The 125,014-nt window shown below is 42.9% G+C and overlaps 3 protein-coding genes across 5 annotated transcripts; all 3 read left to right on the top strand.

Moving 5' to 3' along the window:
• The first annotated feature begins 54,998 nt into the window (after positions 1–54,998).
• Positions 54,999–79,867, top strand: MTMR8 (myotubularin related protein 8). The gene is made up of 14 exons (XM_062584543.1): positions 54,999–55,070; positions 56,764–56,886; positions 57,574–57,736; positions 60,106–60,263; positions 61,780–61,908; positions 63,082–63,216; positions 65,005–65,137; positions 66,850–66,959; positions 68,120–68,245; positions 69,437–69,486; positions 71,531–71,731; positions 72,182–72,310; positions 73,334–73,460; positions 74,476–79,867. Exons 1-14 carry the CDS (start codon positions 55,047–55,049, stop codon positions 74,758–74,760), a joined length of 1,893 nt encoding a protein of 630 aa, XP_062440527.1. The 5' UTR covers positions 54,999–55,046; the 3' UTR covers positions 74,761–79,867.
• Positions 79,868–87,167: 7,300 nt separating this feature from the next.
• ASB12 (ankyrin repeat and SOCS box containing 12) lies at positions 87,168–94,311 on the top strand. 3 transcript variants are annotated; one of them, XM_062584881.1, is made up of 3 exons: positions 87,168–87,310; positions 89,168–90,012; positions 90,985–94,311. In XM_062584881.1, exons 2-3 carry the CDS (start codon positions 89,190–89,192, stop codon positions 91,116–91,118), a joined length of 957 nt encoding a protein of 318 aa, XP_062440865.1. In that variant the 5' UTR covers positions 87,168–87,310; positions 89,168–89,189; the 3' UTR covers positions 91,119–94,311. The 3 variants fall into 3 exon arrangements, with proteins under 3 accessions (XP_062440865.1, XP_062440866.1, XP_062440864.1); XM_062584882.1 differs by having other exon boundaries at positions 87,168–87,334; XM_062584880.1 differs by lacking the exon at positions 87,168–87,310 and adding an exon at positions 87,360–87,409.
• Positions 94,312–111,231: 16,920 nt separating this feature from the next.
• Positions 111,232–116,027, top strand: AMER1 (APC membrane recruitment protein 1). Its single transcript, XM_062584634.1, is given in 3 exon segments — positions 111,232–114,759; positions 115,029–115,046; positions 115,049–116,027. Coding segments are annotated over 3 exon segments (3,522 nt in total). The 5' UTR covers positions 111,232–111,315; the 3' UTR covers positions 115,109–116,027.
• The last annotated feature ends 8,987 nt before the right edge of the window (positions 116,028–125,014 follow it).

Genomic DNA, 125,014 nt, shown 5'->3' with positions numbered 1-125,014 from the left:
GGGATTTCCAGTGTCTGTGTATAAAAGGGGATTTTCAGCATAACAAAAGGGTATCTCTCAGATACTGTCTAATGTGGTTAATGTCTGGTTATGTCAACCAGAGGGATGTATCCTCTCTATCTTTTAGAAGCTCAAGCACAAGCAGACCATAATGATATCATACAGATCTTTGCTGTTAGAGTTTGGGGGGAAGGACAACTCCCTACTGAATAAAGAAAAAGAAAAGATATCATCCTAGGGCTTGATGTAGTCATCTGAACCTCCAGGTCTGTGTGGATTATGGAGGAAGATCAGGGCCTGATTCCTCTTAACTCTGTATATAGGCTGGAGCCAGATTTCCAGATCTGTGTGTTCCCAGTCTTCTGGGTAAGAGCTGCTAGCCCATTTGTAGCTATCAGAAGAGACACCTATGAACCTTCTTGAACGACTGAGCTTCTTTCATGCAGCTTGAATCAAAGAAATATGCTAAGACTGCAGACATGGCTCAGCCCTGATACATACTTTGAGTAAATCATTCTACTCCATGCCAATAGACCAAGTCTCCAGCAGAAAATGAACTTGATGATCTGGTTCTAATTAGATTCTTGATTTAATGGCAGTAATTTTACTTTGATGGCAGGCATTGCCCCAGCTAGCCAGAATAATAGAACTGGTTTCCTTAAAGCCCCATTTACAACATATCCTCTGATGAATTTTAAACAACAACAAGCAGAAGTCTATAGTTATTTCAAAATTACAGTATTTATGTGGTTAAAAATGTCGGATATTTTGCCTGAGGTTGGTGACTGGGAATTACCACTGTAAGAAAATGAACACTCATAAAGCTAAAATGTATTTTGAATCAATTCCATTTCATTCTAAGATGATCTTCCTTTTCTTTCACTCCTGCTTTAAACACCTGGAAGTTAAAGTCTTCATAAAATTAGAAACAGGCAAACAAAATCTTTAAGGAAATTAAACAGCATGGGATGTGATGTGTTTAATTACACCAGTATAAAACCAGAATGACTCCACAGAAGATAATTAAAAGCAACTGAAACAAATGGACTGATCTTCTTAATAACCTAATGGGCAAAGTGTCAATTAAAGCATCGTTCTATTTGAGTTACTCAAGTCCATATGCTTTGAAAAATTGTACTTAAGCTAGAAAACTATAAAAACTTGAAGCCTGAGATATTTTCTGGTGAAACTTATAAAGGATTTAGCTCTCTACAGCTAGTTTAGAATTGGATCAGGTATCTTTACACTACAGTGCATTTTGAATTATAGACTTGAGAGCGTGGCAATCTTTGCTTGAAAATCCCATCTTGCCAACAAATGAATCTCCTGACATTGAATCTCATGAATCTCCTGAGACACTGTAACCCACTGTTCATTTTCAAAATGCTCATGAAAGAACAGAGTGGGGCTGCCTCACAGGTTTGAGATGCAGGTTAGATATATGAAAAAGAACTCAGGGTGTATCAAGTCTGAACCGGTATGTTGGAAGACGTGCTGAACTTGATTTGGTGGAAAGCAATTTTTTGTCCCACTGCAACTTGTACAATCAGTAGAGGGATTCATCTGGGCAAAGTTGCCTACTGACAAGAAGTGAAGGTGTGGGATGGTCCATCAGCTTCTTGTCAGGTTTTACTCCCTTCATTAAGAATATATCCACACTCTTCCTTCCTTCCTTTGTCCTGAATTAAGTGGAATTTCCAACTATTGTTTCTTACATTTATTTACCTTTATAAATTCTTCAATATAAGGAATGCATCTCGGTATGAGGCCCTGAACTTGCAAATTCTTCATTCATTGAAAACCTGCTGAATCCTATGACAGCTCAGCAGAAGTAGTAATATACAGTCAAGTCTGAGTTATGAATAATAATATAGTCTCTGATCTGCTGAATACTTACAAGTGTATCAAACTGTATGCATGTGTATACAGTTTGGAAAATGTTTATGAAATTAGGGCCATATTCATCCAATATTGTCTTTTGTGTGCTTAGCATTAAATAGTCAAAGCAAAATAATTGTAAGGAGTAGATGGAAGATTTTTGAATGGAAGTTATAAGTAAATTATGTAAAGCGGGAGAAGCATTATGTCGAAAGCTGCTATTTTTAATTTACAAACTAGTTCTAAAGAAATATTTCTATTCTATTGGTATTTTATACTCAATACTCTGAAAAATTCTGAGTATATTTAGTTCATGTGCATACATGACTTACATGAATGGCAACGAAGAGATTTTCTGTTTGCAATGCTCTAATACAACCAAAGTGTCCCGAACGATATATTACACTGAAGTGCTGATCAGAAAAACAACCAGAAGAAATCATAGTCGGAACAGAGACTAAGATATTAAAACCATAATTCAGCTACAAACTTGATAGAGTAAGATGAGAGAGTGAAGCTGTGGCACCATTAGCATATAACAGAAGCTGTTATGTGTTTAAATGTGGTCTGCTTGAGTAAAATTGCTTGTCCTTACACCAGCGTCTTATTACCATTTTGGTCTTTTGCAGCATCAAGGAACATTAAACACAAGAGCAGGCTTGTGTTTAAAAGCAAAACAGCTCCTGTAAGGTGACCTTGATCTAGGCTGATACAATCCCAGGAGTTATAGGGGTTTGTTTGTTTTAAAAAAGCCCCTATGATGTTATTTAAACTTTATTCTTTTCTCTTTCCAAACAAATACTAGCAAAAATCTTTAGCTGGCTGATGTGATGCCGCAGCTGAAGAAGCTGAACTATATAGCTCTAGCTCCTTTCCTGGCAGGGATCCAAGTATGTCTCTGTATTTGGTTGTTTGACTTCCTGATCTGGTCGATGGTACTCTCCAAAGGACAGGACTAACCTGGTTTCCACCTAGACTGCTTTGATGTGTATGTTTAGTTATGCATAAGTCCAAATCTTGCCAGATCCTTGGTGAAATTTTAGTCACCTCCTACAAATTGCTTCTGTTACTGGACTATTTTGAGGAAACTCTTGTATTACAAATTAGAATTGTAAAAACTAAAGAATGCCCGTCTCTCTTCTGGCTTTCTACAGTGGCTGTTATTGCAGCTCTATGGACCAGTGAAGCACGACTGTTGATTCTAGACCTTTCCTGTTTTAATTGCTAGTTCAACTCTTATTCATAGCTGTATCAGCTTAAAATCATTATAGTGCAATAGTGATTCAGTTATAGATGTTAAACAAGTTAGAAGAGTGAGTGTAGTACCTATTATACAGATGCCTGATTAATTCAAGTCGTGAATTAGAAAAACATATTCAGGTTGATTGTGTGGAAGGACTGTCACTGTTGGCCTGATAACTGCAGGGAGAGACAGCCCATCTCTGGAAATTTCTAGGAAGAACAAACTCATATTACAACACAGCATCCTATAGTTTGCTCTATAGAGACAACTGTTAATTGGCTTCCTTCTGGGGAATTTCTGCAGGGGAACCAAAGTCTGACAGAGCTATTTTGCCCCATAAAGACCACAGGTAACAGCGGGGTTAGAGTACCCTGGCAGAAGGCTGAAGATAGTGAGGGCTGGCACAAGCACTGCCCACTCAATACTTGTTCTGATGACAGATGCAGAATTTCCTGGCTGTCTCCCGTGATGCCAAGAATTTCCAGCACTAACTCAACCTAACTTTTTTGTTTTAAAATAGGTATTTTTTCCAAGTTACTGTGAATGTTTTCTACTTGATATACAGATGGAAATAATTCAGGACCTTCATTTATTTTCAGGACCTGGATCTTTGCTTAGAAATGACCTGAAAGTTTGGATAGAGAACCTTTCTTCTTGTTGCATTTATAGCTATTACCTATGAATGCAGTGTCCATAAAAGCCATGCCGTGTTTGCCTGTTTTCCCTGCTGATAGGCTGGCTTGGACAGATATTCATGGGCCACGCAGCTGCTATTTCTGAAAATTATGATCTTTGCAGCCATCTCTAAACCACATTCCCTCTAATAGGAGCTTGTGAATCACTCCCTCGTCTCTTACCCCAGTTGCAATAACGCAGTAAAGTGTAACCTCTACACAGCCGGAAGTAAACACGTTTTAGTACCTTTTAGTTACAAAGGAAAAGATACTGAAAGATCCACTGCACATAGCAAAAAGTCGCTCCTGGACAGCGGTTCCAGTGCCTTTGGGTGCTTATTTATTATTCAGTTTACATAGTGTTAAAACATTCACAGATGATCTTTAACTTCCCTGAACGCTGATCAACATTGTGCAGTCCCTAATAGAACATTTTGCGGACCGTGATCAGTGCATTTTAGTTTATATCCCAACTAGTGAGACACAGATGCTGAAAAGAGCAATTTATATTGAATTCTGTTGTTCAGAAAGCAGGACTTCTTTATATATAAACAGTAGTAATTTTGTTGTTAGAAGCAGAATCTAGTATCTGTTGTTAGAATGGTATTTTCCTGTTCATTTGCCTCTGATTTCACCTGTGATTTTAAGCATCTGGATGGACAGTGGAGAAATTAGCAAATAGCTGATTTGATGGCTGTCATGGAAAAATAATGAATAATATTGTTGGCTATAAATTTTTAATTGTATTATTTGTGCTGATATCTCAGATTTGTGCAGTGTCTTCAGATAAATGCATGGACATTAAGAGGGCTGTCGTACATGAGCCTCTGTTATTTACTTAAGTGACCCTGTAGCATACCGTAGGCAAATGGTTTAGAAGATAAAATACTAAGACAAGGTTTGGTGTCCTTTAGATGGATGGTGCCAGAACTAATATAATGGTATAAATTAGATATAAAGTGTCAGCTATACTCAGGCAAGCCAGAGTTAGATGCAGAGTAGTTTATTGGAAGTCCTAATTTGGGGTACACTGTTACACTTCAAGTTCAAGATTCAAGGAACATGTGCTGTAGGAGAGAGCATTTGGGAAATTTTGCAAAAAGTACGAGTGTGGGGGATATATTCCCACCATAACTTACAAAACACCTGTTTCCTCTATACATTGTACCAAGATGAGCTCCTATCAGGGTGGAAAATTGCTGTTAATAAACAAAACTTAAGGATTACCTGAGAGCATCTTCCAAAGCTGTGGTGACCATGCAGCTCTTTGGCAGCTTCTCAAGAACTGAAGTGTTTAGCTCCTTCACGTTTTACCTGTAGAGGAAGCAGAGGCAGGTGATTTTAATGAAGTCACATAATTCAAAAGCCTTGATTAGTTGCAAATAGAGTTCCTCAGGTTCTGTCTTGGGTTCCCTTCCTCCACTTTGTTAAATTATCTGTCAACTTGGAGTAAATTTCCATTTTTATACTGATCAATCTCAGATACGTTTTTTGCCCTTTTAGTAACGCTTCTCAGCTCTTAGCAGAGTCATCTCTTTTTGCAATGGTGAATAGAAGCCACAGCAATGTTTCTGCTTGTTAAGATATTGCACATGTTTTAGGCCTAAACTTTACGTTCTGTGGGGGAGAAAAAAGAGATGGGAAAGTTGATGTATCCAAAATGTGTGCAGATCGTTATTTTGGACTATATTACTAATCTATTGAAACAATTTGCCATTCCCTTTTACTACTAGTCTGCATAGAAGATTAGGTAGCACTTATAATTTAAGAAAATGAGTATCAGAGGCAAGGCTATAATAAAGTAAAAGAATAACAAAAATTGGAAAATATAACAGGAGATATTCTAGTTCTAGTGTTTCACTGTAATGAAAATGCTAAACTTCTGCAGGAAATGGCAAAGTAAATATTGTAACTTATGTGGACTCAGTCCTATCAGGTGTTCTGGGAATCTGCTTATTGTTTTAAAATAAATTATGAAAATACTCCTTTAAATACTGGCAACACAATCTCCTATCTTAATAAGAGAGGCGTTACTTGAGAGATAAAGGTGCTTTTCTCACATGCTTGCAGACAAGGATATGCTATCTGTGTATGATCTTTAGCTACTGAGATTACTAACAGTCAATTATGAAGATGGAAGTTGTTGAGGTAGTTGTGCATAGTGAATTTCAAATTTCAACTTGAACTTCCTCCTAGTCCAGAGCTGTCCCGTTCAAGGGTCATCTCAATGACTCCTAAGACCCTGGTTTGTCTTCTGCTTTGTCTCTGGCCATTCCTGTACAGTGCCTTGCTCTTCTAAGCATTTGTCATTGCACTGAAATAAATGAACCTAATAGGAGCTGTGTATTCTTTACTGATACGATCCACATGAAATAAACCCAAGAAACTTATTTGATTCTACTGCCCTTCTTGTAGACAGTTACAGCCATAACTCCAAGGAGTAACAGGGCTTGATATGCAACTTCTGCTCCTTCGTCTGTGGCTATCCCTCAGTTCACAGCGGGGATGGAAGTAAAGCTGTGTGAGGGATCTTACGGAGCTGCAGCTCATGCTAGTTTAGTACAGTGGAGAACAGACTTCAACTCCCAAATAGATTTATCAGCTCCTTATTCACACAGTATAAATAAATGACTGTGGAACTATAAATAAAAATTGGTCAAAACCTGTCATGTTTTTAAATAACATTGTGAGGTGTCACTAATTTGGTTGGCTTCTGAGGTGAATATTCTTCATTTGTATAGTACAATGGGATGAAGTTGCTTATTAAAAGCTTATTAAAAATACAGAGTTCTTTCTGACTGCTGCACTTTGATGCATTCAAAGTTAGAAAACAGCTGCTATTCACTATCTTTCTCTTATACTTCACAATTTTGCCCTTCCAGAGGACAGCTGATGGCTGTTACCAGTATCATGGATCAGTATCATCACCTTCTGATTGCTCAATAATCTCCAAGTTACACAGCTTGTAAAATCCATATTGCGTGAGCATAATGAAGAAAACTTTATTCCCACTCTAGGAACTGTGGTACAAAAGAACAAATGAATAAAAACCTTAATATACACAGAAAAGCTGACAAGCATGTTAGTAAAGAACCTCTAACTTCTTAGTGATAATAGGCAGGATAGATTCTGGATTGAAGTGTATGCTGAAATTTACCATGAAATTTCCAAAATAATTGCAATTTCAACTATAATATTTGTATTTCCTAATGATCTAATTTAGAAGCAGTTGTTCCATTCTTTTTCAAAATACTGTACTTGTTACATTTAGTAATCACTATAGTTAAAAAAGCGATTCTCCTAATTTGTCTTTCTAAAAAAAGAAAACACTAATAAGTAAGGAGTACTCTGGTCTTCTCACAAAATATTTGCTGATAATTTTATAAAATGTATGAATGACCAGCTGTATCGATTCCATGGTCTTTAGCTGAGATTATACTTAGCAGGTTATCAGAGGACTGCAGTCCTGCTGATACACAGTAGGGAGCATGTCAGACTCCACTTCTGGGCTCCCCAGTATAGGAGAGATGTGGACATACTGAGCTGAGTCCAGCAAAGGGCCACTAAAATAAGGATTGGAGCATCTGTCATATGAGGAGAGGTGCGAAAGCTCAAACTGCTTAGCCTTGAGAAGAAAAGGCTCAGGGCGATGATTATCAATGCGTATGAATAGCTGGTGGGAGGCAGTAAGGAAGGCAGAACCGAACTCTTCTCAGTGGTGTTCAGTGAAAGGACAAGAGAAAACGGGCACAAATTTAAATACAGGAAATTCCACTCAAACATAAGAAAAAGCTTTTTTACAGTAGGGTGGTCAAACACTGGAACCAGTTGCCCAGAGAAGTTCTGGAGTCTCCATCCTTGGAGATATTCAAAACTCCCTATGGCCCTGAGCAGCCTGCTGTGGCTGAGAGCGGAGGTGGGGTTGGACGAGGTGATCTCCAGAGGTCTCTTCTAGCTTAAACGATACTGTGATTTGGTGAAGAGAAAGGCTGAAGACATCATTCAGTAAATAGAATGACAAAAAACATTCTGTAACCAAACTTGACCTGCGGTGTTAAAGAGCAATGAGACTTTGAAACATAGTGGGTTCTGTGGAGCATGACCATCTTGATCATGTATTCCAGCAATGTCTGCTGAGCAGGAGCTCGGAGTAAGGAATAAAGTCCATGTTTAATCAACAGATTCATTTGGTTCACTGGAATAAAAGGGAATAGAGCTTTTGTAAGTATTTTCATGAGAGACCAAGAAATGGCTTGCTTAAAAATGTCAGACACACCCACACATACAGAGTATGATCTGAAGGCTCTTGCTTACACCTGAATATTTGCAGACTCCCACATTTGCACATTTGTGGTAATTTGCAGCTATGTATCTGTGGACAAAATAGTGATCTAGGAAAACAAAACTTAAAAAAGAGTATCCGGGACATCATGGTCTCAGTAACACCAACAGGTGGAATCCAGTTGCTAGAATGAAATAGCCTCGTAGGAACCGTCATTAGAGTATCCCATCAGTGAGTTCGCCCAATAGCTCCCCCAAAGAAAATGGAAATATTTGTCATGGGTATCCTTATTTCTTGCATCTGCCCTTCTACGTAGACCAGAGTTGTGTCTGGTATGGCTGAGTCACTGAGGCCATTGCAAGTCACCCTGAACATGTTAGGGGTGGCTGTTTTGGCCTTCCGTTGACAAGCCAAAGAACATACTGATCAGCTGCAAGTGCTTCTTGCTGAGGATACCACTTCAGTGATTATTCAGATTATTCATCCAGTATATTTTTCTTAGGATGGTCAAGATGCTGATTCCTTTACAAAGGAGGTATTGTCTCCTTCCCAAGTCACTAGTGGGCTTTTTGTGTGCCAAAATTTGGGTGTATGTTGACTGTTGAGTCACTGAAGGTGAAGACTCCCTTGAGAGCTTTCACCTTTCACTTTGTTGCTGCCGTTCAGAGTGTTTGTTTCCCTACTCTGTGCACGTTAATAAATGTTCTGCCTGCTTGTTTCCTGTGCAATTGAGACTCAAGTTGTCAAAGAATTATGGAGAGAAAGAATATATATATAGGTTACAGGTGTCTTGAGGGCCACAGGACTCAACCATAGCATCTATATTCATCATGTGAGATGTCATCATCTATATTTATCATCTGTCCTAGTCATGAAAAAGTCATTTAGAAGTTACCTACTGTCTTTTTTGGCTTTTCTGATCCAATGGCAAAGCAGTGCTGTGGCTGACTTGTAGAATCTGATATTTTTAACAGAAATCATGGTAATTTTCCATGGCCAGCATTTTTAACAAATGGTTCTTACAACCATTTCCAATTTTTAATATGATAAGTCGTGTGTAACAGGCATGGCTTGATGCCAAGGGTATGTGGGAGAGACTAGGAAATCTATTCATATTCCCACTGAAAACTTCATTTTGCTTTCCTCTAACCACAGCCAAGAACAGAGCCAATGTCACCTGGTACATAAAATTCTCCTGGACTGGACTGTACTCGTGAACACTACACAGAGGGTTATGTTAATGAAGTGCGAGCATCTTTCTCATTTGGAACGAGATGGAAGGTTGGAAATCTGGGTATGTCTGCACTACAGTCCAGAAGTGTGATTTCACATGAATATACCCAACAGAGCTTTAAATTAACTCCTTGGGGTACTAATTGCAAAATAGGGGTAGGAGCAAAGGCGTCATTTCAGCCTATGCCAGACCCCATGGATCAGTCTCAGGGGTAGGCAAAAGCAACTGATTTGGGTCTCAGGGCAGCTTGGGGCTTAAGTAAGTTAATGTGCTTGAATAGTAACACGTGCAAAGTGACCTGATTGACCGAGCCACAGATTGTAGTGGAGAGATTAAATTAACTTCCTCGCATGAAGAAAAGAGCCAGTAACAGAAGATGTTTTGAGCTCCTCATCCTGCCCTCTGCTGATAGGACATCCCTCCATCTTTTTTAATACCTGTCTGTGTACATGAAAATTGCATATTTTAGGATATTTGAAAGCCAAAATCAATTCTGATCCCATTTTTTTCAGCATGCTAAAGTAAAACTCCACATATGAACAACCTGTATTTTATCATGACCAAATTTTAATGCTGTGGCTTGAATCCATCTGTACTTATTATGTACAACATTAATAATATTGTTTTAATAGTAAACGACCCTTTTATTGTCAATACATTCCTAGGATGAGGGAAATAAGGAATACTGGCATGTTCTTCAGAAGGCTTAGGAGTACTGCCACCCAACCAAGAGGACTAAAGTTTGTTACATGAAAAAGCTATCGTTGTCCCTCCTCTCCACGCTTCATTGCTGCCTGTCTGTAGATAAATGTTCAAAAGAGTTGGTAGGTAATTGTGCTCAATCTAGTACACATTTAAGATTTAAATTGCTTCTTCTAGGCTGAGCCTCCTCGTTCTGTACTTCAGAGTCACTGAAAAACAATAGAAAAATGAACATGAAAAATTCGGTCTTTGAAAAGGTGCTTTGCCTAAGCTAACTATCTAGTGCTTTGCCTAAGTTAGCTATCTTGTTGTCCAAGTCTTCTTCATCCTTGGCAAACTGCAGAAGAAGAAACAATAGCATCAATGAGTGTAACTTATCAAAAAACAGAAAACAAAAGATGAGGCATGAAACTGTTCCACTGACCTATGTGAACTGCAACTTCAACATCCAGCAGAAGAAAAAAAAAAGGGGGGGGGGAAGTGGTCAGGATAAAAGTTAAATTGCCAGATGCCTTGCATGAAGTAATGCAATTTATATTAAACCATTTAAATTCAGGCCAAGCCACATTACCTCCCGTTTTGGTAGGCATACACAGACAGTCACTCTGGCCCAGCTGAGAGGTGGTAACTTGCTAAAATACTGTAACTTGATAGTGTTGCTGAACCTGCTGTAATTTGGACTGAGCCTCTCACCGCAGGTGTTCAAACCTCGCTTACAATAACCTGGGTGCTGAGACTCAGCCACCAAAGGCGCAGGTAGACTGCGCAATGGATGAGCATCATACGGAGCATCGCGGGTCTTTTGGCAAGGAAGCACGCTAGACTGCTCACTGCTGCTGCTTCAGGAGGGGCAATCAGGCATCTGCAATGAACTGGTCCGTGACATGGAGGGGGGAAGGTGGTACCTCTGTGCCTTCTGCTCTAGCAGCCCTTTTTCTTCCCACCCACCTTTCCATATGTCAGACGTCCCTGTTTTTATCATCCCTTCTGAATCAAACTTCACCCTAAAGCACTGAGTTACCCTCTTCTGACAAGTTGCCACTGGCAACAGTGGCCTCTGCAAAGCAGTTACAGTGAGTGATGTTTGCTGTCGATCTTCCAAAGAAACCTTTTCTCAACAAAAAGAAATCGAAGCATGAGCAGCACTTAGCCATGTGAATCTGAGTCTGCTTCTATATTTTTATGGGCATTTCATAACACCAGTGAGGGCCTGGGTGTTCTGTTCAGCCACCTGAAAGCTTTCTGCAAGATCAGCTTCAACATTTGGTTTCTCTCTCTGATCTATTGAAGAAGAAAACCTGCCCTCACTCAGACAGCTGATGCTGTTTGGATGAGGAGAGAATACAGGCATAAGACACAGTAGAATGATGTTATTGTGATGATATATGGGGGGCTGTGTTAGTGTTTGAGATTATTTTTAATTATTTACCTGTACCACATAAGAATGTGGGGGAATTTGTTGTGTTAATTGTGCTTGCCACAATGAAGGATTTCTAAGCACATTGAGATAAACCCGAAGCATTTTATTTTTTTATAATGCACTGGACCTACATTATCATTCCTGTGTTTAAAAGGAGAAGAATCCACAGCCAGCTTTTCATTGCTAAATAATTTAAACATAACCTATTCAGGCATTAAAGAGATACAGAGAAAGTTGTTGTTCACTGTGGTTAGGTTTTACAGCATGTTGTTGCTTTCTTTTGTTGAGATTTTTCATCCTGATGACATAAGCTTCATTTTTAAGCAAAATTTCTCTCTAAAGCAAACATATCCCCTTAGGAGATTTCAGCCCCTTGGCTGGTTGATAATGTGATTGCAGATGTTTGCTTTTGCTTTTTTTTTTTTTTTAATTTGAACAGATTACTAAGGTGGCTGAATATGATGTTGTGATTTAGCAACTGTTATTAAGACTCATGTTCCTGCAGATCCGGGATGGAAATTTCAGTTTAATCACTGCAAATTAGAGTTATGAGGTTCAGATAAAATAAAAACTATTTACAATAATGTGGCTGGAGCCTCCTGAGAGATCTAAAATTCACCTAACCTCAAACTATTATTGGGTAACATGCTTTACAGTTCTTAACTTGCCTTGCAGGATCCTTCTTTAAAGGGAAATCAGATGCTGTAATGGTGCTCTGCCAGCTCCAAGAGAGTTGATGATTTGGTTCAAAGTCACCCATGTTTTCAGATGCTGTCCTTGAGTTTTTCAATTGCAAGCTCAAGAGAGATCAAGGGCTACACTTCATCTTGTACATTGACTTTATGCAGAACACTTGCTTGTTGGGTAGGCTTTCCAGCTGCTGCTCCCCAGTGCAAGTTTCAGGAATCATTTGACTGGGGGATGAAAATCCTTCAGACAAGCTCTCTCATTTTCTTCTTCACTCCTAGGACTTAATGTTTGCAGCAGGACTTTTATTATATTGAGTTTGCAAGATCAGGTACTGTATTTCTTGGCCTTGTCATTGTATTGCAAATGACATGCTAACAGTTGTTCCTGTAGTGGCTGAGCACGTTCATGTCCTGTCATGGATAGAGCCAGGAAATACAGAGCTGCCCAAAATCATGCCTATGAAAAGATTTTCAGTAGCTTTCGTGGAAGGATTATTAAGGGCGTTGCTTTAAAATATTAACAAGTAGAACTGCCTAACATTACTCTTGAGTGAGGTGGGTAGTATTGTGCCCATCTTCCTGAATGGGAGTGGATACAGAAAAAAAATAGCTTGCTCAGAGTCACTTATAGAAAGATAGTAGTAGACAGAAGCAGAAACTGAATTGTCAAACTTCTTTTTTGGCATTTTGCTACTTTTGTGCTATGCTAAAAAAAAAAAAAAAAAAAAGAAAGAAAAAAAAAGACAATTAGAGGTGGCTGGAAGGAAATCTGTCAAATTAGGTTGCCAGAAAAGTGATTTTATTTAGCACACTGTTTGCACAGCAGCAGTTTGTTTCTTGATGATGAGGAGCAGGCATACAAGTAACCATGTGTACACCCACAAGGATGTGTGACGTTCAGGCTCCTGGGTAACCTGTGGATCCCATAGCATTCCCTTCCTCTCCAGAGCTGTCCACATGCAGCAGTTGACCCTGCTAACAGAAGAGCTTGCCACCGCTGTGATATACTCTTTTTCCACGGAAGTGGTGGTAGATGTCTCCTATTCCCATTTCTGTTTGCTGTAATATGCCTGAGAGAGTTGTTTGGTTTTGTCTCTTTCCTGTTTTGAATATGGAAGGATATTCTAAATGGTAAATTAGATGTAAAGTTACAACACCTGAGCAGAATTGTAAATGTTTAAAAGGCACTCAGAGAGTGATGGCCCCCACATCTGGAATTCACTCCTCTAGAGATCAAGAGAACAAAGAATTTAAGCAGTGCCCTCAGAATAAAATTCAAGGCCATTTTCTTTGCATAACACTACCAAAAAATTAAGAGCACTCTGCTGACCCATGGAAAAAGAAAGAGATGTATAGCTACATTTCTTATGTTTGGGAAGCAGTAATGCGTACCGTATGTTATTCAGATTGGGAGCTCTGTAATTCTATTAGTATTGTGGATAAACTCTGAAGCTTTTACAGATTTTAATTCCTGTATGCACACACTTGCACATAAATGCCAAAATATCTTCTATTTTCAGCACCAGAGGACTAACCTCCGGTAAGCAAAGCACTAGGGAACAGAGGCACCACTTAGAATAGATTAAATTCCAGCCACAAAGAAACATCATTTGGATTTTTCTTGCAGGAGAGACTACGCTCTGTTTCTTCAAACCCCAGAGTATGAATAAAACTTATATTATTGAGGCAAATAGCTTAGGGAGTTTCAAATAAGGATTAGACAATTATGTGAATAAGAATAGGTAGGATAAAAAGAGAAGGACCATCTAGCTGCTTGCATCTGCTTATAAATTCATCACCAGTATACAAGTAAGGTAAAAATCCCATAACCATTGCCATCAGGGAGCAGATCTCTGCATGAGCAGAGATATCTCTTGCAGCAGTGACTTTGGATGTGTTTCTAGGTTGCTTAAAGAGACCTTGTTTTTTAGGAGGTAGTTGTTTTGCTCTTTCTGATACCCAGGTTCCTTTTAATATGTTAAAAAATTAGGTCTCAAACAGCTAAGTGCTTTTGAATACCTTTTCCTATTTTCTATGAAACCAGAAGTATACTGCCTATCATCTGGGACTGATCTGAGCTCAAAATAGATCATTCTTACTCTTTTAAGTTTTGCATTTTGCCACATATATATATATATGCTAATTACTTCCTAGCACCAGAGGCAAAGGAACTTGCACCCTTCCATTCTCAGCACTGTACAAGTGTTACATGTGCCACACAATCTGGAGGAAGAGTTTTATCTTTAGGCTTGTCTTTAGGCTTACCCCAGGAGCCTACTGTAGTGAAGTATCTGACTTATATTCTGAGGTAGGCAAAGGGTATGCAGATCTCTGAGGGCTATTCTCAGTAAGAGATTTGGGTGCCTTAAATCGTATTTTAGGAGTTTCTTTTTCTCTGCACTGACTCTGAGGAGAACCAAAGGAGAGCAGATGTCTACCTGAAGCCATAGCTCAGCAATGCAAGGACTTTCTTGGCTATACTTGCTTAAGCTGTTCCTACGCTCTTGTGCCTAACTGCTTGTCCCCATCTCTGCTCTACCTGTTATGCCAACATGGCTCTTTTGGGGACCATGCTGGAACATGTCCCAGATTCTTTTTAGGATATTACCCAAATGTGCCTGGCATCACGTTCCCTCTTCAAAGTGGTGAGTTGTATTGAAACAAATCTGTTGCCTGTGGGACACTTCACAGATGTCAGTAGTGTGACCACTGGGGCTAGTCAGATCCTTATAGTGCAAAAATAGTCTCCTGGTTCCTAAAACAGCGATGCTTTCCAAATAAACAAGGGACACGTTTCCATTAGATAACGTCATTATAGGCTCTGTGACACAGAGATGAACAATTTTGACGCTTTCCAGCAGAATGTAATGCACATACACACACTAGTGAGAATGACGTTCCCTCTGTGTTTTGTGAAATGACAGTTACTGAGGGGATAAGCCCAGAAGAGTGGCCCTAGCTATGTCTTTATCTAGATTATCAACAATGAATTTCTCTCTCACTCTTTCTCTCATTTCATAGACTGTTGACCAGTATTCCCATGCAACCATCTTTTAATATAAAAGAAAGATTTCCTCCTAGGCAAGTGAAAAATAAATGAAAAGATGATTTGCTTGGACAGATCATCTGGAGCAGGGAAATCAGTTGAGCTTGTTTATTTAGCAAAAGAAGCAGGGGAACCAATGAAGAAAAATCACTTACATCCCACAAGATGTATCACACCCTCTTTGACAAAATGCTTTTTGTACATGTACATCTCTGCTTATGCTTTCTGCAGTTGTGATACTAAAATAAATGTTTCCTTTATAATAGCCAGCTCTGTCATAATCACCTTCCTATACAACTTCGATATATATTAGCATTGCTGGATGGGCATATTTGCACCTGAATTCTTCCGTGATTGAAATTGAGTAATCACGTATGATTTATCTCTGAAAAACAGATGGAAACCATCTAATCGGTTAATGCATACTGTGGCATTCAGACTGCCTTTCTCCAACTGTAGCGGTACCTATGACAGATACTGCTGGAAATTTCCCTTTCCTTTAAGATGTTTTCAGCACTCTTCACCACAGAAATGGTTGCTGTGACTGTCTAGCAGTGCATTTTTTTTTTTCCAGAACAAGTTTAGAGGAAAAGTATAATATATGGATAAAGAAATCGTTTCCAGCAGCACCTGTAGAAATAATCCCCGAGCCTGTGCCTGGTGCAGGCTGGCATAAAATCTGTAGGGAATTTCCAACTGCAAACGGCGATCAGCCCCGGACAAGGTCCTCACAATGCGCTCAGCAGTCTTCTGTGATAGCTTCTGTAAATACAGCCGCATAAAACCCAGCAGTCCATATGATTAGGCAGACGGTGCCTAATCTCTTATACTGCTATGAACATCCCCATCATTTTGCAATTGAGAGCACTGTTCTCTATAATCTGTCCGTCTGTCTGGGATTTTACCGTGGCCTCCCTCAGCACAGCATCTGAGCAGAGATGAATCATTTCACTCTTGGTCATAATTCAACCCCTTCTAGGGCTGCACTGTGACATTAGGAAAAAAAAAGGTCCAAATAATATTCTAAATAAAAATTACTGTTTTAACAGGAAGGTGGCAAATGCACAACACTGAAAGGCTGAGTAAAGGCAGATTATCCCTAGTGGGTGTTTGCCTAGGCCATTGGGGTTCAGAAAGTTCTGTGACCATTTTAATGGGAATTTTTCAGAAGCTGGTTTTGCATTTCTTTTTGTGTTGAGTAGCTAAACTATTGATATCACTTGTTGCTCTCTGAGAGCCACAGTTCAGAATCTGACTGTGTGCTTTGTGGGCCAAAAAGAAAAGAAATAATTTTCAAATATTTTTATTTTAAAATATAATTCTACAATATAACTGCATACATTTTTAAATGATACAGAGCTTTTCAGGTGAGTTCAAGGCTGAAATTGCAGCACAATTTACTTTTCTGAAATTCTCTAAAGTATAAAACAAGGGGTGTCCAGTCCACTGTGGTTGCAAACAAGACATCGAGTAAGGGATTCCCTTTCATAAGGTTAATTAGTTTCATTTTCTGAACCAACATTGTTGGACTGTAAAAATTTTGTAATATAAACCTAGTTTCTCTGGACTTGATATTCCACTGCCCTCTTCCTTGTGTTGTTATTTTTCATCTGGATTAAATTGTCATGAAATATCCACCAATTCTTCATAGGGGAGAACATGATGTAAAGTATAAGACCTTTATAAGTGTAAAATCTATGGTACTCAAAGAGGTTTCTTAAATTCTGCTTTGACTTTTTTTTCGTTTGTTATCTCTAAAAAAAGATAAGTCTCTGCTACCATTAGCAACATTAATGGATTGAACCATTATGAGCCTTTTGTTTTTAGTGGCTTTGGGGTATTGTTGGTGTTTGTTTTAAGATGATGAGATATTACAGGGATGGCCAGATAGGGATAGACACTGAAAGAAGAACCTAGGTGTGATAAACCCCAACAAGTTTTCAAGTAGGTGAATATTTGGGATGTGGATGAGGGAGTGAGTTCCTGTCTTCCTTCACTAGTAGCTGAAGAGCTAATCTTTGAACTGAGTCTGTGAGCTTCAAAGTCAGTGGATAGTGAAAAACATATAGTTATCAGGAACCACCCAAAACTCTAGATAATGAAGTTACACATAGGAAATTCCTTGGTAATGAATTATGTAATCCCTATCTGAATTAGATTGTTTTAACAGAGGTGCAGAAGAGTACAGCTTTTCCCGGGATGCATATATTTTCACCAATTCATCTGTTTTTGTGTTTAGCGTTTCTTTAATGAGGAGTTGTTTGCTAGAGTTTCTTATTTATGCAGGAAAAAAAATAACATTCCTTCTTACAAAAAGTACAATTCTCATTGCTTTAATGGTGAAAGAAGTCCTAGGGATGATGTCCATCCACGACTTTCTGTATCAGGTGCTGCTGTGACTAAAACTCTATAGCTGATAATCATTTATATTGCAACTTTTCCATTGCCAGAGCTTAATTTTGTTAGTTACTTTGGCTTAACTAGGCTTTGTAAAAACCTGGCAAATTAATTGTAACTATTTGAAGGTGCTGTCCTATTGCTAAGATGCAGTTTTATGTTAACATTGTTATTGCTGAAGTCAGTCTGAAAGCCAAAACACACTGATCTACAGCATACAAAATATTAATAGAATGTTTAAGTCATGTATTTGAGATAAACTATGGAATAAAACCAAAATTAATATTATGATTAATTTGGGTGAATGTATATACTTGTGCTTGCAAACATATCCGTTCCCTTCTGGAAGGAATCAAAACCATCCATCTGTTTATTGTAATAGTTTCCAGTCTGTTTATATGGATACTCTATTATACTGAATGTCAGGGGCCTGTTTTCTTAAGCAAAGTGATTCAGAGAATTAAATCTGATGACCACTGGAATTCCAAGAGCTACGCTATGCAGTGTATTTACTCACTATCATTTGAAATTTAATCTGGATACTTTGAAACCCAACTCTTTAAGTTGAACAAAAGAGAAAGAGAGAATTTAAGGGGAAAAATTTGTAGTCTGTATAAAACTAATGCTTGGCAATGCAAATACTGCCTGTCGTGTGACAGGAGAGATGCTGCACAGCCTGCTCCTCCCTTTCCCCTTGACAGCTGTCCCCCGAGTGCATTGTAGCTATTCCTGAATATGTGTGGATATGCTTTTTTGAAGTAACAGTATCCTATTTCCACTTACCCTATGTAAACGATAGTGTGCAAGGTGGTGCAAATTCCTTACATTTGTGAATTTTTGGAAGCTCAGAAGAAAGTAAAGCATCTGGATCACTTGGCTAGAGCTTGTTAAAAAGGAAAAAATCTGAAAAATGCTAGATAAAGCATTCTCCATCTTTGTCAGCTGGCAGAGATTCAGCTAGCATTTCATTAGAGATCCCATCTCTGTGCCTCAAAATCCAGCAAGTTTGTAAGCTGGCTACTCCTTCAAGACACTCCTCTCCTATGCTGTTTTGGGTTCAACGGGCCTTTTTTGCTCTACCATATGCTGCTGCTACACTGACTTTCTTGACTGCTAATCCTGAATTGGTGCCTCCCAGCACATTATCAAAAGATGTTGTCATAGGTAAGGTGATGCCTTCAAAACCAGGCATGGTGATGATTCTTAAAAGCAAAGTCTTGCACACTCATGCTCACATTAGAGATCCTATTATATTTTTCTGCATACAGCCATCCAGAACATTCCTGCCTGCCCTCTGAACTGCACAGAGAGGGCAGTTCAAAAAGAAAATCCTCAAAAGAGCCTATTATTAATATAAAAACCGTGCTCTTGTTAGAGGCAAAGTCTTTGGCAGGATTATTGCTCTCTGTCTGACCTCATTAATAGAGAATATTAAGGTTGTACGGGTGGGTTGTTCTCATAGTGCTTCTGACTCATGTTCTGCTGAAGGCCACGCAGGGAAACCTCCTCCCTACAGATGTTCCTCAGAGGGCCACTGCTGCTTGTAAATTGGCTGTTTGGAATAATTTTTTCTGGAGTTACTTACTCTCATCCTATCTAAGCAGCAGGTTGTGAGGTGCTGGGTGGTACGGATGTTTTATTGGAGCGCCACGTGAAAATGTCTGAAGAAACTGTCAGAAATCAGAGATTTGGCAGAAATAGCTCTTTTGGTGGAAGCAAAGCATAAATGTACTGAGTAGGGCAAGAGAATTCTCCCAAGCGTTCTACTGAAGGTAGCAGGGGTTAAAAACCTGCTCATAAAGGAGGGTCGTATGTGCAGTTTTCTTTTTTTCCTTCCTATCCTGTGCAATATTAGTTTGTAAGTTATCTATGCTGTTTGAGGCACAGCATTTTTTTTGCTTTCAGAAAACTGATCATCCCTGCTTAATGAACACAGAAGAAAAACAAACTCCCACAAGTACGGATTCCCCTGCTCACTGTATGAGCCTCTTACACAATTTATTCAGTTAATCCCCTGCAGAAACTCTTTGCCATTGGAAAAGCTTGGGTGGAAGCTTTGAGGTTTCATGAATTCCAACTGTGACTGTTTGCCACTGCATACCAAATTACAAAATAAATTGGTTTGGATTACAGTACTTACAAAAATTCTCATGGTGATCAGATTTATTCTTACTAAAGTCAACAATGTAGGTTGTAAAGCAACATTTGGAGCTTCTCTTGTAGGGCAGTATTTTGAATTGATAACTTAAGCCTGTGGTTCTATGAAGGGGCAAATCTGTTTTTTGGCCCTTTGTGCCAAAAACTCTGATGACATGCGACAAACCACTGAACTAGTACAGACTCACTGGTTCAAGTCTGCTTAAAAAATGTTGTGTAATAACTTTGTCTCAGCAGACTTCATGACACATCAAGTATCATTTATTTTTACAGTGCTGGCAGAAAGCCAGCTTAAACCACAAAGCCTGCATAAACACCATATTGCATGCTCTGGCTAGTTTGATAAAAAAAATATGATCATATTCTCCTGCCTCATTCAATCAAATCTGTACTGCCAGATGATCTCATACTCCATATATCTGACATTAAAATGGAACCATAGCCTCCAAGACTAGGTAATACTGTCTGAATAGAGGAAATGTTGCCAGGAACAACTGTTAAGAGTCTTGTCACTGCTTCTTCCTGGAAAGTTACTCAAGGCCTACTTTCCTAAGCCGTATCTGATCTGGGAGGCTTTAGGACTCTGCGATGTCTGTGGACTGCCTTGAAGAAGCTCAGATCACCTGCTGCTCTCATTTACTCTGCTGCAAGCATGGGTCTTTAGTGCCTCTGAAATTTAGGCTTGTTATTTTACTAGTTGGACAAGCCAAAATAGAAAGCCTCAAATATCAGCAGACTCTAGGAAAGTACTCTGGGAGAATGAGGCCCTGATCTATCTGATTTAATCTCCCTGTCTGTTAACTGGTAATATAAATACCATGACAAGTTAGCAGTTGTAACAGAATGTGGTCTAAAAATGCAGTTTCCCCCACATATAACATAGAAAATAGCAGCTCACCTGGTATACATATGTTATTCTTTTTCACCAGTAAACACAAGAGTTCTGAGAAATAATCAGTTGATATTTGAAGATGTAGAGTCAGCTTATCAAATGAGTTAATGAAGTAACATAATGAGACCATAATAATGCTCAGTGGTGACTTCCTTGGTTATGGAGGCTTTTCTGATAGGCACAATTGAGCAGTATCGTGATCTACTTCTCTACTTCATATGTAGAAGATGGGCAATGAGCAAGGAGGGGGACAGAGAGCTTTCCATTGGAGAGGAGCCATTAAAATCTTCACTTGATTCATTAAAGTAGGCTGACGAGCAGGTGCAGAAGTGACTGATGATTTGGCATAAGAGAAAATCTGGTCATATAAGCCCCAAGATTATGTGATTCCTTTTATAGCACTTTGGTATCATAAAATGTTGGCAGCTGTCTTTACTGGTACACACAAGGAATCTTTGCAGACTGCAGTATTTGCTGGAGGACCCTGATGCATATTCTTCCATGCACCACTTCTTGCTCTCTCACCTTTCTGCCTTCCTTTTTGTCATTGCAATTGCATGGCAGACAAGACAGATATATCTTCCGGAGAGAGATTAATAGTAGTAGTTAGGGTATGTGAGTGAAATACACAGGGAAATTACAAAAACCTTGTTTACTATTTAATTGAAAATTGTCCCTGAAACCTTACAGAAAATATTTTTACTTTTATCTACAGATTATTTTTTTAAGAGACAAAACTAAGTTTAACAGATTCATTTTTTAGCCTATGAAGTAGAGAGATTTCACAGAAAATAATAGGAACTGGTTTCTAAATCAGTCTTTCTTTTTATCTTCACTTGTCTCCAAGCCTATGATATGATAGAGTCAGAGCAGTGGGAGCTGGAAAGGCTTTGAAATACCTTTCCTACTGATTAGGCCAAAAGACTACATCAAGAATCTCAAGTTCTTCCAATGGAAACATATGCATCATCTTTACTTAATAGCCAGCTCAAGATCCTTACTGAAATGTGCTATTCAAATTCAGAAGATGAGAGAACAGAAAGAAAAAAAAAATCTGTATGGTGAGTCTGATGATTGTCAAACAACCTTGATCAGTTTATGAAGAGCTCCACCACCCAGCATGCTGTGGTAGAGTCCAGTGACTGTATACCCTGGTGGCTCAAGGAAACAAGATGTACGTGACTGTGCTGTTCTGTTTACTAAAGTTCCTATTTCTAATCTTCCCCGACACCTTTTGACTCCATTGATCATATATGCATAATCTGATACAGAAGTAGAAACCGCAAAGATCTGAAGTTCCTAAGAGTTTCGTGAAAACTGGTAGCCACGTAGAGGAGGCGGCTCCTGCTAATACTCCCACGGAGGGGTTATCCGTAAGATCTGTCCGTTATTACACACTGCAGAGGAGGGAGCTGTAATGAATATGCTCAGAGTGTGTTTGTATCAGCTACTCCTTGACTAAAGAGCCCAGAGAAATGAAGAAGAAATCCAGCTGCAATCCATGAAACTAATAATGGACATACTTCTCTCTTTTACTATCTGTCTGCATTACAGGCTTCCGACATTTCTGTATCACTCAAAGTTATGATGGTATATGAGTACCCTAGTGAGCAATTATATTCCTTTATGGAGATATAATAACAAAATATCTTGTGTAGCTGTTCTAGAGCTTGATTTGTTCTTAGGAGTAATTTTACTGGTACAAAGTTTCTACACGTCAGCACAGCTGTGTGTATGCTAGAAGTAAGAAGAGTAGCAGTATGCCTGTATTTGTAAAATGCTGCCAGAGCTGACGTTGCATGAGCACCTATAGGCAAGGACCTGGTCTTGTGTAGTGCCTGCTACAGTGAGGTCCTGGTCCAGAATCAAGGTTCTTCAACTCTAACAGAGTGTACATTAATAAATTGTAGAAATGGACTACACGATTTGGAACTTCAGCACCCATAGCACCTGACAAACCCGCTGCCACCTTATGCTTCCCAAATTGTGCCTGACAAATTAAAAAAACAGACTAGCAGAATATACCATATTTTCATCTGTGTGTGCAGAAGTCTCATATTGAGACATGCCATTCATTTGGAAAAGCAGTAGTCTTGGTGCTTTGAACAAGTAGGGACTGAAAAAGACAGCGGTTCAAACAGTAGAAAGATAATCACTAACACCAGTGACCTGCATTTTGGTCCTTGTCATGGTTGCCATGCATACCCCCCAGTATCAGGGTACAAGTATTAGTCTCCACCATGATTTTTGATAGGAAGCTGCCCCTTATTTGTTCAGATATTAGTCTTTATCTATTCCTTTGTGTAGTACTAATACTACTGTATCAGCTGTCACCAGTTAACACACTTTACAGTTACAGCAACAAGATCTGCCCTTGTACATCTTGCCCTTATTCTGGTCTGTGAAGCCCATGCCTATGCACAGCTGTGTTTGCACCTGTGCTCATTCTAAGAAAAACTGTGCTTTGAGGCCAGCAGCTGGTGGGGCAACCAAAGGAGAGAGTTCCCCAAGATACAAAGCCTTTGGGATGTATTTCCTTACAAACACAGAAGGCTGTGGCATTACAGACTTAATACCAGAGCCATGTCAGGTGATCCCTTTCAGCAGAAGGGATACTGAGAATATCAGGTTGGTACTGAATGATAAAACGCTATTGCCTTGGTCAGGATGAGGTGCAGCCTTTGTGCTCACTAAATATATCCTCTGCAAAACATGTAGGCTTCGTTCAGTGGTGTTAAATGAGCATTACAGGTGGATGGGCTAGAGTTCTTCTTGCCCCCCACCACAGCCTCCCCAAAATCCATTCCTGCCTCTCATAAACAGGAGATGGCAGTCTCATTAAATGAGGTCTACATGGAAATCTTTTTTCAGCAGAATAATGACTGTTAAAGGCTTAGGAGAAAAAAATATATACCAGCAAAATCCAAGTGCAGATCAACAAGAAAGCATGCAGGCAGGCATCAGGCATATAGGCAGGCAGGCCAGCATATGGAGCGTTACACCATATTTCCTAGGAAAGGAAAAACATTCCCACTTTCCTTCTGCTTCTGCATCCAGAACTGCCTGGCTGCTGTCCTCAATTTCTGGTTGAGCAGTGACTGCCACATTTCACATTTATAGGTATGTGGCTCGGAAGTCAGCAAGTGGGCAACTATGCGAGTCATCATACCTCAAAGGGAAGGTAACAACTTGGCAGCACTTTGTGCAATTTGAAACCTCCCGCTTGCTCCTGCTCAAGAGAGCTTATTTAATTTGGAGAACAAACAGAAAGGGTTCTGGCAAAGCTGCTCATTTACAGCTACCCCTTGCATTTCTGAAAAGCCCTTGAGGGAAGGGGGAGTGAACAGCTTTTCCTTTTCTTTTCCTTTTCTTTTCCTTTTCCTTTTCGTTCCTTTTTCCTTTTCTTTTCTTTTCTTTTTCCTTTTCTTTTCTTTTTCCTTTTCTTTTCTTTTCTTTTCCTTTTCTTTTCTTTTCTTTTTCCTTTTCTTTTTCCTTTTCTTTTCCTTTTCTTTTCTTTTCTTTTTCCTTTTCTTTTCTTTTCTTTTTCCTTTTCTTTTCTTTTCTTTTTCCTTTTCTTTTCTTTTTCCTTTTCTTTTTCCTTTTTCTTTTCTTTTTCCTTTTCTTTTCTTTTCTTTTTCCTTTTCTTTTCTTTTTCCTTTTCTTTTTCCTTTTTCTTTTCTTTTTCCTTTTCTTTTTTTTTTCCTTTTATTTCCTTTCCTTTTCTTTCCTTTTTCCTTTTCTTTTCTTTTTTCCTTTCCTTTCCTTTTTCCTTTTCTTTTCTTTTCTTTTCTTTTTTCCTTTCCTTTCCTTTTTCCTTTCCTTTTCTTTTCTTTTCTTTTTTCCTTTCCTTTCCTTTTTCCTTTCCTTTTCTTTTCTTTTCTTTTTTCCTTTCCTTTCCTTTTTCCTTTTCTTTTCTTTTCTTTTTTCCTTTCCTTTCCTTTTTCCTTTTCTTTTCTTTTCTTTTTTCCTTTCCTTTCCTTTTTCCTTTTCTTTTCTTTTCTTTTTTCCTTTCCTTTCCTTTTTCCTTTTCTTTTCTTTTTTTTTTCCTTTCCTTTCCTTTTTCCTTTTCTTTTCTTTTCTTTTTTCCTTTCCTTTCCTTTTTCCTTTTCTTTTTTCCTTTCCTTTCCTTTCTTTTTTCCTTTTTTCTTTTCTTTCCTTTTTTCTTTTCTTTTTTCATTTTTTCTTTCCTTTTTTCCTTTTTTTCTTTCTCTTCTCTTCCCTTCCTTTCCTTTTTTCTTCTCTTTCTTTTTCTCTTTCTCTTTTTTTCCTGTGCAGGCACAGATTTACTGGAAAGGAGAGATTGCAACTGTCTCCCTTTCTCTATATTTGTGACTTCTGGTGCAGCACATTCACTCCCATGTCAGATGTTAGGGCAGTGGCTATGCAGACACAGTCAGGATTGCATCTACCCTTCCACATCCCTTGAGAGGTTAAAGTGGGCCTCAGCTTGTTGCATTAACAACACCCGTTTTGTCTCATTTTGCCCTATGAGCCTCCTTCACCCTTTATATAAAGACGCCGAGATTCCAATAGATGCTTCTCAGCTATGTAGGGCTTTCTTTAGACGTGGTCTGTTCTGCTATTTTAATTAAGATCCAGGCACAATACAATATCAAGTGGTGGTATAATAGCTCCAAATCAATAGAAACATATACTGCTTTCCCTACAACTTTGAACTTGCATTGTAAATAGCTTCACTTTCTCCTAGAAAGGGCCTAAAGAAATAATGCAGTTTCCAAATGAAGAAAGCTACTCTTTGGTTTGAGCTCTCATAGGAACCAGTAGGTTTGATGGGTTTCTGCATGCAGACAATTTTGATCCATTTGCCAGAATACCTGGTACTGAAGAGCAAATCAATGTAGCTCTGCCTGAAGAAGAGAAGGGCTTTCTTGTTTCAGCTCATAGTTGAATTGCCTTGATTGTAATGAATTGTTGCAGATCTTTGGGAAGCACTAGGCATAAACACGAAGAGAAACATGCAGCATCTGTAACAGTCAGTTCTCCTGCTTTTACATTTAAATAAATGCAGCTACAATGAATAAAAGTAAATCTATCACTTAATGAAAGGCAAATATCAACCATCATTGCTAGCCAAAGGACTGCAGAGCCAGGATTGCCGGACTCTCTTCACAGTTCTGCCAGTATGCTGTGTGGCCCTGAAAGAGATGAATAATGGAAAGGGAAAAAAAACTTGAGTAACCTCTCTGTGCCTTAGTTTTCTCCAGGGCTAAATTGGAGATACTTATCTTTTCAGAAAGGGCTTGATTTTTTTTAATTCAATCCTTTAAAGACATGGCTTTATAGCATTAAAAGTAGAAGTTCTTTAAAGTTATTTTGTTTTTATTTTCTAGTAGTACAGAATGGATTGGTCGGGGCTGTGTATTGATTCAGTGCAATAAAAAGGAGTACAACAGGAAAATAGTAGAGAGACAGTTATATGCAACTTACAGACCTGCCCTACTCTAGGCTGGTTTAGTTAAACATGTCCAAAAATCTGAACAGAAAAAATACATTTTGATTTATATTAAATCAATTAAGAACAGACTGAAGCTAGAGAAAATTAAGACTACCATTGAAACCAAGGCAATGAATTAGACCGCATACAGTTCTGTGTACAAAACCCGTAAGAAATCACATGGATGCCATTCTGCAAGTAGCCTTGTATAGTTTGGAGGGCTAAAGCTCTCATCTTCACCTTTTTAATTCTTATGAAGTTCTTTTTTCCCAAATTCAGAAAGAATACACCAAGAACAATTCAGATCACCTGTGTCATTACTGAGGATTAACGAGCAAAGAGCATGTAAGTCATTTCTTAATTAGAAATTGGGGGAAGTGGGGCTGGAGCATCATTAGGCAAACAAAGCCAAGCACCTAGTACAATAGGTGGTAAGTAGACTATTAGGCTCTGCTAAGCACCTCTTTAGCTTGAACCAGGAAAAGCGGTTTAGGGGAGGAGAAAACGAATTAGCATGAACATATCCCATCTGTCTAAAGATGTGCTAAACTCAGTAGCAGTGGCGAGGCCTCTCAAATTAGTAGAGAGATCAAATTTACATAAGAAATACTCTGTGCTTTTTCTGCCAGTCCCCACATGAGCTGATCTGATTTTAATGCAGATGCCAAGTGAGACCAAGGTAATCCAAGGTTACAATGGTGCTTGATGGAAGATGTTAAGCCAATTGTTCTTTCAAAAATATCTCTTCCCACCTTGGAATGAAAGAAATTGGTTACTTCTCAAAAGCTGTATCTTGGGAAAGAGCAAACAAAACAACTCCTTGGAGTAGCTGACCTTGCTGTGTTGCAGTAAACCTTGGTCTTAGCTGTACAGAAAATACTGTGATAGCAGTCCAGGAAATCCTGAGTCCCAATACTACCTTTGCCCGTGAGTGTCTCCTCCGTGAAGCCACTTTGGCTTTCTGTCTCGATTTTCCAATTGTGGAACATAAAAAAAAAAAAAAAAAAAAAAAAGGAAAGGAAGGAATGTTGACTCCAAACACTTTGCTAGTCCTACCTGCAGAATAATAGGGGAATATTCACAAAATCATTTAGCTTTTCCGCTTCTCAAGTCTGATCAACATTTGTTTTTTAATTCCTTAGGGTCATACATGAACCTCTTGACCCTTATCTATTTTGTAGTATCAGAAAGGTTATTTGTCTGATCTCTTATTTAATTTATAAACCTTATCCTGAAGCTGTCTCCTGGAAAGATTTCCATTTCTGTTAAGTTGACAGGAGTTGTATAAACACCACAAATTGAGGCTTAGGTATACTGGCTGTCAGGTTACATATTCCCTTGCCTTCCTAGTTCAGGAAATCTATAGTAGAGAACAGTCATGTTTTACAAAAGGAGAATTTGACTTTTTTTTTTTAAAAAAAATACATATTCCATTTCTAATGCCTGAGTCTGCCAAGCATAAAATATATCTTCCTAACAGCCTAAATGTGATGTGAGTTTCTCTTAGATAGATTTTCCAATCTATCTTGTGTTCATTTGTCTCTGAACTGGCTGCAGTCTGTTATTATATACTACCAAAACTGGATGTTAACTAGATAGAAAAACCTATATTAAAGTTTCAAATTTAAGCGAAATTGGCCTAGTGAACATAAGCGACAATCCTGGGGTAGCTAAGCTCTATTAAATTTCTCATTTACACCCATGAGAAAGCAAGGAAGTTATCCAAGTATAGTCACTTACCCCTACAAACTAGGGCACTAGCATATACACATGCTCATTAGCATTTCAGCAGAACCTACTGCACAGCAGAATTAAGATGTAATATTCTACAGCATGAAATATTTATAAAGTAGTCTAAGCTCATAAGTTTATTTACAAAGTATATTAGTCCCATTGATGTACAAGAGCCTCCAAGACTCTCTCTTGTACCAGTTTTCTGTTTAATAGGCAGCACCAATACAGACTTTAGCATTTGTTTCTTGTACACATAAGATTTTAATCTTTGGCCTCTGCTCCTACTGATAACACCTGTGGAGTCCTTTTAACATGCCTCCACAGTATAATCACTCGGGTTTCTGTGCTGGAAAGAAGTGTTAAAACACTCCAGCAGTGAGTAGTATATTGTGACAACTTCTTCCTATCAGTGCCCTGCTGTGAAGGGGATGGCTGCAGTCACCCAGCGTGCATCTTTGCAAGTAGTTGACTCAAAGCAGATAAGCTTTTCCAGTACGTTCTCAGGAAACAGAAAATTGTGATCAGAGGCACATTTTGTTCTTACCTTGTACTGTACTTCTTCATCCAGTTGATCTAATTACTTAAAGAGAGTTTTTTAAAAAAATCTATTAAGCCACTGTAGAAGAGGAAGCAACACATACTATTTTATTGCCTTCCCTGCTGTCTGTACAAAAAGTGCATTTTACAGAGTTTACAGATAGAAGTTGTTCCTTTAGCAGCAGCACTTAACTGATAGTTCATCAGGGACATGTTCATCGGGGCAGAAAAATCACTGATAGTGTTTTACCGTTTTGCATCAGTTTACTGGTAGAGATATGCAGATAAATACAACAGGCTTACTCTGCTTTACAGGCTATCAAGCGTCCACAGTTAAAAACTCCACTAAAGTGCCTCCCTTTTCTAACGGGGGGGGGGGGGGGGGAGGGGCTGGGAAGTGCCACAAAAGTGGCACAGAAATTCAAACTGAGTCCTCTGATGTGTTCCCTAAAGTATGGAATAGCAGGTTTGAGGGAAACAGTTGCAGTTACTCCTTTAACAGGTTTAAGATCCACAGAATCTAGTCCTTTTCAATAGCATTAATCATACAGGTTAAAAACAAGAACTTATATCAAGTCCCATTATCTTCAGAGAAATAAAAAGCCAAAATTTCTGCACATACTAAGAGTTTAAAATATTTGTCACCCCTCATTTTGGGCTGCATGGTGACGTGTCATCTTCTCAGACCTGAATTCCCAAGTACATTTTTTGGTCCTCATGTGCTCCACTAATAGAAGATGCATTAGCACTGTGTCCATAAACAGTTCTTTTAAGGAAGGATGCTGGAGTCACTGTGGTGTGATCAGTTGGTATGCTGTGGCCAGTGTATGAGGGGTGCAAGAATCTGCCACTGGCAGGCAGAGCACTTAAGTACAGAGTATCTTCAGTGAACCCAATGACAGGAAGGGATGGAGCGAGATTCATGCAGATGTCGCTGGTTTGAGGAGCACTGCCCAGGGAGCTTCTGGTGGCAGAGCTAGAACTGGGGAGCCGAGAAGGAAGATCAGGTTCTAGTAGCCAAGTCTGGCCAGGTGCGAGTCCACTTTGCTGCTCCTCGTCCTGGGATTTTAAGCATTTGCAGCAGCAAATTCCAACACAGATGCCACAAACAACAAATGCCACAAATATGGATCCAACAAGAAGGAATGGCAGGTAAACAGGCACTAAAAAAGGAAGAGTTATGTTAGCCAACCGTCACTTGCAGCAGGATTCTAGGTTAGATCTTTTGTTTTATTCCATAAGGCAGGCACCAGGGAGCAAGCTGGAGTACTTTGTCTTACTCCAAGCTCTTCATCTTGCTGCAGGACAGCAGCAAGCCCCAGGAAAAGGCAATTGCTGTGGCAGACTCACTGGCAAAATCCTAGAGGCTGTCAAACCAGCCGGTCAGTCCTACGGCACTTACACCCGTGCAAGAGCTGTGGCGATACTCAAGTGTATCTCGGCTACTGCTCAGCTGTGCATGATAACCAAGAAAGGCAGGGTTGTAACAGCACACAGTCAAGGCCTGAGCTGCCGTAGGGTTGCCTGTGCAATCTAGTTTTGAGAGCTACTAGATACGGTTACAAACCAGAAGTTAAGTCAAATCCATTATTTACAGGCACCCGCATACATTAGCAATCAAAACAGGTTAACAACAGCCACGCTGCCCTTGGGGTGTTATGGCTATCAGAGGTGCTAGCCTTACCTGGGGCGGGAGGCCGGGGGCCGGGCTGCGGCGGGGCGCCGGGGCACAGGGCCTGGTCGAGGCGGGCCGCGCTGGAGGCGCAGCAGTAGCGCAAGCGGCAGGAGCCGCAGCAGAGCGCGGCCTCGGGGCCGTCGTGGCGCTCGGGGCACTGGAAGCCGCCGCGCTGCGGGCTGCCGGCCCCGCCATGGCAGTACTCGCCGGCCCGGCCCGGGCTGCCCTGCAGGGCCAGCAGCAGCAGCAGCACCACGAGCCTCCCGGCCATGGCGGCTGCTGGCGGCTTCGCCTGGGTTACGGGCACCACCAAAGCGCTGCCTCAGCTCCCGTTTGGGAGCTTTTATCTCCTGGCCCGCCTCTAATCCCTTTTCCCTCCAGCCCCAAAGGACCCAAACCATTCACAGCGAATGCAGCCCCACCTTCCTGCCATCTCCCCATCACCCCTGCCGAGGGGACATGGCCCGTCTGCCCCCCGCGGCCCAGCGGGACCACCCAAAGTCCCCAGCTGCCCGCTGCCAAGCCGCCTTGCCGCAGAAGCAGAAGCGAAGGCCGGGAACCACCAGCTTCCACAGGGCTCGCAAGCATAGTTGGTACTGGTTACTAAAGGGCCTTTGCGAAAAGGATGGAGCATCAGGCACTTCTACCATTTCTTCTACCTTGATTAACACAGGTAATCAACTGTAAATACAAAGAACATGATTTTAATGTAGGCAAAATCGATTGTGAAAGCTCTATGTCGCTTTGATTTCTGTCTGCACGGTTAAAAGCCCTGAGGTTGAAAATTGTAAAGGGTCTTCTGCAGTTCTGCTTTCTCTACATGTAGTGCAAGCCATGAATTCAAAAGCATGTTTCAGGGGACAAAATTCCTATTTCAAGAAATTAAGTTTCACCCATGCAGGAAAATCCTACTGTGTTACCAAGATCCTCTGCCAGGACAGAATTGACAGTGACCTCTTCATCTTTGAACTCTAACTAAAACTAGATGATGTGTTTTTTCTGTAGCCCCCTTACAAGTCTAACTACTTGCTATAGAGACAGTATCTACATCTGAAGCATGCTTAAGCCTGTGCTTAATTGCAGCAAGGAAGAAAATGTTTCCTAATCGACCACTTTGAAAAGCAGGGAGTTGTGGCAACGTCTTTTGGACCAAGATCCTGGTAATCTGTAAGCACTGCTTGCAAGTTGCTTTAAGACTCCAAAATGTGTTCTTTAACTTAGACAAAATCTGGTTCCCACTGAGTTTTTTGGGAGTCTTGCCACTGATTGCTTAGGGAGGCTGTCCAATGATGCAAGTTTTTAGAAACATTTGCACAAATTTATCTTCCTTCTGATAATTCTCATTATAATATTAGACAACAGCTTGCATATTTGTGCTTTAATAATGATTTCAAAGGTTCAGTTGAGTTTTACTTCCAATCTGCCGAAGACATCAGCGCCCATCACCTTTGCCAGTCAGTCACCTTTCATGCATCCCTTTTTCATCGGTTCTTTGGCAAACATGACTAGAGAGATCCCTAGTTTCAGAAATGTTAAATGAAATCTCTGTTTAGATTTCTGTGTAACTAGAGACCTTCCTAAGTGCTGCTCAGCGAACTGAGATACGCATTCGGTCCTGGTGCATTTCAGCTCTGTAAGCAGAAGGCAGACTGATTTGCATAGGACCTAATCCTGTAAATCACAGAGCTTAATCTAAAAAGCACTGAGCAGCCCCAGCACCCTTTAAAAGACAGCTAGAGAGGAGTGATGTGATACCTTCGATTGGATTCTTAAACTATTGAAGTCATACTTTAAACCCAAAGCTTTATTTGCCTTAAGATGCTAGTTTATTCACACGCTCAACCTCAGCAATATTAGGCAAAATTAACTACTAATGTTATTATTGTTACAGAAAAAACAATCTCAGAAAGGCTTTGCTTAGTGTAGTTCATCATAACAATATATATTTCAGTAAAGATAACTGGATACACTTCTTTCCTTCCATCTTCTGCATTAAAAGAATATTAAAATTCAGGTATTCAAATATTAGGAAATATCTAAACTTGTTTATTGCATCACCACTATGAATGAAGATTACCAGTTCATCATTCCTCTCTATGCTATCTTTAACAACATGGTCATGTATTATTTATTTTCCTGCACAGGATTACATTACCTCACTTAGCAGAGATGAACTCTTGAAAACTAAACCATAGTTCCCATTCAGTTCCCATTCCTTTGTGTGTATTCCAGAGGGCATTTGTGTCCTGTTCCAAATCTCTCATCTTCGTTTACTTGTAGACCAGTCTGTGCTCCAGTGTCCACTTAACTGCTACAGAAACAGATGAATTTATTTGTGTATTAAAAAAAGGTATAGCATTACAAAATACATGACCACTTGGAGTTTTCAGGGGATAAAAAGGACTACATGGATACACTGCGAGCTGACTGTGAACTACCGGGGTAAATCATGAATACGTTTCTATTCTAATTCCTTATGTTCAGTGCTTTCAGCTTTCTCAGTCTTTCACCTTCCAGGGTGAAATTTTTCATGCTTGTTCTTTGCTGATTTGGGGGAAGTTTCAAACAAAAACAATCCAGCCTATTTTGCATGAAAAAGCAGTGATGATTGTTTCCCACTATTAACAACAACAAACAATCTTGTTACCTTCTCTGAGTATCCCTACAGCCAAAACAGCTTGAGCTTTGAATTTAGAAGTTACCATGGAAATAGCCCTTAGAGAACTTAGAGAAGTCTTTCCCCTCCCCCCCAATGTGAGAGTTGTTTCTCTTATTTAGGGAAATGTGCATTTCCCCTTGTGAATTTTATGTGGGCAGTAAGATGATTAAAAATTCCTGTTATTTCATCCAGAAAGCACAGACTGAAAACTTCCTAATTTGCAGCTGCTTTGCTTTCCCTGCAGTATCACTGCTCAGCATCAGTATTTTATAATCTACATTGCTGAAGGTTGATTTCAGGTATATTCTCACTGTTTCTTAAGCACCAACTCAACACTCAGTTCAAAGCAAGAAACAAGGGAAAGACTAATGCGTTTCTGCTGATGGGAGCATGCAGTCTAGCGGTTGCATCCTGCAAGGTGCTGATCACATCTCTCCTGTTGCAGTGTACGCTACCTCCCATGTGCACCAGGTCAGTCAGCACTGTGCTGGCAGGATTGGGCCCTAAATAAATACAGGGAAATGGAGGAGGCGCAATAATAACATTCTCTATTAGCAGCTGCAGCGATGTCAAATCTCTTTGTTGGAGTGCCCCTGAGACCCCTACCAACAGATAATTCTCCCACTTGGTCCTGCCCAAGGACTCTGGGAAGTGTCTTTGATGCCCTGCAGTAACACAGTTCTTTGCATTTCATGAGTGGCCTGTTGAGGAAATGCCGCCTATGAAAAATTATGCAAATACTCTATGATAGATAGCCAGGCACAGAGCATAATGTGCATCCGCAGATCCACATGCTTTATTTTTACCATGCTTGATGTGCATCATCAGTGCCACCTGCCTCCAGAAGTTGGCTGCCAGGCAGGGCCCCCTCTGCAACTCATTATTCCTCTGAACCTTGCAGCACCCAAAGGTGTCAGGTGCTAGCTGGAGAGTCTTTGAGAACAAAGGGCTGAACATATAGCTACCTCCTTCTGCCTTCAGCTTAAGAGAGGAGCTAGTTCAGTGTGAATGTCTAACTGAGAGAGGCTTGAAGAAGGGCAGCTGGTGAAGAAACAAGGGGAGGTGAAGAAACGGGGAACAGATATGTCAAGGAAACAAGGAAGGACCATGGGGAGAGAACAGGCAGGGAAGCAAAGCCGGGAGATGGAAACACAGCGGTGAGGTTGAGGGTGGAGGTGGGGGGTGAATGAGGAGCTCCGCAGGGAAGACCAAGCCGAGAAGCATAGGAAGGTGAGCACTAGCCTGGAGCCCTGGGGGAATCTTCACAGCATCAGGAGCAGAGGAAACCAGCTGGGGTGCTGTGTTGCAGAGGTGAGCGTAAGCTGGAAAGCAGCTGCTGCCTGAGATGGGTACTTTAAAGCTGCTTAGAAATACTTCCGTATTTCGTAGAATCACAAAATCACAGAATGGGTAAGGTTGGAAGGGACCTCTGGAGATCATCTAGTCCAACCTCCCTGCTCAGCAGGGTCACCTAGAGCACGTTAGATGGGGTTGCATCCAGGCGGGCCTTGAATATCTCCAGAGAAGGAGACTCCACAACCTCTTTGGGCAACCTGTTCCAGTGCTCCATCACTCTCACAGTGAAGACATCCCCCCTCACATTTCTGCTTGCCTCTCCCTGTGTGTCCATGCAGATGCAAACTGCCTGTGGAGGAAGAGTTCAGGGGAAGAGGGAGATGGAGACTAACAGGGTAGAAGGATGACTGTAGGAGCCAAGACTTGGGGAAGATCTTGCTCGTGATTTAGAGGGAGAGACAGGGACAGGCTGCCCAAGGGAATGGAGTGGCAAGGAGGAGCCCACTGGATCCAGCAACTGCAGCTTGCTAGGCAAGTTTCCCTGGGAGATTTCTGTGCACAAACCATGTGCCTCATGGCACAGAAAAGCAAAGCCGTCTCAGTGTTGAGACCTGATTCTCTGCTCACTGCAGTGTAACAGCTGGCCAGAGCAGCTCTGGACGCTTCCGCTGATGCTGCCCAGAGAGTCCTACAAAGCAGTCTTCTCATTCTGGCACTGCACCATGCAGATGGGCAGGCCCCTGTGGCAATGGCTTGCTAACTGAAGACTCATCCTTTAGAGAGCCTTTTATCCCTTATCCCTTTATTAGTAATTCCCCTTGGCATTGCTTTATTATGTTATAATTAAAGAGAGTGAAGAAGGTAAGCAAACAAAAGAGAGTAATTCAGAATAGATCCAGGAGGCCAATACGCCCAGGTGACAGGTTAGCACACAGCTTTGTCTGCACATCCATCGTTATCAGAGGTTGATTAGTGAAGGGATGGCATCGCAGCACCAGAAGGCATGCTGTGGACAGCTGCTTAGCAAAACCCACCTCCTGCCACTGTAAGGAAAAAGGTACAAGAGAAGCTAATCACTACTTGAGTGTTTAATATAATGAAGAAGCAAAAGCAGCAGTATCAACTGTTTTTTGAAGACACAGATCTGATCCTCATGTGAGATTTTCTTTTGTTTGCCTCTCCTTGCTGCTCACCAGGTACAGGACCAAGCTCTCCTGACATACAGACTCACCTGACATCACCTGTTTTTGTAAATGCTTTGGTCAGGCTTTAGGTAAAGGCGAACTAGGGAATCAACAACATTAGGATCTGTAAAAATGTATCCTGCCTCTGTGGGAAAAAAAAAAAAAAAAAAAAAAAACAGACTTGAAAGCTTATTAGTTCAGGAAGGGACCCAGTCTCTTCCTGTTTTATATAGCAAGAGCTATTGCGTATTAGAAGCTGTTTGGCTTGCTTTAGTGCTGCATGCTCGCGTGGGCAGTGTCCTGCTGGTGCGTGGCTCTACTTTACCCAAAGGAGTGCAGATAAGGATGAAGGAGCTGGCACCATAGAACATTAGAAACTCTGATTTGGAGTAACCAATATTCCTTCAGACTGGAGAGCTCTCCAATTTCCTTTCTTTTTTAAAGTAATTTGGCTTTTGCCTTTTTTAAAATGAGATGAAAATTTAACTGAATTTCAGTTTCAGAAATGTTCACAAGGTTTCTAAAAGAAAAAAAAAAAGAAAAAAGAAAAAGAAAGAAAAAGAAAACACCAGTGTCTTAGAGATCTGATTTTAGAGAGATACATGAAAACAGTCCCAAAGGGACAATTAGGTGACTCATGTGCAATGAGTTGCCTACTCACCACAAGCTAAGCTAAGCCTACTTTTGAAATCCTCATTTTCAAAGTTGCCACATCTTTAAAAACAGAACAGACCAGGAAATATTATATCTCATAAAGTACTGTTGTTCTTTCTCCTCAATAAAGAGAACAGGACAGCAGTGGCCTACATCTGGGGATTAAAGACCACTATTTCTTTCTTTGGGGCATTATTTTTTGACTGCATCTGCAATTTTCAAGTCTTCATTAAAAATCCAGCTGTTAAATTTCCCTTGAGTTAATATTTCAGAGCCCCTCAACTCCTGGTGACTTTTCTTCTGCCCCTCTTCTGGCTACCTGTCAATGTTTTCTCTTTCCTGAAAAGCCAGCCTCATTCTGCACTTCTCTAGGACAAGACAATTCTTTTGAGGGAGGAAATTAGAAGTTCATGTCTTTTCCACTAAAATCTTTGCTCTTTAATGAATCCTCACCCTCAGAAAAAGTCTGGACAGCCCAGTGGCCCTTGTCACCTAAAAAGACAGACCACCTTTTAGAAGGTTACTAGAAAAGAGAATGGCAGAACCTACTGAGATGGTGATTTACTGAGTGTAGCTTCTGAATGGTTGTTCAGCTTGATTGCTTTTGATTGCTCATATACAATAGGCCTGATTTTCAAGAGGGGACAAGTCCCCATAGCTTCATTGGAAGTCAGGAAGAGCTGCAGGGGCTCAGGCTCTCTAAAGACCAGGACCAGGCAGTACTGAACACTGCTATAATCACAGATTCATCCTAAGAACCAAACACAATAAAAGTTAACTCAAAATTTCCTTGCAAACTCAAATCACAATATTTTTGGAGTTCATACAAGTCTGGCTATTTTTTATTTAGTTAGTTGTAAGGTTTTCTTTTTTCTTCTTCTTTTTTTTCCCCCCAAATCCATCTGCTTCAGAGTTCACAAAGGGATTAGAAATCTGAAACGCTGGAAAGCTCACAGAAAATCCTGCTCTTAGACTCTCCAGCTCTGCATTAAATGACTATCTGACCCCTTGGGCTCTTATTATTTTCTGTTGGCTATTTCTGCCATACAGGGGTGCAGCATTTTCCACATAAATATATTAAAAATGCTATAAAAAGCTTGGCATTTATATCTGAAGTCAAGTCATGGAGAAGTGATAACTGGAATCATGTTTCATATGCTTAATTCAAGATCTTCACAGGCATTTGGGTTCATCAGAGCATGGTCAGGAATGTGTCCTGATGGATGACCATGTTAGGTTGTGGAACAGCAATTTCATTTGTATTTCTTTCTCTGTGTGTATTACATAACTCTCAAACAAGGAAACTGTACTAGGTGCTGTATAAAATAGAACAAAGATGGTTTCTGCCCTAAGTTGTTAATAGTGTTTATGTAAGGCATGAAATCAGTTCTACTGAGCGGAAGTACACTGAAATAGTGGGACCACTGGTCAGCAGTGAGTTCAGCTTACTTGTGAGCTACTTTTGTCAATTTATTGTGGGTCATCACAGCTGAGCCTGACTTTGAGAAGGAGCTAGCTTTGTGAGTATTTGAAAGGACCTCCTCTCAAAGGAGAAAATGGAAAGAGCAGAAGAATGGAGGAATTCCACTGAAGCTTTGACAAGCTGCAGGTTTTCACAAGCTGGAGGCTAAGGACTAACCAGGAATTGCAGCAAAGATTTCCATAGCAAATGAAAGATGGTGGAACAGGTGAAGGCTTGTCATGAAGATTTTGGAGACCAGTTGAGGAAAAGCTATGAAGATGCTGAAAATGAAGAAAAGAACCTTATGCTTGATAGGAAAGAGAATAAGGAGTCAGCAGGGAAGATTCGAAGAGACGGGTACGCAGATAGTTAGGATAAGGTCCTGTCTATCAAGGTGAAAACCATAACGTGGTATGTGCTTCCCCTCAGAACAGTGGTACAAATTCTGTCACTTGAGACATTGAAAATACAGAGAAGAAGTTACACTGAGAGAAGAAGATGGGAGAAGCTAGATGACTTTCTAAATCTCTTTCCTTTTTTATATTTCTATGGGAGCAAGGAGATGTAGTAAATGAAGATTTAGGGCCCCTTAGCCATAAGTCCCAAATTTCATTTAGCCCCAATAAAAGGAAGAGAGAAAAACAGAAAATCTGCAAAACAGCAAATGGTCAATGTCTCAAAAAACACCATATTTCCTCATGTTTTTCAATAGGATTTGTCAGATGAGAGTTAAAGTGCTTGATGACTGACCTAGAACAGTTCAATCCCTGTCCTGTATTTAGACTGCAGGCACAGCACTGGGAATTAAATTAAGTATTGATTTAGGAGATGTCTACTGCATACTTCATTCTTCTATTTCTTGGTATGTGTCTTCATAGCACTTTCTGGTTACCGCTTGTTTCTTTTCTCCAATTACTTGGATGTCTCATGTGATTGTCTCTCTTGACACTTTCTTACATTCTGCAGATTCAAGTTGTGATCTACTTGGCAGTTCTGCAATTGCTCTGACACTTGAGAGAAACCTTATATGCCATCAACCACTTATCACGGCTTAGAATTTGCTGGCAGGCCATGTGCCACTCATACATTCACTGCGGAATTGGCTTTAGCTTCACTGGCTTGTGGTTTGGGGACCACCTGTCACAATCCATAATTTTAATTCTTATTTTTTTTTTGTGATCGCACTGGCAGGATTTATCACACCACAGCACAGGGGTAGCCTGCAGGAAGTGATGAAGATGTCTCAGGTTGGAAACTATAAAAATGTGCCTGAAGGAGAAATGGAAGGCTCAGAAGTTAATGCCAGGAGGGGAGCCTACAGCACCCTCAACGTCTAGGCTCCCCGTCTAGATTTGTCCCAGAATAATGTGCTGCCAAACCTATGCCACTGAATGTTGTTTGTTGCTTCAGCTTCATACTACAGCTCTGTCACACGGGTGGTAATAAAAACAGATCTCAGCAGTATATAAAACCACGTGATACAAAAAGGGTCAGCCCTTTTACTGGGGTCATTCTATCCCTTTCAGTCAAAGTTCCGTATGATTGGGCCCTAGCGGGCTAAAATGACTTGATAACACCTGCATGGACCAAACCCAGTGAGTTCTGCACAGCTCGGGGGGGACTGAGTAGACAGGTCAGGAAGAGAGGACGGCTGGGAACTGCGCCCAGCTGCGTGCAGTGGCACTGAAAGTAAAATGGATCGTTTGGCATCTAGACAAGGACAAATGTTTGAATTAGATAAACAGTAAACCAAATGGTTGCCCTCACAGAACCCAAACCTTGCTAGAAGGTCAGAAAAGTTCAGTGTTTTTGCTATTTTACAGTTCTGCTCCATGGCCATTATGAATAATAAGAGTTTCTTGGAATGATTTCTGACTAGAAAGGGAACCAAAATAGCCAACATTTGCCTATACTCCTATTTTCTGGTTAAAAAAGCCCAGGGAACAGCAGAAATTGCTTGAGAAATGGAGTACCCTCCCTTCCCCATTTATTCCCAAGGGGTTCAGATCATTTAAACAGGCACTGTTATTTCTGGATACTTAATCAAAGCCAAACCTCAAGCTGAACCTCTGAACCTCTTTCAGTTGGACCATTACTTCTTATAAGTGATGTTTTAATTTTCATCCAATGCCAAGAAAAGTCTTTCATTCTCCCCAGCTGGCATCAGAGATAAGGGATTAAATCCCCCAGACATTAAAACATCGAACAGTTCTGTCATCTGTTACTTCAGTCTCCTGCTCAAAGTCTTTCTTTTTTCCCTGACCGATCTCAGCTATAATGCAAAATCATCAGTGAGCAAAACAAGTGGAAGCAATTTAAAGCATGGCTTTGAAGTCCAACCTATATTCTGGACTACTGCCTGTCATTTTGCAGCCACCTATACAATGTCCTGAAGGGTTAACTCAGGCTGTTAGGCCAGACCTACAGTGGCTCGTATATTATGTTAGGAGCACTCTCAGGCTGCACTAGGCTAGAGAACTGCACTTCTGCTGAGGGATCTCCTTGCTGATCCTGCCCCCCCCCCCAATGAAGTAATTAATACCATTTTGGAGTATACACTCGCTCACACAGTAGTTGAGCTGGCATAATTGTTGCATCTCGCACCTCCGTCAGAGCCTCAAGTATTACAGCTATGTCAGCAAAGGTTTATAAGGTTGGCCTGACCCCGTCCTGCTCTTAGTCCAACTCCACACACATTCAGTGCATGCTACCAACTGCAGTGCTCACTAAGCTGGAGCTTTTGCTTGAGCGGGTAACATGCTTAGATGCATATTCTTTCAGCACCCTGTTAACTACTAGTTTCATTAACTACTAGTTGTCCTCGTACTCCAAAAATTGCCATTTAACCATGTAGGGATACTTGAACAGAAATTTGAGTGCTCAGCCACAGCTCGTCCCATTTTGCGTCCCCACTCCCAACTCCTTATCACCTGCTCCTCAAATGACAGCACCATTGGTGCAATTTCATGGCACATGAGAGAAAGAAGTATGAAAACTTCTATAGAGATGAGGCACGTGTGATCTCTACAGAGTCCTGCTCTTGATGTTTGTGATTCTGATGACTGACATGCCACTAGGGAAGGGAATAAATGTGGCAGTTGGCCCTTCTCCAGGAGCCAGCAGCCAGACCTAGCGATTGCTGTAGCTTTTCTACGCTGGACTTCAAGCCTTGCAGAGACCTCTAGTTGTGAGGACATCTGTTTTCAGTCTGAATAAGTGTGCATCAGTTCCCACCATGACCAGTAAGCCTTTGGCACACAATGAACAGATATTAGACCTTGTCCTGGTTTGGAGATTATTACAGAACCAGCAACCCTGGGGACAACACAGCAGAACCTCCAGTAAATAGGACAGTTGCCAGGAGTGGCTTGATGTTCATATGGAGAGGCCAGCAACAACAGAGCAGGAGCCTGAAAAGATACACACTCTCTTAGGCCAGACCTTTTCTCTCAGAGCAAACTGCTCCGATCTTGTTTCTCAACAAAAAAAAATCTTCCCTTTGTTCTTCTCCACCAGAGGGTGCCATTGATTGAGAAACCATGGGCTTTAGTAGCTGCTTGCAAGGAGATGGCAACGCCTCTGTGTTCCCGGGGTACCTTAATAAAAGTATGAAACACACAGCTGACAAAATTTGCTTTTGGTTTTAGCTTCTTCAGAGGAAGGAGAGATAAAGTGGTGGAATTCAACAGAGCTGACCTCGAAGTGCCAGGATGGACCCAGCGGCACTGAAGAGAAACAGCCAGCAGGTTGGGCCCCTATCCTGTTCTACAGTCGGCTTGCCCCATGCTGTGAGGCAGGGAGAGGGGAAGTGGTCACTGGAGCGTGGCTGAAGCACACAGCTTGCTTGTAACGCTGGATCACACTAGAGTATTTGTTTATATTCCGAAACTACTTTAACATTAGAAGTCTTCTAAGGCCTTTTTCAAGATCCCCTATTAAAATCAAGGGAAAATTAAAGGGCCAGCTCCTCTCTTGAAACAAAACTTTGCAACTTGACTGATCACCAGCTGAAGACATGGCCCAAAATGCTTTATTTGACAGAGAAGACAAAAACAGCACATTTTTCCATTTGCCATATATATTCACCAAGTATATTCCGCATCATACCTGTACATCATACCTAGGTAGCAAAAGCAAATTTTACTTCCTTTTTCTCCTGTTAGCCATCTAGAAGGAACAAAGCTAGGGGATACCAAGCTGAAGCCTATTTTGTCTTGCATGATATCAGCATAGATATTACTCAAATCTCTATTGGAAAGCCAGCAGTGCAGTCTCCTTGCTTTCAAGGCAAGCCAATCAATCATATCCCTGGAGTCCCTCTGAAAGTAAGAAGGTTTCACATTTGTAATAAGGGGCACTCTTTGGTCTGCACATCTTTATAATTATCAGCATCTAGGCCAAATGTGCAGAAATAGCCATGGGGGTGGGGTGAATCCCTTCCTTGACTTGTTATCTGAGCAGTTGTGATAGGGACTTACTGAAAATGAACATAGAACTCCAGGATGAGTCAGTTTTATAAAGTCACTTTTCAGAATAAGTTGTACTTAGGTAGCTTAACAAATTCATCAGATCTACTGTAATGTTTGTCAGAAATATCCTGTCTTATAGACAATCTGGTGGGACACATAACAGGAAGGCATGGCAGAGACAAGTGGAATTGTAAGACTAAAGAACCAGGCTTCAGCTGTTCAAGTGAGGTGTATGTCATATATGAATTATTTTTTTTTAGTCTCAGCTGGATGATACTTTTCCAAATGCAGAACTGTCACTGAATGGAACGATTCATTGTGATTGGCAAACTCCCCAGAAGAGGATATTGCCAGTACGAGCTGATGACATGTTAGGTCAGGACTGCATTGCTCTGTTGAACCATGAGACTGAAATAAGAGCTGTTGCAAGCCAAGGCTGAGTTTGCAGAATGGTGCAGGGCAGCTTGCCCACTGTCTCTGACATAAAGCATGCTCTGAGCACATCACTAAAAAACACTAGTGTCATTTTTGATGCAAACAACTGGTTTCTCAGTGCTCCGTTCTGTCAAATTCTCTGTTGATTCAGGTGGCTAAACTGAACTTGAAGCTTTTAGTTTTACTATTTCAAACATATAATCAATAATCTCTCTCACAGCAGAAACTTGGGATAGACCTCAGTAAATTGCTTTATTCTTGTCACGTGGCCCTGAAGTCAGAGCAGCCAAAAGAAGAAAGACTATCCCATCCATTTTAGAGTTGGTATAGTGGCTCCTATTCTGCCTCCAGCTGTTAAAGTTTGGCTGGCATTTCTCTGGGACTGACACCCCTTGTGTTTAGGTGCAGGTAACTGAAATAGCTTACCGCAATCTTTGCTTTATATATATATATATGTTTATACTGAAATAGCTCCAGCCAACATCTCCACCACTGGCCAATCCAGGATGACGAAGCTGATCGTCTGTACGTAGCCTCCATGGCCATAGCAAATGAGAGAGCGTTCAAGAAAATAAAATTATACTAAAATCAAACTAACTTCAAACAAAACATGTGTGGTAGGACATTTTTGCAGCACATGATTATTTCCTGTGGTGTATTGCCTAGTGCTTGACTAGTAATCCAGGTATGATAGATGAAGTTTGATATACTCAGTTACTGAAAAACTGTAAAAAAACTGGTTAGGAGAATGTCAGCAGCCAAAAGCTATGTTTACTGACTTCCAAATTGTAATATAATCTTAGTTACTGGTAAACTCAGTATTGTCTGTGGAATCATAGCTAATGGCCTTACAGACTGGTTGGCAGCTCAGCTTCATACTTATCATGCATATTAAACTGTCACTGTAACACAAGCATCCATTGATGTATTGCTGTACTATTTTATTAAGAACTAGTGTTCTTCCGCTCTGTCTCAGAATTCCTCTGGTTTGAGGTCTTCTAGCCAAAAGTAATCAACAGATAAAATCCACAAGAACACATAATAAAAAGTAAAGACATAACTGGAGAGTACAAAGAGGGTAGAAAATTATTCTCGGTAATGGAAATCACAGGATTACCAAGGGATTCAGCTTCAGGATTCTGAGATTCTCTTATGAAAACCTTCCCTCATCTTGAATCACTCTCCAGCCTTTCTAATGTAGGTAATTACTGTACTTATCTTCACTGAAGTTTGTTGTCTTTTGATCAGAAGGTTGGACTAGATGATCTCCAGAGGTCCCTTCCAACCTCACCAATTCTGTGATTCTGTAATTCTATTTTACAAGTAGAATAACTGATACAGAAGGAGACTGAACAACTCACACACACAGTAAATTAACAGGAAACACAGACTAGAATTCAGATCTGATGTAGACTTGGTTCTCACTAGGCGAGATCTGTGATGATGCTTGATTCACATTATCAGGCAGACTTTCCTGCAGAAGCAAAAGAAAGAGGTAGAACTGGTATCAACTTAACATATGTTGTTTAAATAAATGTACAAAATGCTTCCACATATCTTTCAATGTACTCCTTGTGGACATTATAGCATTTTTTTCTCTATAAAGCTGGAAAGGTCTGCTACTCTTCTTATGTCCCTTTAAGAAACCCTCGGCTTTAAAGACAATTCTACTGTTTCTTTCCAAGCAGAAAAGCATCAGAGCATTAACATTTAAGCAGTATTATTGAACAACTTGGAATTTTGTGTAGAGCAGAATTCTCACAAGATTTAGGAAAAGAAATAGCTCCTGAGCTTTGTTTTTGACAAAGAGGAAGAAATACAAATTTAGATACTAATCCTTCAGCTAATAATACTTGAGTGGATGTGCATGGCTCTCATATGGAGATGGAAATCTGCCTGTATATAGTTCAGCAATATATTATAACTATGGCAGAATTGGAGATAGACGCATGACTAGCACATTAGAGAGGATAAAGTAAGGTAACTCTGGTTACTTTGATTACTAAATTCCTTTATTTTCTTAAGAGGATTTAAATAATTCAGAAAGCTGATTAGAAAAGAGCAGTACAGCCCATTACAGAAACTTTCTTGAGAATTAAAAAGTTCCTGTATCAAAAAAGGTAAGACAGGAGAGAAGCCTTTTAAGTTCCCCAGTTCTGTAGTTTCATTGGAAGAAACTGTAATAGAATTTTGATTGACATAGACACAGTTTTATTCTTGGACTCTCAATGAAAAGAGTGATATCTGAAATATATGGATAATTTATTTTTTAAAGTTCATAGTAGACCAGCATACTGTGTAGGTGAAATAGACCATTTGCAAAAGAGAGAATAAGATAGAACAAAATCTTGGCTGTGCAAATAGCTGCAGTTTAATGAGCTCAGTATAAATTCTTACATAGATTTTGTTAGTCCCATGCTAGGATGTTTCCATGAGATCGCTGCTGCAAAAGCAGTGCTGCGGGAGTTGTAGGAGACAAGACCTAGAACCACTTTTGCAATGCTCTACACAGCTGGGTAGACTAAAACTTTCGTTCAGTCCTATAAGTGTATTTTGTTTAATGTTCAAAAATGCAGAATGATTGGTAGCAAATTGTAAATGTTACCAAGCATTTCTCACTGGAGTGAGAAACATTACATTCTCCCTGCAAGGGGATTTCCTAGGAACAGGTAATCCCAAAATAGCGCTCAAAGACACAAAAGGGGCAGATTCAGTCTAGCATCCAAGATATACTGAGTGTTTAACTATTTGTGAGGGAGAGAATTATATGTTTCATGAGTAAAGAGTAGAAAAATGAGAAATCCAAGGTTAATGTACAAATTAATTGGGTCTCTGATTTATACATATATGATTTTGTGAAAGGGGATTTGACAAAGGGAGAAAAATTAGATTTACGTAACTTCACATATGATTTTGAAAATCTTAGACAATTTAAGGTTTATAAATTTAAATATATATATATTTATACATATATAAATATAAAAGTTTATAAACTTTTATAAATAAGGGATTTTTTAAAAAATCAGTATAGCTTTGCTTCCGAAACAGTCACATTCCTTCCCTCTAATGCTGCTAAGTTACATTAGTCCAGCACTAAGGATGTGCTGAACTTAGTGTACACAGTAGTGTGCTAGGAATAATTAATCAATGGACAGGGGGAGCTCTTTGATGTAGGTTTGTTAAGTGAAACAAGTATTATGGACTAATTTTACTACAGAGATCCTAAAATCTGAATAAAATAAGAAACTGCTTTTCATCTCTATGAAAAGAAACATCTTTTTTTTTTTCTCCGCTAACATTGTTTTGTTCTTTAGTTAAAAATGTCATCCATAGGCTAAAAGGTTTTTTTTTTTTTTGCTTCACTGCATCTTTTTATTTTTCATTTGTGCCTGTAGAGAATTGACTAAGCTAAGATACAATGTGCTTCGTCCACGAAAATTAAATATGAGCTGTAGATGCCTTATGCTTACCTTGCTGATGAGCAATTGAATTGTTTTGGCATTTAAGAGCTCTAGCTCAGGTTCAGCAAAGGAAAGAAAAAAGAATGAGGAAAGCTTTCTACTGAAAAAAAAAACTATAAAGAACTTGCTCTGTAGTATTGGGTCAGATATGTGCTGCCGGTATGCCAAGGCTAATTAAGTTCTGAGCCAGCCATATTTTGTTTATATAGACTACATTATAGCCTCCACCTTCTTCTAGAAGCTGTATGATCTCATTAGCACGGTGAAGTAGCAGCTACAGAGATTTTTATAAAGTATAAAGAAAAGAATTCTACCTTTAAGTATCAAAGCCATCTTTCTCTTTTCTTATTTTCTTATCGAAATAATGCTTCCCACGGCTAACATAGTGATCGCTGATGTGTATCAGCGACAGTAGGAAGTCGTCAGCAGTCCTGCCTGTCCAGAAAAGATTAGCTCAGTAAGAGAATGGTAAATAGTGGGACAGTCTGTGCTGAAGTTCCTTAGGTGAAACCATTTGAGTCTCTGCTGTGATTCCATTCTCAAGTTCCATCAGCAAAAGTGTGGGAAAAGCGAGAAATGGGAATTGTTAGTAAGTGTGTATTTTCTTAGAATATAAGTATAAACCATTTCTTACGAACGGTCATGATATTATCCAGCGGTAACAAGGTCCTGCTTGCATGAGAGTTTACCCTGCTCTTCCTTGCAATGCAGCCTTTGCAAACTGATTTATTGTTGAGTTGCAGATGATAGTACTAGACCTGCAGAATATGAATAAGCATGGTAAATTCGCACATAACAGTGCAGACCTATGATAAGTGGTTTGTGTTCAATAGTTTACAGTGGCACCTAGTCAATTAAAAAAGTGACACCCAGCTGGCTCTTTTTTTTTTTTTCACCTTGCACTTTTCTCTGTCCAAAGGCATGAAGGAGCCCTATGCTTTTTCTCACTACAGATTTTGTTGCTACTTGTTAGTGACTAAGAGCTTGAAGAGTTCCTGGACAAATTGTCCTCTAGCCAGGTTGCTTTCAGAGCATTCTTGAAGTACTTTATTAGACAACCACGTATTATTTTTCCAGCTCACTGTAGAGAAACATTCATGCTGCATCCACTCACATACCAGCTTTAATCAATATTCAGTTGTTACCAGGCAGGACTTCATCATTGGACAACGCTGTCCAAACGCTAATCAAAAGGTGACTTGAATACAGCATTCCTCACTGCTGTTTTTCTTCCATGGCTCTTCAGTTAAAGCAATCTTGCAATACCTAAGTTAAAGAGATGCCTTTGAAGGGACTCTATCCCCACATCAGCCCAAAAGTAAGATTGTTTTCTTTAACAACAAAAAGACATCCCTGGACAGAGAACGGACAATATGCAGACCAATGTGCTTGGCCTGAAGGGCTTCTCCAGTGGGTGTGAGCTGCACACAAATAAAACCAGCCAGTCCATTCACATGGAGCTGGGATTATTGGAACAAGACTGGCCAGGCCACTTGAAAGCAGTGTGATGGTGACTGATACAGCTGGAGAGGAGGATCCCTTCAGTGCTAGGCTACCCTAAGCAGTCTGGCGCTGATGTTTGTAGTTCTCAGGCAGAGCTGGGCAAAAGACAGTAGGGAGTGAAGAGAGGACTGGAGCTACTGTCGTGCTGCTACAGTCTTGCTGCAGAATCTGAAATAGTTGTGGAGAAACTACCATTTGCTGAGAATATGTTGTTTCCCTCCTGACCCCTTCATCCTCCCCAGACATTTTTCCAGACTATTGCTGGAAGCAGTTTTGGTCCTTTCAGCAGCGAACGGATGTGGCACAAAGGTTCTGGGCTGATCTTCCTTGGAAATGTAACTTAGCAAAGAGCATTGCAACCTAGAATTGCTGCTTGCTGAAACAGGCAAACATGGCCCACTGGCAACTGACTCCAGAAAGGTAAAGGAGCTCCGCTGGAAGAGCGTGGCATCTGACTGTCCTCAGAGACACAAGGAAAAACATACAGAAATTCAGTTTCCCTTCCTTTGAAGTTTGCCATTGTCACTATACATAAAACCACTGAAGATTTCACTAGACTGTATTATACTTCATATGCGTGTTAAGTAGAGTCATCCTGCTGTCATTTGCTATCGCTCAGTGTGTTTGAAGCACTCCATACTCTGCTGCTGACAAACAACCTGCGTTGTTTGTCGCTGTTCCCTAGGGTGCTTTCCCTGACAATGAAATGATTCAACTCAGTAACACAACTAGATGAACACACGATTTCACAATAAAATAATCAGTCACTTTTTTAAAAAGGGCAAATTTATGCAGCCACCTGGGGAAAAAAAAAGCAAAGTACAGCCTAAAATTCTTTTTATTTACAGTGGGAAATGAAGTGCAACTAAGATGATTAGAACTGTAATTAAACAACAAAATCAAATCCACAGATACGCACAACGGAAGGAAAGAGGCTCTGGGAGAGATGGCATATAACAATTTCAAAGTACTTTCTGTACTGTAAGCACTAGAGACATCCCTCCTTAATTTGATCACTAACAAAAAGCCATCTGTAAAAGCTTTTTTTTTGTAACCTCTGAACAAAAGGTGGGCCTCAGGACAGGGTCTAGCTAATCTTCCCACTAAAGAAAGGGTACTGCGTCCATAAGCCACATGAAATTTGAGCTCCATTACAAATGGGCAAAAACAATTTTTCTAAGTATGGCAGGGCAAAACACCAGAGGAGACTGTGTCTGCAGCCAAATAAAGCTTGCATTTGGCTCCAGTCCTGTGTTACAGCCCTTTCTGTCATTTGCCAAGCACCGTCTCAGTTCTCCAGATGCTGCCAACATTCTAGTATCATACTGCATTTCAGCACTATCCCTGCTCTCCTTCTCTGTATTATATGGTTCTTGGCATGTTTTCAATACTGTCCTAAACCCACATCCGAATTCACTTTGATACATTTCAATAGCTTGCTGAGAGGCAGATAATCCACCCTTTGTCACTATGGATTGAGTGTTGTCTTGAAAAAGAACAACTCCATTTCATCAAAGAAAAATAAAAGTTGGGAATAAATTTGCCACTGCTAACAAGCTTGACTGGGTCAGGGCTTTGTGTACTGGACTAAAGGGTTTAAGACCCTAAAACTCATTAGTATAGCAAAGAATATTCTCTTCAGTCTCCCTGACATACTTACTTTGAGGCACTCTTGAGATCTCTTACATTTGGTTAGATCAGCCATTATACTACAGGAAAAGAATCCATCAGATCCCTAAAACGTTTTGGATCTGGTTTGGATCTAAGTCAGCATGATCTCTTTTATTCTATTGTATAAGAAGTCTCAGTGCTTCTTTGTCCTTTTTCCAGATGTAGCAAGAGACAGAGAGCCAAGTTCAGCCCTCAGCTGATCTAGTGCAATGCCAAGAGGAAGACTGTAATCCAGCTGTGAGCTACATGTGCAACAGAAGCTCTCGTAAAGAAAAGTGCAAGGAAAAAGCTTCTTCCCTGTTACCTGTTTGGCAGCAGGGTGAGGGAGGATAGCTCTGTGTGCTTAGGGAAACCCAGGGTCTGGGATGAAGACCAAAGGGCTCTATTCTTCACAGACAGAGATGGACACAGATTGCAAAACGTCTGTCTACAGAGATTTGTCTGAAATGGTAAACAAATCTGCTCTGGCCTTGCTTAGACTTCTCTCACAGTCCCATTCCATGGAGGTTCATGTAAGTGAGTGCTCAGTAACCTGGCTCTTTGCAAAGCTCAGATTTATATTTACTTTCTCAAGTTCTTGAAGCAAGTAGATTTTATATGAGCATGCCTTGTGATGTTCAAGGAGAATGTCTCTATTCAGGGAATAGAAACGGTACCACTGAACAGAAACAAACAGAAAGAATCTTGTGGAATAATTAAAAATACCCAACACATCTGAGAAAAATCAGTCTGCTCATAGCCATGCCCTGGAAAAGAGAAGAAACTTCACCGTATGAACTATTTGTTATGAAATTATTCAGCTAAGTTCCAAGGGCAACAAATCAGATCAAAATATGTGTTCATCAGTTAGCTTCCTAAACTCTGCTGGAAGTGGGCATAAGTGTCAGGAGATTTCATCAGAGTTGTTATGATGACATTTTGTTTTCTTTCCATTAAAGACATCTAGCCACAGCAACTGCAAAAGGAAAGAAAAAAAAAAAAACCAACACTTTCCACATTTCCTTACCTCACATCTCCTTAGTGATTTTTCATCTCTGCAAGTGATACTTTAATTAACTAAAAATCTTCTGGCTCTAAGCAGGTTGGAGGTGCTGTCCCACAGCCCCATCACAGCATGGCTAGCAGATTATCAATTTAAAGCAAAGTAACATGACTGCGGAATCTAAAAATACCAGGAACACCTGAGCTGCTCCATTTGATTGTACTGAATTTAACGGAGAAGGATGGTCCCTGCGTGCTGATTGCTGGCTGCCTGTTTATATTTGCAAACTCTTCCACAGTGTAAAACCTTTTGAAGGAGAGATCAGGCCCTAGATTGGATTCTTGAATTACTCTAGCAGTATCACCTCAGAGGCAGCATGTGTTGTGCTAGTCCTATGACTACTATGGTAAGAGGAGAACTAATTGTGTTTTTGCAAACCTATCTCTTGATGCCTTACGATGCGAAAGACAAAATTCCCATGTAGCACCTGCAACCAGGCTTTAGGAACCGTTGCACTTGACCCAGATGCACAGCACAAAGAAGACTGCTCTGTGCAAGGAATGCTGGCAAAAAATGGCATAAGAAAATGGTGCAAATCTTTCCCATGAAGCATTTTCCAAAGCTTCAGAGGAAACGCACTAGTTGCATAGTATTGGGTCTTTTTGTGGAGCCTGTAATAATAACAACACTGTAACTTATCACATAAGGACCCTGACATCACTTAAACCTCATCATATCTAAAATCACTTAAAAATCTACTAAAGGATTTAAAGTAAGGACAGTTCCAAAGGATAAAGTTTGTAAGAGACTGTACCCAATTCTTAGCAGCTTCATGTAACTTGAACTAAGCTTTATTTAAAAATTTCTCTTCTGGGAAGCTACTTCAGAATCCATTTGTGACAGTCAAAATTCTAAAATACGAGCAAAATCTATGCTGCTGTGCTCCCGAAAGCTCTGAAGGCAGGTATTTCTTGAGTGTCATTAAAGAGAGAAAAACAGCTCTGAAGGCCAAATTCATCCCTGGTGTAATTCAACTGAACTTAACATCAGTGCAGCAGCAATGAACTTGGCCCTAGCACCTACAGAGCCTGTCACATCACTGCTGAAGATCCAATTCCATGCAAGGTGCACAGCTGTGGAATGGCTGTGTGCCAGCATTGAAATTTCAGAAATGTATATAATTGTATTGCCAGGGTAAATCAGACAGAATTTATTATTGGAGGAATTTTTTTCCTTATGAGGTCAGTCACTACGTTATGCCATCTACATGCAGAATGACAGAATCCTATATCTTTGTAGGACTTTGCGCATCCTCTCTGGAACTGTTTCTTCCATTTTATTCAAAACTATCATCTTAATGTATTTTTGGCATCATTCTCTTACAACACCTTTAAATAAGGCTCTCTTCTGTCAACAGCCTCATCAACACTCGTATTCCAGGAGTTTAGTAGTATGGAAGTCTAATAATGTCTTTTCCCATTACCCAAGACTTCGCTCTTTCATTCACAGGGATTTGTTGTGGTAGAGTTTAGCTGTCCGTTGAACAGTTCCTAACTGACTCTAATAAAAATTAGATTGTAGGAATTGCTTGGTGTGGAACACACCATGCTAAAAGCCTCGTTTATCTTCCCCTGTAAACTGAAGATCTTCAAGCTCATCTCCAGATTGTGAAATCACTGTAGAAAGCCACTCTCCTGATCTGAGGCGCTCAGAATGAGAAGCCAGTTTTTCAGAAAAGGCAAGCACCTGAATGCCTATCAGTACCTGGCCAATTTAACATCTAGGGATAGCTCTACTGAAGGCAGTTCTGACTGTGACCCCTATATGAACAGCAGGATCAAAAGCAACAAAAGTAACAGTGCAAGACTAAAAGAATTTAGAGGTTCCTTTCATACAGAGGGACTTCTTTAACAGAAGCCAACGTGGAGACTTAAATGAAGCAGAAAAAACTTGTATCCTAAATTTGCTGAGATCTGTACGTAGAACTAGGTATCAGGTTTTTCCTGAGATTCAGTGTGGGTGGCCTTGTAAAAGACACTTCACTACTCTGAGTTTTCTTCCTTTATCGTATGGAGTTTTAACATACTGAATGTCCTTCATGATTCAGCGGAGGAGACTCAAAAGCTTCCACTCAAGAAAAATATTCACTGAGGCCATCCTTGTAATGAGTGCAGGACTGATCTCTTTGAAAGTGCCTACAGAGTCCACCAGTGCCAGAAGCAGCATGATAGTGCTCTGTGGGCCTCTGCTTGGATCAGTATGTGCTTGAAGCACCTCACTAGGTATCATGCTGCTGTGAGCCATACAGATGTATTCACAATGACAATTTACAATGTATTGTAAAGAAGAGGCCTCCAGAATGCATTTTGCTCTGTTACGACACTGTGGCCCTTCCAGTGAAGATGCTGTGTCAGAGACACGTGTTCTTGTTCCACTTCAACGTGACAGCTCTGTTGGAAGCAGGGATTACTGATTCTATCTCATATTTTCAAAGTACTTTCCTGGTACCTGGAAAATCGAGCTGCTTCTCTCATAATTCTGTCTCCGGTTTACCACAGCAATCGTTTTATTCCTCATTAGGGAGTGAATGCACCGAGGCAGCTAATGCAGTGGATCTTGATTTTTTAAACATTCTACCTGGCTAGAGCTCAGATTAATCATACGAAATGCAGCTCAGCCTTACCTTAGCACAGAATCTGATCACATTTCCTTTTCTTTTTTTCACCATCTTTGAAAACAACAAGAACGCAGAGCAACACCAAACAAAAGAATCCAGTGGCAGGTTAAATAGCCTTTTTTCTAAATCTTACTCATCACAGATGAATAAGATTTGAATGGTTATAAGATGCTTTTTTCTGATTTTGCCCTGTTCCCCAAATATGTTCAAAACTTATTTGCTAAGCTCATTTCTGTGGTCTAAAGTCACTGGCTTTTGATACTTCCACTTACTCATCTCTTCACGCTTACTAAATACAGACCTCTGGTCTGAGGTGTGGACACAGATCTGAAGGTTCAGTGGGAACAGTGTACCTGCCGTTGTGTCAGATGAGAAGGAGCAACTTCTGTGTTGGACAACATCTCCCCCCTTACAATATACCCCTGATTAAGTTGGGTTACAATTGCCTTTACTTTCAGAGTTCTCACAAATTAGAGCTGCATCAACATGTTTCTCAGTGGGGAGCATTTGCCAGTTTCAGTAGCTCAGTTCTGCTTACTTTTTCCCATAGGTCCATTGATTACTTGAGAAAAGCTTCCTGCTATAAGTCACCACCCTTTAATCCTTGGGATTTCTGCTCACAACTGATCTCTGCAGCATGATGATGATTAGTTTGGGAGTAAGCCGTGAGGGTGGCAGTGACTAGCTAAGAAACGTGTCTATTACTCCATGGCCTCTGCTCCTCTTCTTTAGCTGCTTGTTTCTCCCCTCATTGGTTATTCCTTGTTTTCTATGCATCAGCTTCCTTTGGGAAGCTGAGGAAAAGCGTTTTTATTATATGTGCACATCATCTAGCACTGCGGGGTCTCCTTTGATGTCATTAATAACAATAATTTGATATTAATATTGTTGTAAACTACCATCATCCTTCAATAAACCTTGTGAGAGGTTCCTAGAAAAATTTGATTTTATACTGATGTGCAGCAAAAATGCAAAGCCCTAACAAGAAATGACTGGAAATGAAGGACCCCTATAATCACCAAAGCAACTAAAATTGTATTACAGATGAAGCTGGCATATGATGTTTTGCTTCATGAAACTGCAGTGTGCTTCTCATTTCCCCTTCCTTTCTTCTTTCCTATATTCCCACTGCGACTCAAAGACAGGGTCACCTAAAACTCTTGAGACTTCAATGTGTTTTCCTGAGGTAACCCCAAGAGTTCAGTTCTAAACATTGGAGAAATGAAACTGTATCCTAGCATCTTTCATTAAGTCATGTCTGAATGAGCTTGTTTAGATATGTGCATAGAAAAAGCAATGAGGACACAAAGAAATACAGATTCTTTTCAACTTTCTAAGTGTGTTTTTGAATATGTTAGATTTGGATTTATTTTTTTCTACTTGGTTTAATGCTTAGTTATGAGAGGTGCTAATTGCAGTGGTCCTAACCAGAAGACTACATCAAGGAACAGTAAGACTTGTTAACAGCTGGTCTCAGTAGGTGCGTGGCTATGCAGTGCTGAGTGTACCACACAGCTGCTGGATGAACTAAGCTGGCTGTAACAGAGAAACCTCTACTTGGCACCTGGTGCTTACGCCCCCTGCATGTCTTATCTTGAAGTGAAGCAGCATGTTTCCGTACATCATCCTTTTGCTTGACAGTAGCAATGATGAATAGAGTTGTTTACTTCCAAGAATATCCTCAAAAACCTCTAGAGACTACAACGCCGTGAGCCTCGGCGCTGACAGGACCTCTGCACCGTGCCGCGTCCTGGCTAGGTCTGCAAGACGCTGCACAACTCGGGGTTCCCAGCATCTGAAGGGATGCATCTGTGTTAACCAGGTTTTACTTCCTGTGTTATCTCAAAAAATTGGTATTTAATCAATACATTATGGAGTCCAAATGCCTTTCTGACTAGGATCCCTAACGAAGACTTGCACTGGCACGTTACTCTCGTACCACCTCATACCAACCACTAAACACATAGATTCTCAGGCTTGATGCAACGTATCCTCCTGGATTTTTATATTTCTAGGAATGCCTGGGAAAACTTTGCTGTCCTTAGGCTTGCAAGATAATCTGAACATTCATTGCAAAAAGCAAGCGAGCAGTAATTACAGTAGTTCTTCCAGATCAAGCTTAGGTGTCCACGAGACACACCATTATGCTTCCAATGTGAAAAACATACGTGGCAACAGATAAAACCAGCAACATCAGCTGGGGCAGAGGCCCAGGTAAGATGCAACCGTCGTCTGAGAATCACCCTGCCCCTCCGCCGCGGGGGTGGATGCTGGCAGCCCGCTCCCCTTCCCGGGCGAGGCGCGGCTGCGAGGGCCCCGCTCAGGGCCGTCGGGGCTGGGGCGGGCGCGGCGGGCGCGGCGGGATCCCCCCCCGGGCCAGTGCAGGGCTCCCCACAGCCGCGGCTCGGCAAGACCCCCCCCCCGCCCCCTCACGCCCCCTCCACCGCCCCCCAAGCGCCGCCCAAGATGGCGGCGCGCGCGGCTCTCGCGAGGCTCGCGGCGGGGCGGGGGCTGCCCCGCGCAAATGGCGGCGCGGGGCGGAGCCGCGGCGCGCTGAGGCGAGGCGGGCGCTGCCGCCATGGAGCACATCACCACGCCGAAGGTAGGAGGCCGCGGCGGCCGCGCCGCCCCTCGCCGCCGCTGGCGGAGGACTCGGCGCACGCGTGCGGTTTGGCGGAGCTTCGGGGTTCGGGGTTGTTTTTTCGCGCGCCCCTCGGCGGCGGGGGTGGCCGGCGGCTGGGCCGCCGCCGCCCGCTTCAGGCGGGGTCCTGCCGCAGGCCGGGCGCCGCGGCGGCGGCGGGGGGGAGGCTCGCTCCGTCCGCCGGCGAGCTGAGCCCCGGCGGCGGCGGGGGCCGGACCGAGGCCGTGGCCGTGGCCGCGGGAGGCCGTCGCGGCGCCCGGCAAGTGCTGAGGGCCCGTCGGGTCCCCGCCGCGCGGGGCGTGGGCGCCGCGCGGGCCGGGTCGCGGCCGCCGCCCGCGCCTCGTGGGGCAGCGTGTCGCGGCGAGCCCCTGAGCGGGTGCGTTTCACTGCCCCTCAGAGCGTTCTGCCACCGTAACCGCGGCGTTTTTCCTTCCTGTAGCTGGAAACTGTCAGGAGCTTGGAAAGCTTAAAACTACTTAGTGCGGGGTTTGGGTTTCTTCCTGCCTCTCACTGCGGTAAGAAATGTTGCAACGATTTTGTAAGGCTGCTGGTCAAAAAGTGTTCAGAGGCAGGGTCCTCCTGAGCTTAGTCTGTATCGAAGTGGAGAAACCGGCTGAATCTGAATTAATTGGAAAATCTGACTTAAATCAGAATTTATTTTTCAGTGGAATAAAGAGAAATAGAAGTTCTGCGAATGTTATATGTAATTTATATATATATGTGTGTGTATATATATATGTATGAAGTAATATATATATGTATGTATGTATATGCATTCATATATTTATGTATCTTGAGCAGCAGTCCATCTAGCCTTTTATTCTTTGATACTGCAGTGCCAGTAAGGTTGATGGTTGCTATACTTTTCTTTTATTCTCTAGGAGTTTGTTTTGGGGGATGTTCCTTACTCATCCCGTAAATGTAACGGACATGTTGCCTGCGGTGCTCTCCTGTACCTGCTCGTTTTTACTGAGCTGAAAAGGGCAATATTAGACATAATTGTTATGTGTGTTAAAAGACATGGTTTATTTTAAAGGCATCTAGACCAAGATCTCTGCTCTTCAAGTTTCTTTTCTGACATCTTCTATGATTTATCTCAGACCAGTGACTCTAAGGCAACTTACATATCCAGTATATAGAAGTGATTTTTTGTGTACTGTTGTAATGTTTTTCTTTGTCTTTCCATTTCCTTTCTTAATTTTTCTTAAGAGTGAATGAAAAATTCAAGTTGAGCTCATTAAGAAGCAAATAGGCCAGAAGAAAATCAATCAAATTATTTGAAATACTTTAAAAGCCCTCATGCTAGAGGGCTGTTTCTTTTGCAATGTTACTTTAATCGTACTAAACATGTGAGTCTTTTCTTTCTCTGTTTTATTATTTGACAAGGTTGCAGAAATAACTTTAATCATCTCAACTACAAATCTAGGACTTTTGTCATTCACTCTGATGCTGAACTTTGGTTCTTTGTTTAACCTTTTTGGTCTTCATAGGTGGAGAAATAATAAATTATAATGTAAGCCTGACTCAGTATTGCAGGGGAAATCTTAATTCTTATTTTCTCACTTTCTTCCCAATTACATAATTGTGGTTCAACTGGTCTTTAGAGATTTCTTTGATCAAAGTTATATTTATTTTTCAACTTCTTATATTGCAGGTTGAAAATGTGAAATTACTAGATCGCTATACAAATAGGAAGGCAGCAAATGGGACGTTATACCTGACAGCTACTCATCTTATCTATGTAGATGCTTCTGCTGAAGTCAGAAAAGAAACATGGGTATGTTGTGGTTCCTGGAGTCTTTTTAAATACAGTGTAAAAAATTGTTGTATCTCATATCCAAAATTAACAGTTTTGAGAATTCCAAAATTTTTGTAGTCTTTCGTAGCATTTTGATATCAAGTGTTTTACAGAAATGGCTGTTTTAGAAGGAAATGGACACAACCATGAAGTGACTTGATAGAGGTCAGGCAGTGAGTTGAGTATTGGTTTCAGGAATGGAAATGACTTGTCTGCTTTCCTACCACAAACTCAATACACTAAGCCACCAGTCCTGAGTTTACAGCTTTTAGAAGTGTAGAAAGCTGAAATTAGCCTTTGTTTCTAATTATAAAATAAAGCAGGAATGACAAAATATATTTCCTATGGGGATGGAGGAAGAATGAAGTGAAGAGTTTGGCTTCTCTTGTAAACTGGAATACCTAGTTGCACATCAGCCTCTGAAAGTAATTTATAGACATCTGTTTTTCACAGTCCTTCTCTTCGTTACATAGTCTCTGGATGCACAGGCTGTGTGTTTATTGTGTTTACTTGATAAATGTCACAGGCTTATTTTCTGCTGCTAGTATCAAATTAGATGCAGTAAGCGTAAATGGTTGATAGTACTGCAAAATAATCCTATCTGGTTGTAACGCTCGTAGCCTTATTGGCGGCTTCTGAAAATTTAGTTTATTTTCTGTTTTTCAGATTCTGCATCACCATATTGCAGCTGTAGAAAAATTGCCTCTGACCACAGCTGGATGCCCACTCCTTATTCACTGCAAGAACTTCCGCGTGGCACATTTTGTTATTGGGCAGGAACGTGACTGTCATGAAGTGTATACCTCATTGCTTAAACTTTCACAACCAGGTATTTGGGTGGGAGTCTGTTTCACGAATTTTTGAAATGCAGTAAGCTGGGTGGCTTCTTTGAGCAATGAGGAAAGCTTTCCTTGTCAGGTATTGACTTTGCTGTATCAGTACAGGATGGAGGATTTCAAATTGTAATTTGTTTCCACCACTGCGGCCTGTTTGTGTGGTTCAGCACGGTAAATGCAGTACTGCTCTATGGAACCAGGCCATTTGCTTCATGGCAGCGAAGAGAGGTGGTCTCTCCCTTAAGTAGCCTTGGCAGACCTGTGTGAAGTTGACTTGCCTGTTCAAGGCTGCCTTTCTTGCAGCACGGGTGCTGAATGTCATTCTGTAGTTGGCTGGTTTTGGCCTCTTCTGTGACTTAGCTGCTGGTCAGGTGTAGTTCTGCCCTTTCCGCTTGAGCTGGATGTTCACAGAACTGTGGATTCCCACAAATAAAGCTTTAGACGTTGCCATACTTCATTGTTTCTCAGTAGCATGCTTGTGCTCCTGCTTCACATCTGTCCTCTTTCAGTTGTGAAATGCTGTGCTTCACTCTGGGTGTCCTAACTTGGAACCATTCTTAAGAGTATATGCAAACATCCTCAACAGTCTTTGGTCTCTTCTGGCCTCGGCTTTTAGTTAGTTGTGGATGAATCTTCAGGCTCTTTATTCTTCTTGCAGGACAGAGCTCTGCTGAGTTTCTTATGGTCTGTGGCTGCTTCTGTTTCTTGGATTGCTCTTTTATTAAGCTAGTATTTGGAGTCCTGCATTATTGTAAGGATGCCATTTGTGACTGCATTTTGTAATTTTGTTGATAGTCTAGTAGGAGGGGAATTGATAGCACCAGTCTGTTTCATATTGACCATCTTAGGATTTGAATCAAAGTGTTTCAGTAGAAGTATTTTTGCTGAGTGTCTTTGAACTGTTGATTGAAATTAGGAATCGTGTCTATTCCCTATTTTTTTCCTTATATCCTGAGCTATCAAGTTTTTGTAGTTCTGAAGTTCTAATTTTAATGATGTATGTGACAAGTTTCTGATATTATGTTTAAAAGCTGTCACTGTGCCTTCAGTTCTGAAAATCAGAGACTTTTAAAGCACTTTGGGGTGTGGGAGCTGTTACTGCAGGTGATTATGTTACTCAGTTTCTTTTGTTTTGGAATTATTTCTGTAATAGGCTGTAACTCCTTATTTAATTCTGTTTATGGCTTCTAACAGTTCTATTTTGTTGGTTTAAAACTTCCGTATGTCTCCTTTTTTGTGGTTTTTCACAGAGAATATAATTATTTTATGATTTGCATGTACGATTGACAGTTATGGGTTACCTGTCTAGTAACCTGGCCACTTCATCAGACGCTAGCAGGTTTCAGTCTGTCTCTGGAGAGCTGGCTGCCTTGGGAATCTACTGAATGAGTTATTGATTGGATTTGCATTTTCTGAAGAGAGGGAAGGAAATTGGGAAGGTAGAGATGGAGGGAGGAGGAAATTGTCATTTATCAGACGCAGCCTGAAGCTTTTGTTGGGCTGACAGTAATATTCAGGACATCTATCGAGCTTTTCTGGTGGCTCAGAATACACTATTGAAAGATGAGCTTACAGGTGTGCAAGAATTGTCCTATGAACTCTTCATAGAATAAGTATTTTTTAATGTATGTTTTCACTTATGGATTGATTCTTAAGATGTCAGTCTTGTCTAGCATGCATATTGCAAAGAACTCAGTAGAAATAATTTGTTCAGAAAAACTACTTTTTGAAAGTTTTAGTTCTAATGAAATGCTTTAGTGTCTCTCCTCATCTGTGAGAGCTGAGTATTGGAAATTCCTGAGGGTTTAAATATGAGTTGTTGGCATTGAGTATGACCCAGAATGAAAACCTGAAAGTGTGAGGAACACTGGATTAAGGCCCAAAATTAGAAGCTTCATGTAATTCGTTTAATCTATATGTGTGTCATTTAGCTGAAGATGAATAGGTATGTTTTTGAGTAATCCTGTATTAGTCAAATAATTTTTTAAGGACTCAGAATCGATCTATGTAGTTTGTGGAGGTTAGTAAAGTACAAAAGGTGATAAAAGAAAACTTAAACTGCAGGCATATGATCTTGAAGGCAGAAGCCGAAGTAGAATAGCTATCATTAAAATATAGCCAATTATGCAGTACAGTGACATAGCACTTAGAAATGTTTTGCTATAAAAGCCAAGTCTCATGTTCATTTTTGATTGAATAATATTTTTTCCAGTCCTTGTATCAGTTGTGAGATACCTGGAGTACACTGGCTTGCACAGGGTGCGAATCCAAAGAACTAGCTTTTTGGAAGAAGTGTTGACCTCTTCATATTTCTTTGTGTTTATCTCTCTAATTCATCATTTTTTTTCTTTCTTCTTCCCAGTGAAGACTGAAGATCTTTATGCTTTCTCTTATAATCCTAAAATGTCTAAAGGTAACCGGGAGATTGGATGGAAACTGATTGATTTAAAAGTAGATTACCAGCATATGGGAATCCCAAATGACTATTGGGAAATAACGGATGCTAATAAAGACTATGAGGTAATTCTTGCCCAGAGTAGCCATTTGGTGCAATATCTCTTCTTTGATATTAATGATACACAGAAATCCTTCTACTGCTGCATAAGTGATGCCTCTAGGGAGGAATGAGCTCAGCTGGTCTTAATCGAAGCAGCAGCATCTTGATGTGAAGTCGCAGATAATGATGCTGTGAAAGAACAGAGCTGCAGAGTCACCTTGATTCGCTTGATCCCCCTGGCAAAGAATCAGATAGTTATTTTTCTAGAGAAATGTCAAACCATCAGTTACAAGAAAGTGAAGTACCCTTAGCTGCTTCAGGTTTTTCCAAGCCCTGTCCCGCCAAGGTGGTGACAGGTATGTAGAAGAGAAATAAATGACAGCAGTTTTGCTTAGTGGGGAGCAAGGCAGGTGGAAGGGGAGAGGGCAAGGAGGAAGAAAAGAAGCCCAGCAACCAGAAATGACTTGCCTTTTTATTTTAACTTTGTTAGATCTTATGCTAAACAAGAGGTCTCAGTCATTTTAGTCCTGAATAGCTGTTGCTGTTATTTCCTTCTCTCCCCCCTTTAAGACAGGTTAGATCTAAACAACATTAAAATGAGAACGTTCTTCAGCAAGTTTGTTCAGACATCTGCTTTATATTATTTCCCCTTCTGCGCACGAAGAGATGTTTCCGTATAAAAGACAAAGCCAACAACTCTGAAGAAAGTGTCAGCGTAGGAAGGCTTGAATTTCCCATCACCCCACACATGCACCTCCCATATCTCCAGTAGTCTTTACAGTTATGCTTTGGGTTGAAGAAACATTTGCTGTCAGAACTCGCTGATAGTTTAAACTAACTGCATCTTCAGATGCCGGAATTAAGATAACATGAGAGGTGCCTTTTTCCGTTAGCTGATTTGGGCATCTGAATGTGGGCGTCTAAAAATCATTAATCACTTTGAAGCTTTACTTGTTAGTATAGTATGTAACTCTCAATTGCTAGTGCTTTGTAATTTCCTCAGGGTTTCTAGCTGGTTTTAAAATTGTTCAGCCTCAAATAAAGCCAGACTTGAAAGTAGCTTTTCCGTGAAATGTGCTGAAAAGACTGTACTTGTCTGAGAAATTAGGATAATTCTGAGAATGTTGCCTGATTGCTGGAAGCTTGTTTCAAGTTGAATAAGATTTAGCAGGACCCTTTTTTAATACACCTGTTCTTAATTTCTCTTTTTGTGACAAATCAGAAACTCATAAAAATTACTGGATTTAAAGAACTTCCTTTTAAAATGTATTGTGTACTGTGCTGTCCAGTTTTTCAGGTTCAGTTGTGAAATCAACACATTGATCATCACATTGTCTTACTACTTTGCACCCATTTCTGTGCTTTTATCTAAATACTTACTAATTGCTTGAAACACTTTAAGGGTACAGATTACTTTTAACATACTGCAGCAAACAATTTATTGCTGTTGTTAAGTACTAGATAATAAGCAAAATATGAATTTTACATGAATATGAAAATGATTAGTAATATCTGTGTTTCGTCTTTCTTCTCACTTAGGTTTGCAACACGTACCCTCCAGAAATAGTGGTGCCAAGAGCTGCTAATAAGGCCACAGTGATTGGGAGTTCAAAATTCAGAAGCAGAGGGCGGATTCCAGTGCTTTCCTACTTATATAAGGAAAACAATGTTAGTTGTTCATAGTCTGCTGTCTTTGTTGGGGGGTAAGGGTGCCCCTTCTTGTCCAGTCCCATTTAAGTGAAGGGAAAGAATGTGATAATGGTTAGAGCGTATTAACTTCACACTTGAGAACTGTATTTCTTTTTCCAGCTCTATTACTAGATTGTTCTAAGTGTCAGAATAAGGTTGTTAAAGCTGAATACTAGAATATCCAGAGCTGGCTTGCTGCAAAATTTCTAAGATTTAAGTAGTAATAAGTCAGTTTATGGGGAATTGATTTGTTTCTTCCAAGTCATTGTGTGAACAGATTGTGTGTTGAAAGATGTTTGCGCGGTTTTAGTTATCAGACATTGTATGTCTCTTGCTGTGCTTTTCCCCTGCCCTCCTCCAAAAGTCTTTTAAAGCTGTGTAAAAAAACCACAAGCTTTCTAAACTTCCTACTTGATTTTTTTTTGATCAGCTTTCAGAAATGCCTTGTTGTTGACTTTTTAAATTTACTGATTAACTACTGAATAATCTTTTAACAAGATGGATGTTAACTTGGCTAAACATTTTTAATATTGAAAAGGAGGAACCACCATGAAACAAATCCTCATTAACTCAAAGTAAATAAAAGTTTCAGTTTTGTTTCTTTTTCCACTGCAGACCGGAATGTAGTTTTTTAATTTTGCTGTCTCAGCAATGTTTTAGATGCAGATGTTAGCAAAATGCTTTCACAATCAAATTGCTGTTCCAGAGGAAGCATGCCTTGACCTGGGCAACTGTAAGGAGTTGCGCTGGAAGCTATCAAAACTTTCCTAAAATATGCTCAGCAGTGATCTGGGTGTAGAACGGTAACGACTGATGAGCAAAGTCACAGAAAACGCTGGTCAGGGCAATAGAAGCAAAGTGGGCAAAGTGAGAATTGCTAATATTTGGCATAGCAATCATCCAGCAGAGTGTAGTGGGTCTGAGAACATAGCGAGAAAGTTAGGAACAAGACTCCTTAGCCTCACTAGTTTCTTAAGAATTCCAAAATTCTGGCTTTGAGAAATACTCCGGCAATATTTCTGTCCATTTAGGTGACAGCTTTTCAGCGAACGGAGGATAGCATGCTTGCAAACATCAAATTATGATGTTCTTTGGGGCGGTGCGGTGGAGACAGTCTGAGAGCGGAAGAATGTGGGTTGTTGTGTGTTGCAGGCTGCCATATGTCGTTGTAGCCAGCCTCTTTCTGGATTCAGCGCGCGCTGCCTGGAGGATGAACAAATGTTGCAGGCAATCAGAGAAGCCAACCCGGGGAGTCCGTTCATGTATGTTGTAGACACAAGGCCAAAGGTACCTTTTCGTGGGGTTTGTGGCTACCTTTAAAGCTTGCATCTGAATTAGTAATACTGTTTCCAGTGAGTTCTTTCATAACTTTGCTAATGCTTTCTTACACTACGTTAGGTTAGTGTGTGTCACTCTTCAGCAATTCAGTACCAGGCTTCTGGTTCTGTGTCTGAATGTGACTTAATGCTTGTGCATAGTAAACTGTAATGTTAGGTGTTGTTAAGAACACTTGGGCTCCTGGAATATTCCAGAATGAGATTAGGGTTAAGAATGGCCTAAAATGACTGGCAGCCTTGAGGCCTGAGACAGCGAACCATGCTTCAGAAGAGAGCTGGGTTCTTGATGTATTGAGTTGGAGAGAAATCTTAGGAACTGGTTCCACGAGACTGAAGTGCTGTTATAGGCGAGCTTCTTCCCAGCTCCACCGCTGTGAAATCTGATAACAACGGAGGGAGACAGTTCCTCAATTTTTTGCTATTGTAAAAACAATGTTAATGTTTTCATAATGTGCAGCTTGCAATTTAATACATTTCAGCTCTTTCTCATTGGTCTGTAATCACTATTAGGGGCTAAACGTTGTGGCTGTCGTGTTTAGTGTAGTAGGTTAGTGAAGAAGCTTGCCAAATGAAATCTGTAGTGATTGTCTTTTTGAGGAATGAGCAATTCAGAAAGTACTTCAAGCAATCACCTCAAAGTATTTTGCTTGAGAGTATAGGTGTAAGCAGTTTGGAACACAAGGATTTGCATAGTCCACAATTATTTAAATACAAAGATTTAAAAATGCTCTGATCACTTTATAAATCAGCTTTCTGAGAAACTGCTTCACTGTTCACAGTTAATGGAATTATTTTATACAGACTCGAAGCTTAGTTGAAGTTTGATGGGGACAAGAAAGGAAAAAAGTCTTTTTTGGGGAAAACAGAGAACATCTCATCTGTTGTTCCAAGATATATTTTGCTTTTTTATAATACATCGTTCCCTAAAGATAGCCTGTTCTTGGTGTTTTCTGTGATTAAATGCATGTTTGTAGCAATCACTGCATGCTCCTTTGGTATGATGTACAAGTTTTGGTAAGATGTACATCTTGTATCTGAATTTCCTTCCTTCTTCCTATAGAGGCAAATAATTCCTCTTCCCAAATCTATCTGTCTAGGGGTTGAGGTTCTCTTTCCTTGCAGACACTAAAGATTTTCTGATAACGCTTGAGCTGTTTTGGATAATTCTGTTAGAGCAACTGGCTGCTTTTCAGCCTTTTCTTCGGTTCCAGTTGGCTGCTGTATACTTTTTTGCTCAATTTTAATGTTTCTGTGTTCCCTTCAGGTGGCTTTATTTCATCTGTGCATGTATGTCTGTGAAAAGCTTTGGAATTCTCTTACTATTTTTATACCACCATGTATGTATATTACCTATAAAAATGGCTTTCCTAGTTTTACCTTTATATGCTTTTGCCTGCGTCTCTTTATATAGCTTCACAGTTAAGACAGGCTGTTTTGATGGCAACAGTTTTCTGCAATTGGACAAGGTTTTGATGCTGCCTGTCCTAAGAAGTGCTCTCCGAGCTCTTAATGGGTTTCTGCATATGCCTAATTGACTGGAGACATTGTCATAGTTTTAGTATAACTGCTGACATAACGTGTGGGGGAGAGGGGCGGAAAATACGTCTGAGTAGCAGCTTTGTTCAGTATATGATCTGGGAGATTTTTTTAAAAAAAGAAGTCCTTGCAAAGAAAATTTACTTCTGTTTGTTGTCGTTTTTCCATTTTACTCTACTCCCCTTCCCTCGACTTTGGTTAGTTAAATGCCATGGCGAACCGAGCTGCTGGGAAGGGCTATGAGAATGAAGATAATTACGATAACATTTGCTTTAAATTTATTGGCATAGAAAATATCCATGTGATGCGGAACAGCTTGCAGAAACTCCTGGAAGGTAGGTATGGTGCCTCCTTGTGTTTCTTTGGTACCTGGCCACCTTTTGATGGAGCGTTTTGCTGGATATAAATCCTGTGTGCACAGCTGCTTGCCGGCCTGGGTGTGGTGATGGCAGCTTGTTAGCAAAGTCAATACCTTACTGAAGTGGCTGAAAGTATTAACGTTTAACTACTTTCCTGCCAGCGATTTGGTATGTTATTGTGCTCAGTGTTTTATGTTGGTTCAGAAATAAAAACTAACATTTACTGCGTTCATTAATTGCATTAGTTATATAAAATGTGAAATTTTTACATGTGCCAGATTAAAGCAAAAAGGTTAGAGAAATTGTTTTATCATTAAGGTAGTCACTTGGTTAATTTGTGGGCTAGTGAAAGAAAACTAACGTAGGTTGTTGAGGGGCTACTTTTCTGGGTTCTTTGTTTAATTTGGATTCTTTCAGTAGTGAGCAACATTTTTGATTTGAAATTAACTTTTAGCATAATCTTCCAAAAGGCTAAATCTTGTAAGCATGTAGTTCATATTTTTCACTTATTTCTGATCTCATTAGTTGAACTTGTTTTATTTTTAATATGTGAATACTCAGACATTTAAGTTGATCTGTGAGATTGTGATTTTTTTTTTTAGGGGAAAATGAGGAGGAGGGTGGAAGAAATGCTTTTTCTGAGCCAAAGGAGGCTGAGAGATGAATCAGGCCCATATTTACACTGATGTAATTTTGGAGAAATTCTGTTAAAGGTTATAGGATAGCTTGGATCAAACCAAGACACTCTGCTAGCTTATTTCCATCAGTATTAACATCCTTATGGTGACAGAGACTGGAGAAGAGAGCAGAGTAGATGCTTTAAGTCTTTTTCAGACACAGGCTTATTGTTCTAAAAGGTAATGCAAGTGCCATCATTCAAAATACGAGTTTAATATCTTAGTGACCAGTATGATGGTCATCTTGCTTCAAAATAGTTGAATACCTGGTGCTAGAGATCGGCTGTGCTGGTAGTGACTCTGGAGAAAAATAAGGATGCAGGACCATGAGATCGGTGTGAGCACAAGCCTAAGTACTTAATTGCCTGTTGCTGGTAGATTTATTTTTGGCAGCAGAAAAGACAGAATAAATACTTACTTCCACATTTGTCATCTTGGCTACTAGGCCTTGACGATAAAATCCCTGTCTTTGGCGCTTACGGACTGTTGAACTGTATTACTATAAGTATTTTTTACAGTTAGTTTCAGTATAACATATCTAACCTTGAAGACAGCTCAGATGCTGGATCTTTTTTCTGTAAATATGAACTCCCCTTGCTTCAGATCTTTTTAATAGTGATTACACGTTAGTGATTGTTAAATGTGTCTAGTGATTTTTATAGTGAAGTGATGAATAGAATCACTGATCAGCTGTGTTTTTGTTGTCAAAAGCTCACTTGATGGGATAAATGTATAAGTTACAGTTTTTAGGAAGAGGAAGAAGATATTTCTTGTTAGATCCTCAAGTTCTCTGGTAGCTTAAAAAGTTCTGGATTGTGTATATAAATGTGCAACCAAGAGTTTGCTTGTCATTTAGACAGGATATTGCTGCTGACATTTAAGAAGTCTTAAGAATATTAGCTTCTAGGATCCACCAAGTTTTATTGCAGTTGAAGAGGTACTGGGGAGGTGGGAAAAAGAAATAAAAGTTGTTTAAAGAGTCTTGGCTAATTCTTCTGTTTATGTTCTCAGTGTGTGAAACAAAGTCTCCCTCAATGAGCGACTTCCTCACTGGGTTGGAGAACTCAGGTTGGTTACGGCACATTAAAGCTGTGATGGATGCAGGTGTCTTTCTTGCCAAGGTAAAGCTGTACCCCGACAGGCAGCTGAATTTAAAAGGAGAGGAAAAAAAAAAAAAAAAAAAAAGCTTTGGGGAGAGTGTGGGGGGAAGTACGTGTCTGTTAGTGACTGCTCCAAGGCTGTGAAGTCTTCTCCAGAGAGAAGGTGGGAAGAGCTTGCCATTTACAGTGGTCTCAGCTCTAAAAATAACAGCCCTGCAGCTGGATTTCGACATAAGAACATTGAGCAGGTTTCCCAGCTGACAGTCTGCTACTCCCTTCCTGTGACTAAACAAATTGCCACAACAGGTTAATTACAGTGAATGGAATAATGCCTTAAGTTACCTACCTTTATTAAAACTCATTTGAAATCTGTAAAATCACAGAATGTGAATAAATAACTTTTATAAATGCCTCTGCAGCATAATTAGTCATGCAAAGAACTCATATGTTTGCCTGAGATTCTCATTAGTTATTGAAGTGTTGTGCTTTGGATGAGGGATTGTTTTGACTAGTTTATCTTATTCTGGTTTTATGTGACACAGGGACTGCGAATTTTGATTGTTCAGTGCAGTCCTCCTTTCCAGAGCTTTTAGAAGAGTATGACTTTGCTGCAGGTTAGGCAAAAGGAGGAAACTCAGTACAGCCCTTCAGTAACAGGAAAGGGAATATAAGCCACAAGTAGTAAGAGTAGTGATCTTCTGTAAATATTCTCTCTTCTCTCAAGATTTTCCAGTGCAGCAAGCAAACTATTTTGTTTCTCCTCTACTATCAGTACAAAGGGAAGTAGGTGATCGATATGGGAGGAAGGTGGGATGAGCTCTTTGAGTTTTTCTTGATGTTCCCAGTCCATGAGTGTCTCATCTACCAAATTTTTCCTCAGAGGAAAGGACTGAGAATTCTTGGCATTTTGGAAGACTGAGCATTTTGAGATCAGAGGATCTTGGTTTCTTGACAGTGGTGCTGACAAGCCATGCTACAGCATTTTATTCTAGTTGGGGTTTCCTATGGGTTGATGGCTATATGCCCAGAAACGATGCATTTCCATGGTCCAGATGAGAAGTGACAAATTTTCCCCTTGGGTTTTAGGGCAGTCTGGTAAACGCAGATGAAGGGAGAGCATTTAATTACAGTAACCAAGCAGGCAAGCTGCTAAACTGTTCCGTCTGGTCTCTCCTTTGCAGGCTGTGAAAGATGAAAAGGCAAGCGTGTTAGTCCACTGCTCCGATGGGTGGGATCGCACAGCTCAGGTCTGCTCCCTGGCTAGCCTCCTTTTAGACTCATTTTATAGGACTTTTAAAGGCTTCATGGTAAGAACTTGAATGTTAGAATTTCAAAATGTGGTTTCTGGATTTGGAATGTAAAGAAGCTCTAATTAAATGTTTTAGCTTGTTTTCTGGAACAAGCAGTAGGTGACCTGTAAAGACAGTTCTGATTCTTTAAGCTAGCTTTAATTGCTCTGAACAGCATGGGCACAAAATGGCAGTGACTGATTTACAATTCCCAAACCTTTACATTCTTAAATATCCAATGAGAGCTTCTAATGAGACATTTCAACAAGAGATGAGTGAGTAGAGGATGTGATTGTGGCAGCAGCCCACAAAAAAGGGGTAAAGAAGCTTGCCATTGAAGACCTTTATAGCAAATAGCTTCATATCTTCTAGGAGCTCAGATTGGTTGAGCTCATTCATGTGCACAGGGCAAGTGTTAAAACTTATATATCACATAAAATCTGTGCATCACTGAAGATTTGTGTTGAAGCCTTTACACAAGAACTTGACCGGTTGTTTCTAATACAAGCTGCAATCTATGATGTTTCCATTCATCTCCTTTTGTTAAATATCTGAAAGATGCAGGAGTGCATCCATTTCCTTAGAATTCCTTAAAAGAAACCACAAAGTCAGAACAATGCAAGTTTTTCCTCCCTGGGTGTATGTACTTTACACTACTGGAATTGTTACCCTACATTACGTGCTGTTTGTTTACTATTATTTTTGCTTTTGGATACTGCAGTCTTTTAATGATTAAAGTTATATCAGAATGTGAAACATTAGCCTGGGCTTCGGTAGTGCTCTGAACAATTCTGTGTGAACTGTGCAATATGTTTTTGATGAGGGTCAGGAGCTGTAACCTAGACTCTAGAACACAGATAAATGCTTATCCTCTTTGCATACAGTGTATGTACAGATTCTGTGACCGTGGTTATACCTAGGTGGATGCAGCAGAACCAAAGAACAGAAGAATTTGAATTAGCAAAGATATCTTGTGAATCTCTGCTGTTCTTTAGGTCTCTGGATGAGGATATTGGGGATTCATCTTTAATGTAAATAACTGTAATCAATAAATCACTATTTTCACTGACTTCTGTGGATATATTCATAATGGTAGGGTCAGCAGGTAGCTTTGGTTATGAGTTGTATATTTAGTGTTTAACAGCATTTTGCTTTTGCAAATCATATTATATTACTTATTTTATTTCAACCTCTGTTTTGAAATTGAAGGTCCTAATAGAGAAGGAGTGGATTGCAATGGGTCACAAGTTCTCACACAGGTAAGAACACTTAATATTGGGTGTAGTGACTGGGGGGAGGCTTCAGAGTGAAGGTAATGTAGTGTTTTAAGGTTCATTCGCTCCCATTAAAATGTTAAATGAAAACATAGCATAGGGGAGATCAAATGTGAATCATTTCACAGATGTTGTGGACCTTAGTTTGGAAACCACTGGAGTTAATGGCATAAAGCAGTATCTGCTGAGGTTGTGAGTTCACCAGTGCTTATGTTTTCTGGATGTTCTTTTATAATACTTTGCAACATTGCAGTCTTGAATAGATTATTTGAATTTTGAATCTGTTTTCCTACGTGTAAAATCATATCTATATTGTATGTGTATGGTTAATGTTTTGGCAATATTGTTAAACTTGTGCAATAGTTCTCTGGAAGAATCTCAGTTAATATTTTTCGAGACCTTTTACCAAGTTCAGAACATGAGTTCAGCCTGGTGTAACATTAAAAAACCAAAATGACCTGCATTCTTTAGGCAAATTAAAAATGCTGTCATCCCTGTGATTGATAGTCTGCCTGTAGTAGGAGTAGTATTTTGGTTTGTTGTGGTTTTATTTTGTTTGTTTGTTTTAACTACCATACATAAACTAGAAATTAGCATGTCTAAACTAATACTAGGAGGGAGTGGAGCAGTCCATTCAGTGATATTAGCTTATTAAAACTTGAGACTTTTGACTCAGTGTGAAACTGAGTGCTCTTTTTAATAGTAAAAGAAATATATTTCCTTAAAGAGTATGGAAAAATGTTCAATATGCATGACCTTATACCGGTGCTTTAGGAAAAAGTGGTTCAAAGACAAACCGCTCTTTAAACGTGGTCAGCCAAACTGGTGTTCTGTGGTTGCTGCTTCTGCTTTTGTAGGGACTGTTTTTGCCTTTCTTGCTTTTCTAAGAATAGGCAAATAGATTCATCTGTTTTATATTAATAAGCATTCTTCATGTTATAAAGCATTATTTCAAATATGAGAACTTGGCAAGGTATGCAAAAAGTATTTGAGAGAGAAATTTTGTCTGAGAACATGAACTTTTATTCCAGTAGATGGAGAAAATCATTCCTAGCTGTAGCCTGTGCACTGTGGTTCTTAGGGAGATTAAGCTAATCAAATAACAGTTCCTGGTTCTGTCATTCCAACTACACTGTCTTAAGAGGAAGCATGAAGGAAGGTTGATTTCTGTAGCAAGAGGGCTTTATTTCAATTTTGCACTTAATTTTGGGGAGAGCAAGGGAAAAAAAATGTCTAGAGCAGTACGTTCCGCAAAATCACATAAAGTGCATGTTCCCTTCCGTGGATTTCCAGGTAATATCGCTTTCCACAATGGGAGGATTCATTTCTCTTTTTTTTCCGTTGAGAAAAAACGGGCAGGGCAGTATAATAGAGAATTGGCTGTCTTCCAAAAAGACTATCATTCTGTTTCTAGTTATAACCTACCAAGAAATAAAAGATAAAGAACACTATACCTCTGGCTAGATGTTTGCAGAATTAATAGGGTTTTTCTGAACTCCATCTAAACTGTAAATTTTTTGGGGGGGTTGGTGGTGATTATTTTGGGGTCTTCCTCCAACCGTCTAGTAATTGCCAGGATTTGCCTAATTGCCAGGATTTCATTCTTGGTGTCCACATAGGCAAGATCAGGTTGTTTTGGCTGTCACTGCTCTCGCTGTCGCTGAAGATCGTAAAGGACTCTGGGAAGCTGCTGTGTGGCACTACTTTTGCATCTCTGCCTCCACTTCTAGGGCATCTCCTTTCTATGGATTCTGTTTTGATGAAAGAATTGGATAGCTTGTTGGGTTTATCCCTGCATGCAAAATATGAGGTTTAGAAGCACCTAAAGCATTGTGAGATCTTGCTGTTGATCAGAATAGCCCTGTTGTGCGTGCAGAAGCCCAGGCTCATCAAGAGCTTACTCCCTTGAGGACAGCACACCTCAATGGGCAGTTGCTGTAAGAAAAATCCCAGCTGTTTAATATCTAGAGGATTTTTTTTGTTGTTGTTGGACACAGGACTTGACTTTGTTTTGTTTGTATCTCTCCAGGTGTGGCCACTTGGATGGTGACCCTAAAGAGGTATCTCCTGTCTTCACTCAATTCATTGAATGTGTCTGGCAGCTCATGCAGCAGTTTCCGTGTGCATTTGAGTTTAATGAGCGTTTCCTTCTTGAAATCCATGACCATGTCTACTCTTGCCAGTTTGGCAACTTCCTTGGGACCTGTCATAAGGAGCGTGAGGATCTGAAGTGAGTTGGCAGAGTTATGGCTGTTACGGAGCCAGTGGTCTAGAAATCACTTCAAATGTTTAAAAAAAAAAAAAAAAAAAAAAAAAAAAAAGGCAGGTCATATTTTTGTTTTTAATGTAATCATAGATTAGCTAAGGGTAACATTTTGTTGATAGCTGCTTATGTTCTACAGTGTGAAAAAATTAAAGATGAATTATATCCCTCAAAGCCAAATATTTTAATTTGGACCACGGTAATAACTTGCAGATGTCACTTTTGGACTGGATGTTGTCCGTTTTAAATGATTATATGTTCCTTGGTGATGTATTTTGTGCTTATGAAATTAATTAAATGCTATGTGGAAATAATTCTTAGTTGCCTTAATCTAGTTCTGCTCAGAACAGCTAGAGTTATTAATCCACTTAATGTGATTTTATTTTTTAGTGATTAGATCTTATTTGTAATTGACAGAATCTTTGAGAAGACCCATTCTCTCTGGCCTTTCCTCTTACAGAAGAAGCAGGAATTCAGAAATCCTTTATATAGAGGATTTACAGCTTACAAAGAGCTTCAACCAAACACACTACCTTTCAGTTTCCAGTAAGTTGCTTACAGAAGGGAAGAACGGGGACCTTTTTTTTTTTTTTTCATTGTAATGGAGATGGGTTAACTCGAGTTTATTGAAATGCTTTTTCGATATTTAGAGTGGCTCACTCTACTTTTCCCCTCCATTCCTCATCCACTAACTGAAAGTAGTAGCACACAGGTAGCTACTAAGTGTGAATACTGTAACTGAAAATAATGTTTGTTATTTAGTGGGGAGGGTTTAGTTATTTAGGGGGGAGAGAGAAAGGGGGGGAAAAAAGCAAGCAAAATAAAAACTTCAGCTATTCAGATTTCTCCCCTCTGCCCCTACCCTGCAAATTCTTACTCTGAAAAAAGCAGAAGAGGGTAGGCAGTTTTTTTAAAGATACTGCCTTTTTACCGTATAATAATCTGTCTAATAAATATCTGTATATTATAAAGTCTTTCATATATGAATTTTGGCACCTGGTCACACCCAGGCTTATGCAATGAGAGTGATTTTGACAAGAAGGAATTTCTTGTAGTGTATATTTGTGTATTTCTTCGCCCAGGGCCCTATAGCGGAAGCGGTCAGTTTTGCTTTGTGTTTCGCACTCTCTCCTGTTCCCTGCTGCGGGAGAGAGATGGACAATGTGTTTGTAGGCGCTGCATGTGATTACTGGAAGGCAAAGTATTTTAATAAAAGGTGGAAGGTAGTGTGAACCAAGAACTTGGAGGTGAACAGCCCAAGCCTCCAGTGAGTCTGCTACAGAGTAAAATGCAGTTTCCTCTCGTTCTAATAGCTGTCTCCAGAGTATGTGGATCATAAGGGAGAAGTATTTAAATCCTCAGAAGTTTTTATTGAACTTTGAAGCTTTCTGAAAATTGGCTCTTACATGCTGAGTTTTATAATCCAAAGTTGTAGCATTTTAAAAAAATGTTAGTACTCTGAATTGGTTGAAAATCCTTCCTTTTTTTTTAGGAAGTATCTAATTTGTTTGTCATGACCATCAGTGTGTGATTGGCCTTCTAATTCTCTCCTCCTAACTTGTTCTTGAGGTTTTGGTGCGGGATGTACAATCGTTTTGACAAAGGAATGCATCCAAAACAGTGTGTATTGGATCATCTCTTAACCTGCATGAGCCAACAGACAAAACTAGAGGACAATGCATCAGAATTGGAAAATGTAAGTCCTGAATGTTAATAATCAAAATGACATGATAGTTTTGGCAAATATAACTGGGATTAAAACAGGAAAATAGGGAGATGATTGTAGCACGTTCACAGATTTGTCACTGAGCAATTGTTTCAACATACTGAGCAGAACTGGGCAAAAACAGGCTAAATGACATACCTGTAATAAATAGATTTGATTACGCAGACTGTTTGCTAGCCAAAGTTCTGTTTGGTGATTAGTTTTGGTGGAGTTCTGTTGCAGGCTCATTATATTCTAATTTTCTAAACAAGAGATATTAAAAGAGCATCTGAGTTGCAAGATACATTGTTCAACTTGCAGCAAATTTTGAGGAGAGGGGAAAAAGGGACACATTCTTTTTTTTCCCCTGCAAAGAATATGAAAATATACAAAATATTTTTGTTCTTGGCTAGCCCACAGATTTTTTCATTTAGAAGACACATTGGAAAAACTGATAATGATCCAGATAGAACTCGGGGCAGTCTGATTAGAATTAACTGTCTGTCTGTATAGAGATACCTATCTTCGCACATGGTGAGGTGGAGGAAGGAAATGCAGATAGTCCTGTTAGCTTTTTTCATCGGTGTAGGTTTATGTTTCCATAGCCTCTCTGTAGAGCTGCCTGATAGGAGTGTGGGTTTTTGTTAACGCTCACTGCTATACTTGCAATAGCCTTTCTATGCACACTGAATAAATTTTTAAAAAAATACAGTGCTGCGGCATTCAATTAAAGATATAACAGTGAGAAGATCTGTTAGTGTCCTTTGCCAGGCTAACATAAATGTTGAAAGCTGTAGTTTTATTAATTAAATTTCTAATGTTTGTGTCAAAAAACTTTACATGGGACATTGATCCATGCATGTTGCATAGTAATCCTAGATTGGAGCTGAAAGAGGCTTTGAGGTACTTGACAGAGGACTGTTATCTCGACAGTTGTTTGTTAATATTCCTGATGTTTGAGAATTTCGACTTCCATTAATTTTTAAATGTCTTTCTACTTGTGTAGAAACTTCCTTTCCTTGATGGTCCTTTACCTGCTGAAGCTTGTTCCTTATCTAAAATGGGAAGTGCTTCGTCAAAAACGCCGATGCTGAACACTCCGCAGGATTACGAAGGGGAACCACCTTCTGTGCTGACTAATGGCACCGCAGTGGGAGATACAGATGTTATGTCAGATGTGGACCAAAAGAACAAAGAGAACCTGTCTAAGCAGCAGGACCTCCCCGATCTTAAAGACACCCTTGGTGTTTTAGACTCTGAAGCTAAGGATGGAAAGGCTCAGCCCCATTGATCATCTCTGAAAACTGAGTTAAATGAACCATGTGCTTGTGGTAAGGCATATGAGATCTGTGCCCCAGAGAGGGGTGTAGCACACGTAACCATTTACAGCTAAGCGTTAGTATATGTGTTTGCAGGGGCTGTTCTCTTGCTGCAGAGAGCACGTTCTGCATTTGGGTTGTTTAGCGTTACTGCAGTTGCAGTGATGATGCGTACAGAGGTGCCAAGAAGGCTGTCTTGACTTAGAGTGTAAACCGTATTTTCCAGCTGAAACATGATATGTGTTTAAGGTTTTCAACTGCCTACCAGTACTGGTGTTTCAAGTGAAAAGGCGTCTTGGCCAATTAACGTGGATGGAGGGTTAAGAGTTTGGCAGTGTTTATAACTTCAGTTGGAAGACTGAATTTATTTTCATTTTTTGTTTCCTATACATATTTGTTAAGAAACAAACCCCCTTGTGCCTTTTCCTGGAGACCATCTTAACCTCTAGCCATGCAATGTAGTATTTTTATTACTGTAGTGTGTAGCGTAGTGTTTGGTCGACTTTGTAGTCAGTATTTTTAAACTGGGTTTTATATCCGCTGCCAACTTCCCCAAGGTGATCCCCTGAGTTTAATAGCTTCTTTCTAAGCCGACCTTTCAGAGAATAAGCTTTTATGGACTTTACTTACAGATTTTGAGAGTGCAGCACAGAGACAGCCTGCAGCACATGCATTTCTGATAGAAGGAGGATTAGAAATGCAAAAGTATAGGAGGGCTATTCAGATCCATATGGATTTTTTTTTTGCTCTTGTTTTATGATCTTGGCTAGATAAAACAAGAGGATAATTTTTTGTTTAAGCTGGAATTAGTGTGCATTTCTCAGATCCATCAACGAGGCAGTAATTATAGATAAGATGTGTTCTGCTACAGAAATACAGAATAGAAGGATTGCTTCGCACCACATCTTGAGTGATAATAACAAATGTTATCTTGGATGTTAAAACTACATGAAACCTTATAGATGTTTTGTCCGTGCCATCAAGACTTACCGAAATGAACAATATTGCTCATGGCGGTGAGCTTTATAATTTTGTGAAACGGGTGGCAAAAAGGTAAATCTGGATGCGGCTCGTTACTGGAACAGAGACATGGACATCTTAGCTTATGGGTCTGGTTCCATCTTGGACTCGCCTCCGTGCTTGTTACGCTACTTGGCTGCTTCAGAGAACGGCAGTCTCAGCTGGAGATACAAGTGCTAAGCGTAAAAAGTAGTACGTTCCTCTTATACAGAGCTCTTCTGAGGAGCCAAGGGCTTGTCTCCCCAGGCAGGCGGGTGGCTTGGCAGAGCTGTACCAAAGTGCCCGTTCTGGACAAGTTTCTCCTAGGTGTGTGTAATTGCGCACAGAGCCCCTTCACGCAGTTTGGTTCGGTGTGCTTTTCAGCTTTCGTTGGCTCATGTTGTTTATATTAGTTGTTGCCATCTGGCCTTCAGACCAGTTTTTCAGTTTATAAAATTTTGAATCAAACTGAAAATATTCTCTGAGTAAACCTCTCCCCTCAAAAAAACCTTAATAAAAAGTGGAAGTACTCCACTACAGTATTGTAAAACAGTATAGCCGTTGTTCGTATGCTGGTAATCTAAGGTGACTCAACCAGGTTAGTTTCAGTGTTCAAGATGAACAAAGTAGAAAAGCATATGCTCTTATTAAGCATATCAAAAAACCCATTTAAAAAGGGCGATACCAGGGAACAGGCAGTTTCTTTGTTGCCTGGAATGGCAGTGAGAAACTTTTTTTTTAGTGTTGTAGGTTTTAAAAACTCAAGTAATATTTAAGTCAGCTTAAAAAATAGTCGTTTCTAAGGGACGAGTGAGAGACCTGCGGTTGAGCGATTGCTTTAAAAACTAAGCATGTAAAATACTGAACCAGATATGCGTAAGCAGAAGATATTCAGGCTTTTTTTGTATGGATATGTATCAAATACTGTGTCATGCAAACGGCTGTGTTTTATTTTGAAGAGTGCACCAAGGGGATTGCACCCTAAGTCTTAATCACGCTGCGTCAAATACGTCAAAGAGTTCAAAGCTCTCCTCTAGATTTCCACCAAAAGGTGTTGGGCAGATTCTTGCCCTTTGCCTCTTTATAGTGTAAAAGCTCAATTTTGCATACACTGTGCATACACGCTCCTGGCTGCATGTATGGCTTTTTAAATAGAGAATTCTTAAAGGAAATTCTTAAAGGAGAATTTCATAAAGGAAAACCAGTATAGGCACTTTTTAGGACCCGTTATTTTGAAAGTCACCATTCTCTTATGTGATTTCTGGTGAGAATTCGAGATACAGAATTAAAGACAATTTTGACTGACTACTGAAGGATTTAGGCCTACTGTTTGTTAATCTTTGTACAAGAATATTTTGCAAAATGTTTCTATAAATGTTTACACACTGCCTTGTCTTTTGAATTACCATAGACTACCTTGGAAAAAGTGCAGTAATCTTTGCTTGTTCCTGAAAAAAAAAACGTAACACTGACATCTCCTCAAATCTTTTATTCTCAACTACAATATTACTTTCTGTATATTCAGCCCTGAAAAGATTACTTTATACACTGAAAATATTTATGAGCTTTTAGTAATCTTGCTGCTTTTGACTTCAGTAACAAAACAATGCATGACTTTATACTTTGAAATGTAAAACCTAGCCATAAGAAAGGGTAATGAGCTGTCATCTTAAAGCTCTTGGATATAATATATACAAACTTGGAAAAAGTCTATGATGTATTTATAGTCCTTCAGGCTGGTGCTGTAGATTTAGGCATCTGGAAAAGATTTCAGGGTTTCCTGGAGTTCCATGAGATTATTTGTTTGAAAACCAATTAGCTAGAAGCTTTTTAGTTTGGAAGATAACTTTTTGTGTGTTTCGAGACCAAAAAAGAAAAGCTGTTTAAAGCATTGTAGCGTGTCCTCAGGTCCCCCATCAACCAGGACTGGCTTCCTCCTGCAGCTCCTAGGCTCTTGCAGAAAGCATCTGTTGAGTTCCTTAGGGAGTGCCCTGCCTGCTGATAGTGGTGAGTGACTTCATTATATGGTCCCTAAAAAGTATTTGAGGAAATCGTAAACTGTTACATAGGTATTGTCTTATGTAAGCGCTGTATGGGGGGGGAAAAGTTACTGTAATTTTATTTATTCCTAATCGAACGTCCACGTGTTGCTGTCATGAGTGCTCTTTTGTTGGGAGCTGTACACTGAACAACACAACTTGCTACTTGCTGTTTGGATTCCTGTAACTCGGCGAACCGGAGAGGGAAGAGGGATCCTCTTTGCTGTGGCAAAACTCTTCTGTTTCTCAAAGAGCTCTTGCTTTTACCGAGATACTCCAGTGCCTTGACGCCTGGATGTCGTCTCTCTCACTTGCTACAAGTAGGTGCGGCATTGCAATGGGAAATGCCTAAAATAGTCTGTGCTAAAGCTGCTGCTCTGATGTAGAAGAGGGACTTGTATAGCTCTATTTCTCGGTAAAATGTCTTAAAGTGAATTTCATAATACTGTATTCTTAACTTATATTTTGTTTTACAGTTGTCCATGGTAGACAAAATCAAACCAGTGCTTTACAGAAAAAAGGGAATATTCAGTTTGCCTGTAGATGCTGCAGTTCTCAGCCCTCTTTTCTGGTAGAGGAAAAGGCTGTTTGTTTAAAAACGTGTATGTACTATACTCTTAGCTGTGTTCTATTCCTCATCTTAGCTAATGCCTTTTATTTAAGCGCTTAGAAGAAATACTCTCCTGCTGTGTGGGTGCTTGCTGATAGCTGAAGCTGCCTTGAGTAGGGTGAAGAAAAGAGATTTGCTTGGAAGTAGCAGCTAAACTTGAGTTTGCCGGTGTCTGGGGGCCTGGTGAGATTCACTGGGAGCAGAAGTACTTTGCAGGATCTCTGTCTTGAGTGAGACCTGGTTGGGTTGCAGGTAGAAATGTCCAAATTTCTATTTCCAAATGCTCAGTGTCTACTGTTCCCACAGGATTTAGTGATCTTGGGCCCTGGTGGTCTCCCTGAAAGCACCTTTGCGTTTTGCACAAATGAACCTGTAACACATGCAGGTAAAGCATTTAAAAGAGCTTTTGTGCCAGATGTGGTTTCAGTTCATGTTCAAGCAAATCTGGTCTTTGGGTAGCTTTAGTGCCTGGCAGTTACCCATCAAAGGAATAACTTCTTGGCGCTACTCAGTAATGAATATGCACAAGTGACCAAAAGAACTCAAATTTAGTTGTTGTTTCTCTTTTTTCCCCCTCTGCATTGAGTGCTGGCATCATTTTTTTTGTGTGGCCCTAACTGCAGTGCGGTTGCTGCAGCTGAGGTGATCCCTTGTTTACATTCTGTCCCTGTTGCACACGGGCACATCCAGCGCCTGAATTCTGCTGGGGGAAAAGTTTTTTTTTGTCCTGAATGCAATAGTTCTAATTAATACACAGCACTTGGTATAGATGAGCAACGTCTCGAACCAGGCGACGTTGGCGTCCACACTTTCCTGACTGTCTAGCACTAAGAGTAGCCAGGTCAGTGCCAATTGCGGTCAGCGTGATTTGTTAGGGTAAGTATGAAAACATGCAGCGCTTCTTCCCTTTGACGTCTTTGAATTACAAAAACAGTGCAGAGGAGAGGGTAGGTTAAAGTGGTTGACCCCTTATCTCTTCTTTTAACATTTTATCTGTGTGTGTATGGCCCCGTGCGTGCATCTGTATTTAATGTAGCAGCATACTACTGGAATAATTTGTAGCACTGGATCTAGTCATATGTAAGTGAGCACAAATATGTACCTTTCCTTATCATGCACAAGCTGATCTTTGTTGGAATTTACCTAAAATTATGTGCTAAATGTTTTGCTGTTTCTGTAAGTCAGTTGCTATTTTTGTCCTTGGTGTAATTGTTGAGGGACAGTTCTGTAAAACTGTGTATGGTTAAATCCCCTACTATTGAATGCGCTGCGACGGCCGTTTACGTATAACTCGTTATAGTCAATGCACTGCTTAAAAAAAAAAAGTACCGTATTTGAAGGAGCACTGTGTCCTTTTACTCTAAATGTGTTTGTCTCATGAAGTTTCATTTGTATGACAGTTTATTTTTATTTCCTACAAAAATAAATACCTTGCCTTTTTAAAGTAAAAGACTGGTCTCGTTCTTGAGCTTCAGCTCAAAGCGGAAGCTCGTGTTTTGAAACGTGAAACCAATTAAGACTGTTAAGCAGCGGGCTGACCTTAATCCGAGTGTGATTCTACATCTTCCCCTTCTCTTACAGAACCAAGTAGGTGACCTCCGTGGTGTCAGAGGACCAGCAAGCACGCTGCTGGCCAGCATCTTTAACGAAGCAACAGTGATGCTGCTGAAACAGTGTTAAATCTCGTAGGAGCTTTGGTATATTTTGTTGCTTATATTTTTAGATCAGATTTTCCTCTTGTGTATTTAAAAATTAGTATCTCTTTGGTGTTTTCTTTTCCCTGAAAAGCTGTCTGGCCTTCACCCAGGTATAAGCCTGTCTGCAGATGGCATGGGGCTGACTTAAAAGTGTACTGAGAAGGAGCTGGAACGCTGTCCTGGCCCCTGGCAAGGATCTGAGTCTGACCTCTGAGCATGTCGCATGTGGTAACAGGCGAAGGGATTTTTTGGTTTTTTTTTGGTAGCTTTGTATGAAGAATTTTCAGTCCATTTGCTGTTGTGTCATTTAAAAATGCTTTTTTTAAATCCAGTTCCTTTGAAACATACATTAAGTATTGAGTTGAGCTTTTTTTTTTTTTTTTTGGTTTTAATTTTTAAATGAGGACAACTCCAGTGTGGTGGGAGAATGCTCTAGGGAAGTAGGAGATTTCAGGCATACCACTTGCTTCCTGCTTATATATATAAGTTAGGAATTGGTGCTTTAATACACCTGCACAGTAATGATCAAATTCTACAGTTAAATCAACATCAGCAAAACAGATACAAGTGAGGCAATATTCGCTTAATTTGCCTTTTATGAAACGCTTGAAGATGCCATTTTGATTGTTAAATTTATGTTAACAGTCAAAATCTGAGCCCAGCAGATTATCTCAATTTTAAATATAGGTTCATGGGCTTTTTAGTGTTCCTTAAGTGAGGTGGGAGAGAACAGCCTCACAGGGATGTGGCGTGGAGAAGGATATACAGAAAGTCAGTGACAGATTTAGAAGAACTGATATATCCTGAGTCTGTTCAGCATGGACCATCCAGCAGTAAATCCTAAATATGAAAAGCCCCAAACTATCAATCGTCTGGCAGGAGGGTGGCAGGACTGAGAATACAACGAGGGGCCCAAGAGCAGTATGTGATTACCAGTCCCTAATCAATGCTTTCCCATAGCACTGTGGATCTTAAGTGTGTATTTCTTTTCTATATCTTAAGGCAAAAATTTGCCTGACAGGTGGGTATTCTTAATCCTCAGGTGTTTCAAAGTCTTTTTCTCCTTTTGCTATTTTTAAATATTCTTAATGTTGGCAGTGCAATTATTCATTTACTGAAATTAGATTTTCCTTGCATTTAATTGGGTTATTAGCATTAATACCAAATGGAATTGATAAAGCTGTAATTTACGTTTCAGGGAAAGTTATTGTGTATTTGACAGCATCTTTGCTGAAGGTGGTTTCAACTTCCTTCTCTATTGAAGTTAACTTTGAGGGGGCAGATTTCATTCAGAATCATTGTAGGAGTAGTGCTAAAGCCTTATATTTTTAACAGCTGCTACTTTGTATTAGCTCCTGAACATACCTTAAATTAAGTAAAAATACTGATCAGTAAACTTCATGGGAGCTATGTACTGAAACTCACTATTTTATAGTCCCATTTGCTGTTCTAAATTGAGATAGGAAAAGGGAAGAGTGAAGTCAGGCTACTTTGTTAAGTTTCTGGTTCATATGTGCAAAAAATACTTTAAAATGGTATTTGATCCACCTTAATTCCACACTGGGAGCGGTCTTTGCAGTAGAGCAATAATATTTCATATCTTTGTCATAATATAACTTTTAACTCTGTTGCATTCAGGTCAGTTACCAGGTGTTAAAGATGCAGCTGATAATCCACAAGCAAAATGTTGCTGTTAAGGCTTCATATATATGTATGTATATGTGTGTATATATATGTATGTATATATATATATATACACACACACACACACACACATATATTTCTCCATTTATATATATAAACTTATTCAGTACTGAAGGCAGACTGCAAATTCCTGAGTTAATGACTTAAAAAAAAAAAAAAAAATCCTGTCCAGACTCGCAGCAGAATGTGTATATTTTATGCTGTTTACACAGGCGAGCGCATCAGTACACCAATATACTGCGGTAACAGCACCGAACCGCCTGCAAAGTTACCACTGGCAGGAGAAATGTGGTTGATCCGTTCGTGGGATCGGTACAGCTCAGTTAACGTGGAAGTGCTGCAAATTGTTTTCCTTGTGAGTTCATACCATTAAATATTTCTTCTTTTTTTTCTTGAGTAATGTTTTTCTTAAAAAAAAAAAAAACAAACAAACAAAAAAAAGAAGTTGAATCACAGGCAGAAGATCTGACTATAACTGCTCTCAAATGCAATCGGTTTCCAAATTCAGGTGCTCTCCTGTAACTTCTGGAGTTTTGTTTTGTTTGAGGGCATGGGGCTAGGGACAAAAACCCAGAACAGTGTTATGAACGATAAACCTCATTTTCCATGTCTCTGTTCTAGTGGTTTATGGAAAAGTGAACACTATTTACTAGATCTTGTTTTTCCTTTTTGCTCAGCAAAGACCAGATCTTGGAGCCTATTTGCTGTGGGAGAGAGCGAAGAAGCCAGTGTTCACGGGAATCGATAAATATAAAAAACCCACTTGCAGAAACAACTTTACTAACCTTAGTTCGTAAAATCCACAGTTTCACTCAGTGGATCTCTGCAATTAGAGGATGCTGCTCTTGAATATTCACTTTGCAGGCTGCTGCTGCTGCAGAAATGAAGCAGGGATGTGAACCAGGACTGAGGCTGACTGGATTCTCCAAAATTTGGGTATTTTGCAAGCATTCTAAGGTTGTCTTTTGTACAGCCTCTGCAGAGAGTCCTTGTCACTGGTGAGGCACTTAGAGGGAGTTAACCAACACAGAGAGATGTTGTTTACAGACCTCCTTATCTGATAAAGGGGAAATCAGGGAGAGAATAAAATAAATATAGAGACTGTATTTGCTCTTTTATGAAAATCAAGTCCAATTCTTCTTTCCCACCCCTCCACACCCCACCCCCCATAGCTTTTTGAAATTTAATGCTTTTCTTTGGCTGATTTTTTTGGATGGCCAATAGCTTTTGGAAAGCAGTGAAAATTTTATTACACCATGATTTGGCATGTGATTCAAGTATTCAAGGTAAACATGGCAATTCGTATCAATTAATAATTGGCAGTTTTGGAAAGATTGTTGCAGTCTTAACTGCTGTTAGAGAATTGTTTACATACATGTGTATATATTTTTAAAGAGATTTGATAGCTCTCCTGATGCCTTCTCTGACTGCCTGATCTTTTGGCCAGTGAAAAGACCCTCACTTGTGAGATACATGGTTTGTGATCTCAGCACAAGGGTGCTTATTTTGGATGGCCGGACTCTTAAGTTGTTAGGGTTATACTACTTGAAATCTCTAGAATTAAAACCAGTGCCTGTTAAGTAAAAGTAGGGAGATCCCTATGCACTCCCATGAATGATTTCTCCGAAGTGCTAACAGCCCAAAGCACGTTTAATAGAGAATACTGGGACCAAGGGATTTTTGGGAGCTACCAGTGTTTGTGCAGATAACGAGTCTAACAGGGTTGTAACGTCAGGTGCTGTGTTTCAGGCCCGGAGTGAGCTCCTTGCATCAGCGCGTAGCTGTTGGCTCTGCTGCATCCTCGGCCCTGGAAAGAAGGGGACGCCGGGATGCCGGGAGCTGCCTTCCAACGCGCCCGATCTTCTGCGCCTCCCGTGCTGCAGAAATTCCTTGAGGATTAACAGAAACCATCCGCTCTCTTGCAGTAGTTATGCGTTTCTTTTATTAACGCATCCGTGAAATTACAAAGCGCCCGGGACTCGCGGCGTGCAGCCTGCGCAAGGCTGCCGGAGCGGCGCGTGTTCGTGCCCTCTCGTGGGTGAGATCTGCAGCCGGCTGCTCCGGGCGACTGCAGTCGCTTCCGTGTGAAGCCGTAAGGGAGGGGGGTTGCCAGCGGAATAGGAAGACATAAGTGCCAGAAAACTGTGAGCGGGTATTTTGATTGGCACGGGTGCAAATTTTTGGAGTTCAGAGTGACCCCAGGGTTTGTTAATGTTTTGCAGTGATTTAGAGCTCGAAGGCAGAGGGACGCAGAAGTTCCCCCATTCAGTAAGTCCTCACAGCAGACTCTGAGGACTGTTAGTAAATTCTTAATCTGTGTGAAATGATTTATTTGGCACTGCTTAGCACTGAACTTTGAAATTGGACCGCTTTGCGGGGTTAAATCAGAAAGCTTATTGCCTCTTTTCAGCTGCGTTAATAGCTATAATCTCTTACAACGAAAGCAACTTTGTTGGATGGGATTTACCTTCCAAAGAAACTTCTTGATTGGCATTAAATGTACTTCTGCCCTTTAATTCTTTACCAATTAAGGGGAAGTTGATAAAGGAATTATTTTGCCTGGAGAAGACACCAGGTCAGCTACTTACCTTTGGAGATCCCACTTGCTCTTTGAATTCTTGTGGACTATGAATGCTTTTCCCAACTTCTCAGACCTCCCTGCTATTTGAAGCGTTAGGTTAAGCTTTCGACTTGGGTCAGACTCATCAGTCAGCTCTCCTTAGACCTCTGTTTGGCGTTTACCTGAACCTACCGATTTAAATATTCATGCAAGAGGCTATTGAACACACTGGGTTGTGAAGGGAGCATAACGAGCATTTCAGTTTGTTTCTTTTCAGTTGAGGGTAGGCTTATGCATTAGGTAATTTGTACATTTTGCTTCATTGGTATTGGGATTATCCCCGTTACTTCCTGAAGAGCTGGCATAATTTCTAAGATTTCTTTTCTTGGTAACAGCAGAACAACAATAATAAGAAGAATATGCAGTTTATTCTGAAATTTCCCTTTCAAGAGTTTCTTTCATGTCTTTAGTTTCCCTTACAGTGTTTTACCTTTCATATTTTCTGATGTATATTGAGTTTTTGTTTGTTATCTGTAGCCATTTCCCTTTATAATGCGCTGCCTTTTTAATTGCAAATTTTATTTCACCGTTCTGTTGAATGGGCTTCTAGCCAGGACTGTCCCTTTGGACTCTGGAATCCCAGCTGTGGTTGCAGCTTCTTCTGTTTAATAAATCCTTAACTCTCAGGTTTTGCTCAATTGTTTATCCACATTTCTTCTTAATAATGACAGAATGGCAGGATGTCTGAGGTTGGAAGGGACCTCTGGAGATCATCTAGTCCAACCCCCCTGCTCAAGCAGGGTCACCTAGAGCATGTTGCCCAGGATCGTGTCCAGATGGGTTTTGAGTAACGACAGAGTAGGAAACTCCACAACCTCTCTGGACAACCTGTTCTAGTGCTCTGTCACTGTCACTCTCACAGTAAAGATTTTTTGGGGGATTTTTTTTTTGTTTGTTTGTTTTCCCCCCTCATTTCAGATGGAACTTCATGTGCTTCGGTTTGTGCCTGTTGCCTCTTGTCCTGTCGCTGGGCACTACTGAACATAGTCTGGCCCCATCCTCTTGGCACCCCCCCCCCCCCCCTTCATTAAAGTATTTTTAGACATTAATAAGATCCCCTTTCAGTCTTCTCTCCTCCAGGCTAAACAGGCCCAGCCCTCACAGCCGTTCCTCGTAGGGCAGGTGCTCCAGCCCTCTAATCATCCTTGTAGCCCTACGCTGGACTCTCTCCAGTAGCTCCATGTCTCTCTTGTCCTGGGGAGCCCAGAACTGGACACAGTCCTCGAGATGAGGCCTCCCCAGGGCTGAGCAGAGGGGCAGGATCACCTCCCTCGTCCTGCTGGCAACACTCTTCCCAATGCACCCCAGGAGACCATTGGCCTTGGCCACAAGGGCACATTGCTGGCTCATGGTCAACTTGTCGTCCACCAGCGCTCCCAGGTCCTTCTCTGCAGAGCTGCTCTCCAGCAGGTCAGCCCCCAGCTTGTCCCGGTGCCTGGGGTTATTTCTCCCTAGGTGCAGGAGTCAGCACTTGCCCTTGTTGAACCTCAGGAGGTTCCTCTCTGCCCAGCTCTCCAGCCTGTCCAGGTTTCTCTGAATGGCAGCACAGCCCTCAGGTGTGTCAGCCACTCCTCCCAGCTTGGTATCATCAGCAAACTTGCTGAGGAGGCACTCTGTCCCCTCATCCAGGTCACTGATGAAGAAGTTGAACAAAACTGTCAAAAATATTTTTGTTCATAGTCTTGGCTTTGGAAAATGGACCTTTTTGAAGTAACAATCTACTTTTGAGTGATTTTGGGAGAGAGTGCAACTACAAATAAACCAAAAGTGTAAAACTTATTAATATTTAACATTTTTGTGCTCTTTGCGCTTTTCACAGTTCGTCACAAGACTCACTGGAGTGTGTAGGCAGCAGTGGGGGCTTTAAAGATGTTTCGCAGGGTCCCATGATCTTGGTCCTTGCAGTAGTGGAGATTCTTCTGCTGGGTAATTTGGTTCCTTTCCTGTTATCTAGTACTGCTGATAATGCCACTTCAAACTGTCAGGCTACTCATTCCCCACTGCCAAAAAGTTTGGAAGAGGTTTAAAGGGAACTGGATAAAATGCAATTGCACTTACCAGCTGACAGCTTTTGATAGGACAGCCCAAACATCGCTTCTCACTTCTTTGGTTCGCCCCTGTAAGCTTTTATACCTTCTTATACACTGTTTAAACCATTTCTTTGGCTTTATAAAATTATTCTGGCTGGTTTAGCTGGCAGGAAAGCGTGAGTAACGGCTCAGACTTGCACCTGGGAGCTGTCTTAGGAAATTTGGACTGTTTCAGTGGCTTTGGTCCTTCTGTGCTTTGATAAAACAAAGCTTGGGGTTGCTAATAGTAATTTTTACTGCTCTGAAAGTTGAAAAGGAGTCAGGAGAGGGAATAATAGAGAATCCCTTTGGGTGACTGGCAGTAACCGAGAGAACGTAGCGGCCCTGAGAGCTGCCGTCGGTGCAGTAGGTGTTTCAGCCGGCAAGGCCGGCCCGGTGGCCCGGCTTGTAGTGGGGGCTCCAGCTGAGCTGAGCTGCGCGAGTTAAGCAAGGAAACAGGGAAGCGGATAAGCAGGGAGCTAACGGCCTCCAGCACCTGTCCGACTCTCCCTCCCTTCTGTGCCCCTCGCTATATTTACCATTCCCAATGGGAACTTTCCAAGAATGGAAGTAGTAAGATAAAACGCCTGCGGGGGCTAAAATTAGCCGGAGAGCCCGGACCCATCTGCCTGCGGTGGCATTTCAGCTGCGAGCCTGACAGCCTGCTTTATTCCCGTTCGGAGGAGTGGGCGTCCATCCCCGACGCGGGAAGGTCCTCGCTCTTCCTTTCTCATCTGAAGCGAGAGGATTCGCCATGGGACAGCAGCCTCCTTCCCAGCCTTAGGTGAGCGTCAGCTACCTCACAGAGGTAAGGCAGCAGCATAATGATACCTAGACAACTCGGGGCAGTCGGCGGTAGCTTGGTAACCACCGCTTTAAAAGCGTGAGTATATTTTTCCATCGCTCTTATGTCACCTGTAGCCTCTCTGGCGGATTCTCGGATGTGCGGGCAGCTTCCTTCTGCTCAGGAGGTGGCACCTCGCTTTTTGACGCTTCTGCTCAATGAGCATCAGTGGGCTCCTCACACCAGCGTTCACACCATCCAAGTAATGTCCCTGTGGAGACGTTGAATTCTGTTTTCTGAAGACGTTTCAGCTGTTCGTTACTTTTCAGGCCGATTTCCTTTGGGAATGTGTATAACTGTGGGCTCTTTTTGAACTGACTCTTGGACACCCCCCTCCCCTCAGCCCCCGGCACAAAGTCACGTAGCCGGGAGGCTTTCAAAGCTCCAGCGCTTGCTATTAGCACATCTCCTGAATAAAGCCCTAATCTGTGATTTCACATATTTATACATAAAATTGATTGGGTTAGCTTAACAGGTTAAGTGTAGTGGGGCATTGCCTTCCCAAGCTGACATCAAATCTGCTCTACTTAATCAAAAAATATAGCTGCCGAGGCGACCTTGCATGGGAGATCTTTCTTAGCTGTGCTTCGCACGGTCAGAGGCTGATGTAGGACCTGTCTGCTGCGGCGCTGTCTCAAAGTTACCGTTAGGGGCACGTTCGCAGAAATGGGCTAATAGCTTCATGCTGCTGCTTTCTGTGCTGAGACCGGGGCAGAATCTGAGGAGGCATCTGCGAGCTGCGAAGGTGACAGAGCTCTGTGGCCACCACCGCCTCTCACATAGGAAACCGGAGCTGCAACGGGGAGGGAAGGCAGCAAGATTCCCTGTGTTGCGAGCACACACGATCCTCTCCTCTTTCCCCCCGCCCGTCTAGCACACCCACAGCAAGAAATGTCACTCTTGCAGCCTTGCTCCTGGGGCTGGAGGAGGCAGGAGGAAGGAGAGAGATCTTGCTGCTCTTGATTTCGAAGGTCTGCATAGTTTTGGGAAGTTTCAATCCTAACAATTTTTAAGGCTGGGTTGGCACTAGCTTCAGCTTTCATTTTGAAATCAAATCCAAACTAGTCCCTTTAAAAATGGCAGGGCACAAAAATTATCAGGTACTTGCTTGTGCCTGCTCTGGAGTAAAACCTAGCAACACCATCGGCTCCTAAATCGTCGTCAGAAATTTCTGTAGGTCCCAAAATATTTGTTAATGCAGCTATCTGTTAACGTAGCAATCGGTCAGGCTTTTTATAGATTCAATGGCTGGTGCAAAGCCGAGTCGATCTTGCTATTTCCAGATGCACGTTTCGTTCAACAGCTCTCGTGGGGAACAGCTGGACTGGCTGATTTCCAAGGATTTTGGGAAAACTGGTGGCCTTATTTACCGCCTGGGTGGAGAATTCTTTCAAAAGCCTAAGTTTAAATGACCGGTGGCCACGCACAGGCCTATCCTGAACTTGGGGTCTGAGTATCCCACAACTCATCTCCTACCTTTTACCACCTCTGAGGGCAGTAACAGAGTATTAAATCATTACAATAAAAATGAAGATAGTTGGCGAGCTCACCCACGCAGTGTGCGAACTTCAACACCAAATTCAAGCATATCAGCTAGCGTTTGTCCGCCACTGCAACGTCTTTAAGGGAGGACATCCACATATGTGCTAGAGTGACAGTCTCGGTCTTTGTCTTAAAGCTTCACAAGCGTGAATTTCCTTTCCTGTGCTATTTTGAGCATATCCCTTAAACTGTAGAAAAGATGACGGAGCTGATGTCGGAGAGTGCAGGTTCTAATGCTCTTTTCTTGTTCCATAGATCCCACACTTTACAGTTTATAATGAAAGTGATACTTAGGAGAGAGACCAAAAAAATGAGCCTAATGGACATAACTAAAATTTTCTCCATGCTCCAGCCCAGAGAAGATGAAGAGGATAATGGAGAAAGCCAGGAGCTGAACCAAGCGGTGTCTGAAGATGACTATCAAACTCTTGATAAACTCTTGCGCCAAGACAGGTACAAAAAATTCATCAACAGTAGAAGTGGCTGGGGCGTACCCAGCACTCCCCTCCGCCTCGCTGCATCCAAGGGTCACGTAAGGAGTTTAGAGGTCCTCTTGGCCCACGGAGCAGACGTGGACAGTCTGGATGTGAAAGCGCAAACGCCACTGTTCACTGCCGTAAGCAACGGTCACCTGGAGTGTGTTAGAGCGCTCCTCGACGCGGGGGCCTGTCCTTCCGGCAGCATCTACAACAACTGCTCTCCGCTGCTCACCGCTGCTCGAGATGGAGATGTCGGCATCCTGCGAGAGCTCCTGGACCACGGTGCAGAGGCCAACGTCAAGGCGCGGGTGCCCGAGTGGGCTGCCAATTCTGCAGCTTGCTCCGGCCCGCTGTACCTCGCCGCAGTTTACGGGCATCTGGAGTGCTTCAAGATGCTACTGCTTTACGGAGCCGACCCCGATTACAACTGCACAGATGAGAAGATGATTGCGCGGATCAAGGAGCCCAAGACTCTGCTCGAAATCTGCTTGAAACATGGTTGCGGGAGCGAATTCATCAAACTGCTCATTGACTTTGGGGCCAATGTGTACCTGCCGAACATCGCGGGAGAGAAGCTCGCGCCCAGCAGCGAGGGCCTGGAGCTGCTGCTGATGGAGAGAGGTAACGTGTGCGCGCGCGGCTGGAGGACTGGGAGCTGGCACCCTCTTTGCTTCTGCAATCACTTGGGTGAAATTTGCTTCAAGTTCCACTTCCCTTTACCTCTGCCTCCCAACAGCGAGAGGGAGATTGGTGCGAGTAAAGCTTCCTTACAAGACTGGACTCCTTGGAGTATACAAGTCTGCCTCTCCAGGCTCAACCTCTTGAACAGTGTTCCTGTTCAAAAGGGAAAAAGAAAGGCTCCAATACTGAACACATTAAGAAAAAGACATAGCAAGTTCACAGAGAATAGGTCCACCACTGGTCATCAAGTCTGTTGGCCTGGGGACAGTCTTTAGGTTAAGAAAGCCCTGGAATAAATTGCTGGGTGTTGGAAGAGAGTATCATAGGAGGAAGTATTTCTAATACCCACTAAATATCTTAAATAGCCACTTACCAACCACTGCCTGCAGTTGGAGACAGCTTACCTTACTACGAGTCTTTGATGTGACTCAGTGCAGCCACTGCTTATTTATGTTGTTGTCCCTGTTGGACTCATCTCAGGGTCTGCATTTCATAAATACCTAGAAGTTTCTAAAGAAGCTGTTGTGAGTATCATTTCTGTAATTGTGCTGGTATAGACTTTGTGAGCTTTCCATATCAGCAGTGTTTTCACGTAATATAAATCTGTTTAATATTATTTTTCAACAAGACTTTTTTCTGTTCCTTTCCTTCCTGCTGCTTTACGTCAGCTCTTGTGTACTGCCTAAGTCCAGAAAAACTGCACTTAGTTGAGCAAAACATTGGAAGATTTCCTCTCTATGTGCCCAATTCCCACGGAATATACGCTGTGAGGGTTGGGGCTGAACGTGCAGAGCAATCGGCCACAGTGCCCAACCTCTCCCAGATCTTCTCCAGGTTCAGTGAGAAACTGAACTGAAAGTCTGCAGTGATTTCTGTCTTTTTTTTATTTTTTTTCTCCCTCTCCTTACACAGCTCATCCTAAATCCCTGATGTCTCAGTCCCGGCTGGCAGTGAGGAGTCTTCTGAAGCTGGCAGGCCACGCGCAAGCCATCGGTGACTTGGAGATCCCACCTGTCCTGAGGAGCTACCTCAGGCACCAGCCTTAGGGGGAAGCCCTCGCCGCAGCTCGAGCTCCCACGCAGCCGTGTCAAGCACTGGAATTAAAAGCTGCTCTGGAGTCACAGTTGCGCAGCGCAAAACAACCCTGATTTGATCAGTGGTTGCAAAGTGGTTGTGGCTTAAGAAGTGTCTCCAAAAGGGGCTGCCTGTGTGAAAAGGAAGTAAGCGGAGGGCAGGAGGGTGAAAGCAAATGGAAACCTCGACTCCTGCTCTGCATCAGAAGTGTTGGCATGATGATAGGACAGGATCTGTTTTAATTAGTGTTTGGTTGTAAACCTTCTCCACTGAAGAACTTTACACCTTTAGTAGTTATTAATTGGTTGGAAAAAGGACTGGGAAAAGGCTTGGTGGCCAGAACCTGAGGAGGAAAGCCTGGTTTTACCTCCTCCCTTCTCGGGGAAAAGCAGAGAGGAAGGAGGTAAAACTGGCCTCCGTACGCACAGGTTTTCCCTGCTAAGGTGTGGCCTTAGCTGCATGTGAGGCCCATTTCGGGAAGGCTTTGCAAGGGCTTCCTCTGGTTTTGAGCCCAGTGAGTGGAGTCTGCCACCAGACCGGCCCGGTTCGGTGGTGGACAGCAGAGGAGAAGCGTGCGCTCTTGAGAGCTTGCCTCTTATAAACCCTCACGCTGGTGATGGATTTCCACCTCTGTGGCCTGTACTACCTCTGGAGTCTCCTTGGCTGATGAAAAGCAGGTTCTCCTTGGCTGTCTCTTCCATTCACGAGTATTTTTTGTCATTGCGAAGGGGAGAGGGTTCTTTCTCAGCTGTGTGCCTCTGATTACACAGGATTTTTAAGTGTATGCTACTGTTCTTATTAAACTACTGTGACCTGTTTGGTAAAATACTGCTTACTTGGTAAGGGAGGAGACTGGAAGCCCAGCCGATAGCATTTGGAAGCAGGAATGGGACTGGCCAATGGCGTGACTACCTAGGTTTGCTCAAATTCAGTGAAGCGAAGATTTGGGAGCGCTCTCCAAAGGCACTGCCGTTCGGTCCAAGCCAGACCTCTTTATTCGCTGCTCGCACGAGGAGCTATTTGCTGTTCAAGTATCCACTTGTGGGCAGAAATACAGGTACCAGGATTGCTCCCAGCTGGCTGCTTTCGTATTTACCTTCATAGAAGATAACATATGTGTTATTCTCTTGCAAGTTTGCGAGCCAGTCTGCAAACTAGGACCTGCTCTGCCCACAGGACGTTTCAAATAACCCCACTGATCAAGATTTTTGCTGTGTTAGGGGTGTGTGTGTGTGTTTTTTTTTTTTTTTTTTTTTTTTTTTTTTTTTAAGTAAAACCATACACAACCTATTTGCAGTGACTGCTTTGACTTGCTACAAAGCCTACTGGGACTGGTTCATGCACAATAAAATCTATATTTTGGTGGATTTAAGGCAGAAATGGAGCATAAGCATTCCCAAGGTGCCTCTGCCTGTGATTCGCTCCCTGGCTTTGGCAAACGTGCAGGATTTTTTCTTCTGGGCTTCTGCGAAACCAACTGTTTTGCAAAGCGCTGGTCAAACCTGTAATTAACTGCGATCCATCCCCTAGCAATCACAGTAGAAAAATCAACAAGGAGTGGTGTTTGCGTGGGTCAAAATAGGACCTTTTGGAACAGGATAGGCTGTAGAAGAGCTGTCTGGGCTCTTCTTTTTCAAGGAAAAAACAGAAGATTGGTAAACGGCTAGATTAGACGTCCCCTGGGGTAAGTTCTTACTACCGGTAATGGCTCCCTATGACAGTGTCACTTGCTTATATATTTTAGTCCTTCGGCGTTCCTGACCACAATGGATGGGGCAGCTCCATGCTGCTCTCTTTTTTTGGTGCCTGCAATGGGGGCAATGTTTCTTAGTCTCATAAATCAAGGTTGGCTATTGCAGACTGTAGCTCAGGGGAGGCTCTGGTGTAAGTAGATAGCCTTGCTGGTCCCTCCCGCCAGGGATGATGAGTGATAAAAAATGCCAAATGGGGAAGCTCAGATTGAGTGCTTCGTACTGATCCTCACTGTGCTCCTAATAACTGATGCTGCGACAGCGGGGAGCTGAGCGTAGCTTTCTTTAATTATTTTTTACTGCTGCCTTTCAATGCACTGAAGGAAAAGAGCGGTGAAATCGCTGGAGCAGTAAACTGTGTGGCTCGTCTTGGAGAGCGAGCTTAGCCATTCAGCGCCGTGTTGTAACGTGATTATCGCTGTGATATAAGGGAACCCTTGGTGGGCTGGAGAGGGGGATTTGCCTTAGATTTATAACCCTGCAGTGCCACTGCTGCTCCTTTGCAGCCTAGTGCACGTGTGGCTGTTACATTTTTGGACCATCTTTAGGATTTAGCAGAATATATCCCATATACTTTCTAATAGTGTAATTGTATCTCGGGTGCTACCACTGTTAAGATAGAAGCAAGTGGAAGCTGCGCCTGTGTCCAAATCCATCGCGTGGTGCCTTTGGGAGCTCAGGGCGTGCAGAAATGCTCTTCAGCCTCCCGGAGTAATGTTTTCTGTAAGACTTTTTGGCAAATTTGCTCCTAGCCATTATCGAATGTCTCTTGCGAAATGTCAGCTTGGCATCAGCTCAGGTAAGATTGCTGTTTGCAAAACAGGCACATTTTGCATTATTTATAGGCTCCTGATCTAATTGTTATTTCAAAGGTTGTGGGATCTATTAATCAGCATCTATTAGGCTGCAGGACATCTCCAGAGGGAAATATTAAGGGCCCCAAGCTTGGCATACTTGAAATCAGCCTGGACAAAGCTTTAGAAACTACTCTGTAGGGAGCAATTGTGCATTGGCTGTGAAACAGGACTTGGTGATCTAATAGGTCTTCATCTTCCCTGGATGAGATGAAGTAGCCTCTTCTCAAGGGGTGGGATTAATGGCATGGGAAATAATTCTCCAGCCCAGCCTGGCTGTACACAAGGGCTCTCGCCCGTATGTTCCTTGCCCCACCAGGACTGACTAAATCCCTGCAATGTTGAGGAACTGAAGACATACCTGAACGCGTGTTCTGTGCCCTGTTAATGTCAACAGCTGCTGGGGCAACCCAGGAAAAGCACTTTTCTGTATGCTGTTAGTAGCAGAGATTTGTTTGTGGAAGCTGGGGCAAACACCCTAGATGTGCTGTGGCAGCCGTAACTCAGGCTTATGTCAGCCAGTCTGGTATATCAGGGCAATAAACACGACTGGTGCTATACGCTTCGTTTCAGTCTGAATTGCTACAGTCTTTGACATCCTAGAAAGTTTAATTTTGTTATCGGGTGGGCACAAATGCACATATTATGGAGCCAGTAGCCTATGCGGAGCAGCAGCGAGGCGTTCCCGGGGGGGGGGGGGGGGGCACATTGGCTCATGCTCTTGTTTGCGCAGCCCAGAGCCTGCTGCGCGTTGTGCAGGCTCCTCCCCAATAACAACCTCAGGCCTGCTTGGTGCCGAGGCCGAGCCAGAGGCGCTCCTGCTCTGCGTGGTGGTGGTGGTGGCCACAGCTGTGGGCGGTGAGAAGAGACACACTGCATGTGGAAGGGTCCATTTTTTGGGTGACAGTTCAGCAGAAAGCTGCAATCTCTGGCAAGTCAGGGTGTAATCCCTGCCCGTGTCCACACAGAGAAGGGAACCTCACCCCATCCGGTAGGGATAGCTCTGGGAAAACTTTGGTGTTCAGCTGTACATAGGACTGGCAGCACTTTCTTAGGCTGCTACTGTTGCAGAAGGGTCAGTCCTGCATTGGAGGGGGAGATAGCAGTGCTGGGAAGGCAGCAGATCTGGAAGATGGTCCATGAAGACCCGTCAAATCCCTGCACTGCCAGTACACACGTGAGTATACCCTGGCCAAGCTGTGTTGCATCCAGAACATCGGATTTGTGTTCCTTCTCCCCTGCCTTTTGCTAAAAATTCTCTATTTTGTTTGGAGAGGTTGACAGGAATCCTTTCAGCCACTATTCTGATCTGCTGAGGGAACATCAAGACTCTCCTGCAGTCTGCATGAAGAGAAAACCTTCGCTGCACACCTTACTGTTCATGTTGACACTTGGAAACCTTCTCGTTGTTTATTCAGCACCAGTTTATCTCTAGGCTTGTCTTTAGTCCTAGGACATGGAATTAAATGGAATTAAAAGTAGAACAGCAAAGTTTGTTTTACGCATGAACACTAGGCTACATATATTTAGAGCTATATATAACAGTCCACGCTGGCTCTTCTACTACAGTTTGGGACAGGTAAGTCTTATGCTACGGAGTTGTTACACTCTGTACTTCTGTATTTCAAATGCCTGCTAACTGGGGCTTATTCTGCTGTCAACAGACCACTATGAAAACCATGCAGAAAGAGGTTAGAGTCACACAGGCATGGGTGTAGCTTTTCAAACGTGGCTTTCCTCGCAAGCAAACCTCCACCCTACCCAGGACGAACAAAAATGCCCTAACTCTTTAATCTTTCCCAGATTGAATGTTAAATGTTGGATATTAAATACTGACTCTTACAGTTTTCAACACTTAGAAGTTGGGAAATCGCCTCCCCTGCATACAGACTGCATCCCTGCAGCCGAATTTACTGCTGCCCATATTCTCGTGCTGTGGAAACGCTGGTGTATAAAAAGGCGCCCTGTGCTTCTTGACTGTATGGAGGCAGCATAGGTGAGTCCCCAGCACCTACTGGTCCCGAGCCTTGGCCTTGTGATCATCAGCCAGAGCACTGATCCATCTGGAGAGCTGTTCTGGGGGAGGTTTGTGATGGGTCTGCTCCCTGCTTGGGAAGGGACTGGGCTACCTCCCCTCCTTGCCCACGGGCCACTGAACAGGCTTGAAGAGCTGATAACTTCCAGTCCCTGCTGACCTGGAATGGATTTGAGCCGACAGCCTGAACAGGAATATAATTTGTTAATATGGGAATGGATAAAAATTTTCATTTTCAAGGTAATCGTACTAAACAAGTAGCAGCTGGTGGTTCTAATAACAGCTGCACATGTTTATTAATTAATGGGAGTTTCATGATTGGGAGCAGTTTTCAGTGGTGTGTCTAGCTCCAAACAGCAGGCTGCACATCAGAGAGAAGTTGTTTTGCTTTGCTTTCATTGCCCAACAGGCAATATAGGATATCTGCAAAAGGGTTCTTTTTTAGGCATTTCCAGCCTGAATTTCTCATTCACAGCCTTTCAAATAAAATCTGGGGAAACATTTTGAGACAAATTGTGGGAGGTTTTGCCCATCACATGTAGTGAGCAATGCACTTTGCAGCTGGTAGCAATGCTCCACTCTTGAAGTACCTTTTGTTAAGCCTCCTAACGCCCCTGAGAGGCAAATGCTGGTGTCTCCATTTTATTTGAGAACAGAACCAAAGCGCAGACAGGGGAGTGGTGGCCCGAGGTCATGCAGCGAGCGCCTGGCCTCAGGCACTGGCATTATGCATCCCCAACCCCTGATTATCCAGGGGATCTGAGAGAGATTTGATGAGTACTACGTGCTCAAGGGAATTTAACAGTGGCTTTTGAAATCTTTGTCTGCGGTTGTGAGTGGCAGAGCTTGCTGCCCCATCCCCTGTGTCACAGCTGCACAAGCCAAACAGGTCCTCTGGGACATTCCCATCCTGCGCACATCTTGGTCTCCATGCATCCCTAAGCTCCTTGGGAGCATGCTGCATTGGGATGGACGTGGCCATCTCCTTGTGGGATGTCCTGCCGGGGATTTGAGAAACATCCTGTTTCCACCTTGCCTCACCTACCCCGCCAGAGGACTGAGACGCATAACATCCATGCGCCCGCCAGGGCCCTGCTGTGGTTCGCTTCCTCCCCTCCAGCACTGCAGCCTCTCGAGCCGCTGAGCGAAGCGGATGCGAGGCGCATGGGGTGAATCTGTCCGCTGATGAGCTCGTTTAATATCTCAGCTCTCGGCCCAGTGTGCACATTTCTCACTCAAGCTATTCATCTCCGTGTTTGACGTGACAGCTAATCCGCGGACTTGCTGCAGCTCTCAGGCACCATCTGGCTCTGCACCGAGTCATCTGCTTGCTTGCAGCCGCCCCCCCCCCATGACCCCCAGATCCTGCCTGCGTGCCCGCTGGCCCCTCACCCTGGGACGTACTTTTGATGATCCTTTTGCAAATTAAGATGATTAGGATAATGCCCATAAAGCAGCCCTCAGGTTGCTACAGAGGCTGGAAAGCTGTTCACAGGGGAAGAAAGTTTTAGGGAAGAAGTAACAAGGCAGATGATGAACTGGTAAGCAGTTTCCAGTAATGACTTGTAGTAGCTCACTGAAAGCCTAGCATATTGTAGTAAATTGTAAAGAAGTTTGTCCTTACATAGCTAACTAATAGTGGAACAAAGAAAAGACCTGCGGGACTCCACTTATCACGTCCTGAATCACAGGACCGACTCTCCCCTGAGGCTTCGGCTGCTTGGGCTGCTGCTGTATTTCTCCCAGCGTGCTAGGAAAAAGCAAGGACACAATTTTCACCCCAAAGAAAGTACAGCACTGACTGAACACAGGCTTTCACGTGGTGCTGGTCGGTCCTAGGGAAGCAAGTTAAATGGATGAACGTTCCTCTTAGCCTCAGCTTTACTAGAGAGCCTGCCGAATCATGTGGCCGTGACTTTCTTCTCCGGGTGCTGCGGCGGGGCGTCCTCCTAATGAGGACAGCTACAACTCTCTAGGGAGGCATTCTGCAGGTGCAGAATGAAATGATGTGGAAGAATAAACCAGGGGTACCTCAGCCAGAGTGGGTATGTACTGTGTTCGACAATCCGGGGTTAAAATCAATACTCTTCTTTTGCTGTGCGGAGTCCCTTCCTTCCCTCATTTGCAAGAGCCCTTGGAGCATCGGAAGGCGCCATACAATGATTAAGGCACTTTTAACTATGCGAACAAGAAGGAATTCCAGTTTGACAAACGCCGGTCTCACAGAGGACAAAGACGTATCTGCTCTGCACTGAATTAATTTGCAAGTGCTACCACTCCATCTCCTTTGCTCTTACTCCACCAATGCCACTAGGTGTCCTTCCAAAGCAGAGCGACCTCCCCCCCTCCAGTTCCCAAAGCAGGAGTGAGCCTTCTTGTCCCCCAAGTGACCCTCCTCTCTCCAAAATGACCATCCAACCCCCAAAGCAAGAGTGAGCTCTCTCATCCCCACGGTGAGCACTCCTGTTCCCAAAATGGGCCCTTCTGTCCCCAAAAGCAGGAGTGAGCCCTCTCAGCTCAAAAGTGAGCGTTCCTGTCGTCGTCACAACTCTTCTTTCCTCAAACTGAGCCCCCCGCCCCATCCCCAAAGCAATCCTCCTGTCCCCAAAGCAGGAGCAAAGCTCTTTCCTCCCCAAAGTGAGTCCCTCTGCCCCTGAAGAAGAGGAATCCTCCTGTCCTCCCCTGTGACCTGCATTGGCCACCAACAGTGGCTACGGGGACCACGGGGACGAGCTCCTGCGGTCCCCGGGCAGCTCCAGGAGACGTGCAGCACCTCCATGCACACGGGGAGGGGGCGTTGGGCACGCGGGGGAGCACAGAGCTGCTTTAGGGTTACCTGTCGGGGACCCTGTGTTGCGCGGTGGTAGGATGTTGCAGCCAGCTCATTGGTCGCAACGGGCATGGGAGTGACATGTCTTAAACCAGCACGAGCAGAAGGAACGTAGACTAGGGAATGGAAATCGTACAGTGGAGAAAATGGTAAAACTGGTAAAATGGAGAACAGCGGTAGCCCTTGAAACGTAGCAGAGCTGAGAGTCTGGCAGAAGCCGTCGGCTGGATGAGCAAGAGTGTGCAGAAAACGCCAGGTAGGAAAAGACTTTGGATAAACTCCTCAGAGCCATCAGCACCATGAGTAATTTCCCAAAATGCTTTTACATGACTTACTACAACATGAATAAGCCCAAAATCCACTATTGTACTAACATGGTGAGTCAAGAAAGCTCCCTGAGGATTTTTCAATATGAAAGGACGGAGTAAAACTTCTCCCGTGCCCAGCGTACCAAAGCGCGCCATGGCTAGTGCTTCCCGGGGCGCGCTCTGCACGCCCGCCTCCTCTCCGGAAACCCGGCAGCGCCCGGACCTGGCACGAGCAAAAAGCGGTGGGTGCTCGTGGCCGCGTGTGGCCATGTCCTTCGCGCAGCGGGCGCCCGGGAGACGGACGCCGTGCTCCAGCCTGGCTGACTGTGCACCCTGCCCAGGCCTGGCCCTGGCCCGCCGCAGGGGCAGGTCCCTTCCTCTTCCTCCTCCTCCTCTGCCTCCTCAGCCCAGCGCTGGCTGATGCTGTTCCCTGCCTGCAACGGGGTGACAGTGGCATGCAGGGTGACAGAGGTGCAAGGGTGACAGCTGCATGTGCATGGGTGACAGTGGCATGCACACAGGGCTACAGCGGCACACACGGGGTGACAGCGGCACAGGTGGTGACAGGGGCACAGGGGTGACAGGAGCAGTGGCGCAGCGTGAACGTGGCATACATGGTGTGACCGTGGCATGCAGTGGGGTCACAGCAGCAAACCCCGGGGGTGACAGTGGCACACAGTGGGGCAGCAGCACTAGCACAAGGTGCCAGTGGCATGTGCGGTGACAGCAGCACAGAAATAGCATCATAGTGGTACACAGTGTGCCAGCAGCACACACACTGGGTGACAGTGACACAAGCGGTGACAGTGGCACGAGGCTGCCAGCAGCATGGGCATAGGGTGACAGTGGCACACACAGCGTGACAGTGGCATGCAGTAGGGTTACAGCAGCACACGCATGAGGTGACAGAGGCACACACGGTGCAACAGCAGCATGTGCGTGGGGTGACAGTGGCACATGGCAGGAGAGCAGCACAAAAATGGTGTCACACTGCCAGTGTCACCTTGTGCCTGCAGCACATACACACAGTGACTGTGGCACACGGTGTCATAGGATCGCACACCCTGTCACTGCAGCACACGCACACCATGCCACAGTGGCACAACACAGTGTCAGTGTCACGCACCCACCACATCACAGTGGCGCACACCCAGCGGCAGACGTGGTGTCACCACGTGACCCACGGTGTCTTAGCTGCATATACACAGTATCCCGCAGCGGGGCTGTCACGGTGCCACACACATCACAACACACACGGTGTCTCTGTATCACCCACAGGGTCACAGGTGTAGTGCCACACAACCAGGGTGTCCTCATGTCACCCATGATGTCACAGTGCCACGCACACCGTGTTACACAACCCGGGTATCCCTGTGCCACACCGTGTCACACAACCCGGGTATCCCTGTGCCACTTGTGGTTTCACAACCAGTGTCACACCGTAACGATGTCCCTATGTCACCCACAGGGTCACACAACCAATGTCACAGTGTGTGTTGCCCCTTGTGTCACAGGCACACACGCCTCCTGTCTCACACTCGGGGTGTCCCCGTGTCACCCACGGTGTCACAGCACCACACAAACTGCATCACGCCTGGTTTCCCCGTGCCACCCGCGGTGTCACAGCCCCGCGCACACCCGCAGTGTCACACAGCGTGACACACGGTGTCCCCGTGTCACCGGCGGGGTCACAGCCGCACCCATCCCGCGTCCCCGGCGGGGTCACACCCAGAGCCCGCGCGACGCGTCACGGCGCGGCCGCCCGCGCGCGCCGCCGCCAACGGCCGCCAACGGCCGCCCGCGCGCCGCCCCGCCCCGCCCCGCCCCGCCCCGGCCGGCGCCGCCCCCCGGCGCTGCCCGCCGCCCGCCGGCGCCGCGCGGGGCCGCCTCGCTGACCCGCCCGGCCCCTCCTCGGCCCGCCCTCCGCGGCGCCGCAGCCTGTCGCTGCTGGCGGCCCTCCCCCGGTCGGAGCGAGCGCAGCGCGGCGGGGCAGGCCGCGGCTGGCGGGGGGGGCCCGCGCCGCACACAATGCCCGGCCGCTGAAGCTCCGCGCCCGCATCGGCGCGCTGCCCGCGGCGCAGCGCGGCGCAGCGCAGCCGGTAAGTGCCGGCCGCCGAGGCCGGGCCGCCGCCGCGCCCCGCAGCCGGGGCGCCGCGCCGCGCCGAGAGACACGGGCGGCCCGGCCCGGCCCGGCCCGGCGCGGCCCGCGGACGGGTGGCGGCCGCCCGGCTTTCGTGCGGCGGGGGAGGCCGGGCGGGCGGGCCGAGGGGCGGCGGGCGGGCCGGGGCGGCGGGGCTCGCCTCGCCGCGCCGGGGCTCCGCCCGCCGGCGGCTCCCGGCTGGGTGTCCGGAGCGCCGCGGCGGGCGCGGGCGCGCTGCGGCCGGGCGGCCCCAGCGCGCCCTGGAGCCTTCCGGCTGCGGGGCCTCGTGCCCCCCGTGCGGAGCTGGGGCTTCTCCCCTGCCTCGTGGCGCCGCCGCTTTCCAGCCCTGCAGCAGCTCCCTGAAACACTCTAGCGGGTTAAAATTGTAAAGCTTACTTCCAACTTTACAGTTTTTCAATAGAATGGCTTGAGGATGTGGGCAGCTGTGCAGAGCCTGACCCCCATTTAGAAACGTTGCCAATAATTTGGTTGGTTTGGAGCAGTGGTTAAGTCGATCAGAGAAGTGGAATTTTGCTCCAACGGTTTGCTTCAAACTTCTTTCTGAAGCACGTTTTTGTAGAGATGAGACCTTATGGAGCGAGTGAGCTGTGTTGGCGCACCTAGTACTGAATCCAAGGGGCAGTGCAAAATGGTGCACTTCTACTAGTGGTACTTGCCTTGGCTTCTGCCACTTCCCGCAGCTCTGAGCAATTGCTGCAGCCTTGCTGAGAAGGGTTCATAGTGGCACCCCTACTCAAAGCACAGAACAAAGCAGAAGCACGCTCCTTGACACATCTCTTGGACAAGCTGCCAAAGCCTTTCAGAAATTTGCTTTTCTGGAGAGCTTGCTGTTGTAGCCTTCGTGTTGGTGGAACTCTAAAACTCAGGACCTTTCCATGTTGTACAGAGGCTTGTAGACCCTCTGGTCAAATTCATTTGTGGAGTGAGAGGGAACTCTGACACCACCAAGAGCTGTGCGAAAGGGGAGATTGCCCCATAAAGTCCCATCCTGTTTAGGGTGGTGAGTCACAGGCAGGGAGAACTTAAGGTTGAGATGGGAAGTCTTGAAATGTGCCTAGTGTCCCTGGTGAGAAGAGAGAGGAGAGAGATCCTGCTCTAATTCACGTTCCTACCGAGAGGGAAACGTGGCTGAGGTTCCCCTTTTGTGAAAGCGTTCTCCATTTAAACTGAACCAACCAAGGAGCTGCTGCGCTTTTGCCATCTCATCCTCTCCTTTTTCCTGATGATTTCCATGAGCAGTCTCAAGAAGGTCTGCTTGTGCTGTACTTTTGAGGGTTAAACTAAACAGATTAACCCTGGACAGGTTGGACAGTTTGTACAGTCAGTGATCTCTTTGTCCTGCCCCCTCTCTTTTCTCTCCCCCACCGAGTTGAACTACTCTAAATTGGTTGTTCGCTTTCAGAGGTGGTGGCTTCAAGGCAAATAAAATATCTTGACAAATGGTTGACAGTGAGCGAGCTCTGGGTTATCCTGTCAAAACAGGTGGTAGACCCTTGGGGCTTTCTAAGGTCCTTTGAAAAGAGCTTTTCAGCACAGTTCATTGCGGTGTCGGGGTGGCCCCTAGATTCCTGGATGTGTTTCTTCTCTCCCAGCCATCATACCCCAAGTGCTAATTCCAAGTGGCTTGTGGCTTTGCTTTTGGGTGGCTGGTGTCCTATCAAGCAAAAATCGGCTGTCTGCATGCTGCAACTGGAATACTGATTTTTTTCAGTGCAGTTTTTGCAAGAACAAAAGAGCTGAGCTGCGCTGGTCAGGCTTCTGTCGGTGCTTGCTCTGTGTGCTTCCGGCCTTGGTAGGATTTGAGCTATTGAGCAAGTATTAGTGTTTGGGTCAACAGTGGACTGCTTGAGCCCCTTAATCCAACTGGACTTCCCCAAATACTGGGTGACTGTGTGTATTTTTTTTTTTTTTTGAAATATCTCTTTAATTTTCTTGTGATGTTTCTCGCTAGGCTTCTCTTTCACGTAAGAAAATTAATTGTTGGCCAGCTGCAAGGTGAAGGCCAGCAGCAGATCAGACTTGGCCCCTTGGCCAACAGGCAGATAAACTATGCTTGCAGCAGAGCACAAAAACAAAGCTGTACACACATGGTTTTGAGTGGGGAGAGGCACAGGAATGCCTACGTAGGAGGAATCTGCATTCTAATTCTGTACCAGACTTAAGGGAGGCGTTGTAACTTCTTCAAGGCAGAGCTGTTAAACTTACACCAGGCTCGTAAAATATTCTCTTGCAGTTTTTTTTTTTAATGTGGTTACTACTCTCAGAACGTGTAGCTGTGATCTCAATGAATAGAATACGTCTGAGAAAAAGGCGTGATGCTCCTGGCTTACACCTAAGGTTTGTGCGGGCTGTTGCAGTCGTGCCGTGATAGTCAAATGAGTTAGCTTTGGTCAAGATTGAGGTCCCATAGTGAGGAGAGATTTTGCAGTCTGCGGTGGCTTCTTTCTTCTCAGTAGTAACTCAGTTGTTCCCTGCACACCCCCTTTGCACAGTCCTGGCTCATTTCTCGGGTTTTGGGTTGCATTTAGGCCAGTGTCTGCTCCAGTGAATGACTCTTCAGCAGCTCCGAGCTGGAGTGAGGATGTGCTCAACAGCACGTTCTAGCCTAACAGCACCATCCTAACCAGAATGCTAACTGTGTTTCCTTCCCACAGCATCCTTTTCTTTACCCATCTGTTTCAGCTTGCTCCAACCCTCCCACCCCCCCGCCCAGTGTTAAAACATACTAAAACGTGAAAGAATTTCCCTTTGCAAACGAAGAGACAGAAACTCCGAGTAGGGAAAAGCCGAAGTTGGTGGTGAATGCAAATTGCGAAGATCAGAAAGACGCAGCGCTACCGGGTGCAGCAACCAGGGGCCCTGTTTCTACATGCTGTGGGCAGCATGCTTCACCGCAGCATCGCCCCACTATTTATTCCACGCTTGTGGTGGGGAAGCAGGGGCAGTTCAGTTTTCCTGGTGATTTAATGCTGCTAGGCTGAGGCAGAGGACAGGAACGTAAGGTGTACTGCTGGCTGGTTGATGCAGACACCTGTCCTCCAGGAACTGAGCAGAAACTTCTCAAGCCCTAGCGTTCGTGACCAGCTTATAGCTCCTTTCCTACCCTGGCTGACACTGTGGGTGAGAAGCGCGTAGTTCTGTATGTTTTGGGGCTTCCAGTGCACCCTTTAGCACATCTGTATTGTAATGGGCATTTTCTTTGGTGTTCGGGGGAGCTGTACAAGCTCTGCCTGAAAGACAGAAGCATCTTTAAATGGCTTTGTACCTGCCTTTAAAGTGAGGTGTAATTTCTTTGGCTTATTTTTCATCATTTCCCAGTCTCAGGAACATCTCGGGCACACCAGATATATCTCACTTTAAAAACAAGATGCTTCCGTGTAGGTAAGCACATGCAGCTGCCCGAGCCATAGCATTTTACTTGCCTGAGGACTCAGCCTATCTAAATAAGTATGTAAATTCAGCCTGTTAACTACACCCAGATGGGGTAAAGGGTCAGTGCTTTCCCACTGTGGATGTGGTTATACCAGTAGGAACAGTTTGAGAAGAAGCAATACTGGCATCAAGCACTCTTAAACTTGTAGATATCTGTCCACATGACAGCTCACAGCAGCTTAATTACTGCAGTGAAAAACAAGCAAGGAAAATCATAGCTCACACCAAAGCAGTTGTACAACTACAAAGGTTCTGTTAAGTCAGGCCTCAATACTGAAACTTTGACGTGCTCAAATTATCTTTTTCTCTTAGAGAGAATGGCGTTAACGTGCAGCTTTTGGACGAAATGTTTTCTATTGCATGACATCTTTGTTTTAAGAAAAATTGCCTATGCGACAAATTGGGGAAGGTGGCCCCATATTTTAGCGCTTTTGTGTCTGTCAGTATTGACAGCTGCAGTAATGTTTGTCTGTAAACTGAGGCATTAGCAGTATGACTGTGCGAGCGGTGTCGAGTCAAGAGCTGTTTCTTGTTTGTAAGCAATGTCTGCAAAAATAATAGTTGAGGGGAATTGCTATGGGTGATTTATTTAAGTAGCAAGGCTGTGCCATTTCTGTTGTCATGGTCACGGGGCTGTGCAGAGCACCGACGTGATCGCTTTGCATTCAGCCTTGCAGACCCTGCGGTCGGTGCAGTTCCCTACCTAAACCGTATAGTAGAAACTCCCGGGGTCCATAGCGCTGTCTCCTGTCCACGAGCCCTTGTCTCACAGGCTCTCTCTAGCATGAGTTTCCGGTTGACAGGGAAGCTTTGGTTCTGTTACAGGGGGCTCTTGGAATACCGGTTGCAGCGCTCATTGCCTGTACTCAGGAAAGATTAATGTCTGTTGGAACAGGCGTACCAAAGGCTGCAAGATTGCTCCGGGAGCATGGAGCTCAGGAAGAGAATGGAGGGCTTGTTTGGCCCCAGAAAAGAAGGCTGAAAGGGTATCTGATTAGGGGGTAAGTACACCGAGGGACTGAACTTTGCAGGAGGAAAAATTAAAATAAATACAAAAGGGCCACGAATAAAATTAGTTTGGAAAAAATAAGATGATTTCTAATTTTCAGAGTAGTTTATTTCTGGGACAGTCTTTAGGGTGCTCCAGGCAAATGCTCCCAAGTGCTTTTTCAGAGGAATTTGATGGGTTTGTGGAAAGAGATTTTAGGACCTACTATGACAGGGAATTTCAGAGCTCAGTGCTGGAGTTCTCTTCCATCATGAGTATCTTTATCCAGGTTTGTTGCCCCTCAAACAAGATATTTCTCAGAACCCAGAAGGATCTCTTATCTACAGGCTCAGTCATTTGGTGAATCAAGCTATGGCTGCGCTGAATGCTAGATTTTTGGGTTTTAAACCTGAGAGCTGGAGCAAAACTGTACTTTTTAAATGTGCCTGTATTGACATACTATCCGCAAGGCTGAGGAACAAGTTTGCTGACCGCTGTGATGGCTTCCTCAGAGCTCTAGGCCAGTTGTGATGCAGAAGAATTATGTTAGCTTAGGGGTTTCTTTTACACTGGTGCCCAGCTGCAGCTGTACCAATGCAGCCATGCCCTGACTAGTACCTCTTGTCTCCCAGTGCCTGAGAGGCTTCCTATACTTTCCCTGTGCTTTTGTCTACGCTGCTTTACCCATACAAGGAGAGCTGGATTACCACCAGCCTTGCCTGTGCTATTGTATTGGCTGTGAGACAGATGGGCTTGTTTCTATTCATACTTCAAAATTGGCTAATGTGTCTCAACTGTTTTACTTGCAAAGCATTAACAACTGCTGTTGGTCTTCTTGAGAAGGACAACTCTGATAACAGAGCTGTTCGGATTTCTCTGTGGCTAGTCAGGGGCAAACGCCGCTGGCGGTATTTGCTTTATGCCTCTTTTTCCTTTCCAGCATGGGATTACCAATTTAGGTTGCCTAGAGATGAGGGAGAACAGGAATTGCATGCCTGTGTTCACATATAATCCAGTGCAGGCACATACATTGCATGCACCACAGCACCCAGCACATGGATGCCTAGGAGAGGCCAGATTTAATTCAGGTAAGTATGAGAGAGTGTGCATTCAGTCTTTTGGCTATTTCTGGGGGGAATCATATTTTAAAAAGGAAAGCCAACCTGTGAGTTAAGGCTAGCGGATACGTCGTTTGAGACAAAACCTATAGTTAGTGCTCAAGCAGTTATCCTGGATTATAGAAATCCGTTCTTTTGCTGCGAATGCTTCTGCACTCTAATCCTTATGCCAGTATAGATTTGCTTGTGATTTGGATAAGTCCCTTAATTCGCAGTCTCCCATTTGTAACATCTCAATGATGTTGCTCTTTCCTCGCAGCAGCTCCTGAGAATTAATTGATCGTAACTTGTCCTCACTGGTGCTTGTGAGAATTAATTCGTTGTAGCTGGAGTGCCTAATTCTGGTTCAAGTAGCTTTACTGCTACTACTACTCAAGGATTTTATATTGTGGCTTGTGCAATTTGTTCAGAATAGTCTCTTGTGTTACTCGCTAGATGCATGGGTGGTTACATGACGGGTGTTTATATGCGCCTGCCTACCCGAGATAGCTATATGAAATAGGATTTCTGTTTTCTTGTATTTGGGCCTTGTCAGTCAGATGCTTCTTGCTATTCTGAAAGGTCTGTATTCTGTTGTGAGGGAAGAAAGAGCTGAGGTTGGATGCTCATGTTGCTTACTGACATGGTATTTCTTTGCAGGCAGGTGTTTCTGTGACCATCGGCAGAGTCTCAGCAGATTTCTGTGGTGCCGAGCTGTTCAGCGTGACAGCTTGGCTGCTGCCTGGTCAGTCCTGTGATGGGGTTTGCATCCCTTTTATGGAAGCACCTGCATTTTCATCCCAGAGAGGCAACTGCTCCCTGCCTCCTGCCTGAAGGCCCTTGAGAGAGCAGGCTGTAGACTGCGAGGCAGATGGATCCTTCTGGTGGGCTGTCCCCCAGCAATGACCAAGAACAGGGATATGCTACATAGTTGGGTTCTGCAGTCAGGATTCCTGATGGATTTCTGGAGGGTTTCTTGCCTTGCAGAGACTGAGCCTTTAGTGAGAGAAGTGTGGATGACGGTGCAGCCTGGGGTGCAGACAGGGCGAGACCATTGATTGCTATCAGCCGCTCACACAAGCTAATCTCTGGTGCAACACAGTGAAAGGATTTAGCAGTCTGTTTACTATAGGAGGTGTCAGTCTGCATGAAGGCCAGAGACTTGATGAGCTGCCTAAGACCCAGGGTGTATTTAGAGGATAATATGGTGATATTTTCCCAAGGCTTTTGGGTACCGACTGGGAGACTTTCTTCTTTCATCTTTTTTTTTTTTTTTTTTTTTTTTTTTATAATGCTGTGGTGACTGAATTTTCATGGATGCTCTCTTCAAAACTTGAAGAGCCCAAGTGGGTTACTTGAAGGAGACACCTTTTTCAGCAAGTGAGACACTTTCTTCAGCAAGTGCTTGGGAGAAAGCAGCTTTGTTCTTTGTTACTCTTCCTGTAACAGGGGCACTATAGCCCAGGAGGACCTGAGTGACAGTCTGTGTTCTTCATCACAGGGCCAGATTCTCTCTTGTGTTCTCTCTCATTGCCTGAACTGAGGCCAGCGTGCTCTCTTATTCTTCTTTGGTGTAAGCAAAGGAGAGGCTGGAGGGTACTAGACTGTCTCTGAGAACTGGTGTGGAAGGAAACTCCTGGGTGTTTCAGTACAAATAGCTCAGAACAATCTGCATCTATGACTTAGAGACACAGAGCTCAAATCTTCTTCCTGCTGTGAAATCCTGCGTCTCTGATGTTTACACCAGCACAAGCACAGACCTACACAGTGAGGTCTGAGACCAGAGCTGCCTTGTGCCCGTGCAGCGTTTGTGTTTGCTGTAGCCCAATTTGGACAGCGCTAGTGTTGAACCCTACAGTCAGGTAGATTTTGCTGAAGGGGTGGTTGGCTGTTGTCCCATTTATGTCAGGGTCTATTCTGTCACTTGCCCTCAGTGCTCTGGAAGTGCTGGAGGAGGGGATGTGATGTTCAGAGCTTGATTTGGGAGCAGAATATCCGGATGGCTTGGGTGCTGTGGCATGGCTGGATGCTAACAAACTTCCCAAATCTAGCCTGAGTGGGACAGCCCTGGGTGGCTGCCAGGTCCTCTGCACTGGATGGTGTGGAGGTGCTCTACTTCTATCCAGCTGCAGGGCAGACAAATGAGAGCACCGTCCTTCCCTGTTGTACCAAGTTCTAGCCCTGTCCCCCTTGACCACCCTAGCAAGCTGAGTGTGGATGAAGTGCTGTCTCTTATTATTGTAGTTTTTGTAACCCTTTGTTCATATTTCATTGATACAGCTGTTTGCCCTTGGTGTCTGTGTTTTTCTAGTACCTATAAATAGCTGTGTGGTCACAGCAGTGAGCATTTATTGATGTCGGTGTTGACGTGGAGCCAAAACAATCTTATTTTCAATTGGAATTATTGAAATCTTGTTTCTGTTTCATTTCTTTTCACTTTTTAAACAACTTGTGTGCACACAGATGTATATATGCTATTTCCTTTCAGTCCTGTCTAAGCAGATCTCTCCAGGGAGGCTCTGGAGCTTCTCCAGAGAAAGCCCAGAGGTGTTCCAGAATGGCTTTGGAGGCATTTAGGGGGACTCTAGAAATGCTCAGTGACAGACCTGGAAAAGCTCCACTGGCACTCTGGAAAGGCACCAAAAGCACCAAAGAAAGGTGCTAGCAGTGGTCCTGTAAGGTCTCAGAAAAGCTGTAGAAGTGCTCTCCAAGTGCTGGGGAATAGTGCACTCAAGAAGAGTCTCAGAAAAGCTTAAAGAAAGGATGAAAAAAGGCTCCGGTAGCACTCTTCCTCTAGAAAGGATCTAGAGCCCCAGAAGTGCTCTGGAGATGCTCTGGAGTTGCTCCAGCAGCTCCATTTGCCCCCCACACACATACACACACTCTGGAAAAGCTCTGGACATGCTCTAGAGCAACCCAAGGGTGGTCCTGGGGTGCCCTGGGGAGATACCGAGTTGCTTTGGAGGAGCTCTAGGTAAGCATGAGTCAGGGCTGGGATGTCTGGGCAGTTTGCTCTGCCAGGGATATATTTACAGTGATTAAATCCTCCAGAGAAATTAGCCTACATCAGTGAGGCCTGTAAATACAAACCCTCTTTTCCTGTCTCCCCGGGTGAACACCAGAGCAGTTTTGTTGCTCGAGGTCTCAGTAAATCCTCAGCTGAGCACGGACTATTTCTCGTTGACCATTTTCAAGGTCTGGCCCCAAGTGCTCACCAGCTGTACAGTTACATTCAGCAGGCCTAAATTACACTCATGCCTTTGAGTGTGTTGTTTCCAGTTGGCTTGGTGCCTCTGGAGGACTTGAGCCAGCCAACAGAAACATTAGGCGCAGAGGTGGAATCCAGGCCCGCTGCATATGGCCCTTCGGTGTGTGTAAACACAGGAATGTGACGTGCCAAAAGCTCCTTTGCTTTTGCTGTTGGCTGGAAGGAAGCTTCGTCCGCCATACATCTTGTCCTTGCGGTGCGTTGCTCTGCAGCGGTGCAGGGGAGGGAGAAGGATTTGATTTGCCAATAGCTACCTGTGCACCGCTTTGGTCTGTTAACACTCTGGCAAATCGTTGCTTTAATATAGTTACATCCTGTCCCATCTGTTTTCCTGAGCTGCTAATTTTAGTAAGGAGGGTGAACACAAGGGTTATCATTAATTATAGAGGCAAATAAATGTGGTGATATTCTCTGCACAGACTCTCAAGACTGGAGTTAAAAATCTTTCTCTGCAGGTTTGCTCTTGAGTTACACCCAAAATCATGGCCCCTAGCTTTTGTATTTGTCATTCTGGATCTCTGGGTAAACTCCATGAAAAGCTTTACTGGCCTCATACCAGTAAGAGCTAAGCCTCAAGTATTAAAGCTTAGCAGTGCATTACAATTTTAGATGGATTTATTTTCTCCAATCCCACCTCTGTGAAAGAAATAATAGTATTTAATTTCTCCAGTTATTGAGATCAATGCAGGATCAAATTTAAAATCTCTCTCTCTCTTCCTCCTCATCCCCCGATAAAGGTGGTTTGCAGTGAACCGTTTTTAATGCAATTCTTACTTGAAAGATGATTTAAAAAACAAATGAAGTCTAGTGCAGAAAAGTAGTAGGTAGAGTAAATCACTCTTCTTGGAGACACACACACTAAAAGGACTGCTTCTTGGTTTGACTACCTGTCAAAGTTCTTCCTGTATTTTGCTGCTGTGTTTGGGAGAATTGGAAGTAAATTTTGGCAGGTTTCAGTCCCTTGCCCCTTTGGCGAGGCCTTGTTTCGCATGCTTAGTGGCATTCATTACTGGATCTAATTACCACTTCGATAAGAGGTTGTGAGGTTGATCCAATTGGAGAGAGCCAGCTCTCAAAACAAGGTGGCTCAGGTCAGATCTGCCTGTCCTCAGGAAGCAATATTACTGCCAGATGGATACATGTGGATCTCCCGGTCTAGCAAACTGGTAAATATAAGCAGCATGATATTTTCATGCCAAGCTTTAATGGGAGGAGCAAGACGAGAAGCTCTTAGAGGTGTTTGCAGTTACTGTTCCAGCTGGTGTCGAAGCTTTTTGCCTTGTTACACCTATTCAAGTGACTGTGCCATCTGCTGCTGTCTCCTCATGTCTCCTTTCTTTCTTTGCTTTAGATCAGTCATGATGCTTCAGTCTATGCACCCTGAAGAAGACTCCGCTACTGAGGTCATTGTTTGCAGCTAGATATACCTGAACCTAACAGCTGCCATGGAAACGGACTGCACAGAGGAGTCTGTCAGGACCAGGTCTCAGTCTGTGATTTGCAGGCAACGCAAGGGAAGTGACCAACAGCCAGAGGAAAACGGAGAAGGAGAACGGCTGTCTGAATGGAGCGATGCCTCTGTCACAGCTGTGGAACAGCAGCAGCAGCCTCAGGCCCCCCCTGGCAAGCTGAAGAAAACTGCCTTCAAGCTGTTTGGAGGGAAGAGGAGTATATGTACACTGCCAAGTTTTTTTGGAGGCAGAAACAAAAGCCAAGGGAAAGGAGCCCCCAAAAAGGGTCTCAGTAAAAGTAAGACCCATGATGGGATCAGTGGTGCTGCTTATGAGGAGAGCAGCAGGGTGCAGTTGGAAAGCCCTTTGAATGGAAGCAGGGATTCACATCCTTGTCCACTGCCAAGCTCTCAAAGCGTTCACTTGGCCATAGATACCACTGTCAAGTTTGATTTCAGTAGGCAGGACAGCTCTCCATCAGGGAGTGTTGAGGGCAGTGAGAAAAAAACCAATGGGGACAAGTCATTGTCCTTTCCCAGGCCGAAAAAAGGCCTGAAGGGACTTTTGAACAGCATCCGGCGTCACCGTAAGAGCAAAACTGCTGAATGTGAGAAAGCGGAGCTCCCTGGGTGGAGTGGGGATGCAGAAGAGGCCAACAAAACTCAAGGTATGGGAGCTGAAACCCAACAAGCTCCAGAGGGAGGAGGACCCAGACCTATCCCTCTTGCCTGCCCAGAGAACTCTGAGGACAGCTGCTCTGTAGGCACAACAACCAACCTTGGAGAGACTGCTGAGCCAGACTGGCTCATGGCTGATAAAGATAGCTCTGAGGGGGATGCAGCAGTGATGTCTGTGAACAAGGATCTTCTAGATGCAAAATCAGAGGCTGATGCTGTTGTCTGCACAGAGTCTGATTGTAGCCACCTCCCTGTGGCCCTTCATCCAGACTTCGCAGACAACGACCCTCCTTCATTACACTCTGGGGACCAGCTAAGCCTCATTTTTGGAGATGTCACATCCCTTAAGAGTTTTGATTCTCTCACGGGTTGTGGGGACATCATTGCTGAGCCTGACATTCTCAGCATTGCTGAGAGCACGATCTCTGTGGAGCGTAGCAGAGATGCTGCTAAACGGAGCTCCTGCCTCGTCACATACCAGGGAGGTGGGGAGGAGATGGCCATGCCTGAGGAGGCAGAGGAGTACCTTCAGCAGATGTGGGACAGCACCACTGAAGGGGACGGGAGCTATGAAGCCCAGTTGCCTCCAGCTGTGAGCAGTCATGAACCTCCAGTGGTGAGTAGCAAGTTAGAGACACATAGCTTGCACAAGGTGGAAGCCCACCCTTTTGCTGCGGGGGGGATGGATGACGTTGAACTCCTGACACCCCAGAGCGACCAGCAGGAGTCTGCACCCAACAGCGATGAGGGTTATTATGACTCCACCACGCCAGGGCCAGAGGATGAAGCTGGGGATGGGCTTGGTGAGATCAAGAAGGATCGTCTTCCCAGAGATAGTTACAGTGGCGATGCACTTTATGAGTTTTATGAGCCTGATGACACACTGATGAGTCCTTCTCAGGGGGAAGAATCCCTTTTTGAGAGCAAAGTGTCTCATCCGGAGATCTTCAGCTACTTCTTAGACTTCTGTATCCCTGCTGAGAAGAGCCTGATCCAGATGATGGGTCAAAAAAGTGGGGTTATGGAAACTGAAGAAGAGCGGCTAGCTGCCATTCAGAAAGAGCTGCTGTACTGGGAGCTCCAAAGGGAACCAGCCTTGAAGCGACTTGATGTTCCTAGCAAAGAGAAGTGTCCCAGGGAAAAGCAGAATGTTGAATGTAAAACTAGAGCAGCCAACTTGATTGGCAAAAGTCAGAGTTGCCTTGGTAGTGAGCAGATTGCCTCTCAAGCTCCAAACAGAAGTATGAATAGTGGGGTTTCAGTGGCTAGAATTGAAAATCCAGAGTGGAGGGATTTTCCAGGGACTTTGTGTGCAGATAACTGTTACAACAGCCAAAAAGCCCAAGGAAGTTGCCTTATTCAGCTGATGAAAAACAACACTGCGTTTGATTCTGGCCTGGATCATACAGTGTTTGGGGGTTCTCCCCACAGTGGGTTAGCCCCAACCAAAATGGGAACGTACCCCAGCTACAGAAACCATGAGCACGATAGCTGTTTGCAGAGTGAACACCACAACAGAGTGGAAACAGCCGCCAGGGAAGCCCAGGCGGAAAGCGAATGTGAACCCGAACATGCTGTTAACTTCTCACAAGCTCTAGTGGAGTTCACCAGCAGCGGGACCCTCTTTTCTAGCCTTTCTGAAAGCCTTGGTAGTTCTGACTCTGGCTCTTCCTTCACTCAGAACCTCCCTGTCCTCCCGACCATGGTCACATTTGACATTGTTGATGTGGAGCAAGAAGGAGAAGGGGAGTGTGAGCAGCAGCTTGAGATGAATGCTGACGAGGACATTGCCGCATCCTTTGATGCCTTTGATGACAGCTACATACAGAAAGAGTCATTTGCTGAATGTGACGAGAGAATGTTCCCAGGGTACCCCCACAGCTCCTTCCAGAGTTGTAACTGGGGTGTTGCCAGCCTTCCCCGCCACCTGCGTCTCCATGGACTGAGCCCTTCCATGCCAGCACCACTCTCTGTTAACAGGAGGAGCAGGTCACTCGACACAGAGAGCCTGGAGTTTGAACTTGCCGACTTGCAGGTTTCCAAGAATGGCCTTAAGCCGTGCCAGCTTTGGTCTAAATGGGACAGTGGCAAAAAGGACTCTGATGAAGTGAGAAAGAGCAGGAGTAAAGGGGATGCTGAGCTGTCTACTCCTGAAGGTGGAGAGGTTGATGGCGTGTTGAGCTGGCCGGGCTTGCAGCATCTCCAGTACAACACTGACCTGGCTTCTGAGAGGATGAAACACTGGGGTTTTGCTCCAGCTGCCAGAGCTGCTGTGATGGAGAGCACCTGGGAGCCACCTGAGCAGCCAGACATAGATTCCTCTTTTCTGTCTCATTCCCGGAGCAATGCTAGAGAAACTTTGGACTGGAGGCCCCAAGAGACAGAGCCTAGCAAGCACCTGGTCAGACCATCCAATTTACCTCTGCAGGCTGACACAAGACAGTCCCAGGAGGTGTCTGGTTCCTATAGGTATCATGGAGAAGTCATGGCCAAAAAGCTTGCTCGTGTGTTACCGCTGGGAGAAACGGAGTCTGATTCACCGCAGAGCTTTAGTTTTTCTCAGTCCCCTGAGAAACCAGCCAAGTGCAAACCTGTTGGTGTCACACAGGGAATGCCCCAGTTTCACGATGACAACACTGAAACCTTAAAAAGCCCAGCCTGCTTTGCAGAGCTGTACGGAAGCGGCAGCAGAGAGCTGCTGAAAGGGAGGGCTGCACAGGGCAACGTGCTGCCCGTGAGCTGTCAAAGCACTACAGTGAATGTAACAGTAGCCAAATAGCTTCTTGGGGGTGGCCGGGGAGGGTGACAAAGGGTTAACAGGAATGGGTTTGGGGGGGGGGAAGAAAGTGAACATTGATGAGTGACTTTAATTTAGTACTGGGCCAACAAAGATGAACTCTCTTGCAGCTGCAGTACATAGTCTCCATGCTGCTGCCCTTCTGCGCTGCTGCAGGTACTTTGGTTTGATTTTAATGCAACCTCCTAGATTCATAGATTAACACCGAGGCACTTTTTTTTTTTTTCTTTCAGTGCAGACCACCACTCTCTTGAACACAATACGCAGTGCAGAATGTGGTAACAGCCCCAGTGTTCAGTCCCATTGCTGCTAGAATAAAATCTGGAAATGGACACATTTCTAGTACGGCAGGTTTGTTTTCTGCAGATTTAACTAAAGGGACACCATCAACTTCAAAACAGAGAAATGAAGCTGGAGTTTTATGATTTTGAAAGATTGAGAAATGTTATTGCCCTGGGAGCTTGCTTTGCGTGTGTTGATTGTGAATAGCTACTTCTGCGTGTTTAGGGATCTCGCACCACGACTGTGTGTGAAGCAAAACGGGGGAGACCGGGGCAGAATGTGTCAGAGTACTCTGGGTGCGTTCCTGAAATGACCACTCCATCATTGGAACTAGGGAAGCAAGTCTTGGGAGAACTCTCCAAAGCAGTTATTTACTTGTCACCCCTGTGAAATGTTCCATCTTGGACAGACTTTTACTGTCTTCCATCTTGGTGAGTTCTTGAGTTGGTGGAACTGAGAGGAAGTATGTGGGTTATTTTGAGGGAGAGCAAGGAAGGGAAGTAATTCAGCTGAAAGGGGAACTTTGCTGTTACTTTTTTTTTTTCCCTTGCCCAAAAGGAAAGAAGGAGCTTTTGTGTGTGTGCTGATAACACTTTCCAGTTCTAGTTTTAATTCACTTAAAATACAACACTCAGAGAGACTTTTCTGTTGATGGTGTCCCTTTTAAGAACAAAGTGTCAATCCCTTTTTCTTTGTAGTGGTCTGTTCCCATGCTGCATAATCTTCAATGGAAACCGTTGCTTTTGCTTTGTCCCACATTCCTAGCCTCTCCCAGGCCATGGGGCACATGTAGCAGGTTTGAAATAAGCTAAATTTGGCTCATGCGTGTAGCTGTGAAGTTGCAGATGCTGTTACTTTCTTCAAAAGAAAGTTTTGTGGATTTTTTTTTTTTATTTTGTGTTTGTTTTCTTTGCATAAACTCTCATGAAGAAAGTATTCTGTTCGTTGGAATACAGGATGTAACACAGCCTAAATTAGGCTTCACAACTTCTCCCTCCTAACTGGAGGGAACAGAAAACGCTGGAGGTTGCTGCAGTTGTTTGATTTTTTTTTTTTTTTTTTTTTTTTTTTTTTTTTTTTTTGCCTCTTTCAAGGAGTGTGGAGGAGGGAAATGAGCTAAGGAGATGCACTTTGTTTGGAAGAGGCTGTATGAGCTCTTGGAAACATCTATTTCAGGCTGTTGAGCTCGTACCTTTCCTGAAGAAGTCTCCTGTATCCCTGTTGATCTCTCATATATTTGTCTCCAAAACAGACCTTCCTTTCTGTACCTTATGAAGCCTCTTTCTACTTCTGTCAAAAGTTCTGTATTCTGATTTTAATTCAGCTAGTGATGAGTTACGAGTCTCGGACTCCTTCTCCACTTTTCTTTGCGGCAGAGTTTGTAGCATTAAAAAAAGCAAACAAAAAGAAATGGAACTAGCACGATGTTCTCCCATGTTTGGAGTCATTTAGCAAGTTGGGTGAGGGGGGGGAATGGTGGGTCTGCTCAGCCCTGACTTGATTTTTCGTTGCTGACTCCAGCCGTTTATGATCCAGCAGATAACTGAGTGCTGCTCTCTAGATCCATAACCTAATTACAGATGTGGCTCCAGCTGGAAAAGTAAGCAGTTCCCTGGCATCACTGTGTTTATAGAGTACCAAGGCACAAAGACCATGGCAAGGGAGAGGTTATTTTACTTTGTTTTTTTTTCCAGAAAAGTGAGATCCTAATATTTCTTACGGAGAAGAGACTTTCTAATATCCTGCCATTGTGCATCTGTGCAGGAGCAAAGAAGGGCAAGACCAGGCTTTGCTTTTTGGCGATTCCATTTACGTGTTCATTTTCTGAACAGAATCCTGAGGGTAGAGGCTAGAGTACACCCATCTGAGTGTCCCTGGGATTAAACCTTTGTTCCTCAGCGTTACTGTGCTGGTGCTGCTGCTGCAGCAGTGTTGCTGTGGGAACCTGCTGTGCCACGTTTTTCTTCCTTCCCTCTGTGCAGCCCCGTTGTAGTGAAAAGGATTTCATGGGACACCGTCAGCTCTTAATTATGCTTGACACTGCCGTCCGTAGTGGCAAGTGTGTGTTTTCATTACTGCACTGAGTCGATTCGCATGGTGCTCTGTCATCTGATTCCCTTATGTGAACAGGATAACGTGTTTAGCTAACGAAAGGTCACCTTGGCTCCAAGGTTGTTGCTGCAGTCTTCTCTCCTGATCTGGGAAGGAATCCTTACTTAAGGCAGCGTGGGAGCACGTGCGTCAGTGCCCCACGAATCAGGGTTGAGAGTGTCTGATAATTAATACACCTAATTGGAATGGGACAGCTCAAGGCCTCCCTTTCGCTCGAGTAAGCACAGGTTCAAATCTCAGCATCGTAGCTGAGGTCCGTTGCACCCACTGCCATGCGCAACAGATCATTAGCAGATATTGCCAGCAACACCGGAGTTGTTGTAACACAAATAGATGTTCACAGTACTTGCTTGGCTTGAGCAGCAGCCTCTTACTGATTTTTTTTTAATTACACTTTTATCATATTTTAGCGTGTCACCAAAGGCATCTTGTGGATTATAGGGGTTTTGCTCAGCATTTTGTTTATAAATGGTGCAGCCTTTGCCAAAGTTTGGTGAAGAATGAAAGTGTCTCAGTGCTAAAAATGAATGTTCAGTTGCAAATGCATGTCTCTAATAATAATTATTTTGGTTGTAGGTACGTAATAGAAAGACTTATTGAAAACAGTTTTTAGACTCTAATGTGTGAAGGCAATACAGCCAAGACTTGATAATCTGACTTAATACCAAAGGTTTGTCCTCCTAATTTGATTGAACTAAATGAAGCAGATATCTACTGATATAAAATGAGATTTCTAAAAGCATTTTAGAGCTAATTTACTGGATTATTGGAGTATTCTACCCCATTAACCCAAAGAAATAAGAATTTTCAATATACTAACGCAGTCTGTAAACTCTCATTGCTACAGAGAGATTGGATTTCATTGCCTGATGTACTGTTGTTCCTAAAATATGTCTGCCAAGGAATAAATGGGACCAGATCTTCCCTATAATCATAAAGGGGCTGTAATGCTTCCTAAATACAGAAATGCCTTTAAGGGGGTGCAGTGACGAGCTGCAACTCCTTAAATGCTGACTGAGAAAGTGAAAGACATTCCAGAAGCCCTGCTTTTATGTTGTAACCATTTGCCCTGCTCACTCCTAAGCTCTGCTGAGGAAGGAGAGGGGTTGTAGTGGCTGGAATCTCAAGGCAATCTGGGACTCTGTTGCACCTTCTTGGCTCACGTTGCTCGTTTTTATCAAGTGCCAAATACAAGCTCCTGCATCTTGTTCTTGTCCCCCCGTGGCTCTAGGAGAGACTTTTCATGGCTGCAAGGTCAAAATTTGAGGCACTGGGCGGGGGACGGGGAACTTGTGCGCTTTTTTTTCCTTTCAGAAGCAGTGAATCTTGGCATGAAGGGATAAGATTTAAGTGTGATCCCTTGTCCTTTCTCTAATTCAGGAGGCTGTCTGATGATCACTAGGTACACCTAGTGGCTCTCTTTACTGAAACCCACTAGAATGAGCGTTGGGCGTAGGGGAGAGTGTTTTGAGCAAGTGTGTTGTCAGATTTGGGTGGGATAGATCCATCGCTGCCTTCTAATATGAGAAGGGCACTCTGTCAGCCTGAGAAGCTCTTTTTGACCATAAGCTTTTGGAGGTGTGAGCGTTTGCTCTTACACTACTGCCGATCTTGTAACGTTTACAAGTACAAATTTCCATTAAACCTGATGGAGAAAAATTTCCAACCTGAGTCCTTGTATTGCGGATAAGATGGAATCAATTTGACTTCTCAGTTAGAACTGCAGCCATTTTAGTGATATCTGGAAGAAGTTGTTGTTTTTTAACCTGGTAAAATGTAGACTTACCTAATGAGCCTAAATTTAAGAGTAGTAGTTGCAGCTTTTGATGAAAATGAGGTCTCTTGAGACAGTAGTGAGTCATAAAAGTCAGGAAAAGCAAATTGTCTTGCCACGACATTAAAAAACCCCACAAATCTCCAAACCTCATGGTATTTAACTGAATATGCCCCTTGAATGAAAGACCTTGACTCAAAATGGTGAATTGTGGCTATTAACTTGCAGGTTAAACCACTGACATCTGGGTCAGTCTAGCAAGCAATTCTGTATTGCATTTTGGGGATTTGGGTTTTTTTTTGTTTTTTATATACATAAGAAAATTGTCAATTTTATCTATTTTTGTATAGTTTTGCATTTTATATTCATGGGGAAAATTTATGGACTGTTCTTTTACTCATGTACATTGTGTTGTAAAATGATGTGGTTTACAGTTCTAATGGAGAAATGGCAATTGTTGCTGTCACTGCTGCTGCCACTGCCTGTGCAATGGAAGAAAACCATCTTGCTTCTAATATCCTTGTGTAACATGCTCCTCAACTTTATATGAAGTTCTCGTTCTGAAAATCAGAAGCCAGTACATTACCAATGCATACACTGCTAAGATGTCTTTGTTTTATTACTGGTTTGTCACACTTTTCCACTGTTTTTTAGCTTTGTTTTCAATCTGAATTTGTGGATTGTGGTGATATCCCCCTGAAAGTATTGATGGCTGTCTTTAAACTGGAAAACCGTAGATTTCATTTGGGACTCTTGTTTTGCTTGTTTATTTTATTCAGAGTTGGGGCTTCTCTTGAAGCACAGAGAATCCTGCTCCCATAAGTCACTGCCCTTGTAGGGGCAGAAGATGCTGTTGGTTGGTGCCTGGTGCTATCTTGAAACTGGTGGGAAAGTTCCTCTTTCCTTTGTGCTCCCAGGCCAGATTTATTTCGGCTGGTAGAAATAAATCTTCGGCAGGTCTGGGCCTGGTAGAAGGAGCTCGTGTCTGGACACAGGCGCAGAACAGAATACTTCTGTCTTTCCTCTGCAGACGGAAGTACCGTGAGTAGAGCAGGGAAAGTGCGTGGGTGTCCTTCAAAAAGGAATTTACAGTTGTTGCAGAAGGCCATGAGGGGTGCAAGTGTAACTACTCAGTGCTGCTCTGTATGCTAGCCTGAGCTAGAGATATTAACTTAGGCCAGCAGCAGCTTTCCCCCTTGTGTGGAGAGCGTTGCCTTCTCTATATTTACAAATAGCTCTTGAAACAATCCTGCAATTTGAATGGGAATAGAGGGACTTTCCACCTTCTCTCTCCTGTTTTGCTGGTCTGGAGTCTCAGTAGCTCCAATGCTGTGTTGTCTGCATTGCCAACGTGAGTGAAGATTCTTCCGGGCACAGTACTGCCTTGGATTTTGGGAACTCTATCTAGCAATCATAATTAAAAGGAGCACTTCTGGTAAGCTGAAACCTAACACTTGTTGATGTGGTTGTTTTTGTTTTTTGGTTTTATTTTTAGTTAAATGAATGTGTTGTTTTGTTTACTTGACTCTGTAAGTTGTGCCCCTGCAGAGTTTGCAGCCCTGTGTGGGGGTTTAAGGGCTGATATAACTCCTCTGCAGAAGAAGGTCAGGTTGATTAATTGGGTGGAAGAGAACAATGTCAAACAATGTAGGGCAAAAAGGAAAATAAAATGCTGAAACGCTAAAAGATTACAGCTGGAAGCAGATCTTTTTTCCCCCTCTCATTGCTCCCTGCTCCTTCCTGACCAACAGGAGCAGAAATGGCAACTGTAGCTGAGACATTTGGCTCTGTGGATTTTTACCTCTTTTAATTAAGTAGCTCTTAACCTAACAGTGCTCTTTTTTGTTGCTTTTTAAATGGGTTTGCCTGTGTTCTTCCTGGAAGAGGGACTGGATAGCAGGTTGCTTGGCAAACGTTCCATGCTGCATTTTACATTCCCCCAGCCCCTTAATTTGAAGCTCCCTTGTCTCATACGCAGCTCTTAACTGTGCACCGAGCTGCGTTAAGTCAAATGGGACTACCTACGTTTTTCTCCAGTGTTGTATTACCCTAGAAATCAAAAAGATCTTCAGCTTAGCCGGCCCATCTCCTGCCGTGGCCGGGCACCTCCTCCGTGCGCATTCCCCTGGTTCTCAAACATTCCGGTGCGATGGCCAAGCCTCGTCCTTCCGCTGCCTCTTTTGCAAGATGGCCTTCTTGTGGTGAAAGAAATGAAAGAAGCTGCATTTGGGTGAAGTGATAAATTAAAATCTAGAAAAGTCTTTCAGTTCTAAAGAAGCGGCCCTTTTCCCAGGCTGCCCCATGCTTTCCCTCTGCTGTCACCCTCTGAAGCTAGCTGCAGAAGAAGGTTCTCCAAACACCGCTCGGAGCAGCCGGGGCTCCCCTTTGGGCTCAACAGCTTGGCCTGGTGGAGGGCAGCTAGTTTCTCTCCTGCCCCTACTAGATGACTGACTTGTTTTTGTTTCTGTTTTGTTTTGATTTTGGTTTGTTTTTTTCCGGTCTCATTGCTACTAGTTCTTTAAACTTTTTAATGTATTGACTGTGTTTTAAATTGAATGTTCCTTTCACTGCATTCTAATGAATAAACTTCAGGTTTTTAGAGAATATCCTATTTCACTTGTGGTTTTCTTTTCTGTGGTTTTTTTTTTTTTAATACTCAGTTTCTTATTTCTTTTCTCTCCTCTCCTACCTCTCGGTTATATGAAAGCAAAGTGGCTTTGTGAAGGCAAAAAGGACGTGCTTGGAGAACACAGCATGCCGCTGGTCTGTTTGGCTAGCCTGTAATGCACATTCCCCAGCCAAACTATGCTCTGTTAAACTAACTCTGCAGATTAACCGCCGCTTAAGGCACCGCCTCTGAAAGTCAGATTTTTTTTCTCTCTTTATTTCTTGAGTACTGTTGCCGTGCGGGTGCTAGCCAGGACTCGGGCGTGTGTGAAGAGGAGAACAGATCAGTGGCTTCACCAGCTGAGTCCGTGAAACATTGCTGGTTTGGGTCCAGGCTTGCAAGGTGTCAGCAGCTGTTGGCAAGCAGGCGCATTGCGGTGCTTCAGCGCGGGGCCTAATTGGGCTTGTTTCTTTTCAGTGAAATACAAAAGAGCAAAATACAGGGGAGTTTCTTGGTTGCTTCTTCAGGAATAAGAAAACCAGTGACTGCTTTGCCACCCCTTCTGCACCTTGCTATACACCAGCCAACGTGTTGATCCAGCAGGTACAGTTCTTTGAATAGAAGGGATGGTATGAAGGAATGGGTTGATGGAATAGTTTTAATTTGGGTGGAGAAAAGCATTTAATAGCATTTACCACTCGGTTTATGGATACACTGGCTGTCTGATAAACTTGCTTCCGTCACCAGTGGTCTGAACCTTTACTACTCACGTATACTTGCACAGTCACACTGCTAATTACAGCTCCCTGGGTGGATGTTTTTACTGTGCAATAAGCATTTCTGAGAGGGAATCAGTGGGACTATCTAAGCAGTAGTTTCCCCCTGTAAGTCTCCAAGCTGTGGCTCTGCTGCACCCCTCTTTCCTGGTTTCTCCCCAACCAGGGATTTTGGAGTGCCCTTCTCTCACCTTTAAGCAAAGGGGTATGCTCGCAAATGCATTTGTGATTCTGGACTAGTGAAGGCGACTGCATTTCCCCATCAGCTAGTAGCTGATACAGAAATGCAAGGACATATTCACCAAATCTATTTTAATTAACGGAGTCTCCAGCATTGCTTTGCATGATGATGATCAAAATTCTGTAGCTGGGAATGGAAAGCGTGTGTCAGAATGAAAGATGAGGTAGAGCAGGGAGAAGACAAGACCAGAGCCATCTAATCTTTCTTTGCTATTGTCCAGCGGCTGTTTCAAAAAACCTCATCTTTCTGAATTACTTGTGCTTCGCATTCTTTGTCTTGTTCTTCGGTGCTTGGTCCCAATGATTTTATTGCTATCTCTATTTTAGCAGGAAAGTGTGTTACTAGCTGAGATAAGACTTACTAAAATACCCCGAGCCTATGAATAGCCCAGAGTGAAGAGAAACAATGAACGAAAAGCTATGAGGATGTGTCACCCGGCGTTCAGAAAGGCGTATGGGAACTCTCCTGATGTTAACGGGATCGCTGAATGTTTTACAGCTGATACAATGCGCTGCTGGCCATCTGAATCAAAGACTCTTTTCTACGAAAATCTGAAAAGCCGAAGGTGTGATGAGGATGGAGTGCAAGGGCGCGAGGCAGGGTGAAGGCAGTTAGCAGTGAGAGAAGTTGACTTGGAGGTCAGCTGCCTTTAGAAGCACTTCAAAGAGACAGCTGGGAGTGACAGAGCCTTTGTCCAGGCCAAGCAACTTTATTTGCAATGGTATCTCCTTTGACGTGGGAGAGGTCCGTGTGTTTGGAGCTCAGTCCTACCAACTGCGCTGGCTTGGCAGTAATTAGGTCCATCATGTCGGAGTTGCCGTAGATACCAGAAGCATCCTTCCCATCCCAGCCTGCTCGGACCACAGCCAGCAATCTAACGTGTGATCCTGTTGGTAACTTGGATACTGCTTCAGAAGTTGCTAGCGTACTTCTCAAAGTTTCAAAATGTGATACAATACTTAGACTGCTATGCCCCTCTCCCTGCCCCCAGGCAAAAAATGAATGGGTAAAAGAGATAATTACATCTTATGCTTGACAAGCTGCTACATTAGTATCTCCAGAATAGTTGTCGGGGGCGACTGGTTGCCAAGCCGGATACCCTAGGGAGGCTTTAGCATTTCCAACTGCACCCATTGGAAATTCATGACCATCGATTGTACTGAAGGGAAGTTTAAACCTTTGTCTGTTGTGGCATTTACTAGCAACTGGGAATGCATTTCATCCCTGTTCATGTTTGTGCTTCTCCTTCACTGTGCAGGACTCCTTAAATGGCCAGCATCCTCTCTGAAATTGTCACTTTCCTATAATGACAAAACTTGTTTGGTCAAAGCTGCTTCTCTGCTGTCTGACTTTGCACTGAGTGCCATAAAACACTTACCTCTTGGTAGCAGACGTGTTCAGGATTCCCAAGGGGACCTTTAAGGCAATCCCAGGGCTCCTGTTGCAACATGCTGTCCTGTGTCTTTAGTAATTGTATGCTGATCCGAGGAGATTGCTCCTTGGAGGACTTTCAAGCGCCAGGCCTGAATCCTTCATTATCTTACTTTTAGATGCAAACAAGATTTATAATGGCAACGGATTTTGATCATAGACCACCAGATGTGAATGGTGATTGGTTATAGGTAAAGCCACTCTGTATTAGGCTGGCAGCTGCTCTGCGTGCCCACCATCTGTTATCTTTTTCACCTACACCACATGTCCCTGGAGTAGATACTTGTAACCAATTAAAAGCTTTAGGACACATCCACAGCAAAATACTTGCAGCTTTGCATAGATCAGTGATATTTACCCTTGATGTCTCTAATGGGAGGCAGTTGGGAAATACCACTGTGATGACTAGTCATTAAAAGCACTATTTTAATAAAGGTGTAGAAAAGCAGCACTCATGATGGAGAGGCTCTTGAATTCAGAAATAATTGCAGGCTGATGCGTGTTTCCTGTCAGTCCTTGTCCAAGTGTTGCTTGGTGCTTTTTTGGTTTTTTGACTCTGCATTGAGAACAGAGGCTTTGTGTCCAGATATTATTGCATGAAGCACTTGTTCAGCTCTGACTGTGCTCCAGGCTTGCAGTACTAGCTATCTAAGGAGCTATCTGAACAGAAGAGTGCAATGTCCTCTTGTGGCTAGTCCTGGATGCGGCAGAGACCTCTTGGGGCTGCTATACCATGTTTCAGCAATGGGCTGCTCTGTGAATCCTCCCTCACATTGTAAATAAGCTATGCTGTGTGTGGTGCACAGAAAAGGGGGCATTTTCAATCTATTTAATATGCTTTCCTATTTAAAGAAAGAAGGTTTCTCTTTTCCAGAGCCTGAGGGGTAGAGAAAAATAAACTCTAGCTGCTCTTTGCTGTTTAACCTACAGGGTAACACACAGAAGATGTTGGCCGTTTTGTCATTGACATCATCAGGGCCAGGAAATAATCTCCG

Source organism: Rhea pennata, chromosome 11, assembly GCF_028389875.1.
Source record: "Rhea pennata isolate bPtePen1 chromosome 11, bPtePen1.pri, whole genome shotgun sequence".
In the NCBI taxonomy this organism is placed as follows: Eukaryota; Metazoa; Chordata; class Aves; order Rheiformes; family Rheidae; genus Rhea; species Rhea pennata.
The sequence above is the reverse complement of the archived record's forward strand: the minus strand, read 5'-3'. Positions and strand labels throughout refer to the sequence as shown.

Coding starts and splice junctions, on each gene's coding strand:
- MTMR8 (XM_062584543.1), top strand. CDS start 55,047: ATGGAGCACATCACCACGCCGAAG. Junction 56,887..57,573: donor AAGTCAGAAAAGAAACATGG/GTATGTTGTGGT, acceptor TCTGTTTTTCAG/ATTCTGCATCACCATATTGC. Junction 73,461..74,475: donor ATGCATCAGAATTGGAAAAT/GTAAGTCCTGAA, acceptor CTACTTGTGTAG/AAACTTCCTTTCCTTGATGG.
- ASB12 (XM_062584881.1), top strand. CDS start 89,190: ATGAAAGTGATACTTAGGAGAGAGACCAAAAAAATGAGCCTAATGGAC. Junction 90,013..90,984: donor GCTGCTGCTGATGGAGAGAG/GTAACGTGTGCG, acceptor CTCCTTACACAG/CTCATCCTAAATCCCTGATG.